General features: G+C 37.1%; 2 protein-coding genes across 10 annotated transcripts; both read left to right on the top strand.

Moving 5' to 3' along the window:
* The first annotated feature begins 1,814 nt into the window (after positions 1 to 1,814).
* TFPI (tissue factor pathway inhibitor) lies at positions 1,815 to 38,018 on the top strand. 5 transcript variants are annotated; one of them, XM_080398408.1, is made up of 10 exons: positions 1,815 to 2,378; positions 7,928 to 7,997; positions 12,025 to 12,141; positions 19,553 to 19,753; positions 26,477 to 26,515; positions 30,060 to 30,236; positions 31,336 to 31,431; positions 31,922 to 32,014; positions 37,267 to 37,486; positions 37,820 to 38,018. In XM_080398408.1, the coding sequence occupies exons 2-10, from the start codon at positions 7,988 to 7,990 to the stop codon at positions 37,827 to 37,829; spliced, it is 963 nt and encodes a 320-aa protein (XP_080254534.1). In that variant the 5' UTR covers positions 1,815 to 2,378; positions 7,928 to 7,987; the 3' UTR covers positions 37,830 to 38,018. The 5 variants fall into 5 exon arrangements, with proteins under 5 accessions (XP_080254534.1, XP_080254535.1, XP_080254533.1 ...); XM_080398407.1 differs by having other exon boundaries at positions 1,829 to 2,378; positions 31,360 to 31,431; positions 37,267 to 37,449; XM_080398405.1 differs by having other exon boundaries at positions 1,939 to 2,378; positions 37,267 to 37,449.
* Positions 38,019 to 38,224: 206 nt separating this feature from the next.
* CALCRL (calcitonin receptor like receptor) lies at positions 38,225 to 112,112 on the top strand. Of its 5 annotated transcripts, none has more exons than XM_080398401.1 (14): positions 38,225 to 42,069; positions 45,065 to 45,143; positions 80,004 to 80,098; positions 81,097 to 81,241; positions 82,718 to 82,828; positions 84,629 to 84,741; positions 87,850 to 87,941; positions 93,546 to 93,672; positions 95,247 to 95,400; positions 96,629 to 96,689; positions 96,816 to 96,882; positions 102,958 to 103,176; positions 103,534 to 103,575; positions 109,593 to 112,112. In XM_080398401.1, exons 3-14 carry the CDS (start codon positions 80,048 to 80,050, stop codon positions 109,812 to 109,814), a joined length of 1,404 nt encoding a protein of 467 aa, XP_080254527.1. In that variant the 5' UTR covers positions 38,225 to 42,069; positions 45,065 to 45,143; positions 80,004 to 80,047; the 3' UTR covers positions 109,815 to 112,112. The 5 variants fall into 5 exon arrangements, with proteins under 5 accessions (XP_080254527.1, XP_080254529.1, XP_080254528.1 ...); XM_080398403.1 differs by lacking the exons at positions 38,225 to 42,069; positions 45,065 to 45,143 and adding exons at positions 45,203 to 45,572; positions 60,767 to 60,828; XM_080398402.1 differs by lacking the exons at positions 38,225 to 42,069; positions 45,065 to 45,143 and adding an exon at positions 45,203 to 45,576.
* Positions 112,113 to 121,896: the final 9,784 nt, after the last annotated feature.

The following is a 121,896-nucleotide window of genomic DNA, read 5'->3' as shown; positions in this document are numbered from 1 at the left end:
ATGGGACCTTAGAAAAGTGTTTTTCAGTGTTTTAGAGCTCACAGATTTAATTTTGCTCATCTTGAGAACCCCTTCTAAAAAGGAACAAAAAATGTTTTTTAGAGTTGTAGGGACTTTTTCCACTGTGGACCTTTAACTATTGACAACTGTCTTAAGCTATCAGCAGGTTTCAGGGCGAGCCAGAGGTTACTGTGATGGCCTAGGCCAGGTCATAGCTGAATGGAATTCTTTGATCCCACTAAAAGTTCAAAACAGTTTTTTTCCCATCTTCAAATTCTGATTCCAGTTTTAGCTGAAGCCTTTTATGTTATAGTTATAATGCAAAGGAGTCCAGAGGCTCTCCTGACAACAAAATGGACAGTACATGGAAACTGGAGAGACAGTAACAGAATAGAAAGAAAAATATTAATCTTAATATGAAATACTATTTCCTTTGAATTTTTCTTTTGAATATGTGTTCTTCATGCACGTGGTGGTATATTTACTCTTATCCTGCTTCATCATTTACTAAAGCTATCTTAATCTAACTTTTAATCCAACTACGGGGTTTCATTCTCTTATATGTTCCCCAAAGTACTTTTCTTTATATGTGATTCTCAACTTGTTTGACCATAAGAAGACAAATGTGTTTTAAAACTGTAGCATTTTCTTTTTTTTTTTTTTTTCATCTGTGCACTATTCTTCCAGAATTACTTTATTATTTTGCACCCCAAATCTGAGTGACTTGAGTGAGATCTTGCACTTGAAGTTTTGACCAGGTAAGGCACTTGGATTCAGTATATATTTGCATGGACTGGTAAATTCAGACCTTTCAGCATCCAATATGACTAAAAATAAAGCAGCTTATCTGTAAATGACTCGTGGAGTGGAGCCAATTTGAAGCTATCTCCTTTTACCCACATAGATGCACCCTAAGAAAAGGAAAATGAAGTATTTTTTTTGAAATCTAGTTGGTTTTATTTCTATTGTAATAGAATCACAGACTGAGATTTCTTTAAATTTTGGTGTCATTTTAGTACCTCTGTTTTGGGCTGTCTTACTTGTGACCATCAAAGAGATTTATGGATAGCATTGATAGATGCTAAGTCTTAATACACAGGCCCCCAAAATACATTTATCAGAGGCTTGGTGTCACACAAATGACAGACTAACCATTTCTATTTAACTGACTTCTCCTGACCTGCACTGCTCCTTGCTTTATCTGAGCTATGAGTTGGTAATTAGTAACTGCATGGTAGAACCCCATTCTCAGCATTTAAACTGTCTCTTTACTTTGTGACTGCTTCCAGTCCATTTCAGGGCAGTTAATCCATTTGATTATTGACCCAGTTAATAGTCAGTAGACTCCACTTCACTACTGACTTTGCCCTGAAGTATTGCAAACATTCCTACAGTCAGGAACAACAGACAGGAGACCTAAGAAGCTGCCAGGAGTGCTTCAGTTTGTGTTAGAGAGAATTAATCTGTTAACTATGAGAAACTTCTAATCTGTTTCAGCATGGTGACAAGCAGATGAATAAACTCTCCAAAGAAAGTGACTTAACCCACCTGCTTGTCTTTGCCCACAAATAATTGCAATTAGTCACAGCTACTAACTGTGTAAGTTACTGTTCTTCAGCTCTTATTTCTGTCTTTGTTGCTGTTTAATTAATTATCTGGGAAATTCTCATCCCATGTGTCCAGGACTGAGATGCTGGTTGTCTGTCTCTACATCTACAAGCTACAAGGTCTCAGTCTTACAACTAGAGTCCCCATCCCTGTCTTCAGCCACTTAACTTACTTGTAGCACATACTAGTGTGATTTGTAAATAGTTGGTATGTTCTAATAGAAGGCAGAATAGCCTTTGTAGTACAGCTCCAGATACTGTGATGAATGGAGCCTGGATCTAGAGTGAATAGCATGGCTTTATTTAAAAACAAACAGACAAAACCCAACACTAAGCCACAATGTGTATCTCTTGAGTAGGCAATGAATGTGGCATCCTCATGAACTGTATTAAAGCCTGCAAGATACAAGGAATAGAATATCATATAGACTGTGTCTCATTTTTAAAAAAACACATTTCATTTTAGCTAGTGCTGTTTAGAAAACAGTTGCTCTAACTGCAGAGAGATCAGAAAACTAAACAGGAAGCGTCCCTGACGCTGCTTCAGATGTCTGACTTCTACCCAGAGTGAACCCATGTGCTCTACAAGAAGCAGGAACAGCTAGCCGATTAATCCACAGGCAAGAAGAGCCTGCTCTGGGAAGATCGGGTTGCAGTCCTGCCGTTGAAGCTTTACACCACACCCCTGCAGCGTGAATTACTAGGGGAGGATCATATTCAGCACTGATTCAGGAATTCCTTCTTTCTTCAAGAACTGTTGCTAGGAGTTTGGTAAGTACTTTGTAACAGACTTTCAGTTTTACATGAGAGATATCTTTTTTTCTTTGGCTGTCAGAAAGGAGTTATCTACTGCTATGTTTTCTTTAGAATGGGTAGATGGAGTAGTCAGATGTTTAGATTTAAAGTCCAGCAATGAGTGCTGCAAAAAGGGAGACACTTTTTCTCTGTAAATCTGAAACAGCAGGACAGTGAATATACTTTAATGATTAGGAATAACACCTAATACAACTAATACAACTAATTGGTTGTCAGAATCTCAGACTAAGGTATTTAGAGCTCCAAGACAGTCCCTTGAAAAAAAGCCATCCTAAAGGTGAATATGTTAATTTTGAACTATCGCTGGAGTTTGAAAACAAGCTCTTTTTTTTAAAAAAAACAATTTCTCCATTACAGTAGCTCCAAGGGAGGCTTGATTAAGGCAAAGTGGTCTGCCAGGCTATTTCAAATCCTGCTAAAGTATGTAACATTTGAGGCAATTAATATTTTGAGAAATACAGAACATTTTAGGAAAATCAAATTAAGCTAAGGCTACTATAAGTGAATTGTACTCACAATCTATATTGAAATTCTCAAGAAACAAAAACCCCTAGAACAATGAGGAGGGTTGTGAATGAGGCTTACAGCGCTGCCAATGTAACAAACACACCACCCCCACCCACTCTGAAACCCCAGAATATTATTGGTGTTTTGGTAATATTTTACTTGGAAGGATTGACATAAACTTCATTTTTAGTAACTATGTAATGAAAAACAGTGATACAAGCCTGTATTCTTTAAAAAAAGTTTGCTAAAAGGTAAATAACTGTTTTAGAAAACCTAAATACAACTTAAATGAGGAAAAGGAACATAACAATGGGAAAAGCGGAGTAGGGAGAACAATAACAATTTGGATGGAGGCAGTATGTAGAAGGTCAATGTGACTCAGTACTCTATAAATTAGTCATCAAAGTACTTCATGGAAAACATGTAAAGATATAAACCTTCCTTCCTGAATGTCTTATGGACAGACGCAAAGACAGGAAGTCCAGCTGACAGTATAGATAGGAACAGCAAAGGCATGCTGTAGGAATTGCTAGGCACTTACTTGGGAAAAATTGTCAGCCTCTTCCCTTTGTAATCTTCTGCTCATTATTTAATTCTATTAGGAGAGAGTTTGTGATTGTCTCTGAAGACAGCAAGTATCCATATCCACAGTAAATTTATTTTTTAAGGTGAATTTGAGAATTGTAATCAAGTTTACTTTGTGTGTAATGCACACAGAGCGATGTTGAGGAGGTTATGATGATTAAAACACATTCTGCTGTGTCCTTTTCGCCTGTCAGTGTGTCTCACATGAAAGGGTTCATTAAAAAGTAGTTATATGGGCAATTACTTGATAAATCTATTTCCTGAAATTTTTGTAACTTTAATGCTGGAGAATTTCTAAGTGTGCTTCAAACTAACTTTCAGTAACCTGTGTGTTTATGCTTATGTTGTGCATTGCATAGTTTGTAATCTGTAGATTTAATGTGTTTCAGCTGTCCGGTGTAGTTATATGACCTTTAAAGTGCATTTAGCCTTTTAGTGGAGTGCTGCATTTATTAATACTGCTAATGAAACTCATTTGTTACTCATCTATCTAATATTCTAAATGCAGAATAACTGTAAGTTAAAGTTTCATAATTATCTTGACTCAAGCCAGATAGAGCAATTAATGGCACTGAATTTATCTATCCTTAATCTCATCAGAGAGTTAATTTTGAAAGTCTAATGGTAAAAACTTCTAAATTATTAGTATCTATTTTAGGGTTCAGTGACAAATCTAAAGGACAATCAGGGAGAGAATACAAAAGGAAGCAGATTTTCTGTCAGAGAGGAAATGTTAAGAGATTGGGGGGGAAAGTGGTCCAGGATATAGTGAGCCTAGGACAAAACAAAGGTCTAAAAGAACAAGCTTCCTACCAGGCTTTCGGAGAATGTGTCCAGAGCCTTTAGTTAATTTGAAATCTCACCTCTGGCTAGACCAAACCCACAGTTAGAGAAGGAGAGTTACTGGATTCCAGACCTAGCTTCCAGGACTGTTTATATGTTTCTCCAATAACCTTTCCAAGTAAAATGCATGAGCAGGAGCAGATACCAGCACTCAGATTGTCTGTTCTCCAGTACAGGGGTACCAATAGCCTTCATGCTATTCTTCTGACTTTGTGGATTTGAATTACTTTTAGGGCAGAGAACAGAGATTGCTCTCTCAGGTATATCAATGGGATTAGGATTGTTTCTGGAAGCATGAATATTAAATCTCCTCTGGGAAAAAAGAGACATTGACGCTGTCTTGCACATTCTTGGAAGCTGCCTAGCATCTACATTTACTTTAAAAAGGTGATTCTGGCAGTAACTCTCTTCTGCATTTTAAAATTAGGTAGCAGCTGCTTGAAATGCTTTGTAACTATTGTGGTTTTGTTGGTATGCATTCAGTATGTTCTGAGAATGTCTGCCAGAGGCAGTCAGAGCATGTGTACAGGAACAAGAAAATAAATTTTAAAGTAAAAAACTAGTAAAACAACAGTAAAGCTTAGGAGCCCCAAGAACTACATGACTCTTATATCCCACAATTTCAGAGCAAACTGTTCAAAATCTAGTTCCAGTACTTTCTGTTGCTCTTTGTTTGGGCTACATTGCAAACAGTTATATTTTCTCTCCAAAAACTACAAACTGATGTGAGTCTTCATATCTAAAGCTCCTCTTCACACTGAAACCAGGGAGAACTGTCTTAAAAAAAAGGGACAAATTACCTACTTCTGTGTGTTTCTTTTAGGAAACTCTTTTTACATTGCAGTAGGGACAGAGTACCCCAATGGAAAGAATGAAACAAAACCATATGGAGAATTGTATAATTCCTTTCCTCTCATAGTTATTTCACAGCAAAATGGGCTTATTTTTAGTCCTTTTAATTTTCTCTTACAACTCCTTTGTTTGGTTTCCTTAATTATTTCTGGTTGCTGTTGATACAGCTGTTCATTTTCCATCCTTAGTATTGTTTCCGTCTTCCCTGATGTGTGCTGTTCACAACTGAGTATACCTCTGAAATTAGCTGGATAATTTGATTTACTGCTTAGTGAAAAACCGAAACTAAGCTTTTGAACATGCTGACCCAGGATATGATCTGGGCACAAGATAGTTCAATCTTCCTCCAGAAAACTGAATGTTCCAAAAGAACTGATTTTAAAACAATCATAATGAAAATAGCTATTGCAGCAAGTAAATCAGAAATACAAGTATTATATGAAGGAAATACTTAGTTGGTACAGTTTTTATGAACTTCACAGAAATTAGCATTTTCTGTAAACATTTTCCTCCTTGACTTTTTCCTCTGTATTTGTACAGTCTCTAACATAATGAGGTTCTGAACAATGATTTATGCTTTCATAGGTCAGAGAAAAGGTAGTGCAGAAAGATGAGGCTGAAGTTCTCTGTGCTCTGAGACTCATCTGATGAATGCTCTAGGTCCATGGAAGCTGGCACTGCCACCAGAATAAGCAGCATGATCTATGGTGGGAGATGAAGGGAATACAACCCTTTCTTTTCTATGGCTGTGTTATTTTATGTTGGTTTTAAGCAATTGCAGGGTGATAATCTGAGGCAGTCTGAATCTGGGGGTATTCCCACTGATGGCAATTACAGCATTTCTAACCGGCGTGATGATCCAAGGCTCAAACATCTATTGCAGTAAAAATGTATGTGGTGTCTCCAGCTGAAAGATAGACAGGGTGAGCTAAACTTACCTGACAAGGCAAGGCAACTTGTATTTTGACCCTTGGTACATGTGCAAAATGTGATCAATGTCATGATGAGGTTCCAAAGGTTAACAGGTATGCTCAGAATCAGTCATGAGAGACATCAGTGTGGCAGGTAGTTCCCTCCTGTGCCTGCCTGTTGTATTTTCAGCAATTGACAGCTTTACTTCAGCGAAATCAAGTAGTTGTGTTTCTGTAGCGTGTACAATGTAAAATTACACATAAATGAGTTGTTAACGAATATACATCACTGAAATTACTCTCTCCATTAGAAAATAAGGTTGTGGTAAGTTAGCTGACCTCTAAATACATGATTATTTATCAATAAGCACAGTTGTGATTTGAAAACATGCTCTATACTTTTCCAGTCCAAGTTGCTAGGAAAAAAACAGGCTAAAGGCTTTAGAATGCTGATGTTGGGACTGATACACTGTGTCCCTAAAACCCTAATATCGCTGCTTATCTGTTTTGCTAGTAGCTTTTGTGCTCTGAGAGTAGCTATTATTAGGATGCTGAAGGCATTCCCTGTTTAGGAGTAGGACTAAATGACCAATATTTTTGTTACAAAGATGTAGTTTCTTTCCAAGTAGTACAGGTTTGAGTGTGCTAGGTTTGGTGGTTTGTTTTTTAAGATTTATGAAATTATGGAAACTAGTGATTTAGTTTAGTCTACATTTAAAAATATTTTGTTAGGAACAAAAGAGTATTTCCTTTCCCTATTAGGCTGTATATGTGGAGTGGAGATTTACCTCAGATTGTCATGTTGGATAGATGCAGTTGCCATGTTTAAATAAATAACTGGCTTATTTCCTTATTTCTGTTTGAATCGATCTTCTGTGAGGTGAAACCTGAAATTTAAATGATGTTCTCAATATGTCCTTTATGATAAGCTCATAATGTTGGATCCTGTGCCATGTGTTTTCTCTTATTTTTTTTTCCCCTGTGACTAGTAGAAGTAGCAACAAAATCATCAGTCATTCATTATAAAGGTATCACTAGTAGTTATATGATTTGATGAAGGTAAATCCAGCGTTCCTGCAAAAAGTACAGCTATTTTAAAAAATTACTCTTAATTTCAAGATGATGTTTCACTTAGACTGTTGCATCAGGTGTACTGCACTGCATGACCAGGGAGCTACAAAAATTACTTGCAGGCCACTATTGCCAAGGCATACTATCGCCATCTCTCTGCCTCCCAGAATATATCCAGTTTCCAGCTCTTGTGTGATGGGTATCATGGATGTGAGGCCCTGACTGAGCTAGGTAAGAAGAACTCAATGGCGGCGGAAATTAGGATCTGGAGCTGTGTCACAAGAGAAGCTGAGTGGAGGTAGGATGGCAAAAGTACCTGATCCCAGGTGTCAGCTGACTAGGAGAAGGGAATAAATAGGTCTTGGAGCTAAGCTGGGAAAATGAAAAACAGTTTTAAAGCACAAGCGAAAGAAGTTGATAAAGGAAAGTGAAAAGGCAAGAAAAGTCTATAGTTATGTGAAAAAAGAAAGGTGTTCTTGTGATAGGCTTACTAATTTGTTTTTTTTTTTTTTTTTGTGTTTCACTTTCAAAACACAGCATGGTGTTTTTTTCAATTAATGTATCAGTTGTGTTTGTAAAGCAGCATTTACAACCTTAATAAAACCAGAACCGACGCAGGAGTTAAAATCTGAAACAGTGACATCAGGTCATAAAACTTTTTAGCATTAAAGCTAATGAAGACCTTTGTTTTTCTAAATTTTTACTTTACTGTCCAATTTTCACTTCACTTCCCAGTTTTCACTTGGGAATTTAAGAGACTGGAATAGTGCAGCAGCAAGCCAACATTTATGTTAAATGGTGAGAGGCAGGTAACCAACTAAAACTCTCTTTTATAACAAGAAGGGATGTTGAAGTTCTTGGAGGAATCTGATGGACTCTCTGGTCTCAGGACTGATACAGACTATTAGGGCTGCTACTGTAGGGGACAGGAAGAAGAGAAGTTGGGAGTGGGAGTGGGATTTCGATAGCTCGTGCTTTAAATCAGTGATGTTTGTGTGCTAAGGATCCACAGTGGGCCGCCTTCCTTCTTGTGGAGTTACTGCGACCCTGCAAGGTTTTGCTCTGGCAGAAGCCAGTTTAAATGACAGACCAGCACTGACTCTGGGCCTTATAAAGCTAAGGCATGTAGCATCATTCTTTGTTCAGTTTACATCAGAGCCGAGGTGATAGAAATCATACTTACTTCATTCTTCATACTGACTCTGGAGTAAATGAGAAGGCATGATGCTTCAAACAGCTGTAAAATAACACATGTAATAAAATACTTTTTAAGGGAGCTCACTGACTTTGCCAGCTGGGAGACAATGCTACAGGTATGTTTAAGTAAATTTGTGTCATACAAGTATCCTAGTAAGTAGTACAAGATATCACAGGGCAAATATAATGTTTCTGAAGTATAGTGAACTGAAAAAGGTCTGCTTTTATATCAGAGGTGCTGTAATCTAATTAGACCTTTTTATCTTTAATTTTAGGCTGTGTTAAACTCAGCCTCTGAGTGTGCACATCCTATCTCCTGCTGTTCATTCCTCTGTTAACTTATATCCTTTGCCTTTCTTGTGTGCATGTGTGTGCACTTCCATTTCCTGGGCTGTCAGTGTGAATGAGTCACTTGTACAGTGTCACTTGTACAAAGTCACTTTATGCCATTTTCTAAAGCTGTCTGTTTTGGCTACTACCGGAAATGCTGGCTTTTATGTTGCTTTTTCCAGTTAGCTAGTTAGAGATAAATAACATGATGAAGAAATGCTTTCTTCTAAACATTCTGGTAACTATAGAAATTGGTGTTGAAGGGACTGCTAAGTACAAAAAAAACTCCAAAACCACCAAACAAAAAAGTTAAATATTTATATATATACACACACACACATAAAAGATCTGGCTCCAGAGGCTGGGCTGCAAACTACATGGAGAACGCACTGAGTTTTATATATGTCTATCTGTAGCAAAAAAAAAAAGATCTTGAGAGGTTTCTTGTATTTCTGTGTTTAGGTGGCAGGATAGAAAAGGCCCAAGTTATAAGAACAGGTAATAAGGATTTGTTACTGGGATCTTCTTTGATAGCTTGTGGTCTGCCTTGCCTATCTATATTCCAGCTTGAGGGAACCTAATAGCATTATTCACAAATGACAGTATTTAATTAAACCTGTAAATAAACCAGTGCCAATTATTACCCATAGACCTTTGATCTCCTTTGTCAAGTAATTCAGATGTTGTCTATTATAGATATGAAAATGTGTTGTTCAAAAGGTAGGTAGTTTGGGAGCAGTAGAGTTCCAGTTCATAAGGAAATGTCTTAGGAAGTTATGAAATTTGCATTAATGACACTTTGACGTAAAGAAAAGCCAATATTAATGCTGGACTGATTCCTGACTGTCCTAAATTAGGACCTTTGTGGAGTAAGGGGCTATATTTCCTCCCAGAGGTTTTCAGAATTTGACCTAAATAAATCAGACTGTTTAACATGACTTATTTAAACTCAAAATATTTTCTATCTTTCCCATGACAGTCTCCTTCACAAATGTACACAATTTGATCTTTTACTGAGCCAAACATCATAGATGAAGTATCTTGAATTGTGCTTTCAATATAAATACAGTAAAAATAAACAGAATATATTAAAAAAAAAGAAATAAAATCAATGTCAGAAGAGGCTTACAGCTTTAAGTTTTTGTTACTGAGCAGCTGAACTTTTTCAATTGGAAAACTTGGACTTTTCTAGAGGGTTTCGTTTTTTTAATTGAAAAAACAGTGCAAATTTCACTTAGATCGTAGATTTTACTCTTCCTTTAGGAATTATAAGAAATAAACTACAGAAGGATTTAAGCATTTCAGTACTAAAACCTTCACCCCCTTCATCCCACCTCCACCCATACCTGACACAATGTTCTAGGAATGTGTGACCTTAGGGAAAGGTTAGCAAGAAGATAAAGGAGATAGTGTTTGGTCAGTAGAATTTGCAGTAAGGCAGATAGGCAGTTATACAGCCTAAATTTTTCCTCTTAGGAAATTGCCCAAGCATCAAGAAGCCCTACTTTTGACAAGGTACTCTTTTGAGGGAAATGTAGGTGTTCAGTGGAAAAACAGAAATACTGTAGATTTTTGTTCTCTGTACAAATGCACTAATTTATCCTCATAATGTCACAGTGGCAATTACATATGGTAGCTCATGATACAAAAAATTCTATTTTCATACGAAAAAGAGAATCTTACTGAAGTTTTCCATTTCCGGCTGATTGTTTCCTATATTTTTCTTCTGCTTGGGAACAAGGTTTTGGAACTATTTGATAACTGAGTAAAAATGGATTGCTACATTTTGCAGTCTAAATCTATACTCTGTAGATTCCTGGAAGATGGAATTGAGGCCTCAGCTTGGGGTCATCCAAAAGCAAATTTAAGTAGAGTTTTCCTGAACTAGTGAGAGTTTTGCTGTCATGTTTGGAAAAACTCGAATATGGAAAAGAACCCAGGAGCAAACTTGGAATTAATCCATGAGCATCTGAGGTTGTGGATAATTTGCAAGTTCCTTTATGAAGGGTCACAACTATACCAATGATTACAAATTAAAACTTCTAAGGAAAACAATGCATATTTCCCCTTTTTGAGACGTCATTGCTTGCTAGTGTTTTCTGATGTACCATAGTAATGATTTATTCTAACTTCATTGACAGAGAAAAGTTTAATCTGTTAAAGATGACTTCTATTAATGTCACCTGCTACTTCAGCATCATGTCTTTAGCCTTTCTGCTATAAAGCTGTATCCTAAGCACAGTGACATGTCATCTGCTCCCATAGCCTGTCCTGCCCTCACTGTTTTAGGTGATGCAGACATATTATCTTCACAGGCATGTTAACAAAACCACTAAAGACAAAACAGTGTCTGAAGGCTAGGAACGTCCTAATCCTTAGATCTTTAATTTCCATTAAATTAATATTAATTAACTTAGCCAAAGCTTAGTATTGTACTTTAAGAAAAGAGGGTATCTATTGGGAATCTATCTGTTGGTAGCTAAAGGAGATAACTGAGCCTGTTGTCTAATTAAAACCCTTACGGAACTTGTAGTTAGTTGGAAAATATGTATTTCTAAAAAAGTTAAAACAAAACTTTTCTAGAGGTAATCTCATATGTGCATGCATAACCTCATCTTTGGCAACTTGAATGTGCTGGCTGCCATGGAATAAAAGTTTTCTTTGTGGAATGACTATGGTTGTACTGGTTCTATGCGAAAAATAATAGCTCTGCACTTCAGTGAGGTATTTAATATTAAAGGCATCTACAAGATACAAAATACTTCTTAAAGCATCGAAGCCCATGCTGCAAAAAATCCAGACTCCGGTGAAATGCAACTTACACAGAGGTCTGGGAACTTGGTAACTATAAATTGATGAAATATTTGTTAAAAATAGAATCCTATGCTTGTGGAAATGAATCTAGTATCTGCAGACAGAGTGAAACTTATTTGGAAGGATTGGACATGCCAGCCAATTATACAATGTGTAAAACTGATCAGGACATTAAGAGTATGAAGTGTTAAATTTTAATCATTTATGTGTTCTGGGAGGTGATTTTGATTGTGGCTTGAAAGTAAAGCAATGCCTCTGATTTGTACTGAAGATGGGATAGGAGACTTGAAATCAGCTGAGCATAACTATAAATCCTGTCTTGTTTTTCGTTGTGCTAACAATATAATTATATTAACATAGCTCACATTATTTCCAAAGCTTCTAGTTTGTATAGCTACCTACGTGTGACTATGAGCTACCCTGCTAATGACTTTTGAAGAGCATTCAAAGAATTTGATTAAAGTGTATATTGTCATTTATATGTTATACAGGAAAGATGAAAGGAAGAAAGAAGGGATGTTCCTTACCTTTAACCTTTATCTTGCTCTTCGTCTGTATCACTGGGCATGCAACTCCTGACTTAGATGATGGCGAAGAGGATGTTCTGGGTAAGAGGTTACAAAATGACACAAAACTATCTCAAACAACAACTGCTATGTTAAAATGCACTGTAGATGCAATTCTGTAGTTGCGTTTTTTCTGGGAAACTTCTGAAACTGGAACTAAGCTACAAGGTTACTAAGCACTGGTTCCTAACTAACAGGGCAATGCTTAGAATTTTGCCTTCTCTGATGGCTTTTGTTTCCCATGATTTTTGGACCTTATAATCCTAACCAAACATTATGTTAGATATCAAGATTATTCCCTTAAAGCTCTTTACGACCTCTGTAAAAGTTCAATGTTTGCAAAAAGAACATGCAGCTGGTAAACTCAGGTTTTATCTCCCCATGCAAATGGGCAGAAACATGATTAATAACATTGTAGACTCATGTTAACTCTCCTGTGCACAGCTCGAGTCACATTTAATTTACAAAGTTTGGTCTAACGATGATGCAACTACTACCCTAGTTGTTTTTCTGGGCCTTGAAGAAGCTCTTTGTATAGCCCTAAGTGACTTGAGAGTGCTGGATAAGTAAAACTTCATCAGTTAGAGATTTTTAATCTCATTAATAAAAATAATGTCAGAAGCGTGACTGTTAGAACTGGGGAGGTTCTAGGATTCTTACCATTGTAAGATCATTGCTTACTTTAACTTCACTGAAATTAAGTGAGGTGGATCAAACTTCTATACTGGATATTGTTGTGAAAGATCTTTTAATTTCCTCCCAGAAAATTCTGAGGCAACAGATAAGGGAAAAGTACACTTTTTGTGCTGTACTAAAATATTATTCTCTCCTCTGAGACAATTATTTAAAATTGTGATGTCTGTCTTAAGCTACAGAGAACTACGCAGTGGTTACTTTTCCCATTTGAAAAGTCTGATTTTGAAGCCTAGCTGGGAATGCAGCTAAGAGAAAACTTTTATTGATGTTGGCACTCTACTTGATCTGTCTATGTCTTGTCTGATTTTTCATCCAGATTATTTCTTTATATCAGACTTTTGCATCACTGTTCCTTGAGACAAAAATATTAATTCTGCATAATCATGGCTATACTACAAATGAAACTAGTGCTCTAGGACTGTCACAATTAGTCACTACAATTTAAGATGCACACTGTTCCACATTAAGTGTATGCTGAACATAGTTATGTAGTCGAGACTGCTTCATACAGAATAAATTTGTTTCTCTTTAATATTTCAATGAAATTACATATTTAATTTATGTACTTCTCTCTGAAGTATATAAATGCCCTTCTTGTTTGAGGGCAAAGTCATGTTTATCTTCACTCTGCCCTGCAACTAATAGTTTTATAAAAATCCTTAGTCTGCTTGAAGTTCATGAAGACCAAATTGTCTTGCTTGTTAAAATAACACTTCACCACCAGAACAAGGAATCTACTGGATTCATATTTTTCCTCTAGTTACTTTGTTTGTAAAAGACAATAAGAAGATAATCCTAAGGAAATTAATCGGCATTATTTTATCTTTGGTTATTTCACAACCATTTATTTAAGATTATGCAACCAGTAACTGATTTAGGATGAGGAACAGTTCTGAACTTTTCGGCTTGTATGCCAAAGTAAAAAACAATCAAAAGTGATGCTTAGAAATTAAACTAGGACTCTGTTTTTGTGACAACTGAAGACTTGCTTGGAGTGTTTACAAAAAAATTATTGTTGCAGTACTCTTTTTCTATAAAACAATTAGGTAGTTGGTAATTAAAATCATATTTGTGGTTTCTTAAGAGTGAAAATCTGATCTCTGTTGAATTACAGTGAGTAACAGTAGAAATTCTGTAGGCTGTGATTTCACTAATAGCATTTATTTTCTGAGTTAGATGGTTATAAAATATTGACATACTTCAACGTAGAATTGAATTAGTTTCACATATTAAAGGATAAAATAGGTTGTATGCATCCATTATTTATAATATCATACTTTTTGATCACATTGGGTACAAATGCTTTGTGAATTTGAGGGTTTTTTTGTCTATTAGTATTTAAATTACAGCAATAATTAAGGTTGCAAGTCAAGTCCAGTGGAATAAAAAAGGATTCTCAATTTGTTCTCTCCTGGCAAAACCTGTAATTCTTTCCACCAATAAGTAAGGTTAATAACAAAAATAAAAGATGTAAAATCACTAGTTTGTATATTGCTCAATAATACCATATGTGGTTGGGAGCACTTTAGTTGATGTTCCAAAGCCTGAAGAAAATGACTCACAAGTTCAATATGCTTCTTACTTGACTGTGAAAATTTATCAAGAATAAATGTGACTGCTTAAAGAAAGGGTAGGAAACACATGGGTAGGAAGAGCACTGAACAGCGTGTGGGTGGGAAGCTGTCAAACTGACAAAGACGGAGAAAGAAGAAACAGCTATTCATTAGTGACAAGGTGCTCAGTATTGATATCACTTATCAAAGAGAGACACTTACAAGAAAGCCTGCAAAAATGACAACATATCTTTATAATTGAGGATAACCACAGAAACTCTTATAAGGTTGAGAATCCATAACCTAAGCTAACAAAACCAGAAAGTATTTTATACAAAAAGTCAGAAATATTACAGTTTTACTTCTTCCCATTTAATTTATATAGTTCTGTTCTGAAAAGCAGCTCTACAATAATACTGTTGTCTTTCATATTTATTGTGCTGTAGCTATAATACAGAAACTAGTTCACTTTCTAATTAAAAGGATGTATTTTTAACAACCAGCGCTGCAGATTATTCCTAAAAGTCTGAAAGTCATATTATGCTTACAGCCTGGGGAAAAAAGTATTGGTTTTACTTGTATTAGCGTAAGAGGATTAGACACATTATTCACTACTGGTTTTGTAATATTAGACTGCTTACTGGTAAAGCGGTAACAGTGCTGTGCACTGATCATGTAAGGTCCAAGTGCTCAGGGCTACAGCATGACTAACTGGAGATTATTAGAAGTCTCAATGAAATTTCTGCGTGTTAGTTAATAGTGGCTCTTCATGTGTTAAATACAGTGTCTTGAGTTGCGGAAGTTGCCATGTAAATGACAGCAAATGTGAGAATGTCTGTGCTGTGTAGAAACAGTCTTGGCTAGTATCCTGTTTCTGACAGCTGCCAAAAGTAGGAAAACAGAAGGAATGGAGGAAGAAAGTAGTGACATAAAATACCTGCACTAAACTCATGCTCATTGTGAGCCATTTCATCAGCATTACTTCGGACTTACCACAGTATGGAGTGGAAAGATTGTTAAGCCAGAGCAGCGGACAATTAGCGCCTTCTGTTATGAAAACATATGTAGCTGATGTAACGGAGTCATTATATTAAAAAGTTGAAGAGCGTGAGGAGAGGGAGGAGAGGAGGTTTTGCTTTGCTTTATTTTGGTTTTAGTATGGTGAATAATAACTTTTGTGTGACAGGGAGCATCAGCTCTAACCATTACTTGATGTATTTCTGTCAAAACAAACTCAGTGTTATTGGTCTAGGGTAGTACAGTCCTGTAATTCTGTAGACTAAATTTCTTTGGACCAGATGCCTAAATTCAATGAGTAATAAATATCCAACCTGGTCAGGTCCAATGTGGAAGATTAAACTCATTTGCTTTTTAAAATGACAAATGCAACATGCTATACATAAAAAGGAGAACTGATGCATTTATAAATATGAGGTAGAAAATAACTGTTGAAGCACCAGTATAACAGGGTTATAGTTGCTAGGAAGTAAAAGGAAGTTGCAGAGCATTACAAAAATAATGCAATATTGTAAAAAAAGGCAAGTAATTCTGTGTTGTATTAAGCAAAAAAAAAAAAAAAAAAAAAAAAAGGATAAAAAAAAAAAAGGATAATTATTCCACTCTATTTGGCACCAGTAATGCCTCAGGTAAAGGATTCTGTTCAGCTCTGAGCAGCATACCTTTACAGTAATTCAGATCAATATGAAGAGATCCAAATGAGAGTTGAAAAAGGGTTAGAAAGCAAGGATAATAAAAAGATTGGAAGAAAGGAGTTGATTTAGTATAGAAATAATTAAAAAGAGACTAAAGCTATCAGAAAGAAAGTAGAGCAGAAGTGGCCTACTGAAAAGATGCAGTAAGTGCTACGGGACTACTGCACTACAAAGGCTTCAAGCAGCCTAGGAAGGAGCTGAACCTGCAGACTCCAAAGTAAAGGTTGAGAGTGCAGGAAGCCACTTTCTGTCCTGCATCAGTGTTGAATTGCAAGACACGAACGTTAGATTAGAAAATCAAAACAAATTTGCTATATATATGGTTTTAAATTATTCTGTCTGTGCACTAAAGGAAGTACAAAATAAATAATATGTAATAAAGAATATTTAGTCTGTATATCATAAAAAAGGCTTGTCTTGCAAGAAGGGCAGTGAAATCCTGGAACTGACTGCTTCAGGTTGCTAGGAACTGACTGACTGCTGGGAATTTTACTTCACTGGAGTTTTTTTAAGAACAATTTGGACAGCTGTCAGAAAAGGTCTCAAGGTATTTATCCCATAGAAATATGCCAAAACTTGAATAAGAAACTCCATGAAAGTTTGTTCCAACTTCCTTTCCACGTTTCTATTGAAGAATATTCACTGACCTTCCTGACAGATACTGTCTCTAAATGTTATAGCCTGTGTTCTTTACACGGGACCCAAAATGTAGTAGGAACAATCTCTTCTACTGTTCAAGAGCAGAGGAGAAGGTCTTATACTAGAGAATTGGTTTTCTCAGGGTATATTCCATGTGCAACATGAGTACAGGCAGATTTGTATGCATTCAGACCTACGGGCCAAACGTGCTTGCCTTCTCATCTACTGCTCTAACCTGAGAAGGAGAGCTAATTTTATATCAGCTGTGTGGGTTAAGTGTTCCCAGGTGTAAAATAATGGGGAAGAGTTCTTTCACTGTTCCCAGACACAAGAATGATTCAGTTCCCATGAATCCCTTTGAGACTTCTTTTTTCGAGTCACTTGGTTATTGTTCATAGTTGGAGGGTTTGGCCCCTGGGGGTTTCACAGGGTACAGATTTTAGTCAAAGAATGGTAACTTTCTAGCACTCCTAAGAAAATAAATGTCTGATTGCCAAAAAGCGTGACACAGATAGTCTGTTTGCAGCAGATGTCAGTACATCTGACTGGTAACAGTGTCACTGTGACTGCAGAGGAAAGGCCTTAGGAGGTAAGCAAAACAATGTTCTGTGGGTTTGATGGGAAATAAGCAAGGAGTTGAGACCAGAAAGTTCCCAAGATAAACTCTACTGAGCCATTTGCTCATCATCCTTGTGTAGTTTTGCAACTACGCTTGCACACTATTTCTGTTTTCATAGCCCACAACATTCATGTGGCATAATGTAGCAAGCAAAAAACAAGCTGACATAACCTTATGTCTGAAATTCCAGTAGTTAGGAAACCTAGTAAGTTTTCACAAACTCTTGTAGACTGAACTGGGTCACTGACACAGGTCAAGTAGATCTCATTTCTTGTCTGCCAAGAAAATAACATGTTTTATAAACTAGCTGCCAGCGCTCACCCCAACTGCATCTGAGTTGGATCAGTTTCTGTGGAACTCTGAATGTTTAATTTTACCGTTTCAGGAGTTCTTCCAAAAGTTACTGAGAACTTTAATGTTTTGAAGGCATTTTTTCCCCTATTACTGGGTGGGGGAATTCCAAAATTTCATTTTGTGATGCAGTATCCTCTCAAATTTTCAAGTTGAGCCTTTTTAAATCCCTTCCAAAGGATTCCCAAATCTGTTGGAGAAATTTAGACCTTTGAGGTCCAACTTGCAATTTCTTCTGACTTCTAAATCCTAATTCTTCATGGACTCAGAAAGACTCAGATAAGGAAACTGGCAAGAAACAAAATTCAGAAATCTGTTTTAGAGACTGAATATTGAACGAGAATTTTGGAATTAGCCATCCTAATCTGTATTTTAACATCACATTGTCCATTTTTGGAAGACCTAATTGTGTGCCACAATTTTTGTGTTGATGGTGATTGTGTAATAAAGTTTGTTAATTTTTTAAGGATTTAAATGCTATGAGATAAACTATTTTAGTGCTGAAAATTGTTTCTTTCCTGTAGGTTTAATAGTTATAAGTGGCTAAAATGGAATAAAATTGGTAAACTTCCATTGACCTCAGTATTTATGAGGATTATATCAGCTGTGCATTTAATTTAAAAATAATATAATAAGGGCAATTTTATATGTTAAAATTAGGTATCCACTGAGCAGGTAGGTAGTAGCTATACAGATTTTCTTTTTTCCATGTCATAAAGCCTGATTTTTGTGGATTCTTGTAATTAAAACTGGAAACTTAATCTAGTTACTAGTAGGAAGCTGTGTAAACAGATCATGTAAACTCTTCTCATTCATTTTTTTTTTTTTTAAATCCTGTTTGCTGGATGACTGCAAAGAGCATGGATAGATACTTTTCATATACATGTTAAGAGACATCATTGTTCTGGTAAGCTCTGGGAGAATGAATGAATAGAAAATTTCAGGTCTGTTCTTTTGGCTGCTATTGCAAGCACACAAGCTCTGTAAGTCTTTCAAAATCCTCTAGGGTGAAATAGTTCCTTGAAAAAGCAAACCAGGAAAATATATTCAACCATATATTGATAAGGGAACAGTATCACAAACTGCATCATCAGTCAGAATTTCCTTATAGACGTTGACAGTATAAAAGTATGCTAGTGTTGTTCTTCACGGTACACATCTGATAGTTTCTAGAAAACATTCCCTGACCTAGTAATGTATATTGGAATACATAAAAATGACACGGTTTGAAAAGATACAGTTTCTTTTTGCCTTAACTTTCTAGTTGGGTACTTAGCTCTTGAAAGCTCTAATGTAAGAACAGTGACATCAAATAAAATAAGACAATATGATGACCTTATGATTGTACCAGTAAAGTGTAATCTGATAGGGGAATGGTGCCCTCTGCAGGGCTGCCTTGCTTAGTTCTTCCTGCACTGTTCACTACGAGATGTTTTCATGAGCTATGTTCACTATTAGAAATGCATGGACCTGAGCACAAAGAACCCTCTTTCTGCTTTTTTTCATGCAGGAATAGCCATTATGGTTTTAGGAGCTACTAGGATTTTCTCGATGTGTTTGTTGTTCAGAATTTCTCAGTAGCTCCTGTGACTAAGCCACTATCCATAGCTATTTAGAGGTTTATGATGAGGAGTTGAAATTTTTAATGTGAGCTATTTTGATTGAAAATCGAAACCACACATTTGGTTTGATTGAATGGATTTTGTGTTCCAATGCAGATGATGATTTTCTTTTTACGTCTATGGTTATGTGTTCAGAGTGTTACAGGCAGATGTTATGCAGTGCCTCTCTAGCAGAAGACACGAGCAATCTCATTTTGAAGTTACACTGTGTAGTGAAGCTAAATAGCTTAATAACAGATATTCTCCTTCTCTATATTACAGGTGCTGCTTTGCCACCACTGAAAGTGGGGCATTCAGTCTGTGCCATGAAAGCAGATGAAGGTCCATGTAAAGCAATTCACATGCGCTATTATTTCAATATTCAAAGCCGTGAGTGTGAAATATTTGAATATGGTGGATGCCACGGGAATGAGAACAACTTTCTAACGCTGGAAGAATGTCAGAGGAAGTGTGTGGTAACAGGCCAGTACCCATTCTTTTATCCTTCTATCAGTTCTTCATTTGCATCTGTTATTTCTCATCAACAAACTGTATGAATTTTGGAAGTAGAGACCCTCTTCAGTGCCTATTAACACAGTAATGTGGTGCCTCTAATTATATTCCCAAATATTACACTAGGCTGTAGTCATCTGAATTATTGTGCATTAATTAAAATAAATTGTGTAAAATAAAAAGTTCAGGATATGGAAAGTGTGAATTTTTTTAGTGGACCTGTGGAATAGAGACACCAGTGCGAGAAAGCTTATTTTCTAGCTAGAGCCCCATTTTAAATGAGTTCTTAAAGGGAAACTGATGTTGAGGCTGGGCTAAGCTGGTGAGCAGCACAGATGTTGTTTATTGCTTTCAGAGTATCTAACATAATTTTTGATCCCAGGTTTCTCCTTCACTTGAGAAGCTGATAGGAGTCCAGAATCTTGGACATTTGCTATGATTCAATGTAATTAGAACTACAGTAGTAAATAATTCTAACTAAAAATGTGAATTATAGCTATTTGTCATAAAAGATCTGTTTTATTGAAACCTCATCAATTAATCGTTAGAGAGAGGAAAAGAAGATGCAAAATATGATACACAGTAGAATACGCAGAAGTGCCTTGTGAATGCTGTTTTTGCTATTAAAACTGATCCTTGTCATTAACTAAGGCATTCAGGCTTGTGAAAGTAACTAACTCCTGTTCCTCACAGGAGCGTATGAAAGAAGATTCTTAAATTGGAAGTTAATGCCAGTGGAGCTAGAAATTTGAAAAGTTCATATTTTTAGAGACGAAAGGAATTAAAGTCTTATTGAGAATTTCTTCTGGATACCTAATATGGATCTTGCACTCATGGGAATTAGTTGGAATGTGTCTGGCTGTGTAAACAGGAAGCGAGAGTGAAGGAGCTACTGGGGGGGGGGGTAACAGAAATACAAAGAAAATTCCAGAATAAAAAGCTCATCAGAGGTGTGTGATAACCTTCAGATAGTATACCAACTATGTGTTTTTTTCCCCAAGTGAATTCTTATGTTGGATGTTCATTTATTTAGACTTTGAGGTAAGACAGAAGGATTAATTCTCAATAGAAAATACTTTTCAGTCACGTATGCCTGACATACACGACACACATGCCCAGCAGCAAAATATGTCATTAAGTGTTACTGAGCTCAAGACAGTGATACTGAGCAATCCTGCAGTAGAGAACAGTTTACAGGTTATTCTGAGAATATGTGACACAATCAGATTGTTAATCTTTCCTGCCTGTTAGACATGTGCCCTGGTAGCACCCTACAACTGTGCAGATCTCTGTAGGTGTCACTTTGTTTGCCCTATTTTCATAATTTATTCCAGCCCTGGGCCTTTCCATAAAACTGGAAACTGCTGGTATGTTATAGGTACTGAGATGCTGGTAATGCTGATGTGCTATAGGTACTGAGTTGCTTTGCAGGATATAAATTTGTACCTTCTAGGATTAGTATAGGTTGCTTTCAAGCACAGCAAGTTTATATATGTTACAAAAAATACTTTGAGAAATTTCAGTTCAGAAAGTTGATTCCAGAAGCTCCTTTTTGGATTTTCTGACCCAAACAGACTATATGTATAAGACAACCTCATTTATAGCATTGTGCTTTGTTTATAATAAATGTAAATGTCTCTATTCCCATCTCCCTTCCCTTCCAGAATTCACATCTATGTAGTATTTAGATCAGGCCTTAAAACTGTTACATTGTCTGTTTCACAACACATCTGTATTTCCTGATAAAAATTACTATGGTTTATGTCACTAAATTTATTCTAGACATCCAAGTAGGTAACCTGTCTCCCATTCTGCCATTGACAGCTTCCAGCAAGATTCACTAATGAGCCTCAGAGATCAGATGTGCTCCAAGGAAGAAGTGACAAGAGTCAGTCACAGTCTTGCTCTGTTTTCAGGAGTCACATATAAGTAAAAGCAGTGCTAATGATATTAAAATCAGGTATATCTTGAAATGACATCCCATTGAGGAAAAATGATATGGAAATCATAACTCCTTAGTTACTAAAAAACATAATCCAGCATTTCAAGTAAAAAGAAAAAGAAAAAAACATGGCATAGAGAAAAACATCTTCCTGAATAGAAATATCTTGCCCTAAATGCAAGCACACACAAAGTCAGTGAAATTTTGTCCTACTTGAATCTGAAATGGGACTCCAGCCAACTCTTGATGAACTGACTGAGAAGGGAAAGAACATTCATACAAGCAATTCAGTTTCTTTTCATGTTGAAGTCTCAGATACTACTAGAAGTGCAGATTACTAATTTGGTGCTCATATACTGGTATTTGTTTCTCTAAAATTCAGTTAGGATAAAAACTATTTCCAATATTTTTCTTTTTCCAGACTATACTGTTTTTGTCTTAGATTCTTCACACCTGATTAAAGAGAATACATACAGCAGTAAGATAGAATTAAAGTAATAAGTTTTTAAATAATCATAAGAAACTACTGGATAGGAGCAGATGACAGTTCTTGGCAGAAAATCATACAAAGAAATTCATTACACAGGTAATGGAAGTTCAGGGTTGTGCTTAACCAGTATACAAAACTAACACAAAAATGTTTTGCTCCTTTTCTATCTGTTGTTTTGTTCTTACATTTCTACAAATTGTCTTATCAAAAGTTCTAGCTGTTCATTATGTTTGGGAACTGAACCCTACAATATTTAAGGAGAGCAAATAGCTTTGTGCTGATTATAGCACAGCTTATAAAATCAGTTACAGATTTCAGATTTCTTGTATCAAGGCCTGAGTGATAATTCTGGTATCTCTGTATCTGGGTCATTTTCTCCAACCAGAATATGCCAGTTTTAGTGCTTGTCAGTAGAGAATGTAGGGTTGTGGTGCTTGAAGCTTAAAAGGCATGAGTTGGTGTTGCTTCCAATTTGGGCCAAAGGTTGCCACCCACCAAACTGGGTGTAGAAGACTTACATTTGTTGTTTGGTAATCATCACTCCTGTAAAGGTTTATGGCTAAAGAAGCTGATGTCCTTCCTCTACTTGACCCAGACTAGGAAGATTTTTGAGTATTAATTAATACTACTTTTTTCTATATGGTTATCCGGAAGATATATGTATCAGAATTGAAAGATGACATTTTTGTGAGTGTTCAAAACATATTAACATAATTTTAAGGAGTTAAAAATTATTCAAATTGTGGCATTAATATTTTGCATAGTAATCATGTTTGTCTGACAAATGGCCTTTATAGACTTAAAATTCTTCCTTTGTCATATGACTTCCATGAGTCATAAGCTTGTATAATGGATTTAACTGATGATTTTTTTCCCCCTATGGTTAGCCAGCTTAAAAGTTACTTTCTGTATTTATTAAATTTTCATCACAGAAGTTGATGACACTTGCTGCTGAATCCAACAGTTAATACATACATATAAGTTTAAAGAATGAATGTTGGGAATATCATTCTAAGAGAACAACCTTCCTTAAAATACATTTTCTTCACTTCTACAGTGTTCTGTTTAGAAAATTATGATTAATCTTTTTCAAGATGAAAAGTGGAAAGTTAATTTTTCTTGATTAGCATTCAGTGTCAGAAAGACCTGGGATCTAGGATGTGAAGCTAGTGTGTTTTATTCTGTCACGAGGTTGGCTTTTGGTGCTTTACATCTGGTGTCTGGCTTTGGGTTTCAGCTGGACCCACAGCATTTTTGCCATGTTTGGAGCAGGGTTGTCTGCAGGACTGCAGCTGCCAGTATCTCTTCCAAAACATGCAGCTTCCTGGTAATTTGTAGTGTTTGTCCTAAATTCCAGTTTAAAGGCTAAGACAGAAGGTGAACTGAAAAAAGCGGGGTTGATAGATACAGAATTTGGAATGAAAGGTGTCAAAAAGTCATGATCAGGTCCGATGAGTGAAGATCATAAATTATTTCTTCAATCTAATGCTAGTATTTTGACTAATATTGTTATTTTTACTCTGCCATATATGTTGGAGCAGGTCCAAAATCTGGAACAGATTTTCTGGACCACATTCTGTACTGGCATATAATTGGCATAACTCCACAGAATAAAACTGAAAGTTATATAAAATGAGAACTGGTTTAGTGTCTACATCTTGGTACTCAGCCCAAGCACAGTGTTTGGTGTATGCATAATAGTGATCCAAGACTCTAAGTATTGAATCTGCTGTGAGGAACTGGAGCAATAAAGGCTTGTTATTTCTGTATTCTCTGAATGAATAACAGCAGATAGAATGATTTGGTGGCGCACACAGTATGCTGTTGACCATCAGCCATAAAGGAAACTAAGAAGTTAACCTGCTTTTGCCAGTAAAATTCAGTAAACCCCCATATAATTCATTAAGTTCTTTTTGTTAAATCTGGTTCAGTCTGTGTAGTCTTCTTGTATATGGTTATATTCGTCTTACTTAATGTTTCCAGTATTTATTACTGCAGGAAGACCACAATTTAGTAACTGCAGAAATCAGACTGAAAAGAGAATATAAGTGACAGGAAAACACTTAAGACCAAAGAAAAATCAAATTGCTACTCAGGCATTTATCACTGTGAAGAATGTTAAGGTCAAGACTGCTAAAAATAAGCTAAAGGGAAGTTATGTGACATATATACAAAATCAGAAGAAATAATGTGAATAGTTGAAGTGTCTGATTTTCCAATATTAAGCACAATAATAAATGAACCAACATGAGTGAACTGCCAAGCTCCTTAAATCAGAACAACTTTTAAAAGTTTTGAATGAATAAGCCATCAAAGACAGAATTGGCTAATTCCCAGAACTGACTGAAGTCAGTACAAGAGTTCAGGGAGCCCAACTACATACAGGTTGGTCACTCTAAGACTCTCTAAGACAGTGTTTAGATTCAAGATGCCTAGTTCTGACTCAAGTCTCCTAGAAATTAGCTGCATTGTGGGTTTTTTTGTGCCCAATATTCACCACTTCAAGGAAGAAAATAAGAGGAGCTTGCCTATATGCTCTGTTGTTTACTGGATGTGAGTAGAATCACAAATGTCAGCACTAGCACAAAAGGCCTAATTTTCAAGGCAGGAGATATATGTCCTAGGCTACTTGATCTTCTAATATGGGACATGACAGCAATTCTAAGGTCTATAATTTATACAACAGATCTACTCAGAAAATACTCAGAATACTCAGAAAAAAACTCAGAAAATGTTTGCTTACATAGAAAAAATAAACTCAGCTGCGGATTTGGGTTTTTGGCTGAAACCAGAAGCAAAAAGACATGGTTGACATGAAAGTAAGATTAGAATATTCTAGGCCTGTATAAACTCACAATAAGTTCTTCCTGTTCTGTGCCAGAAGAGTAGAGATCATTTGCTAAAGTATGATTGCTGATTTTGGATGGAAGGGAACAGCTGAGTGAAATTAGTGAAATGGCCTGATGTGAGTGGCCATGGTTTAGGTCATGGGTTTAAATGCTGAAGGCACAGCCTCCTACTAGTAGGAAGCACTGGAAATATGTTCAAACAAATGATATGTCACCCTAAAGTGCATGTCATGAATAATATTTTTTAAGGATGCCAGCTGCATAGTCCCAGAGATGGAAGGAAAATTTATCATGACAGAATTACTACCAGATAGATTTGTTTTGAAAATATAATACAGGCATGTTTCCAGAAGAAAAATAAAAAAGCTGGTAAAATTGTGTTCTATCTGTTCTGTCATATGCAAGAGGTCAATAGGTAACGAAGAGTTTTAGAGAAACTAGCATTTCATAATGCAGTTAAGAAAAGCACAAGTACAAGACAAGAATTATGAAGCGATCCCATTAAGATGACTCAGGTGAAGTTCAGAAGCTGCTATTTTGTATGGCTTGCAAAATAGTTCTGTAATAGAAAATGTATAAGCTATCATTGGCCACTTTCTTTCTCTCAGCTGCCAAAAAATTTTCAGCCTTTATTACACATTGGCTGAGCTGGTCTCCCCTTGGACTCCTTTGTAGTTTTATGATTAGGCAGTCTCCTAGAAGGGGAAGAAAGTTTGTTTTTAATTGCCAAAAAGGAGTGTGGGGTTGAATTCAGATATCCAGCTTCTCCAGCAAGTACAATAAAACCCAGGCTTCTCCATTAAAAATGACAATAACAACTTCATCATCGCTGATCATACACTGAAAGAACTATGCAAACAAGTTTATCATCTATACTACCCTAAAAATAGTTGGAGATGCTTGGCCAAGTGGGCTTTAATATCACAAACAGCATAATGAAAACTATTCAGACACTACATTAGCATAGCAAAGGGAATTGGACAGCATGCGAGAGGTCTTTATTGCTAACTAGATCAGCTCCAAAGCTATTAGCAGTATCAGTAGCTACAGGAGTTGGGTTAAATTAGTCTGCTAACTACTTTTCTTTTGAAGAGTGAGATTATATAATACAGTTTTCTGGTTCCAGTAACATAAAAGGAATTTCTCTGTTTAATATTGTCATAATTTGACTCCAATACTTCCCATATCCTCAAGTTACCAATATAGCAGGTCTTCTCATACAAAAGAAATGACACTTTAGTTCTCCAGAACAAACTTCTGTGCTACTTCTATAATGAAGAAAAGAAAGAAGGGGAAAAGATGCTGTAGTCTTCCTCCTCAGTGCTCATTGCTCACTGCTAAGCACCCTGGTATCACAGGTGAGACTTAACATGTCTGCTTTTGCTAAATACTTTTATTTATTTATATTGCAGAATTGCCTCAGAAGATGATGTTAGCAAAAATTAAGAAAGGTAATTATGTTTACCTAATAATCTAAGACTCTTAAATGATAAGGGATTTAGCTCCTTTTGTTAAATTCTTTATGTATTGTTCCAAGTTCTCTCCTAAAAAAAAAAAACCAACAACGTCAGACTAAAGTGAGTTCTTACTCCTAAACTACTATTTCTGTAATTTGTCAAAGACTTTGAAGACAGCTGTGGTCACTGAAGATGGTAGCTGTTATGTCTTCTCCCGAGAATAAATACATCATGACACTTTTTTTCCTCTTTCTTTGGTAAAGGGAAAGGAAGGACTCTGCAGAGATTCAAGCATTGTATTATTAGCCATGGTGTGGGACTCATTGTATGTTTTGAGAATAAACTAAATGCTTTCTTCACTGTTAGCAAAAATAGGAGAAAACTTCTGTTAAAGTAAATGCCTGATACCCAGACTTCCTAAATAGCCAGTGCTTGAGCACTGAGAATCGCTTGTCTGAAACACTGCTGGTCTGCTGAGGTAACCTGTGTTCCTAACAAGGATATTTGTTTGATACTTACAATAGAGCTTCTGAAGACTTCACCTTCAGCTTTTGAAGACTTCCACCCTTCCCCTTTGCATATTAGAGACTTAACTGAAATGGGCCCAATGCTGGTAGCCAGAGTTCACTGAATACAAGCTTGAGTAAATTTCACAACTCAGCAATTCTTTCTCTGCTTACCTTCCTTCATCCTTCCTTCCATTTGCTTCCTCTTGAATTGGTGTGCATTTAACTCCTTGCAGAAATACCCATATTTCCAGGTACATTTTGAAATAGAATAATTAAATTATTTGTCTTTGCAGAATGGTATACAGAATATTTTCATACTGAGATCTTTGTTTTATTTTCCAATTTTCTACTGTCTTTTCCATTTTTAATGCATAAAAAAAGAAAAAAAAATTGTGAATCTATGCTGTGGAAGTTACTAAAGTTGATTTTCTACAGATGTTGCAGACATTTGGCACTGCTTCCTTTAAGGTCTGACCCTAGTTCCCTGCTTTTAATGACAAAACAGAACATACCCTGTTAAATTCAGCTTGTGGCTGTCATCAACATCATTACATATTTACTATTGCTTCCAGTAATGTAGTCTTGAATACTGAGTCTCTGGAGGAAGACATGGCATTTAGAAGTATAATACTAGTTTGTAGTTATGATTATATTGCCTTCATGACCTCTCCAGAAGTGGCTATAAAAGTTAGCTGTGAGCTCAACTTATTTGGACTTAATTTCCTTTTTCTGCAAGAACCATTTTAATATAAGGATTTTCTAAATGAAGAACAGCTGTTTTTAAGAATCAGTCATAATCCTGTAGTCTACTTTCATACCCTTATTATTACCCACCTTCCTTTCTCAGTTAATATCATAATCTTATTCTGAAATCACAATATTATGCAATGTTTGATGAAAGAGTTGTTTCTGTGTCTCCTATTGTCTGTTGGCTTCTAATAGATGATATATGGGATAGACACCACTGTGGTAGACTCTTGCACGCTACCTGTCTACATAACCTGTCTTATTTCCCTTCTCACCTGAAAGCATATAGTATGCCTTGCCCATACCTTTTATATTTCATGGAATCACAGAATGGTCAGGGTTGGAAGGGACCTCTGAAGATCATCCAGTCTAACCCCCTGCTAAAGCAAAGTTCACCTAGAGCAGAGGAGGAGACCCCACAGCCTCTCTGGGCAGCCTGTCCCAGCGCTCTGTCACCCTCAGGGTAAAGAAGTATTTCCCCATATTCAGGTGAAACTTCTTGTGTTGCAGTTTGTGCCCGTTGCCCCTTGTCCTGCTGCTGGGCACTGCTGAAAAGGGCCTGGCCCCATCCTCTTGGCACTCACTCTTAAGATATTTGTCTTCTCCAAGCTAAACAGGCCCAGCTCCCTCAGCCTTTCCTCACCAGAAAGATGCCCCACTCCCCTCATCGTCTCTGGGCACAGCGCTCCAGATGAGCCTCACCAGGGCAGAGCAGAGGGGTAGGATCAGCTCCCTCACCCTGCTGTCCTCGCTCCTCCTCATGCCCCCCAGGGTGCCATTGGCCTTCTTGGCCACAGGGCACACTGCTGGATCATGCAACACTTGCCAGTTGTTGGTCTATGTGAACTTAGATTTGTAAATCTGTGAACATCAATAGGTGCTGCATTTGAATAGTAAGAAACATGAAATACCTGAACGTAGAATACATATACTTATGGGCAAAGAAAAAATTTGTAATAAAAAATCAAAATTAAGCTATCCAGGAGTGCTTAAAAGAGTTAATTTTGTGTACCTCATGCAAGAACATTTTAATGGTTCAATTTTACATGTAATCTCTGAAAATGACATTTTCCTGTTCCTGAAGCTTTACAGCAATTGAAATACAAGATATTGACAATTATTTCTTGGAAAACAGTAATTATGAGCTATTGTAATGTTTATATGTGATGTGCATCAATTGAATTTAATGATATTGTTGTCCTGGCAATGTTTTTAATAGATACTTAGCTAAAATAGGTGTAATAGGATTAACTTCTTTGCAACTCCATAATCTACTCCAGAAATGTTAAGGACTTCAAAGTAATTATTCTATAGTAATTTTTATTAAAATGGAAGCTCTCTGCATACTGTTCTAGTCTCAATATTGTCTTATATGATAGCTATATATACTTTTCTCTGCAAGTTAGCTAAGAATCATATTTCAAAGCATCTACTAGCAAGAATTTGAGAATACCACCACATATATTGCATTATTGTTTCCCTGATTTTCTTTTAAGGAAATAATTCTGAGAAAAAATAGAATATGGTGAGAAATTGATATTTGGGTATTACTGTATGGCTATGTATTTTTCTTCTCTGCCAGAAGCCATGATACCATGCCTTAATATTCAGTCAAATTATGCAGTATTGATTTGTTAAATTTATTCTTGGTTGATATTGTAGTTAGTTATTGCAGACTATGAGCTGAAAAATGATAATTAGAATAGTTACTCTGTCTCCCAGTTTCCTGTATCCTTTTATAACAGTAGATAGTTCAAGACAAAATGCATTGTTAGATTTTTTTCTGTTTTTTAAAAAGCTATTTCCTTTTTTCTTCTACTTTAACATTGCTTTCTGCATAATTCATGCTAATATTAACTGAAAAGACTACATAAATGACAAGAATGCATACTTTAGATTCAAATGATCCAGCTGAGATTTAAGTCTTGTTTTTATTCAGAGTAAAAACTAATTTTCATCTTAGAGCTTCAATGAGGGAGGACACTTAAAAGAATCATTAGTCCTCATTTTCTAAGATATAATTTACTGACTACTTGAAAAGAGGAAAAAAAAAGAAATAAAAATGTCCCTATAATGCTTCAGCATAATATTGCAGTATTATATATAGAACAAAATCAGTACAATAAAGCAGCAGTTATTTTACAGTTGGTCTTCAGCCTGAAGTTACAGATTTATTTCATAAACTTCCTCCGGTTCTATTGTTGTTTTGGAATATGTATTTATCTTTTTTTAATCTTTCCCCCCACTCCCCGCCCCCGCTCATCATTTACCATTGTTCGTAGAAAAGCCAAATTTCTGCTTTGATGAGAAAGACCCTGGAATCTGCAGAGGCTATTTTTCCAGGTATTTCTATAACAAAGAGACAAAGTTATGTGAAGTATTCAAGTATGGTGGGTGCCTAGGAAACCAGAACAACTTCAAGAATTTGGAAGAATGCCAGACTACCTGCCAAGGCAACTGTAAGTTGTTGTCTTCATTATTCCTAGTCTTATTGTTGTATAAACAACACTGTGTTTTGAAAAGTATCTCGCATGGAAAAAAAAGCAAGCTAGGGTTTCCTGAGGTGGCAATAATTTTTATCTGAAATTAATGTTAATTATATATTTTTAAAATAAAAATACAAAAATGAAAAATATAAGCTAAAAAACTTTGTACATACTATTAACTTTAATGAGTATTACAGTACTCCCACTTTTTTACTTTTTGCATGACAGTCTAAAATCTGTCAGCTGCTTGGCTTTATAATATCATAAAATGCTAATATGTATTTTTTTAACCCATACCTCTGAATATATTCTTTTCAAACCAAGTCTTGTAATGAAAAGAGGTGCCAATATAGGAAGAATTTGTTTTTACTGTTTCCTTGTTGTGCATTACTAGCTTCCCACCAAAGAATCCTGGGAAACCTGTCCCATACTTCTGAATTATTTGGCTGTGCAGCTTTGGCTACAAACAGCCATTCAGACTGGCCCTAGATCATTCATCCAGTCCCTTGTCCTACTGGTTGCTATGAATTGTTCTATATGAGAAGACAGTGACCTTCAGAACTCCTCTCCCCTTCACAAAGTACTTAATTTTACTCATAGGGCAAATATGTTTTCCCACTCAGAGCCTCCAGACCCTTTTGTCTTGCTTGTCTCTAGTGGGCTTTTTTCCAGGACTGTTTCTTAATCTGTTATTTTGGTGAGGGGAACTTAAGCTTATTCACATTTAGAATAGGAAAGACCCACTATGGTTCTTTTTAAAAGATTTTTTTAAAAGATATACATATAGTTCCATGTGCTTTCCCCCTACCTTTGCTGAATCATTTCTTCCTGGCCTCTGATTCCACTTTTACCTTCTGGACTAAAAGTTGTAGAATGCTTTTTTTTTCCTGACTTTAATCTGAAATAACACCTCCAGGTAAATTTGTATAAATACCCAAAAAGAAAGAGAGAATTAGTGGCCACTGCCATAGTTTAAGTAGGTCAAAGTTTTTACCTTAGTGATATTGAACCATTGATACTAATTTTTTTTGTGTGTTTTTTCGTTATTGTTCTCCTATTGTTTATGCTTCAGTAAATTTATTGCCAATTGTTCCAGCTGAAGAGCATCCTAACACTATGAACAGTAGTTCCCTAGTGGAAGACACCAACCAATTCCCTGGGATTTTTGGTAAGCATTTGCATTTGCTCTTCATAATTACCCTTTTTTAATGCAGACACTCCTTGGCTCCACTCATTTTCCTGTTTATTTGAAGATATGTATGTTGGTTGAAATACATAAGCACAGTGAAGTCAGTAATGTTAAAACTAGCTTCATAACTATTTTCTTGTTATAATACATATTTTGAAAAAAGCTTACAATTGCAGAGGCTAGAATAACTAGCAGAATATCTGCTACTAATACAAAAAGAACCTTACAAAACCATGTTTGATTTAAATCTTACATCAGTAAAATTAAAGAAGAAAAAGGAATCCATCCCTAAGCTGCCTCGACACATCAGTTTCCTATGCTTTTGGGACCTAAAGAAATATTGCCTTCTAGTAGTATTAATACTGATATGGAGCTAAGCAAATGGATACCAATCATAGCTTATTCTCAGAGCTTTCTTGTGTCTAGGTAATATGTCACAGTTTCACCCTTTTTTTTTTTTTCCTTTTAGTAAATTTGTTGCCAACTGCTGGAAATGAGAAGTCCAACTCTATGAACAATAGTTCCCCAAAGGAGGAGCGCAACCAGTTTCCCATTTTTTTTGGTAAGAATTCACTTTTGCAGATCTTAACTCTTCGTCTTTTATATGCACTCTGGATTGCTTTTCCATTTCCACTCATTTTGCAACATATCTAAAACTAGAGAATGGGCTTCTATGTCAGATGTTTTGATAGGCAGAGAAAGTCAAAGCAAAGAAATATTGCTACTTACAGATCTTCCATATATATTGAAGTGCAAGACCGACCACATCTTGTCCTTTTCTGAAAATGTGCGCTTCCTGAAGGTCTGATAAATACAAAAAGAGCAAAAGCTGTTATGCAGAGTTCTTCTAGTAAAAATTAATATTTTTGTGGGTATCTAATTGGCAACTGATTTAAAGCTCCTTTTTCCCATTAAAAAAGGACCATATTTGGATTTTGGAAAATGGCTCGGAACAAGATTTATAATACATTTTTATTTTCACTAAGGACATATTAAACTCAGTTCTTGGTTTGAATATAACAAAGTGACCATGAATTCATTTTGTGTCTGCTTCAAGGTATTTTTGCACTATGTATTATAATGCAAATGAAAATCTGGACCTTTACTGTAGAGGGCTGGGTTTTAACAGTTTCTGCAGCTGGATGCTGTCCACTATAGATTGCTGGTACTTGCTCACACTGTAAAGGGTAATTGAATTTGAGGGATGTTATTTTTATGATCCACAGTTATGCAAGAAGAAACAAGAAACAGTTGGAAAAAGCCTGAGCATTCTTACCAAGTATTTCTGCTGGTTTTCTGCATTTACACTTACTTGTACTTTTGAGGATTGAGTGATGGCTTAGAGATTCATGAAGGTTTCTGTGGTTTATATGATCTGTAAGTTAATGGGCATCTAGGATAACTAACATTCCTGTGCTCTTTGCTTAGAATGGTATGTCTAGTAAAGCTTAAATGTGTGTTGTATGTTATTTTTTTGCCTGCACTGTGATCCACATGTATTGTTGGGCTGAGGTAAGTTTCTGCGATAGTTGGGTTGTTTGTGTACCACATACAAAGCATCAGTGCACTGTTATTAAAATGTCTGAATATAAAACAGTAAAGCTTTTGGCAACTTATTTTACTGAAAAATATTTGAATGATTTAAAGCCTGATATGAAGTCTAGGGACATCAGAGCATACATGTTCCCTGAAGGTTTTTACTCACAGTATGAATCCCCAAATCCCCAAAACAACTGATTTATACCAGCAAAGGGACGTGATTCACTGTTTTCTCAGAGGAAATAGAAGGGTTCTTGATTGTGTCAGCAATAGCTAATTCTCTGGTAAAGCACATTTTTGGAGGGAGAGGCGAGGATGAGAAAGAGAAGACTTGAAGATTGGTGGAAGAAAGGTTTGGGGAAAAAGGGTGGGTGGAGTCAGTGTAGCTGGTTGGGTTGGATATGAAACGTGACCTTGGAAGGGCCAGTGCATTTCAGGGCAAAGTCTGAAGACTCCGTAGGTTCTTCCCCACTGTATAACCTTTGTGTTACACTAACCTGCCCTGTGCAGTCACCTGCTGCTATTCTGTTTATCTGCCTGTACCTTTCAGGCTGCTGGGATGGGCTGAAATCCTATGCTTTTGTGCAATCCTACTGCAGGGGGAGGAAAGCGTAGGGCCAAAACTGACAGTTGATTTCTCTGCAGAGATGTGGGAAATGTAGCCTCCATTTCTGCTGTTACTAGAAGTAGAGGTGTAAAGTGAAGTTGCAAGGTAGAGCCATTTCTCACAAACATGCACTGTGACTCCCAATGGCCCTCAGTGAGAGACAAGAATCTGGCCTTGCACAATATGAGGTCAGGATGGACTGTTTGGGATGGAGTGGCTGTTCATCTTCTCAAGCACAGGCAAAGTAGCTGGTCTACCACTGTGACGTAACAGAAAGATCTATTTTGCTGTTGCAAAGCCTGAAACCCATTTGAGAAGCTCTTGCAGAGCCACTGGTGTGAGTTCCAGTTTCCAAGCTCCACTTGAGATGGGTTCCAAGGTCTAATTTCCTTCAAAAGTTTTTGATGGAGTTGGCATGTTTCTGAGAAACACATTTTATTTCATTGTATCGGCATTTTCCAGAGGAAAACTTTACACCTGGAAATGTTTGACTAAATCAGCTTAAAAGCTTTCATTTGTCCTTTGTAAATTCTTTTTTCCTGTGCCTGTTCATGAGCTGACTTATGTAGCATATTTTTGGCAAATAATATACATAGCAAATCCAATTTTATGAGCTTGCTATTGGATTTTAAAACCTATTTCAGTCAGAAATTTTGGATAAACTGAATAGTATGAACACAAGAGTAAAGCCAGAATCTTGTTGTTGTCAACGTCAATAACCAGTTGATTTCTGTAGAAGTTGCATCAAAGGCCATAGAATGGACCATGTAATGACATTTATTAATTTTTAGGTTCATACGATCCTCTTGAAGTTAACATGTAATGAGTTACGGAACATAATGAGTAATGCTGCTTGCACTGTGGAAAAAATATTGCTAAATTGTAATCTAAATTGAGGGAAAAAAAAAAGTTTAAACCAGTATTTCTATCTCAAGATCTCAAGTAACCTCTCAGTAAAGTTGATATCTGTAATTCATAGACCTGTAATGACTAGATTGGGGAAAACAATTCTGATAGTGGGACATGTATTGCTTTTTCTTTCTTTTTTTTTTTTTTTTTACTGTTTTCAGTGTGTACCCCTTCCCTTCTGTGCAGTTTTGTGGCTGTGGGATTTGCTGCTTTCTTTTTCTTTTTTCCTTCATAGAAAAAGTGGGAGATAAAACATTTTAACAACTCTTAGAAAAATGAGGTTGTAAAACCAAAACACTTTAGAGAGACACTCAAGAACAGGCATAATATCTAAACTTACTGTAGCATAATATACATAAGTGCAGTGTTAGCAGCTCAGACTGAACAGAAAGAACTTACTTGGATCTAATTCTCGCTGTGACTGGGTTAACATGCTGGCTCAGAGGTTATAGATTGTCCTGCCAATAGAGATGTTGGGCTGGACATGACACAGTACATGTTTTATGTTCACAGTTACTTAAAGTTAACAGGCCTTTTAGTGATCAGTATTGGAAAATTAATTCATAATTTGTATGATCCTCAGCAGACAGGAAATTATGATAAGTAATTTTGTTTTATTTTAATATACTGTTTTGTTGTATAAAAATGACTGCTATATGGCAAAATTAGAGGTTTTCTTCATGGGCTGGTTGTTTCTGTGAGTGTAAAGAATATGCAGATATTTTGAAGATAAACATGAATAGTGTTTGGTATTTGGGGCATTTATCTACCAATGCTATACACAAAGAAGAACAAAATTTTTAGCGAGAATACAAGAGGGATTCTGAAGAGCATTCGGACACAACTCTGCCAGTTGCATTATGCATACACAGGTAGTTCTTATTCACCAGTAACCATAGCCCTGGCTCCATGGCTCCCCTAAAGCTTACAGTGGTTGCGAGAACTCTTTCACAAGGGGACTGTGGAGTCTCTCTGGAAAATTCTACATACCAGATAAGTAATTTACATTAAAAAGTATATATTTAAGTTCTGTTATATAGTTAACAAACCTATGCTGTTTGGCTCTTTTATCACTGGCAAGCCTTTCTGCTTTTTAAGTTCAGAAATTAGCAGGTTAAAATAGGTAAGCGTGTTTTTTTAATGTTGCTGAACATATGTTTTGAAAGCTAATATCATCTCCAGAGTGAGCAATACTGTCACAGTTATAACAATAAATTAAGTAGTGCTCATTTTATAACCTGAAACTAACTTTATCTTAAAAGAACAACTCATGACTTAGTTTTTGTGTTTCAGGATTCTTTCTGAATAGTATGATGTTGCTAACACAGCTTCAGATATATTATTAATTTCATTTTGCTGTCTTAACTTTGCATAAAACACCATTCTATTTCTTTCACAGCTATTTTTCATACTTTTTCACCATGCTAGTTCAGCTGTTTTACTTGGCAGATAAACCTTTTTTCAGCAGGTGCAATATGTGTAAAACACGTAAAGTGTATCATGTTATTTCTGGATGTTTTTTTGCCCGTCTCTTGAATTTCCCAAGTTAATTCATAACTTCTTGATTTCAGCATCTCATGTGTTTCCCAGGTTTGTGACAACATGATGCCTTCAGCTTGGTTGTAACCCAAATTATTCCCTAAAATTTTATTTGTTTTTTATTTCTGAACCACTTCTACCTGGCTTTGTAACTTCAAGAAGGCCATCTGACTAGCTTCACATTTACATCTCAGCTGTCTCAATTCTGCAGCCTCTTGAAGGAAAATGGCACTTGTTTAGGTCCCTTATTAACTGGTGATGTAATGGCTCCCATTCACTTTCTTGCATCCTCTGCAGCAATTGTATCAGTTTTAATTTTGTGTATGAGTCACTCTAGGGTGTTAGATGATGGAGTTTCTTCAGGCTTGGGAATTCTGGCACGGATTTGCTTCTTGAACTTGTTCGAGTGCCCAAGTACTTCGGATACCTCAGGTTCATCTTCCAGTGTTTCAGTTCTCACACTCTCACTTGCAGCGACACCGAAGAAACAAACCATCAGCCTGCTCCTTGGAATGGTAAAAACCTAACAGCAGCACTAAAGCACCAGCATCTCAGTCACTTTGTGCACTTCCTTTTCACATTCAAGCCGTTGTTATCCTGTGAGTTACAAGCTATTTCTTGATAATGGCTCAGTGCTTTCCAATGGAGTGACTTCTATTACTTAGGTCAAGCTTTCTGTATTCATGCAACAAACCCAATATTAAGGTATTGAATCTTACATTGAAAATGCTGGTTACTTTTACCTTCTACTTGATTTTAGAATGTATAACAGTATTTGGGAAAATTCACTTCATTTATGATCATAAATATTTACCATATTTTTAAGGCTGTCAAAGTTTAATTTTTTTTCACTTCACTTTCGCCAAATACTTTACTTGAAGCTTCTCTAATTGAATATGAACACTATCTCCTATTACAGAAATGGCAATTTTATCACTAAATACATAGGAAACAAATCTTGCTTTCAGGTAAGCCTTTGCTGGCATTTGGAATTAAAAGAGCAAATAACATTTGCAGTGGTATTTTTGTAATCATAAAGAGAAAGATACTTATGTAAAGTATCCTGGATTTTCAGGAAAGCAGAATTAAATTTGCCAGTAGATTTCATGTGAATTTCAAAGTTCTGTCAGCTTCAAATCGCCTATGTAATATCAACATAACAGAAAACTGGTAAATCGCAGTGTTGTCTCTAACCTTTTTTTTTCTCTTGGTATTTCTAGAGCCACCACCTATCCCTTCTTTGTGTATGACCCCTATGGACAGAGGACTTTGTAGAGCCAAAGAGTTAAGATTTTTCTACCACTACTCAACTGGAAGATGTCGCCCATTTAGTTATAGTGGTTGTGGTGGGAATGAAAATAATTTCACCTCCAGAAAGTCATGTTTGAGGATCTGCAAGAAAGGTATGAGAAGTGATACTACCACAGACTATCATAAGAGGTAAATATTACGCAAGCTGAAATATTCTTGCAACTTTTAGTAGTAAGTACTGGCCTGATAAAATGTAATAGCTGAAAGTCTTAGAAAAGTGAAAATGGAAATCAGAAGAGACAGAGCTAGCGAGAGAGAGATGGACAGTAAAATACAATGTACAAGAACAGAAATAAGACAACTTGGCATTGGTCAGGCATGTGAAGGCTTTAGGTAAGAAAATGTTCTTTTTTTCTTTTTTTAAGAATATTTCTTGAAAACAAGACTTGTCTCTTATTTCTGATAATCTTGGATGTGTTGGTCATACAGCATATAATCTTACTGTCCTTATTTTACCTTTAGGATTCAATAAAACAAAAGGTGAAAGAAGATTAATAAAAATCAAGAAGAAAAGAAAGAAACAGTCCGTAAAGGCTCTGGGCAAGGAAATCATCCCTGAAGGAATACAACTTTGATTTTTATGGCAACGTGAAGTAAACCACTATTCACCTGTGAATGAAAACTTTAGTGTACACCATTAAAATATATTTACTCTACTGATTATTTTGATTATATGTTGTTAAGCTGCTTATATTTTTATTATGTATTTCTCATTCACGTTAATAAACATTACCTTTTACTTTGATAAAGGTTCTTAAATTCTAGTTTGATTGTATATAATTGTCATAACTGAAACAGGACAGAACAGATGGTGTGGGTGTATAACTCACAATGATTAAAAAGTAGCCAAGATTCAAATTTAATTTATTACACCATTATTCTTTTTTGAAATCTATTTTTGTACTAAAGAAAGCATAATGCTTGTCAAAGAGTAATCACTTGTCAAGCATGATTATTTCAATCAGATTAAAAGGTAGGTCTATTGCTATAAAGAGGAAATAGGCACTAGATTTGTTTTAATAAGATTTATTTTAGGTTATGCAAGCTAAATTTAACTCCACCAAAGCGCATATAAGTACACTATTGTGAAATGTGAGATCAGAATTAACCCACCAAAACCCATGAAGAGAGTGTTAAAGTTGTGAATGTAATGTGACATATTTGCAAATATTTAAAAATGTATTTGCTGGGATCATAGTTTTTTATCCTTGTTCCTGAACTAGGCTCATGGCTAGCAAGTTTTCCAGAGATACATATCTAAGTTTTACAGAAACCAAAACAAATTCCTTTCATAGAATTAAATACAGTTGCTTTAGAGATAACACTATGCTTACTTTCCAGTTGACTTTGAGGATTATTTTGGCTGTGCTTTCATGGCTTTTTTTAAAGACTGACATGAAACAGTGGTAGTTCCTACCCTTCTTCAAGGCACCTCTCTGGTCTTGGGTAAATCTTTTATAACTACATTTTTTTAGAAGAAAGGAAAGAAAAAAAAAGATGACATAGTTGGTTTCCTCTTAAGGTTTTTAGAAGCACCTTGCTGCCTATGAAACAAAAGATAGCAGGATATCTTTGAAACTTCCCTGTCTCCTTTGATGTTGTAAGTTGTTTATGTATGATGTTTTCTCTTTATGCTTAAAACTACTGAAGATAGTTAGTTTGTGAGAGGTAGTGTGGAAATAAGTAGCTGAAATAGATGTGAGGGGCTCAAACATTGCAGCAAGGAGCAAGAAACATCAATGAAGGAACTGGACTAAGCTGCCTCTTTGCCTGAGTGCTATTATTTACGTGTGTGTTTTCTGAAAACCTATGTTTTATATACCTGATGAACTTTGGACTAAGTCCACAAAGAAGCTAAGCTTCACTGCTCAGGATGAAAGCATTTATGCATTCGAAATATCTGAGTGGGAGAGTAAGTAAAAGTCACAGATTTTTGTACAGAAATTCTATCCAAATCTCTTTTCTGGTGCCTAAATCCTTTCATGACTTTTTCAATCTAGATTTTATTAAGTCTGATTTGTAAAGTGCTCACAGAACTGAAATGTACACCAGAAAAGATTTATGTAGAGTCCGGTCAGATAAAGTGATGAGCACCACAGACTTACAATGCAGTATCTGTAAATCGGGCAAGTGCAGTTCTGACAGGAAACCTATAAACTCCATAGACTGCTGAAAACTAGTAATGTCTGTTCTTTACACATAATTAATTTGGTGCATTGGTTACCTGCCAGTTTCAGTGCCAGTTTGATATGTTCCCATTCTAGTCCATCATTTTTATTGACCTTACTCTCCAGGTATCATTTGTACTCCATGCACTAGGAGTTGAGGCTGTAGGTGCGGGTTGCGCTGCACAGATGCAGAGCAGTAGGTTAAATACAAGTGGAAGTTTGTCATTGCAGACAAGTGGAGAGCAGTGGTTTAAACTGCTCCCTGGCCTTTCCACTTGTGGCATAGCAACTGCCTTAGCACAGTATTGTCATGGCCTCCAGAAGTCAGCAGTTGCTTTCAGCACGCTAGGTGTGGGAGAGTTAGGACTTGCCGGTGGGCTGAACACTAATGCCAAATTTACCCTGCTTCTACACTGACTTGTGTCTGCCTGCCTAGGAATGCAGGCAAGTGCACAAACATCTGCACCTTTTCTGTAAATTTTATGAGGAAGGCAGAAAAAATACCTCATCTTCCATTCTTAGTCATGATTATTTCCCATGGGCTGCCAGAATTAAAACTTAGGTAATGTCTAGATTGTGTGTGTACCTGGGGGTGGACACAGCACGGAGGTGTGTGTAACTTGGCTTCTACGTAGCTCAGTGGCTCAGTAGGGACATTCTGAATCCATGGTTTCAGATTAAAGGGAAAAGAAAGAATGTTAAGTGCTGGGTAAGTAACACATTTGCAACAGCTGCTTTCTGTCACTGATGTCTGACATATACGCAGTACTATCCTATACATCACGTTAAAATAATTTTGCAAAGAAACACGCTATTTCCTAGCATGATTCTTTAAGTATTTGACTGTGATTCACATTAAACGAAAACATCTTCTAGAGCTTTCTTGTAAAAGAGAATGAAACTCATTCTTTAGCAAGAGCAGGAATGCAACATTCAGATAACTCCAGTGTTTATATGAAACTGTTATTGGTGGTAGTGTTCCTTTAAGGAGAGTTTTTCCTCAGCATCAAGGCCAAATAAAGGTGATGGGGCCAAAGCTGTTTCTGAGACAGTGTCCTCTGCCCAGCTGTGACTGTAGCTCTAGACCTGGTCATGGCTCGTTCTCAGTTGTGGTGGGACTCTGATGGGATCCTTGCAGGGGTTGGGAGGAAGGGGAGGGGGTTTGCCCATGGGGCTTATTTAAGCAGTCCCACCGAGAATCCTAACAAAGATTTTTAAACTCCCTAAGTTTTATTAGATCATAAACTAGAATGATGAACTTTCTAAAACAGAATATTCTGAATGAGACAATAGACATTAAAGATAGACAGGAAAGAATAGATACGTTTGTACACAGATTGCCTTGTGATTCCCTGTGTCATTCCATGTCAGTATCCTTCAGGCTCCCTCTTGGTCCAGCGACTTGTCCCTGGCTGCCTGGATTCAACACTTGCAAAATCCACCCTGGAAGGCTAGGAAAAATTGTGCTTTCTGTCTCTACAGAAACCTGGCAGTGCAGCTAAGTCTCCTGCTTGCTGAGCTGTCCTGCAAACTAACAGGGTCTTCTCACTGAGAGTGCTCATTTGCTCCCCCGGACCGTGCAGGCTTCTCTTCTCCCAGAACTGCTGTAGCTAGGACAGGACTAACAGGTAATCCCCCATACTCTCCCAACCCCTACGTACATTACACTGAAGAAACTACTTGTGCATTCATTTTGTCATAACAGTGATTAAATAAGTGATCCATTGAGGGATCTCTTATGTCATTGCTGAGACAGAAAAAGATTAGTTATAGCATCTCAACAGTACCTCTATTTCAATTGACTAAGAAAACATTACAAAATGATTCATCTTTCAGAGTTATTACTTAGTGCAGTGAGAAGGAAGACTGGAATGTAGTAGACTAGACTGTATAAAAACTGATTTGATTATAATCAATAATATTATAATAAAATTATAATTTGATCTGAGAGTACATGCTCTTCCTGGTGGGTGTACTAGGTTTGGCCAATGTACCAGTGCTCCAGCTGCCTTCCTATCTGGTTTTTGTACAGCTCTGCAGTGCATTGAATTTGTTTTTCCCATAGAAAGTCCAAACTGCAGAGTGATCTGATCTGATTTGATCTTCATCACATCCACAAGAATTATTTTGTGTGCCCTTCTCCTTCATTCACTTTTTTTCATCCCTGTATCCCCAATACCTGTAGAACACCCAAATGCAAGAATAAGGAAAAAGATCTGTGTCTTTCTTAAAGGTAATTAAAGGCTGAATGTAAAGGGGGGATAACAGACACAATGCAGGGATAAGATAGTGACTGAGATGGCAGAATGAAGAGGTCAGAAAATCAAGCTATGCTAAAGGTGTTCCAGTGGCTGTATATTTCCAGTGTTAACTCCAGTCCATTCATCCAGTTGTTTCATTCCAGAATCTGGCCTGGCTGCTTCAGAGGAAATAGGCAGAGTGCCATGAAATTTCTCCCACTTTGTGTGATAGGAGCCAACAAGCCAAAAGAATTTTACAGAGGTGTTATGTGTTTTCACCTATCCTCCGATCTGCAATAACTTGGTATGTGCCTTTAGTCCATACATTGATGAAGCAAAATGTCTTTGAGAAATAATTTGAAGTCTTTTTATTCATCCTTTTTTCTTCATGTTTTTATTAGTATGCCCTCCTTTTTTGCCTTTTTACTTTCTCTCCCCTGCTTATCGTTTCTTTCCAGTTCATTTGGGCTGCCTTTCTCCGTGCATCTCTAATCCATCTACTATTTTAAAGCTGACAGAATTTTGAGATAGTCTTCATCTTTCTAGATTCTATCTTGCAAACATATTAAAGTGGACATAAGGATTATGTTTCATCACTGCTTGCTTTTGGCGGTGTCTTATCTTGAGGAAGAGCCAGGTTCAAGTGAAGTGGAACATGCATTTATGCTTGTTAAGTGTTTGCACATGAACTCCTAATATTTGAGTCATAGGCAATGTATGTGAGGAGTTTCCTTGGTTTTGCTTATCCCATCATCTCTTTAGAACCTGTAGCAAGGCCACGTTACATGTCACTTGTCAAGGGTTTTTTTTTTTTTCAGGTTACTCTTTTGCCACTGGCCGTGCGCGATTGAAGCATCCCCTCTCGAGGGGGATGTGACGTACGGACGGGATGCTCTCGGCATTCCCGAATTCTCGAGCCGGGGGATTGGGATGAGGTGCAGGCGCAGGCGGGAGCGGGGCGCGAGGGGCGCAGGGCGACCAATGCCCGCCAGGTGGCAGCGCTGCGCCGCGCCGCGGACCCCGCGCCGTCCCGGACCCGCCGCGCGGGGGCGCTGCAGGGGGGGGGAACGGGCCAGGCTGCCCCGGGACCGCGGCACCGCGCCTGCCGCTGCGGGGCGCCGCCGGCTGGAGCTTTGCAGGGAATCAGGCCGCTGCAGCAAACAGCGGTTAGCGCCTCCGCTGCTCTGGGCACGGCCGAGTGCGGGCACTGCGGTACGGTACTGCCCGTCCGGAAGGGAAATCTGGGGGAAAACAGCCTGCCCCGACAGTCCCTTTGTCGCCAGGGGAGAGGCGTTTGTCACCGCGGCAAGGCTAGAGGGAGATTCTCATAGCTGATGGTGACTAGCCTCATTTTTTTGCAAAACCGTGTTTATCCTTGAACGTTTCTGATCAGATCAAAATTTGTGGTAAGTGGTGGGACTGACTTTTTTCTTCGCATGGTTTTAAGCCTCCTTTGGTTAAAGCACAGTAAGTTGTGCTCATTTAGATCCCTTCTACACTGCTGTAGAACACGCCCACACTGTTGATAACCGAGGCAGCCTGTATTGGTGTAATTTACGTGCCTTTCAGCCAGAAGGGTTGGTGAAGTAGTGTGGGAGCCTTCTGCATCTTTGAAGTGCAAATTACACCAGCTGAGATGTCTCAAATACCGGTGGAGTAGGAGTAAGAAAGTTGTAATGATAGCTAAATAAGTAGAATATAAGACCTCTGAATGAAAATAAAAAAAAAAAAACCCAACCAAACCCACACAACTCCACAAAATTTGACATGCCATATCAAACACCGCCTACGTAATAAATCTCTCCAACTAATTCAGATGGCTGTTTTGAACATGTGTGCTTGGCTAGAATACATGAATTATTTTCCAGGTTACAATGTGTAATGTACCCTGTTGTAGCCTATAGCCTAGACATAGCTGGTCTAAAATAATGCAACTAGGCTCACTTCTGATGGAATTCCACTACCTGAGGTGGCACCGTTTATTTCAGATAACTTAATTTCCAGCACTGTTCAGAATCAAAGTTAATCCCTGGCTTGTATCTGTTTACATTGCCTAGAAGTTTAGAGTGCCAGTTCTTTGCTGATTATAAAACTCAAACATTCTCCTGTTGATGTAAGATCCTAGAAGCACCAGCACTCACATGTGCCAAATTAGTATTAAAGTCATATGCCTGCTCTTTTAGTAACCCTACAGTGTGATTTCACAATTCATCTTACCAGTGGCCATATGGATTTAAAGTATTCCTGCCCCTGTTTCCCCTCTTCAGATTTTTCCTGACCCTGGCTTGGATTTTTTGGTGGTTGTTGTGTTTTTGTTTTTTGTTTGTTTTGTTTGTTTTGTTTTGGTTTGTTTTTTTGCTAATTTTTTAGTTTCTTGCTGTTTTCATATTTGAGGAACAGATTTTCAATGGCTAGATGAACTGCCTCATCCAGTTCACATGTTCCATCAATGTTTCTGCTAGTAAAAACAGTGAATGAGTGTCAGGTAGGGAGAAGCAAAGATAATACTTTATCTTGTCCCATTAGCAAATTAAATGATTATTGTTTTGATGAGCATTTATGGAAACGCAACCTTTGGGAGGTCCTTATGGCCTTCCATAAGGAGCACTGGTGTTGCAGGTCTTAATATTATTTGAGCTTAATTCTCCATGAACCCCCCGTTTATTCAGCATAGTATTGTCACGTGCATGCAGCAACTGCCTATTGATTTGGAGAGCACAGATTCTGTCTATAGCCCAGGCACCAACTGTACAAAGGACAAGTGCTAAACGCTCCCAAAGAAACACTTTTAGGTCCTGATACAAAATTATTTGAAACTAGTAGAAGGACTACTACTGATTTTGTTTTATGTTCAGATATGGCAGTTTTCAAACTGGGCAGCTCATACTCATGCTTCCAAATCACTGGCATTTAAGAAAATGCGGCCGAGGGATCTTTGCGGCGATAGTAATATTCTTGCTGCCTCTTTTCTACCCTTGGTATTTCAAAGACTTATTTACTTAAATACAGTTGGGTGTGTGACCCCCGCCTTGGTTATAAAATGAAGTGGCACTTTAAATTATGCACTTGCTTGAATTTGAAAATTTGATTCTGACTAATCTGGTTTTACGATTCAGGAATACAAGCATTTCTCTGTGGAGCTTTTTAGCACTTACAGTACAGGACATAGTGCAGCCCCTGCAGTTTCTGGCAGAGGTAGGTCAGCTCAGTCATGCTAAGAAGGAATGCAGCTATTGTATATTATTACTTGTCTCTGAATAAAGGTCCAAACTGATTTATTTCTCTGGGTCTAGCTCGAGGAGGAGGAGGAGGAGGACGATTCTCACTGGCTCGATACGCGAAAGGACTAGTCCCGTGGTCTCCTTCCCAGCTGAGCGGGTGAGTGTTTCCCGACCCGTGGCAGGGCGCTAGCCCCCGCTCGGGGCGGCCAGCTGCCGCCGGGCTGGGCAAGGTGCGGGCAGCCCGGCTGCCCCCGGCGGGAGCGGCGCGGTCAGGGCGCAGCGGGCACCGCCGGGCCCCGGGCAGCTGCCCGTCCTGCCGAGAGTACCAGCGCAGCCCGCTTTCCCCGGGACATGCCATTTGAGAAAGAAAAGTAACTTCACGCTGGCTGCGGGCGGGGTCAGGGTGATGTAACAGGAAGCTCTGATGTTTCGCTGCTGCCGCCGCTCCTCGCTTACAATCTGACACGCTCCCGGCGCTGCCCGCAGCCGCGCTCCTCCGCGCAGCGCAGCGGGGCACCGGCGCTTCTCCCCCTGCAGCCACCGGGCTCGGCAACTGGATTATACCCGGCGGGAGGATCAGGCTCTCGTAGGTCTCTTATTCGGCCGGGGTGGGAGGGAACGATACATCTCCTTTCTCCCTCGCGGGAAAGGGAAATCAAACTGATTTATCTGAAACCATTATCGTAAAAAGCTCCCTGTGGTGAGTACTGATCAAAACGGTTTCATTGTTTTACCCAAGAACAATATTTTTGTGTCATCTGAATGCAGTTATAGTTACGTCTGTGTGCGTGCTTTTACATTAACCTCAGCATGTGATATGAAATCTGCAGGGAGAAAGGGGTATGAGGAAAAGCTTCGTTTATTTTTAGTGAGCGAAATGTTGAGCTGATTTTATAACTGGTGTTGCTATAATATATCCTTGAGGAAGTAATCAACGATAAATAGGTAGAAAGGGAGGTAAAAATACCCTAATCAGCACTTAAAGGATTCTGTCTAGAACCTCTAATATTAGCTAACCAAATTTCTGTCTTTGCATCTGGAGAGAATTAGAGGCTCATTGGTTTGAGAAGGGTTCTTAAGACTAATTCGGTACAACTGGAGCTCATTCAAGAGAGGCTGAATGAGGTGATAAAGTGGTGTAGATTTTCTTATTGATTATTCCTTTAATCTTATGACGTTATTGCAAAGGAAAGAGCTCATGCTTGAGTTATTTCATAATTAGGTTTTACGCTGTAATTACATAACTAAAAAGTTAAAGCTTCTGTTTTGTTTGGACTTTGTTTGCTTCAGAAAAAGTTAGCTTGAGTTTGAAGCTTCTAAGTGTGCTGGGGTATCACTGAATTTTTTTGCCACAAAGATCGAACTGATTTATTGAAAGGTAATTGTCCACTATTTCATTTCCTGGAGAAATTATTGAACAGTGGCAAGTGTGTGATTCTGTGCCTTCCAGTATCAGCTGGGAGACTGTTAAGAGTCTTGCCACTTCAGCTTTCCAAAACTGACGTGATGTCCTCTGTTTTTACAAAAACGGTTGCATTACTGAGATTACTACATCTAGTCATTTGCTTGTGTGTGTGTAAGCAATGGATTTGTAGAATCGGGAAAAGAAATCTTGTTTCTGAAGGATAATTAAGAAATAGCATAGGCTATAAATCACACTTGGATTTGATCTACAATGACTCCTTTAGTCATCCATGCATTTTATAGGGGCTGAGATTGAATTAATAATAATAAATAGTTGAAGTTTTTTGCTCTCTACCTTAATAAACTATGGCCAGATACTTTGGGGCCAGATTTTTCTGTGCTTACAGTTGCGCCAATGCAGAGTCTTTCTAGTCATATTGTGCATACTGGGGACCTTTTCATTCATTTGCAGTAATAATGCGTATAACTGTTTAAACCTGTTCAGATCAATGATGTGTTAAAAGCCTGACGTGCTCTGAATCCAAGGTCCTTTGAGTGGGTTGAAAGGAGACACACTAGATCTGGATAAATATGAATAAGACCGGATTTGAATCTGTGTGTTTTCTTTCAAAGTACACAAGCTGCAATACTGTCTGAAAGTCTCAATTAAAAATAATAATCTGTATTTTCACAGTGTTTACTTTTGTAGTCTGCTTAAACTCCCATTGACTTCATTGCATGTAGGAGCAATCCCAAAGTCTTTGTCTGACTTTGAAAATCTTCAGCACAAAAGGCACGTGGTGATATTAAATCAAACAAGATGACACTTCAGATAAAAGTGTTCATGTTGTTTTAATGATCAATATGGTAGGAAAAACAGTCTTCAGAAGTATTTCAGCTAAATGATTCAGATTCTTATTTTATGTTCTTTATGTAACTAGTTTAGGTTGTGGTGGGACTGCCCACATAGGATGTGTCAGGCTTGTATGTGTTTGCAGCTTTGATGCAGGAGTCTGTTATTTGCACATTAAGTAAAGGCAGTAGCAAGATAGTGATGTAGAACAGTGTGACCGCACTTTCCAGTGGACAAAACCAAGTACCTGAACATATAACATGCCTTACAAGTTTAAGAATTGCATGATGTATCTCCTGTCAACTTCAAATGTTACTGTACTCTGAATTCCTGGTCAGTTGGAGCCTTGCCCTGCATTAAGAAATGTAGTATTTGTCCCTTTGAATAGGCTTTTTTCTGATACGACACAACTGTTGAAATCTTGGCTTGCTGAGAGCCAGTGGGAATTTTTCCACTGACTGTCAAAGGGCAAGATATTCCTAAATGTGGGTATTTTTCTGTTGCAGGAATTATGCATGCATCACCCATTCAGTCACTTGCGTTCTGCAGTCTGTTGACAGCTGTTTTTTGATAACGTTTATAATTTTTGAATGCTCAGGTTGAGAAACAGAAATCTGTACGTCTCATTCTGGGTGACTAATGTCTTACCTGGCTAAATAAAAGGGCCTATTCCAGAAATGCAGTGTTGTTCTGGGGGCTGTCTGTGTACTGCAATCCAGATTTAGACTAGGATACAATTGAGAACATAACAGAGGGAAGAAAGCACAGTCATACATTTGCTTTGTCACCAATATAATTACTAACTTAGTTCTATATTCTATGCATTCAAGTTAATCAGCTGCTTCCAACAGCATTCCTAGCATGTGCAAGAGCTGGGTAGCATTGGGCCCACAAGAGAACTGAAATGATACAAAGATTCAAACCAGTTCACAGTCATTTGGAAGAAACTGCTTCTATCAATATGTTTTTAATAGTAACATGCACACAGTGATATTTTAAAGGTATATATCTAGTCACTTCTGTAGTAAATACTGAACATAACAAAAGCTATTTACAAAAGCAATTGAAGGAATTTCTCCAGTGAGAAGTTCAAGTCTACAGTTAGGAAAACAAAATAGAACTTTTCATTAAGAAGTTGTTCCCATCTGTTCCCAGTGTGTTTATAGTGTTGATCTGCTAGCAGAATTCGTTCTGTGCTTCTGATGAGCTGTCATTCCTATAGAGTGTACACACACTGTAGGCATTACCTCAGTGTTAACGGTCACCTCTGTTCTAAAAGCATGTGTAGCTATGTCACTGGGTTTCATGTGTAGTAGTTTCTTCAGTTAAGCTTTACACTTATTGAAAACAGTCTCTTGGTTGCTCACGTAACTGTTCTGTTACTGGGATATATTTTAAGTCTTTGGTGTAGCAAATTGTCAGAGCTCTGGAATTAGCTATATCCCTGATAATACTGTGTCAAGGAAGGAATGAATACTTCTATTACCAAAACAGATGTGAGTTGACAAAACAAATAGCTTTGAAGCAGTAAAATAAAACTCTAAGTGAGTTTCTATATGTGTTTATGTGTATTAGACATATAAAAATGTCTAATACATTATTTCTATGTACATATGTACTATATACGTGGGTCTATATCATGCTGAATTGTATTATTTCTGATGTATCAACTAAAAAGAGCACATTTTAAAAGAGCCTTTCAAAGTAAATTATAGTCCTGAACCTCATCCTTTGTTTAGAAAATCATGAGTCATGAGTGTTAGTATTTTAAATTGAATACATTTGAATGCTGTTTCCTTCTAATATTTAAAAGAAATAGGAGAAAGCTTTCCATGGTTGTTCACAACCCATTTTTTTTCTTTTTTGTACTCACCCTGTTCTGATGTTTTCACTGTAATGTGCTTGCACGAAGAGCAGCAGATTAGCCTATTACCTGTTATCTTTATGAAGAATCCCATAGCCAGTATGGTACAATATAAGGTCTTCTTAATTAAATTTCTTTTCATTAGAGCATTTGCTTTTAGCAATACTTTTTGTCCTGGTTTAGAATCTGGGCAAAACTGGAAGGTTAAACTTTTGCATTTTCAAAGTTTTGTTTCCACAGTTATCTTTCATGCATATCTGCCTTAGTCTTCCAAGCTTGTTTATACTGTTTACATTTTCCCAGCAAAGTCGTTCTTCTGCCCTAGTTCTGTGCAAACACTTTCAATCATTGCTACAGTGTATGCTGTCGAAAAGAACAGAAGTGATTTATTTGGAGTGGCTTTTCCTCGGAAAGATGCATTTGAAATGCACTTGACTGAATGTAATGCATTAAAATAAGACTTTCCATGAGAGAAACAATGTACTCCAAGAAAATACAACAGATTCTCAACTGGTGTAAATTTGCATGTGTCTCTGAAACTGTTGCCTTTTAATATAGAGTAGATGTCACCCAAGACTTTTCTGACAGTTTCTGGCCACTATCTGAGCTGTAGCTGACTGTTAAGACACTAACTGAATTTTATAAAAATAAAACAATGCTGTATTTCTGAATTTATGCCTGGATCATACAGGCCTTATTTAAAAAGTACTTGAAACACAATTAACCAGAGTTTTGTTTAATGAAGTCCGTACCAGTCTGACTTCCCCTATAATAACAAGTTCAAGGAGTGAAACACAGTGATTAGTGCTTTTTAAAAAATTATTATGATCAAAGCATCTACCTTATATACTGTGGTATGCCATCAGCTTTATTTAGGCTGAATATCTTTTTAGTTCCTAAAAATGCTATCGTCTTTTCTAATATTATTTGATAATTCTGAGTTTAAAAACTGCACAACTTGATGCTTGTGTGGGCATAAAGTGTCATTCTTTGTATTACCATTTAGATTTCCCCCTCGGTTTTTTCTCCCCTGTTACAGTGGTAAGATCTTGGAAATTGATTTTAATAATTTTTTTGGTTACTTTATTACTGGCAATGCTGGTAGAGTTCCATTAAAGTGAAGCAAAAGATGTACTGAAAACATATTTGTTGTAACAAAACTTTTGTTTTAGGCCTTAAAAATATTTTTCATATTAATGATATCAGAAATTAATATAGTCTGTCTCCCAAAGTTGTGCTCTGTAATCCTTCCTAGGTAGAAATTTAAAAAACGTATTTCAGAAATGAGTAAGAGCTTTAGACATCACGCTGCTTTTCTCAATGGTTGCATCTATGTGTTAATTTACTGCCCTAAATGGAGCAAAAAATATGATACCATGCAACCTTTTATTAGTAAAATGGCACATTTTTGCAATTATTATCTTGAAATATTCTCTAGAATGGGGATATCTGCCCTTTTGTTTCTGTTAGTGAAATCCAGCAGGTGTCACTCTGGGGATTAAATAAGGAATATTTCACAAACAGAGATAAATTTCTTTGGGAGATGAAATGTAGAATTTAGAAGTATTTATTCTAATATATTTTTCCAGAACAATTTTTTGACCATGCCTGCCTTTTTAATTTTTAAGTTTCTTTTTTAATTACGTGATTTAATGGGTGTATTCATCTTCCTGTGTATCCCTTTGATTATAAAAAATTACATAGTAGTTAGTGTCGGACTATACAATGAGGAGTTTTACTCACAGGTGTCGCTTTTGAAACTTAAAGAGGTGGGAATGGGTTGAATATTGCCTTTATGGTATTAAAGAATGCTTTTATCATCTCCTCTGGGAATCAAAATTATTCTTTTTGTCGGTGGAAATTCTAGTTGTGCAAGTAATATGTTTTTGGTTATGATGAATCCAAGGAGGTGCTCTGCAGTAGGCTGCTGCAAGTGAGCATATCTATTGAAATGGTCTACATACTGTTTTCTGTTTGAATTAGCTAAAATTGACATGATAGGTGGTTAATTATCCAAAGCTTCACAGTAAAAAAATTTGGAGAAGAGAAACTTTTTCACATTGCGCTGAGTTGCTAGCACAAAAAAGTCAATGCTGTGCTTTTTTGTGGAAAAAAAGAAAAAGTCTTGTTGCACAGAGTGTTTGTTTGGGGAACGGTATAACAATGTGTTTGTTGCACTGTGGTGGATTTTTACGAGTGTGTAACTTCATATTCTGTGGATTCCATTTTGTGTGGAATAGGAGCATGATTCTTGAAAAATCATGAGTTTCTAGAGGGGATACTTGTTTATTTCCCATGCTGTGTTAATGCCACCTTGTACTGAAACAAATACCTCAGCAGGCAGCTTTGGGAGACAATCCACAAATACAAGTCTCTTTTCACGTAGAAAGTAGTTGTTTTCTATAAATACATGCATATATGCATGTAATTTTATGTATACACAGACATTCATGCATATATATATTTACATATTTAATATATAAGATTATATATAATATATAATATATAATATATAAGAATATATATTATATTAATATAAGATATTTAGATATCTTATACATTTTTTTTTAAATAATCTCATTATAGAACTTGTAACCTCAGGCCACTTTAAACAATCCAGTTTCCTTTCTCTCACTTCTTTCTCCTGTTTAAGCCCCCATCCTGTTCCGTTTTTTATTCTATTCAACTTCCTTTCCTGTGATGACTCTGGATGAGTCACTTTACCAGGCATTAATAATGTGGTTTGACAGTATTTCCAAAAACTTATCCTATACTGGCTCATGCAGATGAAATTAACCTCTGCCTTATCCTTCCTCTCAAAGAGAAATGTCTGTCTTCACACGTCTAGTTTCTTGGAAGGGAGAGGTGGGGGTGAGAACCCTTTCCATAAATGACTATGTATTGAAATTCATAACCATCTTCCTTGAAGAGGAACAACAGATGTGTGTGCCGTAACACAGTATCAAGATTGGTAACCTTTTTAAAATTGATTTAATATTTAGTTGGGGAAAAGTTAGTTTAAACAAGCTCAGGAAAGCCAGATTAAGGCCTTTTCCTGAGTGCTATTCAAATACTCTTTGCATGGCCACCAGTCTGCATTCTTAATCTTTTATTAAATGTGTTGTTTATTGCACCATAATACATTGAAGGCTACCAGGACTGTTCTTTTTTTCCATGTAACTAACAGGACTCGAAAAAAGCGCATGCTTAACACTAAGTGGGCACTTAAACACTGAACACTGAACTAAATTGTAGCCTTTCTTGTGGTTATGTGCATGACAGTGTAGTGTGGGTTTTTTTTGGTTTTTGTTGTTTTTTTCCTGTTTTAGGAGGAATGGGTGAAGAAAGATTTTTAACAAAATGTTTCAAATCTGTTAATTGTGTACACGCATTAGGAAATAAAAGCCTCTCCACTGAAAACAAACAAGGAAAATTATAGTCCTAAATAACAACTTTGGAAAATGATATGCAAATGAAGGTAAGAACTCCCAGCAAGTTAAACTCTGCTATTGAAATGTTCTGCTTACCCCATGTTGCTGGGGAATCTCATACTCCATCAGTTTTCACCAAGGGAGATCTGAAAGGTTATATCCCTTTTATAATTTTCTGTGTGTTATGTCTTAAGTGTAATTAACATTAGCAGAAATTACACCAGTGAGCAAAGTAGAAAATGTGTTCATTTCTATTTGCTATTACAATGTAGGTTTTGTATAAAGTAAGTAATTGTTGTAGTCTGAAGATCAAGCAATTCTGTCTGGAGTATAATCCTTGGGTATTCATTTATATTAATTTATATTTATGTTTAGTTTCCCATACTGGAAATGCTTAATTTCTGGCTAAAAGAGGTGATTTGAGCAGTTTTCAGATCTTGACTATGTCATTCTTAGATTGATTAAGGAAGTCACAGCGCGGTCTTACAAGAGTGTTTATGTCCCCCCACCCTGCATGCTGGATGCTCTACCTCAGCATTTTCAGAGTTCCTAGGAAATTAGATAGAAACATACAATTCAGATGTTTTTAACCTTTTAGCATGAACCCATGAGGTAGCTGCTGGGCCTAAGCACTTTTTTTTTTTTTTTTTAAATTTATTTCCCAATTATTTCAGAAGAGGTTGTACAAGTAGATTTTCTTCTCTAGAGAAGATCCCTCTTCTAAAAACTATGCATGCAATCCAAGGGTAGAAATCAGCCAACGTAATTCAACTGGACACATTTTATTTAGAGCTGCAGAGATAAAATAGTCTGCTGACATGCTAAGCTTTTCCTAGAGTCACATTACAGCCCAGTGAAGGACATGGCAGTAATTCAGTGTTTGTTGGAAGGATGGCAAAATACTTATGCTGTCTCTGTGGGGGCACTGGGGCACCAGAGCATGTAAATGTGTACTGTCATCTGTAATATTCAGTGTATACAGTTAGGGTGAAGTCAGCACCAAAAGAGCCCAGATTCAAAGCAGATTGTAGGGACCAATCACAATAAGTTGTCTAAGTCAGGTTAGGTAAGGGGAGGAAAAAGACTGGTGAAATACATTTTGTTCAATGAAGACAGACTGGCATGATAGTTATCTGTGATAACTCGGCTTCCTCGGGGAATGCACATTTCTCAAACCAAAGTGTTTGAAAATAGCATTATACCATGCAGGAATGTGGGACTTCTTAAGTTGGAGGTTTGTTTTATTTTTTGCTGTTTCTTTAGCCCTTGTGTTTCCTAGATTTCCAAGCTTTTATATTTTTAAACATTTACAGATTTTAAACAGAACAATTGTCCAAATCCTCTTTCTTTGAGCATGAAATAACAGTAAAAAGATGAAGTCTGGTAGCAAGGAAGCAAGAAAGATTAATTGATGGAAGGAATGACAAATGCACAGAGAATAAAAAATCTGAACCTCAAAATGTAGTTCCCATAGGAAAGTAAACTGCGAACAAATCAGTAAATGGGATGATGTTGCCTTTAGCATGACCTTCTAATTGCAGAGACAAAGCTGTGTCAGGTATCCTGTGGTCAGTCAAAAGCCATTCTTTTACACACAGAGCCACTTGGATAAACTGAAAGATTCCTTTAGATGGTGAGAAATCTGTGTTTGGAGTTATGTGTATGATATGAATTCACAGTACAGATGTGATATTAACTCTCTATTCAGTATTTTACTTTAGCAACAAGAGCAGATGCGGGGTTTCAGTACATGATCTAGTTAGATGCCAGTAACCGTGGTGCTGAGTTAGCTCATAATTTCTCATACAGAGTGAAGGTGAAACATCCAGTTGTCACGCATGGAAGATGGTTATTACCACATCTCTTCTTCATCTATGTCAGGGAAGGCTTCTTCCCATTTCTGCTACCATGCTAACTTTAAAAATATGAATAATAAGACTCCATGGTCTCTCAAATATAAACCTATGATTTTCCTTTTTCATTCCCATTCTTCCTGTCATTTGTTGCCCTTCATAGGTAAAATGCTTCTCCTATCTTCTCATTGTTTAAAAATCCTTCAGACATTTGTAGGTAAATATTTTTGTCTTATTCAAGTTATGTGAAGGTTGTTTTGTAAGGCTCCACATCCAGTTAACAGTCCATTCAAAACTCCTCCCAGTGTACCAGGGTCTTTTTCTCACCTCTGTGATGTGGCATGATTTGCGCACGTGCGATCCCACATTACATGGGTTCCTTTGCTGCCAAGTATCCGCTATTAAAAAAAATTGCTGAATGAGAGTAATACAGAGGAACAATGGGCTATTACAGGATGTTCAAGACAGGGTCATTACAGTATATTTTCTTGTGCAATCTTGTTATGAACAAGCTTAATATTTACCAGCTTGTTTCATTTTTCAGCACCCTGTTATTGGTGTTGTAAGGCTACAAACTACCCTTTTTCCAAGAAAGTTCAATTTAATGAAATACGAATTTTATTGAATAGCTCTGTGGAAAGCTGCTTTTCAATATTTATAATAAATCTATATATTTTGTAAGTATTCAATACCTATTTGTCATCACTGGTAATGAGAAAAAAAGCCAGGAAATATTTCACTATCAGAGTGCATTTCCACATTTGTACATAGGTCTGGTGTACTTAACAAAACAAAATCACAGGATTTTATGATAGGCTGTTGAATTTGAAAGTCTAGACAGATAATTTAAAAGAAAAATACTTTGCTTTTGATGTTTGTAAAGCAAACAACTTGAGTGCTACTTTTTGTCAGACAGGGTATTTTTTCCATAATTTCCAGCATTTGTAATCCAGAAAGTCAGTTTGAATTAAAAGAGGAAGATAAGAAATTGTACCTAGCGGGCCTTTGAAACAACTGTGGAGTGTTTCTGTTGTGTGATTAAATTAACAATTTTCTAGCTGAAGAACACCCACTAATGGGCACAATTGCAAACATTTAAGAAGGTTTCCAGCTAATGTGAAATAAGGAGTTCAAGCAAAAGGATTCAGTCAAATTTGAGAAGACGCAAATTTGGGATTGGGATCAAGGGATTAGTAGAATAGACTAGAAACCAATCCACAGGGATTTGGGATGCTGATGAAAACTGCATATGTTTTCAGCATTGTATGAAAATGTCTCAATCTTTAATCAAGACTCATCTTTTTTCTGTTGGAATAAACACAGCCTAATTTGGAATACAGGCTATATTTATGTAATAGGGTCTAACAAATGGAAAACTAAAGGGTACTGTAGGTCAGTATGAGGTTAGCAGAACTGTGAGGGGGAAGTCTGGCAGCTGTATATCCTACAGCATGTCTCAGTGCTGCCTTCTTTTGCATGCAAGGACAAAGGGGGGTGAGGGAATCTGCCACTACAGGGGTAGACATGTGAGTCTGTTTTTTGCAGTGAGAAACATATTAACTGACATGAAATGTCAGTGGATGGGATTTGAATTCATGCTACTCATGAAAAGCTTTTTGAGACTGTGCAGCTTTTGTCCAGTTTGACAAATGGCTTATTGGAAGTGTTAGAGACCAACTGTTTTTCTTCAGGTCTATGACTTCATTTGGCTTTTGAGTCTTCAATTCTAAAAAATCCTTGAAGTCACAGGTAGTATGCTTGCATAGTTCCACTTAGTGAAACGTTATGGATCATACATAGAGCACAAGACAAGGCCAAAGATGTGCAAATCCAGTAACAATTTAAAAGGAGTTATAAAGGGTGTGTGTGTAAAGCTAGTGACTGGCAAGAAAATATTGAAGAGAAAGTGTGTGTTGGAGAAAATGTCTTTTGTCCACTGGGTCCACACCATTATTCCTTTTGAAAGCTGAGACGTAAAGGGTTCTCAGAAAATATTTACCTTGCCTAATATTATTTACAAATTTAACAAAAAATATTAATATATTGCTTGGTATAGGAAGGGGAGTGTGCACTGCCTAATGTAAAAATAAGGCAACTAATTAATGCCAATCAACAACATTTCTGTCATTAACTGCAGCACAATAGTTAATATGTTCCTCCTAAACTACCACGTGATATCATGTGCATGTATGTAAGCAGTTTTCTGAACTGAAAAAGCTCCAACAAATACATGTGGATTTCCAGAATCCATTTGTAACTTTTTAAAGCAAACACTTAAATGCTTAGAGCATTGAAGATGTCAAAAGAATTACATGTGATGATTTTTTAAATCAGCTGCGTTTTCTTAGAGGGTGACCATTTGAAAGAGCACTAGTTTTCCTGGGTGTACATCATGTCATGAAACAGACCACAAATGTGGCTGGAAATTATTTCTGTTGGGTTTCCAATGGGGTAACCTGCAACTGATGGCTGCAAATCTTTCTTTTGAGTCTCTAGTAAAAAATAAATTAGTTCCAGTCCCATAGAGGGGGATGAACTCAGCTTGTCACAGACAGACAGTTGTTTCCTGACATTGGGCACTTGGCTAACAACTTCCAGTGTTTGAAGATGTCACGGGTTATATGGATTTAGTGTTTGTGGCCCTTTGGGCTTAACAGGAAGGTCACCAAGTTATCAAGCAACTGCTGTCTGTTTGAAGAGATTCAGCTGACTTTCCTGCCTCACTGTTGGAGAACCTCAGCTTTCAAAGAGAAAACAGTGCTGCTCCTGTGACTTTGCCAGTATCTAGACCTTGTTTTCTAGCTAAAAACAGAAGGAAAAAAATTGAAGTGTAATTCTTTTATTCTCATTTCCTTTATGTTCTGCCTGATCCTATTGACTCTTCATCTAGCATAATCTCTGTGGGGCAATGAAATATATCTTCATTTCTTTTTCTGTGCTCTGAGAATCTGGGACCTTTCCAAAGCTGTCTGTATCCCCAGATCTTTAGAAGGATTCCTACTTCTCTGTAATCCTCTGGAATGACTTACTGTGTTCTCCACATATAACCTGAGAGTGTATGTTGTAATAAAAGAAAGCACAGAATAATCCTTGCTCAGCAAACCTATATGGATAATACAAAGGGCGGATGAGCCAGAAACCTTCTTCCTGCAGTAGACCTTTTGACTGACTTTATCCTGATTGCATGAGAGTGTGGTTATCAGACCTGTTTCTAGGTTGCATCTCTTTCAAAGAAGTGCAAGACATACATGTGGAAATTGCAGTTATCTGATCATTTGCAGGAATGTAACTACTTCTGTTTTTGTAGCCAGTGTTAAGGGTAACTAACACAAAATTAGAGTTGGTGGTTTGTTTTTCTTTCTTCCAAAATGTAACAAGCATGTTATTGTTCCTGATAGAAGAACCCTTCTCCCAGTCTTTCAATGAATTAACAATTTCCCTTGTTTTGTGTAAGGAAGGTAATCTTTGTAACATCCTGTTTTATTTACCAGCTATATCTGTAAGCACGAAAATCCTGTGGGTGAAGTTACAACACAGTGCTCCAGAAAGACAGAAATCCTTGATCTTTATTAGAAAACCCTGTTATTATTATTAGAAAAAGCTGTGACTCCTGTCAGGCATTTGTTTTAAATAGCACCACTTAATACTTTTTTCAAACTATAAAAGGGTGAAGTGAGTCAAATGAAATCAGAGTCCTCTTGCATGTTCCCCAAAATTCAGGCTGTACCATTATTGCACATTGGTGAGGAGGGGTGAAAGAGTTTTATTACTGATCATTCTCTCTTTAAAGTTCACATGCCTCTGCAGTTCCTACTCTTTTGCTGGAGTTGGAATGAATGTACCAAAATAGTATGGAAAAAGGCTGCTCTTGCATTATTTCTTGTAGGCTTATAACCTGGGAGTATCTAAAATATCATCAGAAAGCCTGTTCACATGAGATTCCCTTTCAAATTTCCAGACCAACAAATCTGGAACATTAGCCAGAAAAGTGTGGATACTTACACAAATACAGAACTACATCAGAACTTAAGGTTTTGGTATGGTGGGTTTTGGTTTTGGTTTTTTTGGAGGGACATTGTTTGTTTGTTTTGGGGTTGAGCTTTTTTTAGGTTGCAGTTCTTCGCTTGTCATTTTTTATATAAAGATATTTGCACAATTTTATCTCCTTTCTATTCTTTCACTCTTCTGAGCTGTGTAAGAAATGGCTTTATCTCCTTCTCTTGTTAATGATTTTTTATTCAGATAGATGATTCACCATTCTCTTAGAGCTGTGTCATTTTTTTATGAACAACAGTCTGTTAAAGTGGAGAGTGATGAGAATTTTGGAGAATGAACTATAGAACCTGTTTATACTAATTTTGTAATTACGACTAGCACTACTGAAAATTACCTGAATTTAGTGTGTGGATATTATTTAAGAAAATGTTTTTTTCTGTGTTTAGTTTCAGGTAGATGTAATAATGAGTTTACATGCTATTTCTATATCAAATTCTCCTTACTAACAAATCTTTGCTAGATATAAATGTTTCATAGTTTTAGACACAGTTGACTACTTTGTTCAAATATTACTCTAGAAGTAAAATAAATGCAAAAATAACTCTGGCAAAGCTTTGTATTAAAACAGTGGCTACCATGAGAAAACAGCTTGTTTGCTAGACAGCATAGGTGATGAAGTTGTCAGTGCTATTGCTGTGTTAGTGTTCATCAGTAATTAATTCCATGGGTTGAAGAAGAGCGCTCAGAGACCATGTTATCATTCTAGCAGAATCCTGCCAAGCAGCTGGTGCTGTTTCTTGGTTTTGTTTTTTTTCTCAGGGAAGTAGGATTGAGCTCACTGGGATTGTTTCTCATCTTTCACTGATATAAATTGGTAAACATAACCAGTAAAAGAAAAACACATTTGACATACATTACCTGTATGGACAAATACCTATGACGCAGCGGTGACTCCTTCATGGTTCTTTGATTCTATAACAGGTAAACTAGTAAGATATGTGATTTAAACTTTATTTATGACATTGGCATCCATATTCTCCTAAAATACAGCCTGATGATCACATAAGCTTAAATTAATTTGCCTTTTAGAAAGAAAAACTCTTTTATCTATGTGATGAATGGGAGGGAAAAAACATTGGTCAGCACAGCTTGTGACTACAGAATGTATTAATTAGGGTGCTCTTAGAATTTATCATTACGTAGTTACATGTATTTTCCTGGGCAAAATGTACTTCTCTAGCACCTATGCACTGTTGCAGCTGTTCTGAGGAAATATTTGCATATAAGAATAATGTTCATAAGATTCCTCTATTAGGTGAGAGACTGATGACAATATATTCACTGTGAATAAGGAAGGGAAAATCCAGCTCTTGGCAAACTTAGTGTTTTTTCTGCACTGAGCAGACCTGCGCTAGCACCTTTGTGTCACCCTCAATTCAGCAAACAACGATGAGTACAAAACTGAACTTACAAGGTTAATTATTGTGCCTGTGTGCAATCAATAATATGGAGGAAGTTGCTTGTGCTTGGAAGAATGTTAAGTGTATAGAAAGCTACATGGCTTATCCAACTATGCTGCTACATATTTGATGAACTGAATTTCTTTGTCAATTCTTGATCCTTGGGCTTCGGCCCCAGTACCCTCCCACCCCGCCCAATATAAACTTGAACAGAATTTTCCTGTCCATTTAATTTGCAGATCGGCTGCAATAAAAAAAGGATAATGGAAACCACGTGCCTCCAAAATAAGTCAGGTCAGAGAGGACTTGCTACTAATAGTCAGTTCTCAGGTCTGAGGTGGTTTAAGCATGTGCTTGTATTTGTTGATAAACTTGGTTTTGTTTTCCTTTGCTCTTAATTTGTGAATCGGCTCCTAGCTTTTGCACCTAAGTAGCCTAGCTTTTACAAATTTTAAGTGGCTATTGGACAAATTTTATAACACTAGGACCAGAAATTTGTTGGCTTAAGCAGTTTCAAGGCGCTGATGGTCTCTATAAACCATACCATATATTCATACCATATTCTATACATATTTGTACTTTGCAACTGTAGCTGTAGCTTGAGAAATGTTGTAAAACTGGTAAATGTGCCAAGTCGCCATTAAACTAATGAAAACACACAAGTTTGTTTACACATACCGGGGCTGAGCTCTCTTTTTCCCACCATCACCTTCTCTCCAATCCTGATGGGTTTTTTTCTTCAGTTTTTAAAACTTTGTCTCCACAACAAATTGTTCATAAGACCAATTAATGTTGTGGAAACAGCTGTTTTTGATTTGTTAGCAGTGACATGTTTCAGGGATCAGAATATCACAGGGATATTTTTGCTGCACAACTCATGCTTTTCATTTATTTTAGAATACTTAATCCTGTTTCACAGGTATAATTGAACTGGAACCTTACACTCAAAATGGAGGATTTCCCATCTTGAAACAAATCTAGGTCAGTGCTTTAGCATCCTTCATTTGAATTCTGTCTGAACCCTGTGCATGGTGCTTCCTGAAATGGAAAAGTGTATGTGTTACCTTAAGAAACTGACTTTGTTTTTGCAATGCTTTGCATGAAGAAAAAATAAATTCTCCTTGGTGGTCTTGGAAACTACTTACTACTCTGAAACCCACATATCTTTATCTAACTACAAATGTAGCTAACAAAGATAGTATAATATTATCTAGGCTTTTAAAAAAGCCAGTGACTGAAAGCAGTTGAATGAAAGATCTTTAGTGTTTATGCGAGCTATATGCTGGGCTATATAAAGTAACACAGTATTTTTATAATTATCAGCCATTAATTGTGTTGACTTCCTCCTCCTCCTCGAATTAGCACAGAAAGGAAGGCATGCTTGTGTTTTGTTTAAAGCCTTGATCAAAAACAGCTCCCTACCTTTCTTTTTTACTTTTCTAAACTTTACCTGCTCATAAATGTTATCTGTCACAGTGACAAAATTAATGTTTGCCAGCTAGGCAGCACTCTTGTTAAAACTACAACTTCAGTTCTCCAAGAATGCTAATGCAATGTGTGTACAAAGACCATTAGAGCATCTAGCATTATTGAGGACAGGATCAGTACTTACCAGCTACTCTGATCTTACTCCTTCCTACATCAGCATGAGAAGAGAATCGGATTAATAATGTAAGCATGAAGCATTCTGTATTTTAATAATTTCTGATGCCCTCAAGATGTTAGTTACATTTCAGTGAATTTTCTCTCACGGTGGCCTAAAGGCCAATGGAGTGTGGAAAAGAGTAAAATAAATGTAATCACATTTCCTGTAGTGAAGAAACTTTTCAGGGAAGAGTCATGATCACCTAGGCTTCTCCTTGGCCAAGACAGCTGACAAGCCACAGAAGGACTTAAGGGGAGTAACACTTAAGAAATGACATTGAGAAGTCAATTCCCAATGTCTAACCAAGCTGCGAGAAGTAGCACAGGGAGAGTGATAAATGTGTGAAGACTTGCGTTTGCAGTTGTCTCAGCAAGTCTGTCTCTGCAGTTAAGTCAAAAAAACCCAATCCAAATTAATGTTGGATGTACCAAAAAATGACAGGAGTTATAAACAAATGTTCACTGTTTTCAGCAGCTCATAGCACTTTTACCAGTTGCATGGGAGATAAATTGTGCTAAGGCTTGCATTTAGAAATTGTAGATTTTTATAATTTAAGCAGTTCTGCTTTCTTATTTCCCTGTTTTTTAGTACAAACAAGAAATAATATGCAAATAACACTAAGTTACTGAAGTGCTGCATCCCTTGGACATAAATTCAGCTAATGCCACAAAAATATGCTCTGAAGAACAAAATTCTGAAATCCATAGCTCAGATAATAGCTTTCTGCAATTATTCCTTAGTTAGCCCTGTGAGATATGGTAGTTACGGTAGATACGGCTAGGATGAGGAATGCTAACAAACCTTAGGACGTAGCAGCAAGTACGTCATAACAACTTTTGCCAAGAAACTGATCCAATCCCACAGTGATCAGCTCCACCTATGTCACAGTCCTGTAGGAGAGAAAGGATGTTGCTTAGAGAAATGCACTTGAGCTATTTTCTGATAGAGTGGGGATACATGGGTTTTCAGTGAGAATTTAATGTAAACCAGGTGGGTTTTTTAATTCTGGTTTTCTTGTGGATTTTTTTTTTTTTTTTGCCTTGAAGCCTAGATCAGGTTACCATAAAGAACACTGCATATTATAATGGTCAGATGTGAAATGCAAATAATATGAAAGTGAAGTATGGAATAGACTTTTCACAGCCTACCTTTTTGTTCCCAAGACAGACATCACATTTACACAGTGCAGTTTTCAAAGCTGACTACCTGAATATATCAAGAAATAAAAAGTAATTCAAAATCATAATTTGATTTTTATAAAGTAGGAATCTATAACATAAAGTACAGCATCTTTCATAAATAAAATACTTTTAATAGTTAAAATACAATTATATGAAGGCTCCATAAGCACACGGTGTGGTAATGAGTGATGTTCATAACACAATTCACACAGTTTTGGCTGTTCAAAGCTGCATTGTTAGGCTGCTGGCTGGGACTCAGGATATCCCTTACTGCTTTCAAAAAAAATCTCTTGGGCCTTTAATTTCCAGCTGAACAGGCACCAAAGGTCCATGGAAGAGACCTTGAACAAAACTTAGACCTAATACAACAATGCGGATGCATTTTTTTTTTTTTTAATGCTTGCTCTGATTGGTCTTTTCAGCTCTTACTTTTGTGATAAAAATATTTTATTCGAGAGAATTTATAAATTATTGAAGGCACTATCTAGATTTACAGCCTGATCTTATTTGAGCAAAATATGGCATTTCTTAAGTATATATTTCTTTGTCAAATATTGTCTCTACAAACATACATTTATTTCGAGCTCTTTTGGGAAGTAGATGAGGACGCTGATGTACCGCTTTTATAAAATTATACCTTCAGAGCTGCCATTTTTAGGACTGTGTAGCAAAGCCCAGCAGTGTCAATTATATTCAGAAGCAAGTGTCTAACCTCAACACATAATGATACTTAAATAAAAAAAATCTTTGTAGTGAAAGCATACCAACCTTTCCTCTACCTCCTTTCTCTACTTTCAAGATCATTTGAACCTTTTGGTCACTTAAACTCTGGGAGGAGCTGTTTCCTGTAAAAATTACTCCATATTTCTGCATTTATCCATGTTTCTGATATACATTGTTTATAAAAAAAGCCTGTGCAAACAGGACAAATTAAACACAGCCTACAGTACTCATCTGCCCTAGTGACTGTAATAGATTACAGTTGCTGGAAAACTGTACAAGTTGCATTTGCAATGTTCTTCCAGCTGTCTCCTGGACTCTGGCAATGATGTTTCAGCTCTTTGTTGCAATCTCACCCAAAATTTTCATAGTGCTCTTCTGGTTTTTGTTAGGGTTTCTCTGAAAATTTTACTTACCAATTTGCCCTTTCTTTGAAGTCTTTGGAGGTGGCCCACTCTTTAAGTGTGACCCCCTTTTCACATGACCTTTGGTTTTGAATTGTTTGATTCTGCTCTGGGCATGTAATGACTTAGTGACTTTACTGAAACTGCTAGGAAACCCAAAACATAAACATGCTGTGTGTGTTTTTTTATTCTTCAAATTTTCATTTTGTTTTTTGTTGTGGTTTTTTTTTCCTTTCTTTTTTTCTTCCTGCTCCTTCAGCTAAGCTGTTTATAGGAAAGCCATTATTAGGGGAAGGATTTAGTGTTAGTGTTTGGGGTGGGATGTGTTTACCCAGTACACAGGCATCTGCTACTGCCTGGGAAGCCCACCAGGTCTGGCTGCCTCCCTACAGGATGTCCTGGAGACTTTGGGGCCACGTTTGGCAAATGTCTCTTATACCCTCGGGGCATCTCAAAGGGCACTAGGAGCCTACATGTGGGCAGGTGAACTTAGCCTTTGGTCTTGATCTCTCTCATTACTTACACATGTGAGCAGTTGCATTGGCAAGATGCAGGATGTATGCAGTTACATCTGTGTGTCTGCAGATTGCAACCATGATGTAAGTGGAGTTGGTACTAGGGACTGACCATGCTACTAGCAGTTTGTAAAAAAATAAAAATGAGAGGCAGTGGGTTTGTTTCTAATGTTTTTGCACTTTCTGCAATATTCATATGTGTTGTTCACCTTTTGCTGTTGTAAAAGATCAATTAAAAATGAAAGGAGAAGCATTATTATGCTAGGCAGGTCTATTTTCACTGCACCAGCACGTGTTGTGAATGTCCCCAGGGTATTTTTTGGACAGTAAAATTGTTAGTGGTGCTGGTACTTAAAAAGCTATAATTAGCTTCTGAAGTTAACACCCTTTCAGTTCTATTGTTTTGCTTTGAGGCAGAGATTTGAGAAATCCTTGGTGTATCGTGACCGTTAGGAATAAATTTCCCCAACTAAAAGGACTGCAGAGTAGTTCAAAATCACTGTTGATTGTGTTAATTGTGTTCTTCAAAAATCTAAATAAAAGAGGTAGAGCTGGGTGCAGGAGGTCACTTTAGGTAACCATCATACCTTCACTTCACTGTACAGGAGGAGCCTACTTCGTGTTTCTTAGGTGCAAAGAGAACGTTAATGTAGGTTGTCTCCCTGAAATAACTGCTAACACTGGGAATTTCTTGTCGGAGATGTTCCTTTAAACTCAGCATCTGAAGTGTCCCCAGTGATACCACAGACATTAATGTCAAAATGATAGCCTGAGAACAGATTTTTGGTCTAAGACCATCTTACAGACAGATACATGCAGTTACAGATGAAAGACTGGTGTAGAAAATAAGTGACTGAGAATTTATTAGCAGAAATATTGGGTGATGTTTTCCTAACTTTTTGTTTGTCTGGGTTTTCTGTAACTTAGCCAATGGGCTTTTACTTTGCAGTTCCTTTGATGACAATCTCTACAGAAATGGATGGTAAATCCCTTGCTAATTGCTGACTGGATAGTTAAACTTCAGATGTGACACTACATGTGATGTGATGGGCAAACCACATAAATTCTATTTTTTTTCCCCCAGACACATCAGGGGGTTTATTCCTTATATTCTTCAACATTTGTCTGCAGTTTTTTGTAGGCCTCTCAAAAAATATAAATCAAAGTAGACTGAGTCTAAACACTACACTTCTCACTGATATTCACTCCTACAGAGAATGAAAATTATATCTGTATTAGCAATTGAAAGACATTTAGATTCTCAGGACTGTCCATCTCCATCAGACATTAAGCTGGTTTAAACACTTCTCACAATAGGCATCGCTCTAAGAGCCAGGTATTGGTTAAGAATTTTTTCACAAAACCCTTACAGAAGAGAACAACTGACTCAACTCTCTGATTCAGAGATCAGTTTCTTAATTATCTTACTTTAATCTTCCCGTTATATTCTTTCTTGGTGTTTCTTTGTGACCTTAAGGGAAAAACTACATTGAAGGGTTTTTTGTGTTGTTTCTTGATTTTAGAACTGAACCCATTTTCTTCGTAGTGTAATCATTCTACATTCGGTAGCACTATATAGTTTCAGTAGCTGATTTGGCTCCCACATTTGGATTAGTCTGAATTTCCCATCAATTTGGTTGTCTGATTTTCAACAGATGTTTTAGGGTCATCCTTCTTGTAATGTCTGACCCTCAGAGATGACCAGCCAAGTGGGGTTCAGAGTTCAGATCTCTGGGTGATGGCCACTTCAGATTTAAAGTGGTCTGGTCTTAAAAACACTCCTCAAAGGTTTTTTTAGCTTTTCCATAGCCTTGTAAAGTGGTGTAATGAGGCAGCCTGAGGGCTGATAATGACATCAAAGTCAGAAGTTGTCTGATAGCAACGTCTGGTCATTGTAAATAATGCTTGCTGGTATCTCAGCATCTTAATTCATATCTTTTAGAATAGGACAAACCAAATATAGCTAAAGTTGTCATTGTCCCTCTTGACCAGGATCTGTATCTGATCAATTTTATGCTATACTTAGACAAAGCAAAAAGTACTTTGCTTCCTAGTCCATAAAATGCTTATATGATATCTAGAATAATAATGCTGTCATTAAAATGCCACTAGTTTTGGAATGATGTGCAACAACTGTTTTGCAGTGCACAGTCAGTAAAAATTTGGGATGCTGCAAAAGAAGTGAAAAATAAAGAGGATTTTGTGATTTTTGTACACTGTCCTCATCATTGAGCAGTTATAAAATATGCTAGTGCAGGAGTTGTTTTCTGATGCTCTCCTGAGAAAGGGAAAATATATTTATTGACTGGGTGGGGAGAAAACCAGCCAGGCTTTATTCTCACAAATTTTTATTTCTTTTGAGAAACCTGGAGATGCTAGCGCAATAAGAAGTTAGCTCATGAAATGTCACCTATTCTATGTGTGGTGTAGACCTGTAGCAATAGCCAAGCATTTTTATTTCTGTAAAATTATTCCCATGGTCAGTAAGATATACCTGTTATGGAATTAATTTGCCACCAAGACTTCTATGCAGTTAAGAAGTAGTACAGAAATGTTATGATTGCTCTTGGTCCAGTTATGTACCTCACCAATAAAGCACTTGATAATTCCTTTTTTTTTCTGGGGGGGGGAGGGGGAGGGGAAAGATAGCTGTTCTTGTAGCTTCAGAAGGGAACAGACTTCTCTCTCCACCATATATGCTGATTAATTCAAAACATCACATTCATTACCTGCTGTGTTTTGGCAAATATCCTGCTCTATCAACAGCAGGAGGGAGCCAATGCAGGCAAAATCTGGATTTCACCAAAGGAAGCTTGGCATAAGCTACCTTGATAGAAATAAATGCAGAAGGGGTTTTGTTTGTTTGTTTCTGAATGGTTCCCTTGCATGGAATCAGTTTAGTGATGTTGTTTCCGTTGGCTCCAGCAATGTCAAGGCCATTGATGATGAAAGTTTTGTACTGTTTTTCCCCATTGCTTGGAAAATTCTCTCTCCACCCCTCTGCAGCTCCCCCCCCCCCCCCCCCCCCCCCCCCCCCCCCAACAAAATCCCTGCCAAGCAAGCAGCTGTGAACAAAACTTCTCAGTAAGATGAATTTGAAGTTTTGCATGCTCGGTGGAACAGGATACGCAAATACAGCTTTGAGAGGGTAACAGATGAGGGGTGCAAGTCCAGACTCTCTGAATAAAATGCACGTGTGTGGAAAGATTGAGCCTTTTAAGGTGTCTTATTAAGTTAAAAGGTGCAGGAAAATATATAAAAAAAATACATGTGAAGGTTATTTTTACATAGTGACTTTTGGTGCCTCAGTCTGAGGTAAAGTGATGCCTGAAAGTTTGACGTCCAGGCTTTGCTGTTGAAGTCAGCTAACAAAACTAGTGACTGCAGTTGCACCCAAGACACCAGCAGACCAATGGCAGGAACTGGTCTGTAGAATTATAAACTCAATTGAATATGTTTGAACTTAATTTTGATAGACCTCATCCCTCATCAAAGCTTCACATCAAATTCCATGCATTTTGTTTCAGCCAGAGATTTTTTTAATGGAGTACAAATTCAGTATGAGAATTCTGGTGTGGGTTTTTTTGGGTTTTTTTGTGGGTTTTTTTTTTTTTCCCTCCAGGAAGATAAATGCAGGATGTGTGTGCAGACAATATGGACACCTATATTAAAGCCACCTAATATTTTCCATGCTTGCAGTGGAAATTTTCGGTTGCTTGCAATTTTGACAAACTTTAACTGAGATTTTCCATTACAAGTTTCTGCCTTTATGTTATTATTATTTTTACATTTGGAGGGGAGATAGTGTGCTTAAATGTGTAAATGACGTATGAATAACATTTAAATGTTATATACAACTGGAATAGCTGTTCTTGACACTCATTGCTCTGCTGTAGCTATAGTGCTTGTAATGTTTTATTACACTTGGTATGTAATATTTCATGTTCATGAAGTACCTTGTCCAAGTGAGACCAGCGTTTATCAAGGCAGTGATTTTTGTGTCCAGTTTATGTAATATTTTTAATGTTCATAGTTAATATTTTATTTTGGTTTGCATTCAGGTAAGTTGGGGTGGAATACTGCAAAAGGATATGGAAAAGTCTGTTTGTAATTAAAGGAACACTAATTGGACTTTAGGGACTGTGTGTAAGATACACTAGTCTTTCCCACGGCCACACCCTGAGCATATGATCTTTAACTGAATTCATGGAAACATTCACACTGCTTCCTACAGATTGCAGCTGGCACTGTCTGTAAAATCTCTGCTTCACAAAGAGCAGAGGATTTTATGTGATAATGTGCAATGATACATTTCATTCTGCTGCGGTGTTACTACACAGCTATGTGAAACAGATGGAATGTATTGTAAGAAGACTGTAATATGAAATGCAATTATGCAATAATACTGAAATCCTAGTAATGATCGTCCTTGTATTCTTGTTCAGAGGATGTGAAATAGTGCAGTGCTTGACCATCAGATATGTGTGTGGCTTACAGATTGAATGCCAGCTAAATTGTTAGATGACCCACCAACTGTTTTTCATATTTCTAACTTTTAACATCTTTTCCAGCAGCATAAAGTCTGCAAGTAGATTTTTTTTTTTCAATGACACAGAATAATTTTTCTGTTAACAACATGAAAATATAATGGGATGTCAACTGAAATATAAGGCTGTTAGACCTGGGCCTGTCCAGTTTTCAGCTGTCGTTTATCTCTGGTATTACAAAAAAAGAATTAAGCCTTCGCATGAGACAAGTGATGGACAAATCTGAAAACTAGAAAAATTTAGTTTCTTACTTTCAGGTATGGACTGATGTATACAATTTCAGGTGGAAGAATTTTTACCTAAGTGGTATTTCATAAAAGATATAAAAATGTGTTATTTCCGTTAGTGCTAAAGATTTCTACTTGGGGTACTCTCTATACTCAAGACTAAAGACTGTCCTCATGTAAAAGAGAAATTATGCTTTTAAAAGTAAGTGCACTGTCAAAGTTAATTGATAAGATCACCATATAAACGTGTTCTAGTCAGTTGAGTATGGCTTTACATGTCCAAACAGTCATCAGTGCCTTTTGGGGGATTGCGTGTAACACAATAAAAATTTGAGACTTTCACGTTTATACTGGTGCCAGCTGTTTTGTATTCTCCATGTACACTTTCAAATCAGAATGAGGAATGCATAGGGCAAATATTGTAAGAGATGTTAATGTACTCACTTGGTAACAGTTTGCTTTCTGTTCAAAGGGTCTTGCTTCTCATTTTTCTACGCAGGTGAGTTAACTGCTATGATCCTGTAATTAACTTCTAAACTGACAGCAACTGTAGCAAAACAAGTGTTTCTTCACTCCTGTACGGTTCAGTCTGTGTCAGAGTTACACTTATGTCAATATTTCTGTGGGTGTGGTAGGGTGTGGATGAAGCTTCCCATTTAGAAGACTTTGAAACATTGATGGATGGTATTTTCCTCAATTTGTCAACACTAATGCTAGCTCAGATGGACGAAAAAATGATGTTAATATAAAATATCATTGGCTGTAGTGGTGTCTTGACGTGTATTTACTTGAAGGAGATGTAGGCAGAGGACAGAAAAACCTTTTACCACTGCCTAATTTATGGCTACCTTAAGATGAATTCTGCAGCTAGTCTGTGGGGAGGAGAGTTATGTATAAAAATAAAAGCTGTGGTTATAAATGTAAAGACAAAAGCTTTGACAGTGTTTTGTTCTTAATCTGTCCTTTGACTATGTGCATCCATTCTTTTCTGACATTATAAGTCATTTGCAAGCCTTTGCTCTTCTTCACTGTACTGAGTATAGCCCCTTGGGAGTCAAGACCTATGTCTGTGTGGGTCTCAAGAAGATGAACATGTACTGGTATGCAGCTAGAGACTTTGAGACATATGTAGAAGGTAATTTCTCTCCACACTGTTGAGATTAGCTTTAACTATTTCTGTTTTTTACTTTCTTCAGTCTCACAAATTCCTTTATAGCTAGCATACTCTGTGTGAACCCAATTTAAAACATTTGCTGCTAAAATGCCATTTTAGGGATATAACAGATGAAAAAACATAGGAAAGATGGGAAATATCTGTAGCTAATTAAAAGCAAAGGAGACAAACTTCAGACCATGAGAATTCAAAAGATTGGTTTTGGCTGCTGCTTGTTCTTGGCTTTTGCTACAGGTCGGATTAGTAGTTTTGATAACATGTATTGTCTAATATTCAAAGGGTGAAATATTCCAGATCTTGCACTTTTGACTTCTGGCATGTAAAATTTTAAATTTAAGAGGAAATGTTCCGAACTGTGGTGACTTAGCTTGACCTGGTAAAGGCTTTGAAGTAGCTGGTGGTTTATTTTCTTTAGAATAAGTATACCAAGCTGAATTTTTCTAAAGCTGCTTAAATTTACCTGAACATTTTTGGAATAGTAAATACATCAGAAATACCCCATGAGAGAAAATGCTGATATTTGGCATGAACTTCCCATCTGAAATTTCATTCTCAGCCAGACCAAAATTATTGCCGGTGAAAAGAAAACTGCTTTGGGAATATTTTAGTTCTTTGAATTATGTTTTTTAAAAAACCAACAAGAACAAAACAGTAAAAGAAAGAATTCCAACACAAAATCAGAAGACCATAGTGCTTCTGGCATTTCCATGGAGAGTGCATCTATATTTGGTTCATCAGTTCTGTTCAAGTCATTGACCAATGGTGAACCCAAAGTTAGGACACTGGTTCCGATGCAGTGGCTGCAGCAGCACTGTGTTTATGCTGGCATAAGCAGTTCCCTTTCCTGGCCACCTGCTCCCTCCCCATCCTGCTCTGAGTTGCTGGTGTGGCACGGTCCACCTAAATGTTAATAATTCCATTAAAATTGTATTGTAAAACATCATAAATATTATTTATAATGGAATGAAAGCATGTTTGTGTATATTTATGTGTAAATACTTACATTTCTAAATATGAATCTAGAAGAAACTGGTGTAAAACCTGTGAATTTTTCATAGCATATACTGGACTGCTGAACTGGGGTTGGGGCCAGTGAGAAAAAGCTTGAGTGGTAAGCTGAAAAAACCAAAAGTCCTGATGCATTTTGGTTAACCCATTCTCCCATTCCCATTGCCTTGTTCTGACCTTGAGAAAAGTCTTTGAACTTTGGAAATACTCTTGTAAAATTAGCATGTGTCAATGAAGAAATAACAAAAATCTTTTAAAACTCAGCCAGTTCAGAAAATGACTTCATGCTCTAAACATTTTCACAAAGAAACCTTTGGATCTCTTTCGGGTCATTACTTGGTAAACAGCACCAGAGTCATTCAAATAAAAACACTGACCAAAAGGGACACAGAGAAAAGCAGTTCACTCTCTGCAGCCTTCAAGCATCAGTTTCTGGAGGGGGCGGGGAGGGGGAGGGAATCAGATATCTGAGCAAGGATTTTTATACTAGGATTAAGGTCGTCTTGATGAATTAATAAATTCATACTGCCATTGTTTTTTAATTCAGAACAGTAAACACTAATAATTTTGCTTGGAGGTGGAGAAATCTTTTTTTGAGGTATATACCATATATTTCAAATACATCGTAGAGTATCTCAAGTTGAAAGGGACCCATAAGGATTGAGTTCAACTCCCTGCCCCTTACAGGACTACCTAAAACTAAATTATAAATAAATAAGCATTGTCCATATATAATTGTATCTAGAGAACTATACTCCTTTTTTTTTTTTTTTTCCTACACTTCTATTATTAGTATCAGCAGGTGCATGCTAAGTAAACAAGATGGAAAACATTTTTATTTTCTCTAAACTGAGGCGTGTGGGATAGGGTCCTCTGTTCTCTCCCTTAGAGTCATAGCAAAGAAGTCAACAGAACTGTTTGCTCTCAGTTCGGGGCTGCACCCAACGTCCTTCATGATTTCCTGAAGGTTTCTCCTAAAATCTTTAAGACATTCCTTGTTTTAAGACATTCCTTGTTTTCAATATGCATTCTGGAATGAAACAATAGAATTTGGGCTTAGGCAGGAAGATCCAGTAGCTCCAGTGGTGTACTTGCAATGCTTTGCTATATTAAGTAAATGGCTTTGAGGTCACATTAGTAACACTTTGAAGTCACATCAGTAATACATCCCTATGAATTTTGGGGTTTGGCCCTTGAAGTTTTGCTGTTTATGTCTGTGGGTATTTTTGCTCCAGTTTCAATTACAGAGTTCTTTTTGTTGAACATGTGAGGAATACAGATCGGCAAAGGGTAATGAGGCATGAAAATATACCTAATAAGAACGTGGGAGCTCTCCAACCTTTTCATAGCATGATATCCATGGAAAAGAGAGAATGTCATGAGCAATCCCCTTGTATTTAAAATAACATGTTAATTGGAATGTGGTTGTCACAGCATAGCAGTTGCTTTGGAGGAAGAGAAATTTCAGGAAAGTTTTCTAAATAAGTTTTTAATTACATTTTTTAATTACTATAGCAGGAAATTAATACAGTAGAAAAAAGAGAAGTACCAACACTAAATCATCTTGATCAATCAGTTATTGAAATTTAATAATTCATTATTCTGCTTTCATCTTCATTTCTATTAATCAACTTTTCTAGAGTGTTTGATAGTGGCCACTCTAACTTTTTACCCATAACTTTTTTCATCAGAGCAGCCTTCCTTCTAAACTTCTTTGTGCTTGAATGAGTGCTACAGAATTTAAATGCCATGGTTTACAGAACATTGGACTGAATTTGGTGGGGGTTATGCCTAATAACCTATGTTGATGGATTTTAGACATCAAGGTACACTTTAGGTTAAGGCTATGGGGTGAAAAGGGTAAAGCTTGTAAAATAAGCATAACAAGTACTTACAGAATGATAGTCAAATAGCAGTCACTGAAAAATCTGGAGGCATTGATAACTATAAATTGTTTGAAATCACAATTGCATCTCTGAGAATAAGCCATGTCAGTCTTGTGCTAAAGATTTGCTTTGCCAGGATCTCTGTGGCCATTATTTAACAACTAGTTCCTCAAGAGGGAAACATTTTGGGTGTTAGTATCACTGTATAAGAGAGTATAAAAAATACTATAATTTAAAAAATGTAAGTAATGAGGGAAATATCCTGAGGTTTTTCTGTTTTGATAAAGTATGTAAAGGCATGTGTTACTGAGGAACTGATTTCTGCAGTAAGAGTTGTTTTATGTTAGCTTCCAGCTCTTGCTTTCTCATTTCAGGTTAGAAAGAAGCAAACTACACTGTAGTGCACTGTCGGGCTCTGAGAGAGGTTTCTGTTTAGAAAAAATAATCAGTACTTTAGGCAGAAAATACTATAATCAAGAAAACACTGTGAAATTATTTTGGAAGTGTAGTATTGTGGTTTTTACTTATCCTAAATAATTTTGCTTTGCTTTGATATTTTTAACATTCATATGATGCATTTATCTGGTACAGTTAGATATCCTGCTGAATTGTAACTACAGCCCTGAGTCCTTGCCTATCTTCTGTATGCAATTGCACCATCTGCTACTGCTGGCTTCATATGCTCTTAAGTTAACAGAGAGGTCACCATATTTGAGAAGGAGGAGTAGAGCCTTCATAATTTATAGGAAAGGCATTGAAAGCACAGAGGCCAAGAGAAGACCCGTCTATGTAAAAGCAAGGAAGAAATACCTTTTTAAACCAGTAGAAATCCTGTTTTAAAGAGCCAAAATTGGTGTGATGGACAAAGACACAAAACCACCATTCTGCAGCCTGTTTGTGGAGAGGCTTGACTTGGCCCAAGAACAGAAATTGCAGATTATTCCAGGGGAAGAACCCTGTGGATGTTTCTTCCTTCAAACCCTCATTTGGAGGGTTTTGTTGTGGTGTTTTTTCTCTGGTTTTTGGTTGGCTGGTCAGTTTGGTTTCTAATTGGACATCCATAGCCTATGTTTCTTCTCAGGATAATTTACAATGTCATCCAAACCTGTGAACTGAAGAGAAGGAAAGTGTTACAAAAGAGTGAGGGTTCCCTCCTCCCTGGGAAAAAACTAGCACCGCTGTCACTCTATGATAGGTTCTTATGATTTCAAGTGTTATTAGAACTAGAGTGTTGCCAGTTACTGCTAATAATGTCTGTTGGGTGCAGGAGACAAAACATAGCTGAACAGTAGCCAAAAACTATTAACAGGAAAAAGTACACAGGCAGGAGTAATTTAATCTGCGTAATCTTACCTACAGATGGTTCTGCAATCTCTGCAAGGCCTCTGGCAAGCAGCTAGAGTGATGCAAAAACAAAATAAAAAAAATCTGCATGCTAATAGAAAGAATAAAAGATGTGAAATGTCTTTGTGAACTAGACCTAATTTTCTGTTTGCAATAAGCCCGAGACCTTGAGACGTGCACATAGCATGAGGCTCGAGAAAAAGAGACTACTTTCTCATACTGATCTGAATGACCACCTAAAGCATGATTAAGTTGTTACAAAATAATAGAACAGTGAAACTGAGGTATGCCACTCTGTTTCGTCTTTATTTATTTTAATCCTCAAGAAGAGAGTAAATGCCATTGTGCCACAACTACTCCCTAGGAAAAACTCCTGGAAAAGTAGAAGGAGGAATGCTTCAGTGTAGCATTTTCTTCTAATGTATCCATGCATGTGAGCAATGCTGTGGGTTGGGAGAATTAGATGTCTAAAGAAATGTATTAGGAGCATTTCTTTTAATTTTTATTGTTCCATTTTTCCTGACGTGTGCCCTGTCTGATTTGAAAAGAGGAGGTCACACTGGGGGTTTGAAAGAATAACTGCAGTGAGGATAGGGATGTGTTCTTATAGCAGTTCCATTGACATCACAATGGGGTTGTACCAGTGTTTTAAACCAATATAGTAAGTTAAATTTTGTTTGTTTTAAGATCCAGCAACATATGGATTTGACATTTTTGGGTAATATAACAGTTCTTTCAAGTGAAGGTGAATACACTGGGGGAAAAAACCAAGGCCTGCCACTAACTGAATGAAGAGAACAGTGCAATGAAGTCTGTTGGAAGGTGTGAAGAGCTTATGCTTCTGTGCTGCAAATACTGTCTCAGGGAGGATCAAAGTCTTTTGATCTCCTCTCTTGCCTGTTTTAGAAGTCTGTAACTGCTGATGCCTGAGTCTTAATTCAGAGTGTTGGTGAGTAGGGAATTCAGGTGTCATGAAACTGCTACCCAGAGTTCCTTAAATTTGTCACAATACTATTATTTTTGAGCCTTCTGAACTCTGTGATTATGAGGAGGATGGAGTAATTCCCACACGTACAGCTGTGAGCTGTTATGTGATACCATCAGAGCAGTTTGGTCCAAATCCTGGCAGATGTGGTTCCCTCAGAAATTAGGACATTTTACCGGACTAGGAAGATTTCCAAATTGCCCTGCATTGTTCTCCAAGGTAAATGTGGAGATTTTATAGTCTGCTTTCAGGACTAAATGAATCTGGTGTGCATAAATGTGGGGCTGGTACTGCCCATTTGCAAAGTTCTTTTAGTTAGAAGAGAATCTGCCCCTCTGAGTATTTCCCGTAAAGTTTATGTGAGTGGAGATGTAAGTGAAGGCTCTATTTGTAATTCCATTTGAGACTACTGTTTTTTTCTAACAGTGTACTACAGCAATTCAAAATAGGGACACTTGAAAAAGGTTGGATGCTTTCCAGCTTGGGTTTTTTGCCTGTGTCTTGGGCTGAAACAAGCAAGCATTGCCTGGGGTTTTAAATACTTTTGAGTTGTGTGTGCCTCTCTAAAAAGAACCAGGAATAACAAAATAGCATGTATAGCTGTTTCTGAGAGAGATTGCAACAAAACAAAATCAGGTAGTGCTAGAACAACAGCGTGGAGTGGGGGGAGGGTTGGTCAAGAAAATACCTATTCTGACTCCCGTTTTCAGTCAAAGATGAAGGCTATACATCTATATTTGCACATGTTCAACTTCAGTGTTGCAAAATAATAGCACTCTGCAAGATATGTAATTTATAGTGAAAATATTTTGGGTTTTGGTTTTGTTTGTTTGGCTTTTTTTTCTTTTCCTGGACAAATCAAAGATTACCAATTAGTAAAAAAAGTTTATGCATGTGTATGAGTGTACATGCAATGACATAAGTAGACTGTCCCTCCTATTCCACTCCTACAGAGCTGCAGTCTGCTTACAGTCAGACTTAAGGGCAACTGCTTAAGGCAGAAGCTGTCAGTTTGGGTTGTGTGGTTTTATTTTGTTGTTGTGTGTGTTGGTTTTTTTTTTTTGCCTAAATGTGGTCAGGTGATTGAAGGTCAAAAATTTACTTTTTTTCTTGCTGACTACTTTTTTTTTAACTCTTTTGCTGTATTATTGAAATGGGAAGTGTCTGGAGCTCAGCATGGATGACATTTGTTCTTGGGAGGATGGGAAGAGGTTAAAAGTAGAAACAGCTGATGAGGCAGGATGGCTCTATAGAGAAAGCAGGAGGAAGAGAAATGTGAACATCTGTTAAAGCCATACCAGTGACTATTTTGGCTAAGTTCAGCTTGCAGTTCCTTCTGAATTCCTTCTTCAGTAGATGTCACTGCTGTCAGTGACAAACATGATATAGGCCTTTGGAGTATCATTAATTTTGTTAACAGAGAATGTAATAAAGAGGAAAAACAGGCAGTTCCAGTTCTTTTTAAGTTACCCCAGTCTTCAATACAACATAAACTAAAATAAAACATGAGATTTTGAAGATCTGATTTGCTATTGCAATTCCCTATTCTCTTCCTATTGATGTTCCCTTTTACTGGGAAAATACTTAAGCAAGAGGACTGCTAAGAGTTGTACTGTTGTGTCTGCTGACTTACAGTTTCATTCAATACCTATCATTGTAAATCACAGTCCTGCTGGCTTTTCTTCAAACCCTTACTGTTACAGAGTCTAAGCTTCCACTATCTTTCCCTCAAGCTAACATTCAGTACACTGAAATTAATCTCCATCCAACACAGTTGTCTTCTCTTCCCCACAGTAGAATTGTCAAAGATGTTTAATTGCAAAACATCAACTTGGGAAGAGTTATTATTTAAAGAAACCTAAGAATGAGTCTCTTTTATTATTATTTTCCTTGTGCATCTAATACATCCCAGATCTGAGAGGGAGAACATTTTCTGAGAATTGTATTTGTTTTACATCTTATCAGAACAGCTGATTAATAAAAACAGCCTGACTTTCTCAGCAGTACTGGCTTGCTACCTCAATCAATGGACTACATTGCCATCCATTCTTAAGAAAGCTTTTAATCTTCCTGTGAAAGTTCTTGTCCAAACTAACTGGAATAAATGTTGAGTGAATGAATTAATGTAGTGATGCAAGAAATGTTTTCCTGATGTCCAAATAGGCATCTGAATGACCTTCATCCTGCATTTGGTGATTAAGTCCAAAAGCAGTAAGTTTTTTTGCAGTTAGCAACTGTGAGAAATGAGTGGAAAGCATACAGCAAATTATAGACCTGACTTAATCTTTTATCTCCTGGGAAGAACTAATAATTTAGGAGTGGATACTGGAATGGTTGATTGGAAATACCTACAAAGCCACTAGGTATGAAAAGTTTTGGACCATCAAAGTAACACAGCTAGGGGGTGAGTTTTGATATTGTGAAACAAAAATAATCATGGAATGTGAATCAAAGCAGATAAACTCTGCTTTTGTTTATATGATATTGTATCTTATAGATAAATAAAAATAAACAAGACAAAGAGAGGGCAATGTTTGAATATGCATTTTAAATTTGCCTTCTGATGTTCGTTTAGCATAAGGATTTTTAGAACTATTATAGAGAAAATTATTTTGAACTCTTTTACACATATGTAGAAAAATATACACTAAATGGTGTATTTATGGTTCCTATGTTCTACTTGACTTGTCTCTTTGCTTGTCTTGCATACATACTTTATGAGTTTTAACCCTGTGCATGTATGTTTCGGCATACTTTGGAAGAAGAAGGTTACTAAACTATTGTACAACCAAGTAGTTAAATCCAATTTCCTTAAAGGCCAGGTCACCCCCATGCCTCCCCCCCCCCCCCCCCCCCTCCTTATTAGGTAAACAGACGCAAGTATAAATGAATGAAACTTGTGGTAGGTTTGAAATAATCCCCCTTGACCCCAGTTATTGTGCAGAATTGAAATCATATTGCCTCTTTGCTCATTTAGATATCTCCATTTGTATTTGTCAGTCTTCAGCCGCTACACATAGATATTTAGTTTTTTTCTTTAGTTAGCAGGCAGTGGTTCTTACTACTATGTATTCACTGTAGTTCTCATCACACATAGATTTTCCAGAGAAGTATTAGCTCAAATAGAAAATATATTTATGTATGCTAATATGTCTTCCTGTTAGTGTTTTAAGAGCATTCAGAACAGCATATTTGAATTTCAGTGCCTTGTTGAATTCTGTGCAATTTCCAGCAACCAGCGTTAGAGGGTTGCACGCCAGTGATAAAAACAAAGGGAGGATTACTGACGCAGTTTTAGAGGTAGAACTTGGCTTGAGTCAGGAGGCAGGTTTGTGTGTAGGTCCTGACAGCCATCTTGATTTGATAGCAGTGGAATCTTTGAGCTAGGGATATAAGGGATCCTTGAGGTACATGGGCTTTGTATCTTAAGTAGCAGTGCATTATTCGTAGTGAATTCATCTGTACAAGGGAGCTAAACTCACTCAGATGTGGTCCCCTTCATTTTGGCTGGTAATAAGTTCGTTAATGCTAGTACAGTGATATTTATATTTTGAAAGGTGGTTTAGTTGTAATAACATAATCTAAATGTGGAGAAGTCTTTTGCTACCATGCAAACAGAAGAGAAGCTCTTATCTTAATTCCAGGCTCAGCTTTGTGACTTTCTTGGGATATTTCAGGATACAGTGAAATATTGCATGAGATATTACGCATTTCCCTTCCTTTTGAGGGAGTTGTCACAGCAGGGTTAGGTCTGCTAAATAGATGGTCTAGGTGTTTAGAAAATATTTTTGTTTATTTTATGGTTTAGGTGTGTTTTACAATTTGAGAATCAATTCCAAGAGTTGTCTGCAGTGTAAGACAATTATAACTGTTTTGGGTGGCTCTGTTTTCTTCCAACTACAGATACAGTAACTAGCTTACAGATACTGCAGATACAGAAACTATTTTACAGCCCACAATTAATTCTTGCATTGTTATTGTCATCCATGCAAAGTTGTAACTTCAAGATTAAGTGGCTACCTACTAGATCAGTTCTTCCAGAAATGGCAAAATCAACAATCAGCAGGTATGAAGATAACAGGAAATAATTGTGTGGATGTATGTGTTTGTGAAAGTTTAAGTCTACTTTGGAGGAAACTGAACTGCAGTTTGCGATGGTTGCCCAAAGGCAGAGATGGCAAGGAGTTAGCTTGTATCTCAGGGCTAATTGCTACGTATCTGTTAGAGTTGATATCAGCTACCCGACTGAGACAAACCCTCTGGAGAACTGGGGTTAGTTGAGGTAATGGAGGCATGAGTGCAGGAAAAGCCCTGCTGCTGGAATTCACTGTCAGTGAATTCAGTACATTTTTTCCACTTCGTATTGTACATCTCCATGTATTTCACATGGCATCACTATGTGTGAATAAAAACTGAGGACCTCCATTGATTTGTTTTAATTCAGAAAGAAAATATGAAGTCTTAGCAGTTTTGACTTTCATGAATTACTAAATTGTTCCTACTTTTTTTTCCCATTGCAGTTTGAGCTCATTCAACTACAATATAAAATTAACCAGATATAAAGATGACAGAAAATTGGATCACATTTTTGCTGTTCTTCTTATCGGTTACTATGGTGAGTCTTATGAATTTTTTAGATCACTTCCAGTTTCAAACGTGTGTAGAGAAATTATTAATATGGAAATGCAGAAACAACTAACATTGTGTTTAAATGTAGTTTCTGCACAGCAGGATCCTTATCTACCTTCTGTTCTCCTTTTAATTCCTGTGGTAAAGGAACAGAAATAGTATTTACTTCTGCTGAACCTAGCATATCCTCTGTTAGCAGAGGACTTTACAGTAAGTTGACAACTGACACATAAGCAGTACTATGCAGACCCCAGGAAGAGTGGAGGAGACAGCCAACTCAGATTCAGAGGACATCCTTGGAACTCTTAATTTCACCCCTTGTATGGCAGTGGTACAGTATTTCAATCTGCAGCTTTGTTTTTCCACGTTTAGTAGCTTCCCATAAAATGTTAACTACTTTAAACAATGCACTTAAGAGGTTCAGGTTTTGATCAAGATCCACTTTCTTAAATATTTTTTTTTAATTATTTGTAATAACCATAAAAATGGATGACCTTTTGGTATTCTGAGGGTTGCTTTTATGTTTTGCCAGAATATAAAGAAACCAAATAGCTCTAAACAAGCCAAAAGCTTCAGTGCACGCAGTATATGGAAAGTCTTTTTTCAAAGAAGGTCATTTTGGGCTGGATTCAAATGCCTTTTAGGCTAATGTAACTTCAATATATTTTACTGGATTTTGCCAAAGCTTTTTATATGCTTCTGACTTCTCAGTGCTTTCTATGCATTTTTCCGTTACGTTTTACAAATCTTGCATATTGTTACTCCCCTATGCTCATTCAGGAGATATTTGTCAAGATTCAGTAGTAAGGAGAACTGCTGAATTAACCAGAAAAATGTGAAATCATATTGTCAGTAATAAATATGAAGATCACTTTCCTTCAGTAAAACAGTATTTAAGATACAGTATTTCAATAGATTGAACTTTCAGAAGTTTGTATTGGAGTTTGTCATGACTTGCTAAAAAAAAAGTCTTTTTCCTCTCAGTTTTTTGCCACTGCTATACCATCCGAAGGGCATCAGAATACGACAGAGGACTTCACTCAACTGAGTGTTACACGGAATAAAATTATGACAGCACAGTATGAATGTTACCAGAAAATTATGCAAGATCCTATTCATAGGAAAGAAGGTAGGGATTATTTTCTTACAAGGTTTTACAAAGGCCAATGGTCAACAGGTATAATTACACTGACTGAGGATCCTTTAGTTATTTTCATTTTTTGTCATGGTAGCAATGATTCTTCAGGCTGTAACAGTATTTGTAGAATTTTTTAGAAATGTCACTTTGGGATTCATGAAGATAAGTGATATGTTTTATTACCTTCCCATAGAACCAGTTCTTATATAACACAAAGCTTTTATTTCTGATGGGTGAAGAAAATCTTAATTAAAATAGATGTCCAGATTAAAAAATGGTGACAGATTAATCTTGCCACTTTACTGCATTTCATACTCTCATAATATCTCTGTATCCCTTGTCATACCTGCCTGTAAAAATTGAAAATAACTTAATATACATAATTTCCCTGCTCTGAGGGTTGTGTTAGTGTCATTAATGCTTTTTCTGGTAACTCATTCAGAGCTAGCCTCAGTAACTCTACCTGTTGCTGCATTCACTGTTTCTGACTTTACAAGTTCTAGAAACATTGAATGGCTTTTGAGGCAATTGCATTCTTTAACAATGACTTTTTTTCTCTTCTGAAATGATTCTTTGGAGGAACTGAATGTCTGGAGGTCAGAAATGGATATGAATATGGCAGTGTAAGCTTATGTCCAACCTGGGGCATCACAGCTTCAGAAGGATCTGAACAAATAGGAAAAACTTTAGATGAGGAGGAATTACATGGTGTTTGAAAAATGCAGCCTTTGAGATGGGCATTATTAAGTCTTAAAAAGGAAAATGAAAGAAGATACTAAAAACATCTGCAAATTTGTATTCAGTCATTCTGTGTTCTTTTTGGGAAAGGATTTGTTTATAAAATCCCAGCTCATTCTCCAGGGAGGTTTATTTTAGATGTTAACATTTGTCTGAGTGCAATGAGGCACTGAAACAGGCTCTTGATGGACTTTGGGATTCCTTGTCCCTTGGGCACTTGGAGAAGTGTCTGTCCACAATGAGTGCTGCAGGCTCAGCTCTGCCTGAGACAGAGGAGCTGTGGCTGCCTCCCAGCCAGGCTTTCTGATGGCTTCTAGGATACCACTGTGTTTTCAATGAACTAGTAAACATATGTACAGGCTTGGTATGCATCCAAAATATAAATACATTCAGTAAAATGATCTTTGCAAGCTTAATAATTGATTTAGGGTTTTTTTTTTTGTCTGCTGTGCTCTAGATCTGAGGTTTGTAAATTGTGGATGTAGATTTTTTTTTTTCAAGGTGAATGATGATGGATTTTAAAATGTGTTCAAAGAAATGTACATGTAAGGAATTATTTCTATTAAGTGGAGTTTTAATCAGCTACTGCTAAATCTTATGTTTCTGTTTCCTATTTCTTATATTGCTACAAGTGAGAAACTTACCTTAGGCAGTCTTATATCTTACTTTTGACAGACTATTATGAAAGAAGGGTTGTTATTTTATTACCAGGTCTCTACTTGTTTGCAGGTCCTTACTGTAACAGGACATGGGATGGCTGGTTGTGCTGGAGTGATGTTGCTGCTGGAACTGTGTCAGTACAGCGCTGTCCTGACTACTTTCAGGATTTCAACCCTTCAGGTAAGTGTGTGGGGGCTTCTACATCAATATATTTATTAATAAATTGAGGTTTTGGGTGCTTGATGCCTCCTGTTTGCCCCACTCAAGTCACTAATGCTCCAGAATGTCACCAATTCCAAACTCATTATTTGTATTTTTCCTTTATCACACAGAAAATCACCAAGTTACTTATTTTCTTTTCTGAAATATGTCCTTGAGGGATTCTGTAGATTAGGAAGTAGGAACTGAAGCTAGATCACTGTTTTTTCCTCTTAGAGATGACCTTTTCTCTCTGACAGACAATCAGAAATATGACTTATTCTTTTACCTGAATTTATCAGTTGAAGTTGACAAGGGTTTCTCCCACAGGTGAATCTTTTTCTGTTTCTGTAGGCTAAACTTTGTATCTGTGAGCATGTGGAAAATTGTCATAGACTTCCACTCTTGTCACCTGTTGCATTTGGTATTTCCCAAGGTCCTTTCATGCCTCTTGCTATTTGATGATAGAAATCATTGTGTTCTGATATATTTTACATTTTGGTTCTTGAGGAGTTTCTCTGTTTTGCACCAGGTTGGGAGGGGAGTATTGATCTGCTGGAGGGCAGGAAGGCTCTGCAGGGGGATCTGGACAGGCCGGACCGACGGGCCAAGGCCAGTTGCACGAGGCTCAACAGGGAGAGCTGCCAGGTTTTGCGCTGGGCTCACACCAGCCCCACGCAGCGCTGCAGGCCTGGGGCAGAGCGGCTGGGAAGCTGCCTGGTGGGAAAGGCCCTGGGGGTGCTGGGTGACGTGAGCCAGCAGTGTGCCCAGGTGGCCAAGAAGCCCAGCAGCATCCTGGCTTGTATCTGAAACAGTGTGGCCAGCAGGACCAGGGAAGCAATTTTCCCCCTGTACCTGGCACTGGTGAGGCTGCACCTCAAATACTGTGTTCAGTTTTGGGCCCCTCACTACAAGAGGGATGTAGGGGTGCTGAGCGTGTCCAGAGAAGGGCAATGGAGCTGGGGAAGGGTCTGGAGCAGAAGTCCTATGAGGAGCAGTTGAGGGAATTGGGGTTGTTTAGTCTGGAGAAAAGGAGGCTCGGGGGGAACCTTCTTGCTCTCTCCAGCTACCTGACAGGAGGCTGTAGGCAGGTGGGGGTCGGTCTCTTCTCCCAGATAATAATAAGTGACAGGGAAAGAGGAAATAGCCTTGAGTCACAGCAGGGGAGGTTTAGATTAAATACTATGAAAAATGTCTTCACTGAAACGATGCTCAAGCATTGCAACAGGTTGCCCAGGGAGGTGGTGGAATCCACTGACCCTGGAAGTGTTTAAAAAACACATGGATGTGGTGCTTACAGACATGGTTTAGTGGTGGACTTGGCAGTCCTGGGTTAACGGTTGGACTTGATCTTAAAAGTCTTTTCCAACCTAAATGATTCTATGATTTTGTTGATCTCCTGCCTGTCCAATTCCGATTTCCAGTGGTAGGATGTTAGACTTCAGTTTAGATCTTGGATGTTACAACAGGCCATTTAAATATTCTTGTCACTTCATCTGGTAGTTCTCAAACAGTTAGTTTGATCTATTTTTTTACTTACTGGATTGGAGGAGGGACATGTATTTGTTTTCTTAAGAAATACACATCATCAGTTGCCCTTGCCAAGCAAGAGGCCTCTGGTTTCTCAGAATTCATAGTAACAAGCAATGTCTCTCTAGTCATATTAATAAAGCTGTCATTTGCTTGCCAGTCTTTCCTCATTAGATACTAGGGATCAGGAAGCAGAATGTCAGTGCTGACTCTTGTGTTTTTCTTTTGTTTTTATTTCCATGTATTTTGTAGAAAAAGTTACGAAGATCTGTGATCCAAGTGGGAATTGGTTTAGACACCCAGAAAGCAACAGGACGTGGACAAACTATACCCAGTGTAATATCTATACACATGAAAAAGTGAAGGTAGGAAAGGAATGAATGCATGTTACCAGTGTCCAGAAACTGATCTGAAAAATTTCACAATTTTCAAAAGTTGAATGGCAGAAGAGCTGATGCAACATCAACATGGTAAATGAAGAAGGCATCTTGAATAAAAAGGATGAATCGTGCAAAACAGACTCAATAAACCCCAACCCACCTGCTTTTATCTTTTACAGCCGATTTCAACTGATTAAATAATATGATCATATTTTTGTTCATGGGTATTTTAAATTTATAGCTGCTAGTATTGTCTAGGTCATCCACAGTCATCTACTGGTAAGATTTATAAGAACGGATCTTTACATTTTGCTCTGTAGTTTTGAAGTAGGGTCCAAGTTGAGCAGAACTGCAGGAGGTTTGCACATCTCTGGAAGACGTGCTGAGTGCATGGCTTTATCCAATTAAATCATAGTGAGAGATTTTCAGCTGGGGCATAACCAAAGTTTTATTTGGGATGAATACATCTTCAAGGCAGCTTTCAGTAGAGTTCAGATGTTTGATTTTTTTTTTTCTTTTTCCACCCCCTGTGTGAAAAGCAGAGCTAAACTTTTTTCTTCTTTACAGAAGTGCAGGCAAGCTATAGTTGAGTGGATTCACCACAGGATCTTTGAAGGCCAAAGGAAAGTAAATGATGAGAAGTGTTAGATAGGGTTTGTTTTTCCTTGTGATCCTTTTCCTTTGTATACCTTTTGCCCTGCCTCCCAAGTGTAATTTTTTCAGTTTCTGCAATATTAAGCTGTGCACATGAATGGAAAACCTATATTTTGAGTTCATTTAAGTGAAATTTTGCAAGCATCCAAAATTATCACAGGCCAGGCAGCAAAATACTTTGAGTGTTGTTTTCTGTTTATTAAAGGTAGACTCTCTGCACACACATACCTATGTGTATGTATTGATGGTACTTTTATAGACCTCACGTTATCTTGAAGATTCCTAACCACTGACAGATTTAAAAAATAATAATAAAAAAAGAGGGAAGCCTCCAAATGCCCTCATGCTGAGATACTTCGTAATATGTGAGGATATAGTGGGCAAAATTGTGTATTTTGCCACTGTCTCACTCCATATGTCCACTTATATTCTTTATGTTTATGAAAAATTCAGTTGTGGGAAGAAGCAGTAAATTGAAACAGTAAATGCCCAAGTACTAATAGTATAAAATGCAGGTAAAGATAGACTGTTAATTAATTTGGATCTCATGGAAAAGAGCTAAAATTATTTAGCAGATTGTGTCAAGAATACTGGCATCTAGTAGAGATCCTAACTGGCCACATTGTTGCTGTCAGGTGTGCTTTAGGGTATTTACCTAGAAACCATATTGAGAGAAGGTGGTGATAGATGATAACAAGGCATTTTTGTATTGCTTTTTCTCAAATCACGAGACACTGAATACAGTAATGGCAGTTTAATTCTTCTAGAAGAGATGCTATAATTCATTGATTCTTGCTAATACTTGGCTAGAAGAATATTATTCAGACAGGAGCAGGTGCATACAGGTCCTTCTTTATGAATAATGAGCTAGTTTCCCTCAGGCTGTTTTGCCAGTGTATTTCAATTCTGTCATGCATCAGAAGCTATTGTTAAAATGAAATAATAGCTCTGAAGAAAGCCTTACTGCTTGCTACAGTTCTGTGTGTCACATTAAATGCTATCTTTTCACTTCACTTGGAAGGCTGGTTAGATAATGCACAATAAATGTAATGGTTGTCCATTGTTCATTTCTTATTGTTATTGCTCCCATCAGCAGTCCCTGTTGTATCACTGTTTTGTGCTGGTTCTAAATTGCACGGGAATATTCTAAATCCTTAAAGTACTTTTTTCTAAATTGGTCACTGAATGAGGTGGTGATACAGGATATGGACCAGTCATAGAAAGGCTGTCATTATGTATAAGTAGCCAGGGTTTAGCATTATGAGGGTAACCATAGTTTTTTCTTACTTCCAAACTCATGGGAAAGTTTCACTTAAATGTGTTGCATTGCTGCCTTTTTTTTTTTTTTTTATTCTCATTTTTACATTATCCCATTTTACTCTAGCATGTAGAAAGAGGTACCCTTGTCTCATCTTACAACCTTCTTAATGCTTTACCTGGAATCTTTTTATGCTATTTCAAAAGTCAATATATGTAGCAAGCTGTGGTTAGTCTGTCTTAAATTGGAATAATAAATTCAGAGGATACATACAGTTTGGAGTACATGAGTATTTATATGTGTGCTCTAATTCTTCCTATAGAATCTAGATAGTCATGCTTTATTGTGATACTATAAGGTTTAACCTGAAAATCTTAATTTTCTTATATGCAAAATTATAATCTTACTTTTAATGCAACAAGAAATGTTGTGAGACAGATTCCATGACTGAGAGCAAGTGGTTTTTACTAGTGGAATTTAATATATTTATTAATTTAAAGAATTAATGATAGCATATTGTACATATTCCAAATATTAATTTACTAGTTCCTCATTTTTACCTTTTGTATCTACCCAGCTTTTCATAATTTTGTAGTTTTGGTCTAGGCTTGTTTTAATAAGACCATTTAGTCTTCCCTATTTTTGAGTCATTGTTAATACTTTTCATGCTCTTCCTTAAATGCTGAATCAAAACTAAATTTCTGATATCATAATCACAGCTTGCTTCCAAGGAATTATCTTCAAATGGTAAGAAGGAAATCTTCTATGAGGAAAATATACATGAATGCATTTGGGAAGCACATGTTTTACTGAAGAGTTGTGTTAATAGATGAATAAAGCCTCAGACAGGAATGCACCCAGGGCAGTAGCCTAAATGGCCTGATTTATGTAAATATGCAGAAAAAACATAGTGGTATATATTAGAAACCTAATGTTTTAACTGATGAGAGGTAAGTTTTAGTGATGATTTCAATGAACCTGTTGTGTGTCCTACAGAAAGAGATCTTAGTAGAGATGTTGATTTGCAGGATTCTAGATTTGACTCATGATTACCTGTAATATTTTTATTTTCTTAGTCATATTATAGTCATTTTATATGCAGAAGAGATATATAAGTATGTGCTTTATCAACAAGAGTTCTGTATGCATCACAGGTCCTTGGTTTTGTTCTTGTATTGCAGACTGCTCTGAACTTGTATTACTTGGCCATCATCGGACATGGCCTTTCAATTGCATCACTTCTGATTTCTCTTGGCATATTCTTTTATTTTAAGTAAGTATGTTTAAAATATATTTTAAATCCATTACCAAATATCAGTGGTTGCAACAATCCTAGTTTCAATACTTTGAAACACCACCCCTCCCAATGAAGTTAGGTGGAGCAAGAAGGTGAAGGAAGTCAGTATATTGGTTTGGCATTGAATATCATACTGTAATAAAATTTTAGGTTTCTTGTCTCAGAAACCTAAAATCCCAGCTCTGAAAACAAAAAATTGTAGAATATATTGACAATAGGAAATTAGGACCGGGAAATTTTCTGTTTGTTTGTTTTTGGTTTGTGGTGCATTTTTTTTAATAATAAGCTACATTGTGGATATGCCGAGCATCAACAAAATTAAATGGAAACCAAAATACTGATGACACATGGTAGGTATGCTAACATTCCAAAGTAGGTAGTCACAAAATATGATAAACTGTGGAGAAAGTAAGGCTAAGAGCTACAGTAGGAATGGGAATAATAATCCTGTTTCTTTATTCACTGTGTTATGTCTATAACAGTTATGTCATATCCACTGAATAACAGTTACTATATTACCTTCTTGAAAGAAAGTTTGAGCAGTGTATCGCCACTGTCACAACAAATTGCAATATAATGCCCAGGTCTTTTAAAATTAGTCTTAGTACTTCACATTTTGTGAACTTACTTTTCTTTCCCATGAAAGAGACTTTTTTTTTTTTTGAAGAAGTTGATGATGCTTAGTAGAAGGGTGAAACCAGGAGCGTTGCCACATGAGCAGAGCTGAGAGAGACAAGTTATCATCTCTGCCAAATTCTACACTGCACACTGTAGGCTTTCCTTGTTAACTGGCACGAGGTTAATAATTTCTGCATCGTTTTGCACCAGATAATGTAGATCTGCTCTATGGTCTAACATATTTCTTACCACTATACCCTACTGTCTCACTCCATCTTTTTTTTTTTTTCTGACATTTAAATATGAGTAGCACATGCACCAGCAACTGTTGGGTCAGCTGAGATTTTGCTTTTCTCATGCCTCTGGATTTTGATTAGGCAGGGGTACCAGATAACTGATAAAAAATTATCCTTTTTAGTCACATCTGGCTGAATATAGTGTTTCTAATTTAGGTATGTATAATTTCCCCAGGTTCTGGGGCAACATTTCCACAAATACTCAACAAACCAGAGTGCTTCAACTTTGTAGCCTCTCTTTATGAAATCCAATGTTCAAGATGACTTTTCAGCTTTTTCTGACTTTTCATGAGGGCAAACCAAAACATTTCTGTTTTTTAAACACTTTTTTATATGACCTGTAAAAAAAATGCTTACCATTTCCAGAGTCACTTTCCCTCCAAAAAATCAACAGATGAAATGGGTCTGAGTCCTTATAAGAAGCTTGATTTTGTATAAAAAAGGGTTATACTGTTGCTATAAATGTTACAATAAGTTTAACAGACTAAATATCTAATGTGAACAGGGAAAGTGCTTTGACATATATCTCTCAGGAGAAAACAAAAAGATTTGGAATATGATAGGATTTTAAAAGTTCAGAGACAGTAAAGCATGATTTTTCTGTACTATAATATGAAAACCAAGCCAATTTCATCTTGGCTTGTGGCATTTACTGCAAAAGTAGGTGATGTGCTTTGTTACCGTTGTAACTGACACGTTTGTCTAACTCCCCAGGGATTTTTTTTCTCCCTCCAGTAGAAGGATCATCTCTCCTCAAAGAACCACATGGAATTAATCCAGACCCACAAACCACATTTTCTAGACTGTGGTTATGTTGAGATATAAAAGGAAATTACAAAATTTAAAGGGAGCTAAAGAAAGTCCTCTACAAGATGTTCTCTTGGGATGTACAGTTCCTCTAAAGTATTTTTAGTACCAGAAGGGTATTTAAGGATCTAGATTAATACCAGGATGTATTATGTATCGGCTGAAGCTTGTATAATTATTCATAGCTTTAACAGGTGGACTTTTTTTTTTTTTTTGCTATTGTGTGGGGGTGCCTCTGAACTTGTCATGTTTCCAAAAAAATTATTCTGTTAGTTGATTGATAGTTTCCAGACAACATTTGCTGGATTGCTGACCATTAGAAGAATATCTTTAGGTTTGACTAGAAAGACGGTACTTTTCTCCATAGGAAAAACACTTCAAATATCTTTAGCTTTTCAAATATCAGCTACCTGGGTTTTGAATGATTTTTTTTTTCTAGATTAAAATGTTTTGGTGCATTTTATTTTTTAATTTGAAATTCTGTTTTTTCTTCAGAAAAATGGTCTCATTGGAAATACTTATCCAGTGTGTGACTTGTGTTCCCCAAGTGGATTGGAGGTCTTGGTTTAACAGTGTAAACTGAATAATAAACTTAGAACTCTGATCTTCCTCTCTGAAAATTAATCTATGACACATAAAAGTAACTTCTTGCAGTGGCTCTGCTTTCTCATTCTCTTATATATTCTAAATCATACATGTGTTTATTATAAATCTTCTGTTAAAATAGTGGTGTGGTTTTCATAAAGAAAGAAAAACAAGGCAAGAGAAAACTATAAAAAAAATGTGAATTCAGAGAAAGGGGAGCTGTTATTTGAAAGAATCTCCCTCCCAACCCAAAAAAAACCCAAGCCAAATGAACAATGCCCCGCCCCCGAAGTAAAGGCATTGTTGTTGATCAAACGTCATGTCAAATCACATGACAGCGCTCACAGAGGATAGCAACACTTCACTTAGAGTGGGAAAACTCTTGTATGACAGATTGATAGATAGGACGTTCCTAAGATACTTTAAGTTAATTTCAACTAAACAGGTAAATGCCCTTATGTGCATGTGTGGACTTTACTGGTTGAATTTTGCAGTATTTGAATACCTTAAAAAAATCAGATCTCAAATGCAGCTAGGAGCTTTTGAAAATGTTACCCTTTTTCTTTTGGAGAAATATTGGAGAAATGAATTTTTCCCTAATGTCCAAGACATGCAGGAGTCAAAATAGGAAGGGAAATAGGTAATTTAGCAGGTCTGTTGTTGTTTTGTTGCACATGGTTTAATCCAGGGGTAGGTCATTCCGTTGTTCTTAGATCATAATTATGAGAAGTGGTTAAAGGATATTATGTCATTAAGAAAAACAGTCAGAAAAAGGAATATAGGAAGGGTAACAGAAGATGGAGGGTGGGGAGGCTTAGGAAAAATCTTTTTATTACCGAAAGCTGTCTTCATTTTTAAATGTCATCAGTCTTGCTTTCTTGTTTCTCGTCTGGTGATCCTTTCAATCCTTTTATGCATGGGTGGAGGTGGGTGTGGATGGGTGTGTTTGAATATTCAACAGGAACAGCTGCTGGATGACCCTGAGAGATGGCCCCATTAGCTGTACGTGCTTTTCCTTGCCTGTGCATTGAATCTTAACAATAAGCAGACAGAATTCCAGAGTCCTTCATGACTTGTTTACACAAAGCCTTTAGCTGGAATCTAGTGTTGCCCCTCTGTTTGTATACAAGCTATACAGGAAAAAAGCACCATATAAAAATACATTTTGAAAGAACATAACCCCCTGCAATTATAATAATCAAAGCTTTATGCATTTTAGGCATTAAAATGAAAACCAAAATAAAATCGAAAAAAGTCTAATGGAATATACTTCACCACTTAATTAGTGTCAAAACCTGTGTTCTGTATTTTGGACACTTACTTTTCTATTTTCTTCAGGGAAATAACACTTGGCAAGCAAAGGTTTATGTAGGGTAGGTCCTTGTGCTGCATGGCAGCTCTGGTATCTAGAGTGGTTTCCTTCCCTCATATTTAGGGACTTGAGGCTTAATATGTCTCAGTGCTCTGAGGCCTGACTTGCAGAACCTCTGCCTTATTCATGGTATTGCACTGTGCATATGTGAACCTCTTAGCTTACTCCATGTATCTGTGGGGTGCTTCATACCCTCTTCTTGTGAAAGTTGCAAAGAATACAAGAAGCGCAGTCTCCTCTACAGCCAGTTTTTGCTGTCTCTCTTGTTCAGCAGGGTCATTTTGTTTCTTGTTTCACTTGTTGTGTTCTCAGCAGTTTTCAATATACTACTCCAGCTTTTGTGACTATTCCTTATCTGTGTTTCTCTGTTAAATATAAAGTTCTTCTCCCTCCTGCCCTCCCAAACTGAAAATGACTCACCAATGTCCGTACTTTATCTTTTCTTCCAGGCATGCTGTTTGAAAAGGCTAGAAAACTTGGTTTATTTTTTCTCCTCTGTGACAATTTAGACTTGTCCCCTGCTGATCTTGTCAATGTAGTTCTGACTTCTCTAACAGTGAAGAGCAGTTACATATGTAAGCAGTAGATTTTCATCCTCCAGTTAGTCATTTCATGTTGTCAGTCAGCTGCACTCCATATTGCTGGCTACTAAATGGAGGGAGGGACGTGTGGTTATAAAGCACAGACTGTACAACAGAGGCTTCAGTAGCTGCTTTCTCCGAAATAACCAAAGAGCATTTCCTGAGAGGTGACCACAGTACCACAACCTTTATCACTTCTCTGTGCATGTGGGAGAGGTTTCCCTGAGCACTGCTCACACTACAAACCCAGGCTCTGCTCCTGACTGCCCGTACCGACATGCTGCACGAGCTGTCAGTCTGCGTGTGTGTGCTGTGCACCCCCTCTCTTAAATCTAAAGGGATTATTTTTACCCAGCTTTGTAAACTGATCATCTGCTTTCCTAACGAAATGGATGTTACTTGCACTTCTAGGAATTTTGAGCATTAGGGTTTAATAACCCAATGGTCTGAATTATTTATATATCCATATAGACTTTCTATCTTGTTTTGTGTTTGTCTGTAAAACCGAATTTCTTTGGAAAAATTTGAATGAGAAGCACTCCTGCCTCTTGGAATGGCACTGAGTTAGACCCGCTTTCTCTAGAATGGTAGATAAACAGAAATTTGCTGTGATTATGTTCAGCTTCTAGTATTGTTTAATATTATCAAACTTCTGTTTAAAAAAAAAAGCAAGCCCTTCCAAAGATTTTTTTTTAATTTTATTGCAAGATTAAAAGCAAACCTTGAAAATGAATACAATTAAATGCAGTTATATATTACATTTTATAATTATATCTTATTTACTGTTTATAATAGTTATATATAAAATTCAATACTTGCGTTATTTTACTTATTTGGTGATTTCTCTAGCTATAGGATTAAGGAATAAAAGTGACAAGAATGTGACTAAAAAAAAGAACTATCCTCAAAAATTTTTCAGAGGTTTGGGTGAATAGAAATGTAGGGTAAGACAGCTTCTTCAAGGTCAGGTATGATAGTTAATGGGGAAATTATTCAGGTACTAACAACAAAAAAAATGTATAAATCTTCTGAAACATGTATTATTTCTATTCAAACCTCTTTTTAGAGAGCCACTGCAAAGCAGGTTCTTAACTGTAAACGTATTGGAACTGAATGTACTTGCTTTGCCTCCTGTTGGCATTTATGGGAAGGTGTTACCTTTCACATCATTCTATTAAATTTGGACTGGAGCTGAAGAAAGCATTGATGTAAGACTTCTTAATAAAATAAAGAGCTCTAGTATTTCAAAATTTCAGAGCTGTCCCCAAGTACACACAGCTGTTCCCCAGTGTATTCATTTGTTCTTGTTTCTCTTTTCTAGGAGCTTGAGTTGCCAAAGGATTACCCTGCATAAAAATCTATTTTTCTCTTTTGTTTGCAACTCTGTTGTAACAATAATTTCACTGACTGCAGTTGCCAACAATCAGGAGTTAGTTGCAACTAATCCAGTAAGTGAAAGTATATTTGGCAGCCTTGTTGATTTGTATGTGAAAAACTTCAGCAACGCAGAACAGATGAGACATGAATAGTTGATTAAATGTATGTAGTGAGGTTAAAATGTTCAGTAACGATGCATCTGTTACATAGTACAACACATGTCTAACAATGATTTGGGCATTTCATTTGAGGTTTTGAAGTAGTAAAAACACTCTAAGAGACAGAGCATGCCGAACTGCTCATCTGAATTTCTACAAATCACTTTTTCAGAGAAACAACTGCAAGAAAGTAGCTTATTCTAAATCATGTCAGTGAGGTTATGGGAGTTGAATTCACCAAGGAAGGAGAGTAAAAGAAGTTTTGCAACATATTTTGGATCGATCAGATACTTTCCTGTGGCTTTAACTTTGCCATCTTCAGTTGAAATGAGAAGAATTAATTTATTTTTTTTTTTTTTTGTGAATGAACATAAAGCTGACCCTTATATTCCTGGAATAAAAAGCAAAATAAAAAAGCTGTCCATTTGGGTCTGATTTTTCTCTCTCATTTCCTGATAATACTGGGGTAAGTGTGAATCAGTAGCCTCTCCCAAAAGGCTAGGAGTTATAGCAACAGAAGAGCCTGAAAATGAAATACATAAACAAACAAATCCCTATCTGTGGCTTTATTTTTATTTAGACCTGGAAGATAAATCTAAATTCTGTGAAAGTTAGGGCAAAACTCCAGAAGCTGAATCAAGTAAAAAGATGTTGTACTGTAAAAGCTCATCAAAGTGCTGGAAAACAGGCTTGAGATAGCTGCTAATGATCATCATCAAGTGAGTAAGGTAGCAGAACATGGTAAAATAAGACTGATTTTTAGTTTGTTTTAAGCTAAGTGCCAGAAATAAATCAATAAACCACAGCAATTTCAGAAGGAAAAAAAATTAATCTATTCTGTTTAAATCTGCAAGTTAACTATTGCCCCTTTTCACAACCTCACTTTTTGTCTTCACAATAAGTTATATTTTAACATTTCATTTGAAGAATAGCTTTTGAATGAAGCTATACAGAAATATATGCCAACATGAGCTTCCTTCCAGAACCTACTATGAAAGTTGTCGACTAGCCCTAGGTACGCTTAGGATTAGGTTAAAATTGGAAGTATTGTAAGCATTTTAAAAACAGAAAATGTTCTGTGGAGTAGTTTATATCTTCTGATTGTCAAAACTGAAAAGGGATTACCCTCATTAAAGTACATTTTCTTATGTGATTACCATCAGATAATTTAAGGATCCCCTATTGATAGGAATGGTCAAATGTGGTAGTGTTTGCAATAAGGGAAAATATCATTAGAGCTTTCTGCCATCGCGCTTGAGGATCTCGAGTTCCTCATGCTTGAATAAGGAAAATACATAAATTACCAACTTTTTGTGTCACCAGAAAGTATGGAATTGCAATTCTGTGAAAATTCTATTAAAAAAAATAATAGTGGAAACAGAATAAACATTAGCATTTGAATAGCAGTATTTTTTTTCATGTTGCAAATAAAGCTCTGAGATTTTTGAAGCTTAAAAATTTATATTGTACTCTGTTTATTTCTGCAGGTTAGTTGCAAAGTGTCACAGTTCATCTACCTGTATCTAATGGGTTGCAACTACTTTTGGATGCTGTGTGAAGGCATTTACCTACATACTCTCATTGTGGTGGCTGTTTTTGCTGAGAAACAACACTTGATGTGGTATTACCTTCTTGGCTGGGGTATGAAATTTCACATTCTGTATTTTCAGGCCAATGCAATCTCTTCCTCCTTTTCATGAGAATTCAAACATCTGCACCTCTACTTCTCTGAGCTGGTAGCTTTGAACAACGATGACACACCCCTCTTCTTTGTCTGTAGTGTTTTAACAGGCTCAGAAATATTAATGTAGGAAGTTGTATGTACCTCTATCTTTGCTGAAAGAGAGATCATGCATTTCTGGAGTCAGGAAGCGACTCCTCCTTTGTATAGAGAAAATAGTCTCCTATTATAAAAAAAGACATTAAGAAGTAATTATTCATTGTTCCTCATCTCGAAGATGTTTATTCAGGAATGAATGTTTGTTTTCAAAGAAGTCTTGCCATGCCTAGGGTGGAGGGTCAGAACTGAGTTAGAGATGGCCAAGAATTTATTTTTCCAGCAGTTCCATTTGACCTGTATTGTTCACTAAGCAAATACAGAATAGCTGTGGCTGAAGATCCCAAGTAATATCAGTATCAAAACTAACAAGCCAAATCTGGTCATTTCAGATAATGTACAACAGCATATTCACAAAGTGCAAGTGCCGACTTTCTCCTCAGCCTGTGTGCTGGCACTTTCAGCTACAATATGACCCGGTACCTGGGTCACCACCTCGCCCACTACAGACACAGCTGAGATGTGGTTAAAAGACCATAGGTGCTCAGCAGTTTCTGAAAATCAGGTACCACCAGAGTGTCAAGGACCCCAGATAACTAATCTGATTATTCTTTTTAGATTTTGGATTCAACCTGATTTTCAGAGTCTGATTTCATATTTATTTTGGAGGTGACCTTGTTTTCTGGCTACTCAGCAAGTATCAGTGAGGACATGATCAAGTTAATCGTACTGGTAAAACTGTGGTTGTGTATACAATTACCTTTTTAATATTACCTACCTATTTAGCGTTATTGTAGATGGCAGTCGAAAAACATCTGTGTTAATGAAGATTGATTGTTGCATTCTAAAAAGTTATAATTTGATTTGCCTTTTCTTTCTGTGTGTCTGGCAAGGCAGTGGGAGTAAGGTTTCATACACCCTTAGAAAGAAATCTGAGAAGATAGAAATGGAATTGGTCCCTGTTAATTAATTTGCTCTGTAGTTATATAGTATGGACAAAGTGAAAATATAGAAGATTCCTGCAAGAGATGCAAGTTTCCTTAGTTATTAACTAGGTTTACATGAGAAGAAAATGTTGGTTTTATTTCACAGGTTTTCCGCTGATCCCTGCTTGCATACATGCCGTTGCTAGAAGTTTATATTATAATGATAAGTAAGTAGCATCTCAACTTGCTTTGCAAAATCTTCTGTATTTTTTTTAAGGGGGGCGGGGGGGGAAAGGAATACAAAAGATAATAAAATGCCAAATGTTTTTTCTTTTCCTGTTTGTTTTCTCTAGTTGTTGGATCAGCTCTGATACTCATCTGCTGTACATCATCCATGGCCCTATTTGTGCTGCTTTGTTGGTAGGCATTTTACAGATAATTTGTTTTTCTTATTTGTTTTCTGGCTGTTCTTCATGGGCCTATAAAGTTGGCAAGAGACTTAAGCTAACATTTAGAGGTCACTGTCATTCACAGGAATCTTACTTAACCCAGTAGGTTCCTTAAACACAAGGTAGATAATTCTTGGTCTTATTAAGGAGCTGCACCCCTGGTCCTTTGGGGAACTCAGGTTCTGCAATGATGGCTGTCACTCCACTTAAATGCTAGTAAAAAGGAAGGACTAAATATTTCCTGGAGTACTGGAGGGCCACATTCAAATCCTTCCTTTAGCTGAGAATGCTTTCTCACTGCCCAGGTCATTTGCCAGGTTGACTCTACAACCAGCATCATTGTCCCATAGAGCTAATGTGGCCAAACAGCTACCAGGCTGAACCTCACTGAGGTTCAGAAAGAGGGGTCTTGAACATCAGGGCTGACTGTGGGTGGGAATACAGGATGGAGAGAAACTAGAGCAGGCCCTTAGGAAAGAACCTGTAGAAGTAGTTCTGCAAGTATCTGTGATTGCCCCTGTTCTGGTGCTAGCCTAGCAATGTGTGCTTTGGCTGCTGGGGTATGGCGACTTCTCTCTTTGTTAGTCCGCCTGAACACTTAGATCACGGTGTTCTGCTTTACATTCCAAGTTAATGGCAGCTCTGTTACGCTAATATTTGCTACCGAAGATATTAAGTTCTAGGTAACTGAAGATACCACTGTATAAAAATCAATGGTGTACTTCAGTTATACTAGGGCTGAATTTAACCTGTGAAACTCGGGTAATAGATTATTGCTAAATACAAATAGATGCATAATAAAAAAGGTACTAATATGTACCTCCTTACACAACTGTCTACGTAATTAATACTTATGAATGCATACTGCAGAGAACGCTGCAGTGTAGAGGCATTACATATGGGACTGGAATTAGCTGATGATTATGTATTACAGTCATCTCTTTTATTGTAACAGAAACTTCAAGCTGATCTGTCAAAAATATTGTATGGATGTCTGCTGACTTTTCTTAGGGCTTTTCAGTTCATGCAAGGAAATTAATTAAGAATGAAAACATTAAGTAACTTTTTGGAAATAATTTCCATTTCTGATCTATATGAACTTCCTCTTCTGTTAAATTGTTAATGAATATTTGTGGAGGGTGTTCTGCACATAAAGAATTCTCTTGGAAGACCACTGAATAAATCCTGTGGTTCTTGTGACTCCCACTTTCATTCAAAGTGAAATTTAGCTGGTGAAATTATATTTTGAAGATGGTCTTAATACCGTGACATGCCTGAGATCCTCTGCATGGGAAGCCAGAAGCAGTCACCATGAAATTATTGAGATCCATAGGCCTTGGGGTGTGAATTATTGCTGGTAATCTCTTGTCCTGTTAGTCAGGTCTGCCATTTACGTTCATGGAAAGACACTTTAACTAGTGCTCTAATCTGTAAACTGAAACAGAATTCTAAATCCTTTCAATTTTTCTTCTCTCTCATTGACATGGAAGGTGAAATCCTGTTTTCACAGAAAACAGGGTTTTTTTCTCACTTCAGTGGTGCTGTATTTCACCCCAAAAATGTATGCTTTTCTGCATTGCCTTATATGTTATTACTTCCTTTGTCCAGGTGTCTCTTCACAGATATATTAAAGTGAAGCTCTTTAAAGCTGAAAAATAATGTGTATTAGTCAGAGCTTGCTTAAATAACAACAGAAAAATTTGTGTAAGTTATGACTACTCCATCTTCCATGAAGTGACCTCATTTTAGGATGTAACGGAGGGTAGATTTATATTAGATATTAGCAAGAAATTCTTTGCTATGAGTGTGGTGAGGCACTGGGGCAGGTTGCCCAGAGAAGCTGTGGATATCCCATCCCTGGAAGTCTTCATGGCCAGGCTGAATGGGGCTTTGAGCAACCTGGTGTAACAGAAGGTGTCTAGCAGAAGGGGGTTTGTAACTAGATGATCTTTAAGGTCCCTTCCAACCCAGACCATCCTATGATTCCATAATGTTAGAACATTTTCTCCTTCCAAGCAGTGGCCTCCACAAAGTCTCACTGAAAACAGTGGCCAGATTTCTGCTGGTTTCAGATGTATTGGATCAGTCCCAAACTGCCAAGTCTTCTTTCCATTCAAGGCAACACTATAAATGTGCTTTGATTTTTACTGGAGCCATAATAATCATCTCTTTGGGGTTGGTTTGGGCAGAAACTTTGCCACTCTCTTTGCAATTTACAAATATGTATGCCTTTGGTATTCCTATAGGTTCCATCAGCTGACTGAAGGTGTTTCTCTTGCATTTTTTTTGCCTCAGTACAATTGGTAGATTTGTTTGAAAACAATGTAGGAATAGCAAAGATTAAACACAACTGCACATCTTACCTGTGATGTGAAAGTACCTCAAAGGAATCTCTTTCCTTTCTGGCGACAAAGAGATGTAATATGTCAATTCAGAAGAGAAAAGTCAGGGATAAAGACATTAGACAAAATGCATGTTTAGGCTTTGTGAACAGGACTCGTTTGCTTAATCGGCTTGCTTGCCAGATACAATTTCCACACTTTACTAAGCATGACCTGCTTTAGTAGATGCTGCTTAAGCAACATTATTAAACTGCAAATTAGGTAACAAAGGAGAAGATGCTGTTTCTGTTTGCAGGAGCAAAATCTCAAAGAACATGAAGACGACTGTCAAGTGGGTGACTGGGTGAACTGGCAGAAGCCAATAGGAATTTAACTCTTGAACATCACTGAAAATTTTAACATTACATAAAGTTAACAATAACACTGCTTTTATGATCCCTGCTCTTACATAACTGTCCTCAGATCACTGCCAAAGATACTGGAAATGGGAGCGGACATAGGTTGCATTTTGATTGGAATTGTCTTCAGCTGACCATTTAATTACAACTGTCTGCATAAGCAACCACAATTAAAGAGATAGTGCGGGAATGAAACAGTAGAGGGTGATGTTAGTTTTCACGCTAGACAAGATCAAAATGGTGTGTGTGTGGAAAAGCAATGTGTTTGAACTTCAATGAAAGCAGTGGTGATTTCAGCGTAGGTTTCAGATGCACCAGTGCACTGGTGATTTAGTTGGCATTGGTCCACTGAAGGAGTAGATTTTGGTTTAGTTGTGCTATTATTTATATGAATAATACTACAGGGATGTTCATTTTGCCCTATAATACTGTTATGTATCAGTTTCTTTGACAGCCTTTTGTAGGTGCAAATTCTTTTAGCAGAAGAAGTGTACCTGGTGAATGTGTACCAGAAGGAAGTTCAGGAGCTCCAAGATTTGTCACTGACCTATTTATTAACTTTAAGCTGGACTCAGTACAAGACTTAGGAGTTTAGAAGTTGAATGCTTAGCATTCGTATACCCAGCCTTGGAAATGTTCACAGGTCAGGTATATAACATGCCTTCATGAGCACATACAGGTGTTGTGCCCAAGGAAGCCAGGCTTAAGCAGGCTAAGCTCTGCTGAGCTGCATAAGTGTATTAAAAGCTAAGGTATGGCTATCAGCAAGTATCTAAGAATATTTAAGTTTCCTGAGCTGAAAACAGTCTGTTTATATCTTCCCAAGGAAGAGTTAAAGCAGAATTTAAACCAACATGCTAATAAGGATTACTGTACTGCTTAACACAAACTCAGCATGGAGAGAAGTAGAAATATCAGAGGAGAGTTTAATTCCAGAACTGCAGCACCTGTTGCCTTGTAAGTTTGGCTAAGTTTGCAGACACTTTTAAGGCAGAATCTAAAATCTACTAAGTTCCCAGTAGAGGCACACCATTTCTTTTTATTTATGATTGCCTTCTCTGCGTTCATTTCCATTTTTGCTCATTTGCCTGGTTCAATTTTCAGGTCCCTGTGGAGCTGTCGGTATTCTACTCTTGTGTTCATACTGCAGCTAGCACAACAGGACTCCTCTGCGGCTTTCCGAACAATCACAGTCAATTTGATAATATATATGTGAATAGTTCCACTGGCCTGCTTTTGCCTAAATGTAAAAATCTACTCACTCCCTTGCTAAAGTCAAGGCCTGTTTTCATCATTTCAGTTAAGAATTCAGTTCATCCTGATCTCACTAGATTTTTGTGACAGAAGAGGTATTAATCAAAACTTGGTGCTGCACACTTTCACTGACACTCATACTGTGTCCTCTGCTTTGCCTCATTCATTTTTTCCGTTTACCCTAATAGCTATTTGCAGACTCTTTGTGTGCTTATTTTTGTGCTTCTTGGTTTTGGTGGGTAATGGAACAATTAGAAAAAATCTGTGCATTTCAGCATGTTGTAAACAAAAGTTTGTTGGGTGGTGCTTTACTCCCTGGCTGCTGCAACTTTCACCTTCAGTTAACATTCAAGGACAGTATTATAGGAATTGGTCATGCTACCAGACCATGAGAGGGCTGAAAACTCGGTGTCTGAGACATGATGCTTCGCTAGTAGATTTGAGAAGGATTAAATTTAGAAATGGAGGAAGGACTTATTGTCTGTGTGTGCTATAGGAAGTTGGATGAAGATTGTGGGCTGCATAAAATCTAAATAAATCTCTTGAGAAAGAATCAGAAGACCTTGGTTGCTTAAACAAAGCTTAAAGGTTGCTGGAGACTTCCAGGAGAAATTCATGCAGTAGTTTCCTATGTAAAACCATTTCCTGTTGAAATGATTTAAATAGCATGTAAGTAGAATATAAATAACATCACATATCTGTCAAGGGCCAGGTTGCTATAACAATACACAGCTGTTTCTTGTGAAAACCTTAACTGACATGAAAAAATTCTGCCAGGGTTGTGGAGGACATGGTGACACACAGGGTCTGAAATGGCTTCCCTGTCTGCACTTGTCCTACAGCAAGACCTCCTAGACCAGGAATTCCTAGTCTTTTTAGACTAGTTTTTTTAGAAGGGAGTTGCCAGCAGATGGACAGACTTCTTCCCCCACCCTCCCTTTCGTCTCTAGATAGTCATTGACGCAGACAGACCGCTATCTGGAAGAAGTTAGGACCAGACTCTAGGTCTCTCCCTTCCATAGCGGGTCCCCTGAGCAGCACTGGCTTGCCACTGTGCCCTTGGGCAAGGTGATGGGACTGGCTGAGCTCTCAGTCTCTTCTAGCTGTAGTTTCTATAAGGGGCTGCCATTATTACATGATAGATGAAAACACTATAATCACCTCTAACGTTGCTATTGCTCTGGTTACTGACATCCTTAGGCTGTGTGTGTATGTATATACACATACGTGTTTGTGTGTGTATGTATTAGTTTTGTGGTTACCTACAACAAGTGCTCACGTATTGAAAGATCTAGTCTGGGTAGTTGTCATTTCTGTTTGGGATTATTTTTTTTGTGTGTGTCAAACTGAACAAACAGATATGCACCACTTAACAAGGAAAGCCTTAAGAGCTATGGAAATAAATTCAGTAGCACATGAGAACGATGTAGAGCATCGTCTCAGCGCTTGCCCCATTTGCAATCTCACTGGATGATTCATAAACCCAACCATTTGCCACTGTGAGAATGTTAAATCTGCTGTTTGTCTACAAGAGCATACAGTTCCTTGTAGCAGCATTTTGCTGTGATTTTATTTTTTAAAAAACTGATTTATTTCTTCTCTATAAACTTGTCAAAATCGTATTTGAAAAATAAAAAAGTAGCTTTTTGAAGAAACACATTTAAACACAAAGAGGGAAGAGTATAATCCTCTTTCTTGATGAACACAGAATGACATAACCATTTTAAAAACCTAATCATTGACCTGTGTACCGTTATTGCGGTAGCAGAATGAAAGGTGCGTGGATTGTAAACACTGGAAGACAAATGGTTATCTGGGTGGGCATTTGCTTAATAAGTTAGAGGAATGGATGTGGATATTGGATGTTAGAGCCACAGCTCTGTTACTTAAAGGTGTTTTCAAAGAGTTTCAACTCATGTTTATTGTACAATCATGATGCTATCTATGTAGTATGAGTTCTCTTGAGTTGTCTGGTTTGTAATATCACAAAACAGTGTGTGTGTGTGTGATTATTTTTCAAACTACCTTCAGTGTCATTTCCTTTTCCAACAGGTGAATCTTTTCTTCCTGCTAAATATCGTTCGTGTTCTCATAACCAAGCTAAAAGACACCCACAAGGCAGAATCCAACCTGTACATGAAAGCAGTGAGAGCTACCCTGATTCTTGTTCCACTGCTTGGCATTGAATTTGTCCTGTTCCCATGGCGACCAGAAGGCCGGATTGCTGAGGAGGTGTATGACTATGTGATGCACATCCTTATGCACTACCAGGTAGGAAGCATTAAACAGTTTCTGCTCACTTCAGCTAGATAGCAATTGGCATGTGAAGCAAATAAAAAAGAAATTATAGTGTTATTCTCATTTTTAAAGACCTTCATGCAATATTTTTATAAATTGACTTCCTCATTATCTGAATTTTCATTTCCTAAAGGAAAGAAACATCATTGTAGATAGCTGGCCCAATACTTTTTATTAATGTATTTTTATAAATAAATCCCCAAATTTAGATTTGTACTGCATTTTCTTTGCTGTTTGTATCCAAATTTTATTGGAAACCTCTAATTATCTGCAACCTGAAAGAAAAAACCATATGTAAGCGAAATAAAGCAGAACACTTTTATTTTACAGGGTCTACTGGTGGCTACAATTTTCTGCTTCTTTAATGGAGAGGTACAGTAACAACTTTTAACATGTTTATAATATTTTTCTTTTGAATATATTTTTGTATTGTTTCAGTAATTAAGGAGATGGTAACTTTCAATTTTTTTTTCCTATTCATTTTCTAGATCTAAATTTGTCAGGTAAAAATTAAATATCTGTCTGCCAAGAGCAGAGCTTGGAAAGGACTGTGGCATCATTCAGTACTTTAGGACTGACTTTTGTGCTGAGCAATATACATGTCTCTTGATTAAGGAATTGAAGACACTTGTCACTTTGATATAAATTCTCAACAAATATCATACAAAGTAAAATGTAGTTCAATATCCTAAAGGTATATTCATCTATTTTAGAATCTGTGTAGCATCTGTTATCCTGGAGAGTCACTGTATTGGTCTTTCTGCAGCAGGAATAGAGCATATTGCATACATGTTGCTGTGCTGGGGGACTGTTGTGTTATGACAGCTCTTTCGGAAAATTTTAGGCTGAAGTTTGGAAAACTGTTTTTTAGCACAGCTGAAAAATATCATTCAAAAAAATCAGAACTTAATAGCTCATTGTGTTTGGGTCAGAAATTTGTGTTGAATAAGAAGTACACTTTTAAGAAACCATCATGAATCAATTCCAAGAACAAACTTTATTGTTATGTGAAACTCTTGCCCCCAAGCTGTAGAGAGTACACTTAGAGGGCCTTACAGTGTCAGAGATCAAAGTAGTAGAAAGGCCTAAAACTATATATATACACACACAAATTCATGAACATGGCTGTTGCTTGCAAAAGAACCAACAACTTCAAAAATTAACTGGTAGTTTTCCAACACATTTGGCAGAGGAACAATTACAATCCTACACTTATTCCTACACGTCTGTCTGTTCTACATTTAGTGCAGTTGCAGTGTATGGCTGTAAACAGATGTGTGGGAGTAACCAGATGTTTTCATGTGCCTGAACCCCTAGTTTCTTTTATGGGATATTATAAAATTCAGTGTGCTTATATAAGGTTATTGAACAGTAATATTTACTTATAGGTAAGTATTTGTCTAATACTAGAATTGATTCATGCAGATCACCCTTCCTTCTCTTCCTAAGTCCAAAGCTGACTGAATCACAATGAAACTGCTATGGGGTTTCAAGGTTTTCCCCATACCACACACAGCCCTCCACCCCCTGAATTGCATGAGTCTTGATTTATTTTTTTTTTTTTTGTCAAGAAGGCAGAAAAGATGAAAATGGGCTTTCTCACAGTTCTGTGGGCATGGGGCAGTGTTTTTTATCTGATTTTAATGTAAAGTAGATCCAGGTTCAAGTCTCTGTTTATATATTTGATTCAAAGCAGAACACGTCATTAAGCATTCTGGATCTGATTTGATCACTTGCCCATATTCAGTATTGAAATTTCACATACTCCTTTCCTTCCAAATTTTATAGTTTAGAATGACTTCTAAAAACAGATATTTGGAAAAACTTTAACAAAGAATTGGTAATGCTCCAGTAAAAAAATTGGGGTGGGGGTGGGGGGAACCTTGAAATCTCTGCAGTTTGTATGAAACAACATTGTCCACTGCTCAGTTCTGTCTTTTAACCCTTGTGAATCTTGTGAGGCTACTTTATTACTTAAACAAGTTGAAACCTTAATTTAAATTTATGGTATAATCAGTAAGAATTTCAGCCGTTAATATTCCATTGTTACAAACTCATATTTTTACATGGTCTCTTCTGCTGTGTAAGAAAAGCAAACCTGAGTCACTGCACTAGTTCAGTATCCTAAATTCAACGATAAACTTGATCACAACTCCTAGAAGTGGTAACAGATGAATCACTTCTTGAATGTCTGCCAGCATGATAATGTTAGAAGGAGGAGGATTTAGCCATTTTAACATTTATTAATTTAGGCATTTAACTTTTAGACCCTTTGTCAGTTAAACATACATGTCTGTATTTGCTCTCTATATAGTCAAAATTTATGCTTTTTAAAGCAGTTTTGGGTTCAGTGCTTCAATGACTACTATTCACTTATTATTTTTTTATTATTATTAATTACACCTTCTTCAAGAAGGGACTTACTGCTTTATAAACAACTGTATTAGTAAGGAAATCCATGGGGAGAATGACAATGTAGTTAGGAAAAAAGTCTGCACAGGAAAAAAAGTGTTTCCTTTGTCTTCTAAAGGATTCTGCTGCTGCATGTGAGCCTGCAGGCACATGTGTGTTCTGTTGCCTTTATAGTCTCTTGCTGTCAGACAGCCTCTTGCCTGAACAAAGCCTGTATCTGTGGCTTAGCTGTGTGTACCAGATGCTGCTTTATCACCACCTGTCAGAGCAACACCTCGTTGGACGCTGTACAAAATGGGAGGCATGAGAGTGGTGGTAATGCTTGTCTGCAGCAAGTCTGCGGCTTAAAGGTGAACATTGATACTGAAATAAACACTGGGAGTGACAGTGGGGCAAAGATCTTCCAATGGCGTATTAGCAATTAAAGGTGCCAAGAGCAGTAATTTCTTTCTTTCTATATCTTTACATTTCCCAACTGCTACTGTACGTTCTAATGTTTTCTGTATCAAATATCAGGAGTCAAACCCTGTTCAAGTGGTGGTTTGCAGGCCAACTCTGGCCAAAAGATGAAAGAAAGTGGCCTGCTAGTGGAGAGCTCTAGTGAAGAGAAACTAAGAAATGTATGAAAAATAGCTGGTATGTATGTCCTGCTGATTGTAGACAAGGAACATAGATTCATAGAATCACAGAATCATTTAGGTTGGAAAAGATCTTTAAGATCTCCCAACTTCTTGAGCAGCACACCAGGGATGGTCTGTCAAATCCAGTTTTACCATGCACTGCAGCAGTTTCTCACAAGTCTCCTACAGACAAGGGCATAGATGCAAACCCTTCATCTTTACCTTCTGTGGCAGGGCTTCCCTAAGGACACTTAGATTCTGCTTATGGCCCACACAGTGAGATGCTTCTCAACTACCTAACCATATTTTCTGGTTTGAGCTGGTCTAGAGTGTCCTTTGGGGTGGTACAGGCAGAGGAGATGCTTGTCCCAGATCTCTGATAAAGCAGTAGAAAGATTCCTACTGAGCTATTAATAACCTACATGATACTTGTAAGTGATAATATTGTGATATTAATGACCTACATGATACTTGTAAGCTTCGTGGGGTTTGGCTTTTTTTCTTTCTTTCCACTGGTCTATAGAAATGTTGCAGTGAAGATCTGCAGGATTATACAATGTTTATTAACCGGTGAGGGTGTGCTGTGTGGTTTTCTGGGTTTCCCCCGCTCCTTGGCTACTGAACTGTTAATCTGTGCTATACTGAACATCAAGCTACTAGTATGTTAAAGGGCTGATTGGAAGGAGCCCTTCATGAAAACTCATCAAAAAGAGCCATTACTAACTAATAAGGTGAGCAAGCAAGAATGTTCCAGCTGGAACTAGCATCTCTATTAAATGGCTAAGGAATAAAATTATATTTATTACATTATTTTCTTTCATTACATGCACTGCTTAATATCCTTTCTTATAACAACATAAGAAAGTGCTACCCCTCTTGAGCGGAATTTACATCTCTGTGCAACTGCTCAAAGCTGAGGAAAGAGTGATAAACATTCTGTTTGCACTTATTGGGAAAAATTAGTTGCCTCGTAGATTTTCCCCATCTTCTTCTATAAATGATTGCTCGGACTGTTTTGAGATGACTGAAAGACTAATAATAAAGGAAAGGATGTAACACTACAAGAATAGATATGTAGCAGGACAGAGGTGAATTACTGATTCAGCAGTAACAGAAAGGCTTTGGGAAGCATGCCAGAAATACACGGCTTAGTGCTTGATGGGCACTGGGGCGGGCGTAGAGGAAACACTGTTTGCCCATGCAGGAAGCACTATTTATAGCCATCTGTCACCAGCCAGGCCATGAGCTAAACAGCCTGTTTTCACCCCATAAGTAGCCCACAGGCACTTGTCTTGCAGGGATATTGATGGCTGGCTTGAGCTAAGGGGACAGGTATCCTTTAGGACTGGTTTACAAATGTTATTAACAATTGAAAATAAGACAAACAAACAAGCATTACTGAAGCAACCAGGAGGAAGTGTGGGAGAGGACCTGAGTGTAAGGCTTTTTTGCAGATTGGCAAGTCCTGGTTTATTTACCAGCTCTGCCAATAGACTTCTTTGACCTTGGTTAAGCTATTTAGGTGCAGTTGCTGATGTTTTCCCCATCTGATCTTGGTCTAAAGTGAAAATTGCTCAATATGTAATTTTGTGTGTGTGTTTGTGTATAATAGAACATTAATCTCATTTAGGTAATTGACTATGGAAAGGAGAACAAATGGAACATAGTTTAGTGATGTGCATGGATTGATTGATAATATTTGAAAGTAAATTCCAAGCTTCCTTCTTGGAGAAGCTGGAATTTTGAATCTGCCTCTTCTTTTGGCTTTATGAGGGATTACGGGAAATGGATGCAACTTGTATGAAGATTTAAGGCTCTATATATCGCTACGCAATACAAATTAATTAATCAAAAACTTCCTGTGATGAAACAAGAATGCTTTGTTTAGAATCAGAAGAAATACAGATTTTTGATATGAAGAGCTGTAAGATCTGATTACTTAGCATTTGTAGACTGGTGTTGAGGTGTTTTGAGTGGATGGGAATGGCTTTGAGTGGTAAAAGAGCATCTCCTCTGTCCTAGAATACTAACTTCTTCTGTTACTCAGTTGATATTTCTTCCCTTACCCTTTTACATTTCCTTTGGAAGGATTTTGAGAAATATGAAGTTCTCCTTTAAACAGAGGATTCTGATATCAGACTGCAGGAAGTCTAAAAATTACATCCCTTTTCTTCTATTTATTTTTATTTTTTGTAATTAAAGCCAGAGTAAAATTAGACAAAAGAAGCCATTGTGTTAGGGAAATGTAAAGCAAATACAAAAGAAATCCTGAAGACCCATGGAAAATACTAAAAATATTTACCCACAATATCAACACTTAACTGGGGGAATCACTGTCCACTGTTGAGTTCTTTTTTTGTGTAACTAAGTGAAATGAAGGTCATGTCTTGTGAATGAGGCCTGTGACTTGGGGTGCGCTGCTGAGTGTGTGTGAGTGTCATTGTCCCACCAGCATTTCCTGAAGGCCTGTGCCTTCCTAATCAAGGCAGGAATACTTTGTGTATGAAGTTTGGCAGAAATAAAATATTCAGGATCTGTGGGTACTTTTTTTTTTAAACAGGAAAAAAAATCTCTTGAAAAAGCAACAACAAAAGCTATTCCCGTTCTTAGCATTCCCCACTTGGCACCTTCACTGAAAGACTAACTCCGTGTGCATTTCACGAATGTGACACTTCATCAATCAAATATGTACAGGTGTTTAACCATATTGTAGGAGAGGAAGGCTACGATAAACATGACATCCTTTCAGCGGAGACATGTAAACCAGCTGGGGCCTTCAGCTATTTCATCAGCTCTTTTTTTTTACACTCTGATAGAAATACGGATTTCAGGAAATGTTCTTCTATTCATTTGAATATGGTATGGTCAGAAATTAAAAGTTTTCTTGTGCCAGAACCATAGCAAATGTAAATTATGGAGTGTTGAGGCCATAAGAATTTACAGCTGCTGAGGATGTGGCCTTTTGAATATGAGTGTGAATAGAAATGACCTTTTTCACCTGTAAATCTGATCTGTCCATACTGGGGTTCAGTCTGCAGGGGAGAAAGCAGAAAATTGTGTCGCTGCTCTTTCTACTGCAATTTGTACTTTTCCTGAGCGACTAGTACACTACGATTGTAAAATGTAATTGTTTCACACCAAATTTGCTGAAGAATAGTGCCTGCTTCAATTGTAAATCTTTAGGAACATCTCATGTGACAGATCAGATGTTGCTATGCCCATTTTCCAGGTTTACTGAGCCTTACTACCCCATTTGCTTAGACACATGTGTTATGGGAACTCACGCATCAAAGAATGAAGTCCAATGGCATCTTTCCAAGTGTTTTATACGCATTTCTTTTTTGTTTTCTCTCATAGGTCCAAGCTGTTTTAAGAAGACACTGGAATCAATACAAAATCCAATTTGAGCACAGCTTCAGCCACTCAGATGCTACACGCACTGCTTCCTACACCGTGTCATCGATCAGTGATGTTCAAGGCTATAGCTACAATCACGACTGCACCAGTGAACATTTAAATGGGAAGGGCTACCACGACATGGAGAGTGTTGTTTTAAAAACTGAAAAGCTGTACGGTTGACTGCCAAAGGCTCAGCATATGCCAGGGTGGTTACCCTTGTGGACTCCAAGTCTGATGGAATGACTTCACGGCCAGAATATTTTACCTAACTTGGGATATGTTATTTTCCTGCATGATGCAAACTAAGACAACACATTTTTCGTACGTATGTATATATATGCATATATACATATGTTTGTGTTTCTGTGTATCTATATAGTATGGACAGCTGTACATATATATACCTATATATGTATGTGCATTTATATAAGGATACAAACTTTGCCTTTTCAGTTTCTACTGTGTAGACAAAGTTGGCAATTTTTTGTACAAAGGGAATCAATGAAGGATTTCTTATTTTGTTGGAAGCTTGTATAAGACTGTGTTGTGTTCAAGCCACTTCATTTGCCTATAGAATCTTAGATTGTAAATACCATACTGTATTGTCTTAATTCAATCTAAAACCAAACAGAGGAAAACTGTTAAAGCAGGTGCAATAACAGCAATGCATTGTCCCCGCTAATTTTGTGTCCAACATTTAACTGCCAGAAAAGCCCATCGGGTAAGTCTGAGGTAACAGATTTAAAGATATTGATGGTTTGGTTTGGCCAGTTTGTTTTTTCCACTATTTTAAGTCAAGCATAGAGACACCAGTGCAAGCTTGAGACTCTACTTACTTCTCTACTGCAATGTAATACTTTACAACAAGCTTTGAACAATATTATTTAAACTATTTTTGCATATGCAAGAGTGTCTCCTTCTCCTCAAAGTTTCTTATTGGCTTTAACACAGACGAGATCAATGAGACCTTACTGCCAGAAAGAATAGCAGGAACTTGTACAACTGTAACCCCTTCCAGACACTAATACGCAATTGAAGCTGATGGAACTTCACTGTGTGCTTAAGGAATTTACCCAACTGGAAAAGATCATGTACATTATTTTCTTGTAGTCATGTTGTTTTATTTTTAAGTATTTCCCTGGCCATATGCTTGATAATTTACTCCTTCATTCTTGGGGCACAGTCTTGATTAATTTTGTGGCTTTTTCTTGTCAGGAAAAGGAAAAGGAAAGCAGGCAAGACTGAACACAGTGCAAATGACACACTACCTTTAAAGCTAGGGTATGAGATTCAGACTAATCAAGCAAGCTAATGTTAGTCATTATCACTATTTGGAAAATCCAATATAAAGTCTGTCTTATTCTCAATCCATAATGCTTAGAACCTTTTAAAATATTTTTTTGGAGTGCTTGATTCTGAATGTCTCTCTCAGTTACTTAGCTTAGAACAGTATTTTATAAGTTGTTTCTTTGGTTCTACTGGTGAATATGAAAATGAGGACATTGTCTTGGAAGGTCTTGGGAAAATGTCTTTACAGCAATCTGGTTTTGTAAATCTTTATTCTTTAAAGAAATAGTATTTTTCTTAATTCAAATGACAAAAATGCTCAAGAATGAGGACAAGTCTGAGGTGAGTTTAGAAAAGTCTTGCTGAAAATCACAAAATAGAAAGATGTTTTATTGGTTTATTTTGCAAAGTCGTCTACTTCAGCTGGGGAAAATCCACAACGAAGTAGAAGAAAAGTAGATGCTGGAGTTGACAGGCTACTATGCTAATGTATATCTGGGGCTTGTAAGCCAGTCAAAAAAAAAAAGATAGTTCTTTCTGAGACCACTTCAGTTTTAAATACTTAATTTTGTATATGAACAACTTGATTTTCATATTTAAACATTTTTGTCTGTAGCCTTTCTATAAGCTTCATTAGCATCTAGTTAACTTGCTGTCACAGCGTTTATTAGTTTGTGACTTCATAAGACTTTAAATGCTTTGTGTTTAGGAGAAAAACAATAGGAGGATGTGGTAAGTTCACGCCATTTGCACCTTTCCATAGTTTTTTTTACAGTTCCTATGTCTGGAGTTTGAATTTAGAAAGTGTTTTATTAATGATTCAGTTTCATGAGATGGAAACTTAGCTAGGATGCACAAATCAAGATTTCCGTTCTTCTGCAAGGCTGTCTGGTTGATTGATGGGAATGATTTGGAAATCAGTCGGATTCTGTACTTTGGAATAGTGTGATATCTGGCAATCAGATGTCACAATCTCTTAAATTGTTAGAATACAGTAACGGTATCTGCTACAACATGATTAGAGGTTACTTACAACTCTGCTTGCTGATCTATGTAGTGTTACTTAAAATCTGTGTGATGTTCTGAAAATATTAGCAGTTCAGAAAAATCCCTGCTCTGGTATAGCAGCTTTACACTTGGGGGACCAGATTATCGACTGCTTACAATTTTGTCTTGAGTTCCATTTAGAGAATCAAACCAGGCCGATATCTGTCCATTTTAAAAGTGCTTTGAAGTCCTTTATGGCACATATCAGATAGTTCTTTCAATGGTACCTAGTGGGGTTTTGTAATTGAAAGATATGTGACTATTTAGAGTGTGATAGAATATTAGATTTTGAATTAAGCTTCCTTCTCAGCTAGGCAGTTCAAATTTAATAGCCTAGAAATTTTTATCATTTAATGCAAAGTACTAGTTGCTAATTTCTCCTCCTCTGATAGAGGAACTTGTGATGGTTATTTAGGAGGGAAAATTGTTTCTCTACAGAAAACATTCTACTTCTAGGTGGACTATTAACAGCATGCATCTAGGCACATGTCTGTTTTCACTTTGGAAAAGAAACACACATCCAGCTGGATGTGCAAGAAAATGCTTGTGGCTGTGGAGGGTTACACGGCACAGGAGAACTACATCTCCACCCCCCCACCCCCAGAGGTTAACTAGCCTATTTCGTTTTGCCTTGGAAAATATAAATTCCCTCTTTTGTCTTCCTACCTCACCTTTTTCAGTTCCTACACAACCAAGAGAAGGGTCTGCTTCTTAAAATATTTTTCTGCCACCATAAATTAAAATTAAGTCCTTATGCTGATTTCTCATGGCTTATTTTCTACCTTACAGAATGTTGTAGTCCTGATCTGTATTCTCTGGGATGGAAGTAAACTCTGTTTTGGTGGGGTAGTGGGGCTGTGAAATTTCTTTGAACGTGCAAACAGTTACGTGTTATTATTTCTTCTTTATTTTTTTGTTATTTAGTGATTGTATCAATTGTATCAATCTACAGGGGCTACAGAAATGCTTATCTTGTATTTGGTATCTGTAATAACAGCATGTTAGTATTCTATGAGAGGGAATGTCTATTTTTAATGCTACTGTCTTCAATTAATAAAACGCTCCATTGCAGGGTCCCCTCAGTTTTTTATCTGTTTGTTTAATGTTAGCTAGCATTTATGCAATATATTTTTTCATTGTGGTGATCTACTAAGAGTATTTGGCTGTAGAAATGTTGCAACACTTACTCCTTTTCATGTCATGAAACATTTGGGCTGGAAACCAGGCAACGTTTAAGTATTGTACTATGTAAATAAGATAAATAGAAGCTATAGCATTGTATTTATTGCTTACACTAAGAATGAAATGGAAAAAAATGTGAAGTTATTTTTTGGTTCTGCTTTATTTTCACTTTGTTCATATGGATCATTATACATTTTAATTGCTGAAAGAAGTATTATGTTTATGTTTGAGATCAATAAAATATTACTACATTTATTCAGAACTCTTGTGCTGTAATATGGAAATAACAAAGCTCATCTAGACTAGGCTTCCAGAGATGGCTTAGCTGTGTGTTAATTAAATGCTAACCCAGGGAGAAAGTCATTACATACAGTTCTTAACAATTATTCAGTGTTTAAGTGTTTGTTTATTTAATACTTACATTTTTAATGCAGTGTATAGTAAAGTGTTGCATTTCTGGAGGAAGCTTGCATAGATGACTTAATATAAGATGGCTGTGCTTAAATTTTTTTACTCAAAAGCTTCATATTCCTACTTATTGTCTCCTGAATCTGTCCTTTAATAAAAAGTCATTAAAACTTACTTACGTTAAGAAGGCAGATTTTCTGTTCCACCATAAGCTGGCAGAAGAGTAGAGGCTGAGGTAAATGTTTCTATCTTCTTCATTTCATCAGGCTAGGTGGACTTCCTCTCAACATGGTGTTCAACCAAATCTCAACCAAAGACACTTACTTACCTGTGCAGAAGCTTTTTTGTTCAGAACCTACAAAGCAAAGCAATAGAAAAAAATGAGTGAGATTTCCCCCCAGCGCCCTTGTTAGAAGTGGTGGTATCTGCAGAAAAGCTATGAATGACAGGTATGTTTTAAACCTGTAAAATTGAGTCTGTTCTATCTGACTTTAGAGAGGTGCTGACCAGCATGTAGTTGTTAAACTTTTGAAGGCATCACCTGATGATCAAACCACTCTAATATAGGTAAGGGAAGCGCCAAAGTACAGGGGCACTTAATCCACAACTTAAATTATTGCTCACCCATCTTCAGTGTGGGCACCAGCCACAGCAATACAAGCAGGAAGCAGTTCTAGTGGGCAAGTGTTTTACTTGTAGTTACAGTGGGCCAACTCAGGTCTCCTACACTGTTGCAGGTTTAAGTTCTGTAAGCTAGCTGGGTTAAGTGTGCTTCTACCTACAGTGATGACATGGGAGATATAGGCATCTGTTTTCAAGTGCAATCTGCGGAAATTCTGTTTAACTTGCTCAGTCATCCAAAACTCAGAAGGTGCTCTTTTTTTTGTACGCCTTTGAGCAAATCCCGTTAAATTTAGAGCTGGACGACTTACCTGCTTCTAGAGTGAAACATAACATGTCAATTTTTTTAAACTTATTTGAATGAGTTTCTACCAAAGCTGCTAAAAAATGTGGCAAAAATACTTTAGAATAACTTACAACCTGTCTGTGTTGTTTTTCATTGCAGACTGCTGCTCCTAGACTTCCATGTCTGGGTGAACTGAAGGTATGGATCAGAGCTCAGGAAGTGCCAGCAAACTCCTCTCCTTCAGCAGACTTTTATTAAAAGGCATACAGAATATCGCCATCTAGAATTGTTAAAAGTCTTAGGTAAGCAAACATAGCTCTTTGCTGTTAGCCAGCTTATAGCCAAGAAAAGCAGTCCCATGCTGCACTTGGCCTGAATTTCCTCATTTCAGACATTTGGTTCACAAATGAGCACAGTTTATGATTGTTTACAGGTTCCTGGTGATAAAAGATTAAAAACTAAGAGTGCAAAAATCCACGGGACTAACACTTGGATTGCTATTCAAGGCCTTGATATAGTAAGAGTTGCTACAGCCCTGCAGCCTTATTTCCCAATGGGAAGTAATATAACTCAGAGCAGATAGAAATGCAGCTAGAAATCTTACCTTAATTTATAATTAAATTTCAGGTCTGTTGATCTATGATACAATAGTTTTAACTAGAATAAGCTATGACTGACCAGTTCAATTATTTTTATATACTTCTAAGTTGCATAAATCACTTCGATGTATATTATATACCAAAAGAGCAAATATGTGCTGGTAAGTACACTGCACTTTATGTTATTTTTTTGAAATCTAAAGTTTTTCAAATGCTTTAGTAAGTAGTAGTAAGAATTCATACCTCATTGTCCATGTGAAAAAACTGAAAGAGAGTTTAAGTGGTTTAGCCAGTAATAATGTTGGGACATAGCCTGTGTCCAACAGGTGGATTAAAGTTGTGTTTAGGACATGGAATGATGGAGGACCTCAGCTATTTGGCAGCTCCGGGGGTGGGGGGGGAAGGATAAAAAGCAAGAAGCTATTTTTTTCCTGTATTTACATTCTGGGGAAAATGAAAGTATGAGAGTGAATAAGTACTCAAACAGAAGAATAAATAAATGGGTTATCACCCTTTTTAAAAAAACCAATAAGATTACAGAGCTTAAGGGCTATATGGGGTGGTACTTTTAGGAGACAAAGAAAATAATAGAAAGGAGAATATCTTTGCACACAGAGCTGTAACCACTCTAGAAGACAGCAGAGGGTTCCTTCACAGTTTAGAAGGGAAGATATGTACAAACAACAGATTGGTGACTGACTAAAAAAAAAAAAAACGCTCAAAATAATGTGGAAATTGAATTAGGGAAGGCTGTATTGGACTCAATTGCTTAGCTTACCTCTGTTTATTTCTTGGCAAGCTAAAGAACAGTATTTTTTATAACCTTTAAAAAAAAATATTGAAATTGTCTGTTTGTTTACTTCAAGTAAGACAGAATCCTTTTGAGGCTGGATGTCAGCAAAGGATGTGTAGTAGTGGTTGAGGGTGGAGGAGGAACAGGAAGAAATCATTGTCCCAGGCCTTTAAAACAATTTCACTCTGACATCTCATTTCAGCTAATGTATATAAGCAACCTGAGCTAAAGACATGTACTCAAGAAAAAACGAAAATAAGACTGCCTAATTAAGTAAAGCAGGATTTGAACACACAGGGATCTTAATACTGGGTCCTAATACTACTGTGTGTATGACACACATATTTAAAGTATGCTAATGTCCAATCAAAAATGCACAATCTCCCAGCTCCCATTCCTGACTTTTGAGCAGGAGCCTGCAATTTTGTTAATCTCTAGTCCCTTGTCCTGAATGTCAGTCAACGGCAATTGTTACAGACTTTACTAATACTAATCTATGTCTAGTATTCCAGCTAAGTGTATGGGTTACTATTTTCTACCAATATCTACTAATAACACTTACTGCTTATCGGTGGTACAGACTGTCTGTAGCTGCATATCCAGAGTTCAAACTGTTAAATTTAACAATTATTTTATACCTTTATATAAGTAACTACAGAGAAAAAGAAGTAAAGCCAATCCGCCAATAACATTTTGTTCTTATGCCCAGCGGCAGAAAAGTAACATAAATGATACCTACACTAGCATTTGCAATTGGAGTATATGTGCCTAAAAGGATGTAAACACTGTATTTTGTTCCTGAAAGAAAAACAAAACGTAGCACCTTAACCTCTATAGATGAGTAAACAGTAATTCTTACAATTTATACATAATTTTAAAAGAGGAAATATTCTTTCAACAAAAGTAGCCTTGTAATAATTAGTAACACCAACAAATACACTAGAAAATAAAGGGAAAAAAAACAACCCAAAACCCCTAACCAATTTCATCTCCCCCATTGCCACAGTATACCATTCCACTCTCTGCAAGATATGAAGATTACATCCTTTGAAAATACTCCAAGTGCTCTACTAGTATTCTTGCAGGGTCTTGTCGTGGCAGTCACCACTGAAGTTTTAGCTTTTTATAGTTAACTGATTCTAAAAAAAATTCACTTTGAACTACTGGGCCAAATATTTGTGCACGAAAGCAAACAATTCCCGTTGTTAACTATTGCACACTGAAGATAAATTAACAGAATTAAAGTAACAGAATTAAAATTAAACCCCCAGCAAACAAGAGTAAGCTTTTTTGTAGCTAGTGTTGACTACAGTGTGGGCTCTTTGTTCACGGAGAGTCATTGCTAACTTTTTGAGGAAGGACAAGCTGAAAGTAAGTGCAAAACTCTGCATCATGTCACATTTTGTTTGGTGCAACAATTTGTGTTCATACCCATACGTGAAATGAGAATAGGCGAGTGGGGGACGGGGCAAGCAGGTGGATGTGCCGACACACGCATTCCACAGTCCACAGGCATGTGGCTGCTATGAAGGTTATGCAGAGCTGCAATGCCAGCTATTACACCAGCCCAGACGCAATGAATAGAGAGTTCGGGAACCCTTTAGGAGCAGCAGGATAATTCTCACTTATGTTAAAATAGCAATAACACACAAAATACACTTAACTCACAAGCACACACAGGTCTGGACACAAAAACCTTAGAAAAATAAACAGTTAACCTTTTCCAAATCTCACAGAAAAGCCTGAGTAAGGTCTATTTTTTACATATGCTACTTCTATAAATAATAATCAATGAACAAAGCAAAAGATTTTCCCCTGTCACTCCATCCTTACACAGTGCAACCATTCTCTTTTTCAGGAGCCTGTCTTTAAACTGTAACAAGAGCCTGACTAGAAGTTCAGAGCTGACAGCCCCCTGTTTATAATTAGAATTATTATCTATCACTCCGCAGCTGTATATTTTTAATAACTTTTAAAACACACTGCCTAAATGAAGAATTTATATTCATCCACATGGAGTTTGTGCTTCATTTGAGACAAAAGACATACAGGATTATTTTAGAAATTAAACTCAGCTTTATCACTACCTAAAATTAAAAAACGTATACTATTTTGCAACTACAACTCCTAATGATTATTTCAAAGTTTTCTTCCTCTCAACAAAACTCACCACTTACTAAATAAAAACCGTTACAAAGGAAAAAATCTTCTGATCAGTGCTAACTCGCATAAAGCTTCATACATTGCTTTATGTGAATTTAATAGACTATAAGTACAAGAAAAGTCAAAGCCTGTAAACCAGGTTGTCTGAAAAAGTGCTTACACATTATTGTTAATTCCTGATCTAAGACAATCAAGCTTTTCTGGAAATTCAGGTTGCATAACCAAGAAATGCCACAAAAGAAAAAAAGAGGTGAACAAGGGATGCTGGGTTCCCTGGTGCTGTCTGCTTAAAGCAAGTCCTAATGGCAAATACAGTCACGTGGGATGCAAGCAATCTACACAGAGTTTTTCACTCTGCAGGAGCTAGAGTTGACCAGGAGTGCAAACTGCCTGCTTCTTAGTGGAAGGTAACAACGTTCCCTTCTCTCTGACCTAGAAGAGCATAGTCTTTTATGCAGAGAAAAATGGTTCGAAGTTGCCAGTGGGCCTATGACCAGTTTGAGGCAGAATTTAGGAATGAATCCTGAAGTTCTACAGCAAATATATACTTAAGAACAGCACAGATCATGACAGTAGAAAATAAGCTTGCATACCAGTACGTATTTGTTTAGTTTCTTACCTTGATATTTGCAAATGAAACCTGACAACTGTGTGCCTGTAGCAGAGAAAGTGCTTCTGAAGGTCCTCTGTGCATTGGATAGGGATCGCTGTTAAGCTGGTGGTGGCTTTGACACAGTGCAATAAAGTCCATGATCATCAGGTCTGTTCCTTCTGAAAGGCAGTCACAGATTGTTGCTCCATGTTGTGAGTGTCCACTGTACATGCAATAGCTTCACATATAAATATATAAGAAAAATTGTTGATCAGTAGGGAACAACAGTCTTTTGATGTTACAAAAAGTGTATTGCATTGATCAGAAATACCCATCAAAGAGTTTTGTTATTTTAGATTTGATAAACTGATAAAACCAGTGCTGAGTATATTGGATTTAAAGTAAAAAAAAAAAAAAAGTGGAATTAGCTATTTTGTGCCTGTGTGTTACAGAAAGGTTTAAAATCAGAGTATTCTTACCTTTCATACCACATACTCGTAGACTTACACAAACACTAATGACTTTGTCCCCTAAATTCCACTGGATGTAAGACCTTAAACATCAGCGGAGAGCTAGGAACACAAATACTCAATCACATTTTACTTGGCTAACCTTGAATATGAGCCAAATACGTGCATTTAACAGAGTGCTCAAAAGCGCATTTGGCTGGGTTTCCCGGAAGGATCTGTGGCCATATATTCCACAGAATAATGTCCATAGCCCAGTTTGTTTCAGTTACTCACAAGAGACTCCCATCTTGTGATTCCCAATAGACTCCAGGAGCTGTCTTCAAGCACTCCTTCTGGCACACTTTGGGCAGATGGTTACAGTAGGAGTTTCCTTGTTCAAAGGTCTCTTTCAATATTCTGTGGGCAGATAACCCCCATGGGTACTTCAGAATCTGCAACAAAAACAAAATTCACAGCAAGAGATTTTAGATTACTTGAAAAATCACAATAAAATTGCATTACTGTTCTGTGGTTTGTAATGCAGCGCAGCGATACTGCCTTGGTTTTAATCTTCACAACTCTCTTACAAAAAGCATCTTAGTTTACCATATTTGTGATACACTTTGTCCCGATGATGCAATGGACTAACTCCAAGAATTAAAAAAACTTAGAATATAAATTCCTTCAAAACCTCTGTAGCAAATACCTGTGGTAAAACTAATTCAATTTCAGATAATTCAGATTTGAGCCCTGGCCCAAAGAGTCCTTTCCAGTCCAGGTCTGTATTTGCTAAGAGGTGCTTTCTTTCTGACAGGTTTTCATTTTCATTTAAAGCTAATCACATCTTTTTTCCTATTTTTCCCCCACAGGGACTTGTTTATAACAGTCAGGAGTGCTGTAAATAGCCTGCTATAGTCATAATTAAAAAGCTGATTAGAATGATCTGTAATGGAAATATAAGAAATTGTTAACAAAGAAAGTTGAATCAGGAAGCGCTTTCACAGAAGTAAGAAAAATATTGAAAGTAAAAATGGAAACAAGTTAGCACCAGTATTCTGGATCGGTGTTTATGCTGCAGACAATGGAAAAAAGATTTTTTAAAAAGTAATGTGGCATTTTTTTAGAAATAAGAGCACTTATTGAAGTGGTAAAATGCATTTTCTATGTAAGTTCTATCAAAATATTCTGAGTTTTACACCTTACACTCTTTTCCCACCACCTCAGACCTCAGCACTTCACTAGCACTGGCATGATTGGTTTTGTAATTCTTCCAAATAAAAACCTCCCCTCATTTCTCAGTATTCACCAAAGACCAACCACCCAGTGCTCTCCATATCCCTGCAAGATACTTTCCCTTCCACCAGCTATCTCCAGAGCTCTTGGGAACAGGAGGCAATACTGCTCCAGACTAGCACCTTTTTCCCAACCCTGCTAGCTGTGTTGGGACCACAGGAGGAGCGCAACAGGCCAGTCACTAGCACTCACTGGCGTTCCCTTTCAATTGAGGTACACTTGGCACAGGAATGAAGGAAGCAAAGCCTCAAAGAGTCTTTAACTCACACCCATTTCCTCGGTAAAGTTGTTCTGGCACTGGGGAATAACTGGCATTGTGCCTTCCTGCAAGGAAGAATGCACTGAGCTGGTTTTCTGGCTGTACTCTCCTCGCTGTGCTATGGAATCTCTGGCCTTCTCCTCAATCACTCCTTGTTTATGCCTTTGTAATGCTGTTGAAACAACTGAAAGGAGAAGGAATCCCCATCAGTTTCCACACGCAGCAGCAGCAGCTTTAGACAAATCTAAGAATTCATCCAGCAGAAGCATAAAACAATAAAGCATAGCATTTCTAAACGTGCGTAGACCATACAAACACTGCAAGCCAGTGGCAATACTGCAAATAGACAAAGACGATATTAGCGTGTGAAGCCTGTAGAGTGGCGCTACCAAGAAAACCACACACCAACCCAAACCCCACAAAACTTGTAGAGACATGGACTGTCAGTGCTTTAAGAACTCCAAACAGAGTCTCTTTTCTATCATTGCAAAAGAACTGTACTTTATTCTAAGAACAATTCCACATCCCTCTATTTACAGACATTCCCCACTTGCTTTGCAGGCACACACAAGCTGATGAGAGGAAAGGGTAAAAGCAAGCCCAAGCCTTGTTCCATTAGCATCAGTGGGCACAGCCCACTGCTGCTTGAGAGAAATTGTAGGGTAGCAACTTTACACATTCTTCTGTTTCTCCTTTTCCTTTCTTAACTTCCCTGGGCCCCTCTTTTATTCACAACATAATATCATCTGGCTTTAGCTCAGCAATTCTACATGGTGAACTCCTCAGCCATCCAGCCCAGTTCCCTACAATGGGTGCCAAGATAAAGAAATCATTCCTGTTTCTGGTAAAGCAATATTTACTGTTGAAGGTATTTACTGTAGAGTTCAAATACTATCTCCTGTTTCTAGACTAGATAAGAAAGTTCCCATAGACTTAAGTAAAGCAGTTTAAATAATATGTCTAGACCAACTTAACTGTCTAGAAGTGAGCATGATCTTTTTAAACATTGAAAATACTTTCTTTTTTTTGGTTGCAGCTGAAAACAATATATAAATATAATGAGAATGACTAGTCTAGCGATGGTTCACTTTGAACTGTAACTAACTAAATGGTACAGAACTAACATGAGATTGGATTAAATACATGTGGATATGCATCATTAAAAAAAAAAAATCAAGTTTGTCATGCTTGCTTCCACCTACCCCTTGAATTAGTATTGCAGTCACATTTAGAACTCAGCAGCACCTATGCAGTCTACCCATGGAACATCTTTTTAGTGTGTT

The sequence above is a fragment of the Falco punctatus genome (genome assembly GCF_963210335.1).
Source record: "Falco punctatus genome assembly, chromosome: 8".
In the NCBI taxonomy this organism is placed as follows: domain Eukaryota; kingdom Metazoa; phylum Chordata; class Aves; order Falconiformes; family Falconidae; genus Falco; species Falco punctatus.
The sequence above is the reverse complement of the archived record's forward strand: the minus strand, read 5'-3'. Positions and strand labels throughout refer to the sequence as shown.

Bases quoted from the DNA above. Each gene is read 5' to 3' on its own strand.
- CALCRL (XM_080398401.1), top strand. From the start codon at position 80,048: ATGACAGAAAATTGGATCACATTTTTGCTGTTCTTCTTATCGGTTACT. The intron at 80,099-81,096 runs GTGAGTCTTATG...TTTTCCTCTCAG, and splicing joins TCTTCTTATCGGTTACTATG to TTTTTTGCCACTGCTATACC. The intron at 81,242-82,717 runs GTAGGGATTATT...ACTTGTTTGCAG, and splicing joins TCCTATTCATAGGAAAGAAG to GTCCTTACTGTAACAGGACA.
- TFPI (XM_080398405.1), top strand. The intron at 19,754-26,476 runs GCCAGTACCCAT...TTTATATTGCAG, and splicing joins GAGGAAGTGTGTGGTAACAG to AATTGCCTCAGAAGATGATG. The intron at 30,237-31,335 runs GTAAGTTGTTGT...TTTATGCTTCAG, and splicing joins GACTACCTGCCAAGGCAACT to TAAATTTATTGCCAATTGTT.